The sequence below is a fragment of the Natator depressus genome, chromosome 13, assembly GCF_965152275.1.
Source record: "Natator depressus isolate rNatDep1 chromosome 13, rNatDep2.hap1, whole genome shotgun sequence".
NCBI lineage: Eukaryota > Metazoa > Chordata > Testudines > Cheloniidae > Natator > Natator depressus.
The window spans coordinates 33,789,749-33,928,411 of NC_134246.1; the positions used below are offsets into that span (position 1 = coordinate 33,789,749).

General features: G+C 54.6%; 8 protein-coding genes, 1 long non-coding RNA gene and 3 pseudogenes across 9 annotated transcripts; 2 read left to right on the forward strand and 10 right to left on the reverse strand.

Annotated features, from left to right (window-relative positions):
* Window positions 1-5,692: 5,692 nt before the first annotated feature.
* LOC141997729 (olfactory receptor 4M1-like) lies at window positions 5,693-8,610 on the forward strand (annotated as a pseudogene).
* A 23,397-nt stretch (window positions 8,611-32,007) lies between these two features.
* On the reverse strand, window positions 32,008-33,001 carry LOC141997481 (olfactory receptor 5AR1-like; annotated as a pseudogene).
* Window positions 33,002-42,254: 9,253 nt separating this feature from the next.
* Window positions 42,255-45,612, reverse strand: SLC39A2 (solute carrier family 39 member 2). The gene is made up of 4 exons (XM_074969862.1): window positions 45,197-45,612; window positions 44,113-44,243; window positions 43,433-43,501; window positions 42,255-43,016 (listed from the first exon to the last, which is right to left on the reverse strand). The coding sequence occupies exons 1-4, from the start codon at window positions 45,309-45,311 to the stop codon at window positions 42,372-42,374; spliced, it is 960 nt and encodes a 319-aa protein (XP_074825963.1). The 5' UTR covers window positions 45,312-45,612; the 3' UTR covers window positions 42,255-42,371.
* A 2,689-nt stretch (window positions 45,613-48,301) lies between these two features.
* On the reverse strand, window positions 48,302-58,429 carry METTL17 (methyltransferase like 17). The gene is made up of 14 exons (XM_074969863.1): window positions 58,275-58,429; window positions 54,526-54,679; window positions 53,937-54,086; window positions 53,643-53,739; window positions 52,934-53,015; window positions 51,907-51,980; window positions 51,729-51,823; window positions 51,180-51,253; window positions 50,686-50,793; window positions 50,248-50,316; window positions 49,863-49,913; window positions 49,547-49,639; window positions 49,132-49,316; window positions 48,302-48,720 (listed from the first exon to the last, which is right to left on the reverse strand). Exons 1-14 carry the CDS (start codon window positions 58,344-58,346, stop codon window positions 48,633-48,635), a joined length of 1,392 nt encoding a protein of 463 aa, XP_074825964.1. The 5' UTR covers window positions 58,347-58,429; the 3' UTR covers window positions 48,302-48,632.
* A 6,185-nt stretch (window positions 58,430-64,614) lies between these two features.
* On the reverse strand, window positions 64,615-66,021 carry LOC141997790 (ribonuclease-like). Its single transcript, XM_074970217.1, has 2 exons — window positions 65,970-66,021; window positions 64,615-65,046 (listed from the first exon to the last, which is right to left on the reverse strand). Exon 2 carries the CDS (start codon window positions 65,038-65,040, stop codon window positions 64,615-64,617), a length of 426 nt encoding a protein of 141 aa, XP_074826318.1. The 5' UTR covers window positions 65,041-65,046; window positions 65,970-66,021.
* A 2,112-nt stretch (window positions 66,022-68,133) lies between these two features.
* On the reverse strand, window positions 68,134-68,948 carry LOC141997789 (ribonuclease-like). The gene has a single exon (XM_074970216.1). The coding sequence runs from the start codon at window positions 68,946-68,948 to the stop codon at window positions 68,514-68,516; it is 435 nt and encodes a 144-aa protein (XP_074826317.1). The 3' UTR covers window positions 68,134-68,513.
* Window positions 68,949-72,733: 3,785 nt separating this feature from the next.
* Window positions 72,734-85,805, reverse strand: LOC141997486 (uncharacterized). The gene is made up of 3 exons (XR_012641731.1): window positions 85,530-85,805; window positions 73,363-73,404; window positions 72,734-72,941 (listed from the first exon to the last, which is right to left on the reverse strand). It is a non-coding gene; the product is annotated as an uncharacterized LOC141997486 (long non-coding RNA).
* Window positions 83,885-89,763, forward strand: LOC141997485 (H-2 class II histocompatibility antigen, A-D beta chain-like). The gene is given in 7 exon segments (XM_074969864.1): window positions 83,885-83,957; window positions 84,431-84,706; window positions 85,549-85,749; window positions 85,752-85,826; window positions 86,907-87,179; window positions 87,708-87,794; window positions 88,201-89,763. Coding segments are annotated over 7 exon segments (1,110 nt in total). The 3' UTR covers window positions 88,326-89,763.
* Window positions 89,764-94,047: 4,284 nt separating this feature from the next.
* Window positions 94,048-97,977, reverse strand: LOC141997730 (mast cell protease 1A-like; annotated as a pseudogene).
* Window positions 97,507-101,200, reverse strand: LOC141997487 (cathepsin G-like). The gene is made up of 4 exons (XM_074969865.1): window positions 101,056-101,200; window positions 99,236-99,371; window positions 98,622-98,894; window positions 97,507-98,261 (listed from the first exon to the last, which is right to left on the reverse strand). The coding sequence occupies exons 1-4, from the start codon at window positions 101,160-101,162 to the stop codon at window positions 98,112-98,114; spliced, it is 666 nt and encodes a 221-aa protein (XP_074825966.1). The 5' UTR covers window positions 101,163-101,200; the 3' UTR covers window positions 97,507-98,111.
* An 8,357-nt stretch (window positions 101,201-109,557) lies between these two features.
* Window positions 109,558-114,968, reverse strand: SDR39U1 (short chain dehydrogenase/reductase family 39U member 1). Its single transcript, XM_074969866.1, has 6 exons — window positions 114,885-114,968; window positions 114,355-114,461; window positions 112,685-112,767; window positions 111,780-111,901; window positions 110,755-110,898; window positions 109,558-110,449 (listed from the first exon to the last, which is right to left on the reverse strand). Exons 1-6 carry the CDS (start codon window positions 114,898-114,900, stop codon window positions 110,034-110,036), a joined length of 888 nt encoding a protein of 295 aa, XP_074825967.1. The 5' UTR covers window positions 114,901-114,968; the 3' UTR covers window positions 109,558-110,033.
* Window positions 114,969-118,102: 3,134 nt separating this feature from the next.
* Window positions 118,103-121,844, reverse strand: LOC141997489 (mast cell protease 1A-like). The gene is made up of 5 exons (XM_074969867.1): window positions 121,775-121,844; window positions 121,316-121,469; window positions 119,976-120,123; window positions 119,205-119,465; window positions 118,103-118,663 (listed from the first exon to the last, which is right to left on the reverse strand). The coding sequence occupies exons 1-5, from the start codon at window positions 121,827-121,829 to the stop codon at window positions 118,520-118,522; spliced, it is 762 nt and encodes a 253-aa protein (XP_074825968.1). The 5' UTR covers window positions 121,830-121,844; the 3' UTR covers window positions 118,103-118,519.
* Between the last annotated feature and the right edge of the window lie 16,819 nt (window positions 121,845-138,663).

Below are 138,663 nucleotides of genomic sequence, written 5' to 3' on the forward strand. Positions count from 1 at the left end.
CTGCAGCTACCCCTCTGTCCTGACCCACAGCTCCATTTCTGCCTCCATGGCAGCAGGGGAGAAACTAGATGGCTAGATGGACAAGTTGCCTGGTCCAGCAGGGACCCGGCTGGGATCCATGGGCCGTTTTGGTGCCGCAGGTAGTAGGACCAAGAATGGGAGGGACCATTGGTCTGAACTGGCTGGGAAGTGAGGTCAGGCGCCATGCTGCAGATGCCAATGGCTCAGGGAGACTGGGGTAGCAGGTTCACTGGAGTATCCCACTGATCCAGGGTGGTGGGGAAGGCAGGGGACAAAGTCGGATGGGCAGATGGAAAAAGAGACGTGTCAGACTGGAAGGAACCTCAAGATATTGTCAAGTCCAGCCCTCTGTGCTGAGGCAGGGCCAAGCAAACCTAGACCAGCCCTGACAGGCATTTGTCCAACACTTTCTTAAAACCTCCCAGTGACGGAGATTCCACAACCTCCCTGGAAACACATTCCAGAGAATAGGGTTAGAAATTCTTTCCTAATCTCTAACCAACCTCTCCCTGGCTGCAGATTAAGCCTGTTACTTCTTGGCCTGTCCTCAGTGGACATGGAGAACCATTAGTCCCCATCCTCTGTATAGCGGCCTTTTTACGTATTTGAACTCTGTTCTCAGGTCCCTGCTCAGTTTTCTTTTCTCCAGACTAAACCTGCCCAGGTTTTTCAACCCTTCCTCATAGGCCAGGTTTGCTAAACTTTTATCTTTTCTGCTGCTCTCCTCTGGACTCTCTCCATTTTAGCCACATCTTTGCTAAAGCGCAGCACCCAGAACGGGACCCAGGTGGGGCCTCACGAGTGCCCAGCAGAGCGGGACAATTCCCTCCCGTGTCTTACATCCCACACTCCCGTTAGTACACCCCAGAATGGTATTAGCCTTTATTGCAACTGCAACACATTGATGACTCATATTCAATCTGTGATTGAGATTTACAAGGGAAATAGCTAACACAAAAATTGAAATCTGTTTATTCAAAACAAGATTTACTGAACATGCATATTCCATGAAAAAAAATCAGCCTAATCATGTATATTATAATTAACTTGAACAAAGAAGGGGAATTGATAGCTCAATGATTTGAGCATTGGCCTCCTAAACCCAGGGTTGTGAGTTTAATCCTTGAGGGGGTCATTTAGGGATCTGGGGCAAAAATTGGGGATTGGTCCTGCTTTGAGCAGGGGGTTGGACTTGATGACCTCCTGAGGTCCCTTCCAACCCTGATATTCTATTCTATCCACTCTAACCCCCAGATCCTCTTCCTCAGTGCCACCACCTAGCCAGTCATTCCCCATTTTGTCACTGAATATTTCATTTGTCCTTCCTAAAACAAGTACTTTACACTTGTCTTTATTGAATTTCTGCTTGTTGGTATCAGACCAATTCTCCAATGAATCTGAGAGCCCTGGTGCTGCCTTGAGGGGGATAGTGGCTGGATGAGTCTGTTGTTCTGGTCTGGGATGGAAGGGAAGCAGGCAGAAGGATTCATTTTGCAGTAAGAGGATAATGGATAACATGGGCAAGCAGGTGGGATGACTGATGGAAATGCGGGCATAGAAATGGAAATTATCACGTCTGATGAGGTGGAAGCAAAACTTAATGAGCTCAATGCACTCAAATTGAGGGACCAGATGATCTCCCCACCGCCCAGAATACTGAAAGAACTGACACATGAGATTACAAGTCCTGTGGCAAGGATTTTAACAAACCTATCAATTTCAGGGTGGCACCATATGATTGGAGAAGAGCTAATGGGCTGTGCTGAAAGGGGAATGATCAGGGTGGAGGAAGGCTACTGGTGGAGTTCCTGAAGGATCGGTCTTGGGACCAGTCTGAGTTAATATTTTCAGGAATGACTCTGGCACAAAAATTAGGAGTGCACTGATGAAATTGGCTGACGCTACAGAACCAGGAGGCGGCATCAGTACAAAGGATAACTAGGAGCCACCAATGTTGCATGGCTGTGAGAAAGGCTAATGCGTCCCTAGGATGTATTAGGAGAGGCATTTCCAGTGAAGGTAGAGAAGTATTAGTGCCGTTGGACAAGGCATTGGGGAGTCCTCTTCTGAAATCCTGTGAGCAATTCTGGTCACCCGTGTTTAAGAAAGATGAAGGCAAACTGAGCAAGAGCCAAGAGGGGCTCCCAGGACAAGCAAGGCCAATCGTATGAGACAGGAGAGGAAGAGATTGGCTTGCTCAGCCGAGCGCAATGAAGGCTGAGAGGGGATGTGGTGAATCCCAGGGAGAGAGAAGAGCTACTGACACTAAAGGACAATGCTGGCACAGGAACAAGCGGGGATCGACTGGCCATGGACAAAGCCAGGTTGGAAATGAGAGGAAGGTTTCTACCCATCAGGGATAGTCCTGGCTGAGATTGGGACCCTGGAGGGGGTGGGCCAGCATCCGAGGTGGCATCGGCCCTTCTCTCTCCCGCTCCCATGCTCAGGGTCAAACCGATCCCAGATTTGGTGTGGGGAAGGCATTTACTCCAGGTCAGATTGGCAGGGACCTTTCTCTGCAGGGCGCCTGCTGGGATTGACTGGGCCTATCTCAGCTGGTCAATTTCCCACCATTGCAGGGACCTCGGATATAGGTGGCCTAGCGATCATTTGCCATTTGGTCCATTCCCGCGTGGCCGCAAGGGCTTGATGGGCTGGGAGTCCAAGATTGGAACAGACGTGATGAAGCTGTGTAATGGGGGTCCGCCTCTACCCCTTGGTTGGTGGAATTTTATCCTGGATCTTACAAGCCACACGGAGAACGGTGTTCACTGGAACGTCTTGTGGCATTCTAGTTAGTTCTGCCAAAAGTGCAGAGGACTGGGCTAGATGACCTCTCGAGGTCCCTTCCAGTCCTACGAGTCTGTGATTCTGGTGACATGTCCGAAAAGCGTCAGACGCCGGCTGTGGACAACGGCACCAGCAGTCTGTAGACCTGAGCGAAAGTAAACGTCTGTGTCACGAATCAAGTCATTCCACTTTTTGCCCAATATACGACTTTGGCATTTTATGTGGAAAGCCTCCAGCTTTGCCCAGTTTGAGCAGCATAGTGTCCCTGTTTTGCAACCATCCACCAGTACGGGGAGGACCCAGCTTGGATAGATCCTGAACTTGGTTGTCATGATGGGCTGATGTGGACTCCATATTCATCATAAATGACCCAGATTGGCCAGTAGCTGTGAGGCCAATCCCATGAAAAACCTCCATGTGAGAGTTGGAGGAACTGATGAGCATAGAATGTAAACAACAAAAGCTGGAACCTGCATTGACAGTTTCATTATTCAAAGAGATTGGGGTCATGGGTGTACCTGATAATATCATCTTGGGGGGAGGGATAGCTCAGTGGTTTGAGCATTGGCCTGCTAAACCCAGGGTTGTGAGTTCAATCCTTGAGGGGGCCATTTAGGGATCTGGGGCAAAAATTGGGGATTGGTCCTGCTTTGAGCAGGGGGTTGGACTAGATGACCTCCTGAGGTCCCTTCCAACCCTGATATTCTATGATTCTATGATCTTGCCCCTCTATAAACCCATGGTACACCCACACCTTGAGTACTGCGTGCAGTTCTGGTTGGCACCATATCAAAAAAGATACATTGGAATTGGAAAAGGTGCAGAGAAGGTCAACAAAAATTATTAGGGGGACAGAACAGCTTCTGTATGAGATTCAAAAGACTGGGACTGCTCAGTTTAGAAAAGAGAGGACAAAGCGGAGTACGAGAGATGTCTATACAATCATGACAGGTGTGGAGAAAGTGTGGAGAAGGTGTGGAGACTGGTAGAAGCTGGGACTGAACAACAGGGAATGGATCACTTAATAATTGCCCTGTTCTGTTCACTCCCTCAGAAGCACCTGGCGCTGGTCACTATTGGAAGACTGGACAGTGGGCTAGAAGGACCATTGATCTGACCCAGTTCGGCCATTTTTAGGCTCTTATGTTTCTTAAAAGGCAACACAGGAAAATTGCTAATGATTTTTTTGTAATTATTCACAAACAAAACTGAACTTTGAACGAAAAAGACCCTTTGGAAACCAAGGTTTAAAGGAGATAAAGAAATGTTGACATTAAAGAACGATAGTGGGCTGTCCAAACACACATACCCCCCCGGGAGATTAAGGGGGTGTGATGATATACCCATACAGAATATGAGTACTTGTGGCACCTTAGAGACTAACCAATTTATTTGAGCATGAGCTTTCGTGAGCTACAGCTCACTTCATTGGATGCACTGAAGTATAAAACTGAGGGCTTGCTAAAGGTAAGAGTACAAGCTTTGTTAGCTTTTTTTAATGATGTATAATTCTGGATAGTGAATGAGCACAGATTCATAGATTCCCAAGCCAGAAGGGACCACTCTGATCATCCAGTCTGAACTCCTGTATAACACAGGCCAAAGAAGTGCCCCAAATTAATTCCAAGACTAGATCTGTTAGAAAAAACACCCAGTCTTGATTTAAAACTTGTCAGTGATGGAGAATCCACAATGACCCTTAGTAAACTGCTCCAATGGTTAATTACCCACACCTTTCAAAGTTTACGCCTTTGTCCAGCTTCCACTTCCAGCCACTGGATCATGTTACACCTCTCTCTGCTAGATTGAAAACCCCATGATCAAATATTCGTTCCCCGTGTAGGTACCTATGGACTGTGCTCAAGTTGCCCCTTAACCTTCTCTTTGTTAATCTAAATAGATCGAGCTCCTTAACTCTGTCACTCCACGGTGGGTTTTCTAACCCTTTAACCATTCTTGTGGCTCTTCTCTGACCCCTCTCCAATTTGTCAACCTCCTTCTTGAACTGTGGGCAGCAACACTGGACAGAGGATTCCAGCAGTGGTCACACCAGTGCCAAGCACAGAGGTAAAAACCTCTCTATCCCTACTTGAGATTCCTGTTTATGCATCCCAGAATCACTGTAGTCCAACTGTGCCACCGCGTTGGGAGTTCATATTCAGCTCATTTTCCACCATGACCCCAAAATCATTTTCAGCATCACTGCTTTTTGTGACATCTGCAAACTTTATGTTTATGATTTTATGTTTTCTTCCAGGTCATTAATAACAATGTTAAATAGACCAAAGCCAAGAAGCAATCCCTGGGGGACCCCTCGTGCAAAGAATATCACGCAGTACCAAGTCAAATGCCTTACAGAAATCTAAGTGTATTACATCAACACAATTACATTTATCAACCAAACTTGTAATCTCATCAAACAAGATGTTAAGTTAGTTTGACAGGATCTATTATCTATGTTTCTTTGTGTCCTTTGGCTTCCCTTATCAATTTTCTACAATTCCTAATATCTGTTTATATTCATTACTATCAACTTCCACTCTCTTCCATTTTTTGTATCTGTTGAATAATTCCATAGCATCTATTGAATAACTCCAACCATTTCATAATATCTATGAAGTAACTCGGTAGCATCTATTTGCTAACTCTGTGGGTAGCTCTAGAGTCTGAACTAGTGTAACTCAGAATCAAAATTGTCTCCAAGCATTTTACTAATTTCTATAGAGCTTTGTTGCTCTCTACTACCCTTTGAAACAAAAAACAATCTTGAACATTTTTAATAAAAAATGTTTTTTCCATTTTTCGACCAGTTGTAATATTGAGTCACCATATCCATTCTCATTCTCCATGTGTGATCAAGACAGGGGTTCACATGGATGGGATGGAGTAGGGGAACTGCACAGGGGTGACAGAGTTCATCCTGCTGGGACTATCCCAGATGCAGGAGGTCCAGCTCCTCCTCTTTTTCTTCTTCCTGCTCTTCTACATCATCATCCTCCTAGGGAATTTCCTCATCATCTTCACCATCCAGAGTGACCCCTGCCTGAGCTCCCCCATGTTTTTTTTCCTGGCCAACCTGGCCTTCCTGGACAACTGCTACTGCTCCATCACATCCCCCCCCCCCATCCCCCAAAGATGCTGGCCGACTTCTTTTCCCTCTGCAACACCATCTCATACGGGGGCTGCATGGCCCAGCTCTTCTTCCTCCATTTTCTGGGGGGTGCCGAGGCCTTCCTGCTCATGGCCTTGGCCTAAAACCACGAAGTGGCCATCTGCAAACCTCTGTGCTATGCCATGCTCATGAACAGAGGGATCTGCTGCATCATGGTGGGGGCAGCGTGGGCAGGGGACTTCATTCATGGCATCATCCTCTTTGGTCTGTCCATCCAGCTGTCCTTCTGAAGCCCCAACATCTTGGACAACTTCTTCTGTGACGTCCATAAGCTGGTGAAGCTGGCCTGCGCTGACACCTGCGCAGTGGAGATGATCATGTTCCTCAACAATGGCATGGTCATCATGATGTGCTTCGTCCTCCTCCGTCCTCCATCCTCAAACATAAAAAAGAAGCTTACAAGAAGTGGAAGGTTGGACATATGACCAGGGAAGAGTATAAAAATATTGCTCGGGCATGTAGGAAAGATATCAGGAGGGCCAAATCGCACCTGGAGCTGCAGCTAGCAAGAGATGTCAAGAGTAACAAGAAGGGTTTCTTCAGGTATGTTGGCAACAAGAAGAAAGCCAAGGAAAGTGTGGGCCCCTTACTGAATGAGGGAGGCAACCTAGTGACAGAGGATGTGGAAAAAGCTAATGTACTCAATGCTTTTTTTGCCTCTGTTTTCACTAACAAGGTCAGCTCCCAGACTGCTGCGCTGGGCATCACAGAATGGGGAAGAGATGGCCAGCCCTCTGTGGAGATAGAGGTGGTTAGGGACTATTTAGAAAAGCTGGACGTGCACAAGTCCATGGGGCCGGACGAGTTACATCCGAGAGTGCTGAAGGAATTGGCGGCTGTGATTGCAGAGCCCTTGGCCATTATCTTTGAAAACTCGTGGCGAACGGGGGAAGTCCCGGATGACTGGAAAAAGGCTAATGTAGTGCCAATCTTTAAAAAAGGGAAGAAGGAGGATCCTGGGAACTACAGGCCAGTCAGCCTCACCTCAGTCCCTGGAAAAATCATGGAGCAGGTCCTCAAAGAATCAATCCTGAAGCACTTACATGAGAGGAAAGTGATCAGGAACAGTCAGCATGGATTCACCAAGGGAAGGTCATGCCTGACTAATCTAATCGCCTTTTATGATGAGATTACTGGTTCTGTGGATGAAGGGAAAGCAGTGGATGTATTGTTTCTTGACTTTAGCAAAGCTTTTGACACGGTCTCCCACAGTATTCTTGTCAGCAAGTTAAGGAAGTATGGGCTAGATGAATGCACTATAAGGTGGGTAGAAAGCTGGCTAGATTGTCGGGCTCAACGGGTAGTGATAAATGGCTCCATGTCTAGTTGGCAGCCGGTGTCAAGTGGAGTGCCCCAGGGGTCGGTCCTGGGGCCGGTTTTGTTCAATATCTTCATAAATGATCTGGAGGATGGTGTGGAATGCACTCTCAGCAAATTTGCGGATGATACTAAACTGGGAGGAGTGGTAGATACGCTGGAGGGGAGGGATAGGATACAGAAGGACCTAGACAAATTGGAGGATTGGGCCAAAAGAAATCTGATGAGGTTCAATAAGGATAAGTGCAGGGTCCTGCACTTAGGATGGAAGAATCCAATGCACCGCTACAGACTAGGGACCGAATGGCTAGGCAGCAGTTCTGCGGAAAAGGACCTAGGGGTGACAGTGGACGAGAAGCTGGATATGAGTCAACAGTGTGCCCTTGTTGCCAAGAAGGCCAATGGCATTTTGGGATGTATAAGTAGGGGCATAGCGAGCAGATCGAGGGACGTGATCGTTCCCCCCTATTTGACACTGGTGAGGCCTCATCTGGAGTACTGTGTCCAGTTTTGGGCCCCACACTACAAGAAGGATGTGGATAAATTGGAGAGAGTCCAGCGAAGGGCAACAAAAATGATTAGGGGTCTAGAGCACATGACTTATGAGGAGAGGCTGAGGGAGCTGGGATTGTTTAGTCTGCAGAAGAGAAGAATGAGGGGGGATTTGATAGCTGCTTTCAACTACCTGAAAGGGGGTTCCAAAGAGGATGGCTCTAGACTGTTCTCAATGGTAGCAGATGACAGAACGAGGAGTAATGGTCTCAAGTTGCAATGGGGGAGGTTTAGATTGGATATTAGGAAAAACTTTTTCACTAAGAGGGTGGTGAAACACTGGAATGCGTTACCTAGGGAGGTGGTAGAATCTCCTTCCTTAGAGGTTTTTAAGGTCAGGCTTGACAAAGCCCTGGCTGGGATGATTTAACTGGGAATTGGTCCTGCTTCGAGCAGGGGGTTGGACTAGATGACCTTCTGGGGTCCCTTCCAACCCTGATATTCTATGATTCTATGATTCTATGATCTCCTGTGCCGCCCTGCTGCTCTGGCAGTGAACTCACTCCCCCAGGGGGAAGAGAAAAGTGGCCTCCACCTGCGTCTCGCACATCATCGTGGTCTTCGTGATGTGCGGCCCAGCCGTCTACATCTATGCCCTGCCCTTCCAGACAGCCCCCCTGGAGAAAGTGCTGGCCGTGTTCCACACCATGGTCTTCCCCCTCACCAACCCCATGATCTACACCCTGAGGAACAAGGAGATCAAAAGCTCCATGAGGAAGTTAATCAACAGATACATATCCTGGTGGGTGAAAAGTTAAAGCACTATTGCAAAGTGAAGAAGTATGAGTATTTGCACTTTATTTGTGTTTTAATTGTCATGTGTAAGGCCAAGTTTCGGCCTCAGTTATTCGGGAATAATTCTGCAGTACCTATTGATTAAACCTATAAAATCTGTTGAATAACTTTATAGTATCTATGGAACAATGCTGCAGTTGTATGGATGAACTCAAAGGTGTCTATGGAGTAATTATCTTATATATATGGAGCATCTCTATAGTACTTTGGAGTAGCTCTGTAATAATTCTGAAGGATCCACTGAATAAATCTTTAGCATCTGTGGAGTAACTTTGTGGTAATTCTCCAGTACCTGTTGAGTAACACTGCATTATCTGTGCGAAGCTATGCAGCAACTCTCTAGTATGTAAGAAGTAGCTCTGTATAGTATTATGGAACAACAGTGCCAAACTTCTGTAGTATGGGTTAAGTAAATCTGTTGTTTCTGTTGAGTAACTCCTTACTATCCACAGAATAACATTTATAATTGCTGGTATTATCAGTCTTCTGTGAGGTAATTGTTTAGTGTCTATGGAATAGCTCTGTGGTACTACAGAATAACTCTGGAGTAATTTTGTAGTATCTGTTGAATAATTCCATAGCATCTATTGAATAACTTCAATCATTTCAGAATATCTATGGAATAACTCTATAGAATCTCTTTGGTAACCCCAGAGTCTGCACTGAGGTTACTGAGAACCGAAATTGTCTCCAAGTATTTTACTAATTTCTACAGAGCCATCAAATAATTAAAGACGGGAAAGACTTTGACAGTTTATTGTAGTTCTGTTAAAACACCAAAGGAAATACAGAACCAGATCCTCAATCCCTGAAAATCAGCAATGTACCATTGACACCAGTGAGGCTTGCAGATTTACATCAGTTAAAAAAACATAAATACTTGGGCTTCAGGTCATAAACCTGAACTGTTAAGGGGCTGGAATAAACTTTCCCAATGGGCGGTTTATCCCAGATCATAGCTGGCCCTCCCTAGATGGGAAAGCCCCCATGTCCCATTCCCTATGGCTCCTATGGCCAAGTGGTGGGCCTGCATGAAACCTTACTAGTGTGCATAGTCTCTGTGTGCCCGGCTCATCACAAGCATCTGTAAGCAGAGTCAGGATGAGCTCTACCCTGACATCTGGTGGCGAGTCATGGTGGGTTGTGGAAAAGAACTTCAGGGGCTGATCTCATTTGCATAGACACACCCACCCCACCTAGATGGTCACTTTGGCTGCTGTAGGAGCCCCAGTTTCTCTATTATTGGGGCAGGAATAAACTGTTATTATCCTGTTTATGTGAATCAAGGTCAGTGGAACTGTACTTGGCCTTTTGTTATGCTGGAGGGACTCACCATCAACTAAGCAGCACTCACTAGGCAAGGGTCTTGGGTTCCAAAACCCCATGACTGGAGAGAAGCTGGGGATAGGTATTAGTACCTGGTGGTATGGGTCCTCTGGTAAGGGCCTTACATACTAATTACACTTTCTTTTCTTTCCACTGTAGAATATCAGAGCTAATTTTGATTCCCTTAGGAGTCTAGTTACAGGCTGCTGAGCTGAATTCACTTTGGGCTAATAGTGCACTAGTACTAAGGCTCCCCTACTACAAGCTGAAATCACTGAGTGTTGTGTTAAGTAGTGGGGGAGCCTAAAGATATAGTGCAGAGCAGTTTGCAGGATGGCTGGCAGAGCACAGTGGCTTGCAGGACGGCTGGCAGAGTGGAGCGATTTGTGGGACGGCTGGTGGAGTGGAGCGGAGCCCCATGGAGAGTGGGGCGATTGACTTTGGACCATGTAAGGTGCCCCTTAACAACCCCCCATCTCCACCGAGGTTGGAAGGTAAAACTCTGCAGATAAACTTTCAGACTCTGGGGCTGCACTGACCAGGGACAGAGACCTTTGGGTTGTTGGACTTTTGGGACTTTGGGTGATTTTAGGTTGCTGGACTCAAGAACCAAAAGGAAAGGACACAGCCCAATCTGCTTGGGTTGGGTTTTTTGCTCATGGGTTGTGTTATGAATCCTGTTGGTGGTGTTTCCCCAACATAATGCGACATTGTTTCTCTCTGTTATTAAAAGGCTTTTGCTACACTCAGACTCTGTGCTTGTGAGAGGGGAAGTATTACCTCTTAGAGGCACCCAGCGGGGGTGGGGGTGGTCACTGGGTGGGGGCTCGAGCTGGTTTTGCATTGTGTATTGGAATGGAACCCCTAGATACTGAACCCGGCCCTTGTTGCTGCCAACTCTGACGGGCAGAAGGGTTACACATCCATGACTCATTGCACGAGAGCCAACATTTTCACAAGTGATCCAAGATTTGGGGTATCTCAATTTTTCAGTACCCAATTTGAGGCCAGCATGGTGTTGTTAGTCCTTCACAATGTGGGCTCAGCTCCCCTCATCTCTTACAGAAAAACAAAAAAATCCTTGGGAAATGACACAGGAGCAAGATTTTTCTCCAGAACTCTTCACATGGAAATTGGGCTTCCCCAACCTCCAGCCGTGTCCCCAGGGGAGGATGAGGGTTTGGCCTCTGAACTCAGCGTTCTCCCTGATTACCTGTGGGCATCTCAGAGGCTTTGCTGAAGACGTATCCCTGAACACATCCAGGCTGCCTCAAGCTTGACACCCAAAACTAGCAACTGCTTTGGAAACTTCAGGCCCAAAGTCCTGGGAAGACCCTTATATACAGACACCAAGACTCAGGAGCGATGCTGAGCTTTATGGACTGCACCTGCGGCCCCACAACCAGGGCTAGACTCCTTGGCTGAGCCTTTCACCCTTGCTAGGATTTTAAGTCCACAGCTCCCATGAATTTTAAAGGGGCTTGGGTGTTCAAATCCACTAGGTGGCTTGGGAACCCTTAGCCCTCCTAAAGTTACAACATGGCCTGATTTTACCAGGACAGTCCCAGTTTCTCATACAATGTCCCAGTATCATCCTAGTTTGTCTTATGATGTCCCAGGGTCTCTGGTTTGTTGGTTTGTTTCAGAACAGCAGAAAAATACTGGTTTTTCCTTTCATCCATCAACCTATTTGGGTTAAGATTTGCCAAACCACATAAAAAATTTGTGTACCAGCTTCCCATTACAATCTTTATAATTACGGGCCATCTATCCCCCAGTGTCTCAGCTATGCTGGGTGTTTCTAGGTCTACAAAATGTTTGTGCAAGATGTGTTTTTTCACCAAGTTGGATTTGCCCTGTGGTTAGCAGGAGCCATCAAAATGGAACAAGTCTGGAGTGTTCAAAATGAATGAAGAATGAAGAGAAAAATAATCACAAAAATAATAAAGGTTCTTCTTTTACCCCCATGAACACTAGCACCTAGCATTGGCTGGAAAATGGAATTCCCATCTGTGGGGAATTCTGATAGTTCAACATTGACAGAACAAGGAGTAATGATCTCAAGTTGCAGTACGGGAGATTTAGGTTGGTTATTAGGAAAAACTTTTTCACTACAAGGGTGGTGAAACACTGGAATGCGTTACCTAGGGAGGTGGTGGAATCTCCTTCCCTAGAAGTTTTTAAGGTCAGGCTTGACAAAGCCCTGGCTGGGATGATTTAGTTGGGGATCGGTACTGCTTTGAGCAGGGGGTTGGACTAGATGACCTCCTGAGATCGCTTCCAACCCTGATATTCTATGATTTCTTTTCATGCTGAATCAGGACAAAAATTCTAAGTAACAAATACGCTGATGCAATGAAAAGTTCAGAAAAATGGGATATGAAAATGTCAAACAGAAAAATGTTGACACTCTTGGTCAAAACGAAATGTTTTGACATTACAAAAAGGAATTTTTCATTTGGAAATACTCTTTTGAAACAAACAAAACCCATTTTAAAATATTGACCAAAAGTGAAAGACTGTCTTGAAATTATGAGTCAAACTTTAATTTTTGTTTAGATTCTCCTGACAGGAATTATTAAAAAAACAACCAGAATCGACATATTATCCTGGAAAATGTCAATGAAACAACATTTTTCAATGGGAAAATGTGGGAGATGACACATTTCAAGCAGCTCGATTACAGACACTTGTCCATTGCTGCTCTATAAATTCATTCTACCACTAGGGGATTTTCAAAGGCGTCTAAGGAGTTTGGCTAAAAATAAGACAGGGCTGAGGCCCAAAGGGCGTCCCAGGGGATTGCAGAAATAAAGACGTATTTCTGACCTATAATAACTAGGAGCCCACCAGAACCTCAACTGGCCTGGAATGGCCTGTTCCTTCATTAACACTGTGACGCTGCCCCCCATAAGGCTTTATGGAAATATGCTTATGAATATATATGACATAACTGGAATATGTTCTATGCTACTGTGACAGGGTCAGGCCAGATGGCTACAAAAGAGTGGTCAAAGGTAGGTACATTAGTTCCGGGTTAAGCAGGTCCCTTTTCCCTGGGTAAAACAACAGGGACTATTCCAGAACACTCAGGAACTTTCTAGAACTAATTAAGTCAGGCAGGCTAATTAGGACACCTGTAGCCAATTGGGAAGCTGCTAGAATTAATTAAGGCTAATCAGGACACCAGGTTTAAAAAGATTCTCACTCCAGTTAGTGAGGGATGCACAAGGAGCGGAGAGTAAGAGCGTGTGCTGCTGGAAGACTGAGGAGTACAAATGCTATCTGCAATTAGAAGGAAGGTCCTGTGGTGAGGATACAGAAAGTGTTGGGAGGAGGCCATGGGGAAGTAGCCCAGGGAGTTGTGGCTGTCACACAGCTGTTCCAGAAGGCACTCGACACAGCTACAGTCCACAGGGCCCTGGGCTGGAACCCGGAATAGAGGGAGGGTCTGGGTTCCCCCCGCCCCCCAACTCCCTATTGGATACAGGAGGAGTGGACTTGTACTGTTGGTCCCACCAGAGGGGAAGGTCCCTGGCCTGTCGCCCGACCCACTAGGTGGACCACCAGAGACAGTGGGGATTGTTCTCCTTCCTTTTCCCCATGCTGGCCAGTGATGAGGTTATCTGAGTGAATGGCAAATTTGAGCCACAAAAGTGGCCAAGCTGAGGGCTACTGTGAATCTCTGAGGTGAGCAAAATCCGCCAATAAGTGCAGGACCCACCAAGGTAGAGGAGGAACTTTGTCACACTACATATGCCATGTAACATATCTATGTAAAGGTTATGATCTACTGAATCTATTAATCCTATTTGTATGCATGTATCATTTTTGTATTCGAAGTTATGAATATTGACTGTGTACTGGCTTGGTTTCTAAATAACCTTAGTAGAGCATTTGGTCAGTTCCTGGAGAAAGGAATTTGCAAAGTTAAGTGGCCAATCAAGAAGCACTTAAGGAACAATGCATCTTGGAATGCTCCAATCCCCATAAGAAGTCTTCCTGGAGACAGTCAAGATACCATGTGGGCAATGGCTTCCGCCTGTAAAAACTGTGAGTCTTGCATGGACATGTGACTTGCCCAGGTGACTCCAGAACTCCATCTTTGAGCTGGACTTTGCATAGGAGAGAGGAGGGGGTTTCCACCCACAAGAGAAAGTCTATTTAAGCCTGTGGGGGACCCCGCCATTTTGTCTTCAGCTGGCTAAGGAGGTATCCTCTCCACCCCCAATGATACCTGAAAGAAATTGGAACAAAGGACAGTAACTACAGGGGGTGTGGGTGCTTGCTGGACCCAGACTAGAAGGAGGCTAGTCTGTAAAAGGAAGCTTACTGGAACTGGTGAGGTTTTTATCTGTATTCAGTTTGATTAGACATAGACTTGCGTGTTTTATTTAATTTTACTTGGTAATTCACTTTGTTCTGACTGTTACTACTTGGAACCACTTAAATCCTAATTTCTATATTTAATAAAATCACTTTTTACTTATTAGTTAACCCAGAGTATGTATTAATACTTGGGGGGGGGGGGGCAAACAGCTGTGCATATCTCTCTATCAGTGTTATAGAGGGTGAACAATTTATGAGTTTACCCTGTATAAGCTTTATACAGGGTAAAACGGATTTATTTGGGGTTTGGACCCCATTAGGAGTTGGGCTTCTGAATGTCAAGGACAGGCACACTTCTGTAAGCTGCTTTCAGTTAAGCCTACAGCTGTTAGCAGGAGTTTGCCTGGGATCTGTGTTGGTGAGTATCTGGGTATCTGAGTGTGTGTTTGGTGAGAGGATCGGAGTGTTTGTAGTGAGGGCAGCTTGAAAGTTTGAGCGAGTGCTTGATTGGTTGGCTGAAAAGGGTGGGAGTTGGGAGTGTTTTGTTTCAGGTGAGCCTGGCTGTTTAAAAAAGCCGGCGCTCCGCGAACCAGCTGAGCGGCGGGGAACCAGCTGAGCAGCGGGGGACAGCAGAGCAGCAAACAGCAGGAGTTTGCCTGGGATCTGTGTCGGTGAGTATCTGGGTATCTGAGTGTGTGTTTGGTGAGAGGATCGGAGTGTTTGTAGTGAGGGCAGCTTAAAAGTTTGAGGGAGTGCTTGAATGGTTGGCTGAAAAGGGCGGGAGTTGGGAGTGTTTTGTTTCAGGTGAGCCTGGCTGTTTAAAAAAGCCGGCGCTCCGCGAACCAGCTAAGCGGCGGGGAACCAGCTGAGCAGCAGGGGACAGCAGAGCAGCAAACAGCAGGAGTTTGCCTGGGAGTTCGCCTGGAGTGAGCCCACTGAGGCTTACACCCTAACGACTTCTCTGAGTAATTACTGCATCTCCTGAGGAAGCTCATAGTAGGAAGGTAATATGGATGGGGAGTGTTCAACTGTTGTGACCTGCACTGGATGTGCCATGTTTGTCTTTCTTCCAGAGGACAGAAGCGACTTTGTGTGTACAAAGTGCAAGCTGGTCTCCATATTGGAAGAGAAGGTTCAAGGTCTGGAGCAACAGGTATCGACCCTGCATTGCATAAGAGAAACTGAAGATTTCCTGGACAGACATCAGGATATGCTTCTACAGGCACAAGGTTCTGAAGATTCAGAGCAGGCTGCACAGCATGGACAGGAGGACGGTGAAGAAATCTGGCAACATGTGACCTCCAGAAGAAGGGGGAACGTCCATGTACCAGCAACGCGGATACAGATAAGTAACCTTTTTCATGTTCTCTCCACAGGTACCATTGCGGGGAGTGGCCCAGATGATATGTCTGGGGGAAGGGAGCAGAAGGACACTCCACCAGTTGAAAGGCATGAGATGCACGGTCCTAAGGCTGGGGGTTCCATGACCACCACTCCCAAGAGAAGGAGGCGGGTGGTGCTGGTCGGGGACTCTCTCCTCAGGGGGACTGAGTCATCTATCTGCCGCCCTGACCGGGAAAACAGAGAAGTCTGCTGCTTACCAGGGGCTAAGATTCGCGATGTGACGGAGAGTCTGCAGAGACTCATCAAGCCCTCAGACTGCTACCCCTTCCTGCTTTTCCACGTGGGCACCAATGATACTGCCAAGAATGACCTTGAGTGGATCACTACAGACTACGTGGCTCTGGGAAGGAGGATAAAGGAGTATGAGGCGCAAGTGGTGTTCTCGTCCATCCTCCCCATGGAAGGAAAAGGCCGGGGTAGGGATCATCGAATCGTGGAAGTCAACGAATGGCTATGCAGATGGTGTCGGAGAGAAGGCTTTGGATTCTTCGACCAGGGGATGGTGTTCCAAGAAGGAGGAGTACTAGGCAGAGACGGGCTCCACTTAACGAAGAGAGGGAAGAGCATCTTCGCGAGCAGGCTCGCTAACCTAGTGAGGAGGGCTTTAAACTAGGTTCACCGGGGGAAGAAGACCAAAGCCCTGAGGTAAGTGGGGAAGCGGGATACTGGGAGGAAGCACGAGCAGGAGCGTGTGAGAGGGGAGGGCTCCTGCCTCATACTGAGAACAAGGGGCGATCAGCGGTTTATCTCAAGTGCCTATATACAAATGCACAAAGCCTGGGAAACAAGCAGGGAGAACTGGAGGTCCTGGCAAAGACAGGGAATTATGATGTGTTTGGAATAACAGAGACTTGGTGGGATAACTCACATGACTGGAGTACTGTCATGGATGGGTATAAACTGTTCAGGAAGGACAGGGAGGCCAGCAAAGGTGGGGGAGTTGCACTGTATGTAAGGGAGCAGTATGACTGCTCAGAGCTCAAGTATGAAACTGCAGAAAAACCTGAGCGTCTCTGGATTAAGTTTAGAAGCGTGAGCAACAAGGGTGATGTCGTGGTGGGAGTCTGCTGTAGACCACCAGACCAGGGGGATGAGGTGGACGAGGCTTTCTTCCGGCAAGTCGCAGAAGCTACTAGATCGCACGCCCTGGTTCTCATGGGCGACTTCAATCATCCTGATATCTGCTGGGAGAGCAATGCAGCAGTGCACAGTCAATCCAGGAAGTTTTTGGAAACTGTAGGGGACAATTTCCTGGTGCAAGTGCTGGAGGAACCAACTAGGGGCGGAGCTCTTCTTGACCTGCTGCTCACAAACCGGGAAGAATTAGTAGGGGAAGCAAAAGTGGATGGGAACCTGGGAGGCAGTGACCATGAGATGGTCGAGTTCAGGATCCTGACACAAGGAAGAAAGGAAAGCAGCAGAATACGGACCCTGGACTTCAGAAAAGCAGACTTTGACTCCCTCAGGGAACTGATGGGCAAGATCCCATGGGAGAATAACATGACGGGGAAAGGAGTCCAGGAGAGCGGGCTGTATTTTAAAGAATCCTTATTGAGGTTACAGGGACAAACCTTCCCGATGTGTAGACAGAATAGTAAATATGGCAGGCTACCAGCTTGGCTTAACAGTGAAATCCTTGCTGCTCTTGAATAGAAAAAAGAAGCTTACAAGAAGTGGAAGATTGGACAAATGACCAGGGATGAGTATATAAATATTGTTCGGGCATGTAGGAATGGAATCAGGAAGGCTAAATCACACCTGGAGTTGCAGCTAGCGAGGGATGTTAAGAGTAACAAGAAGGGTTTCTTCAGGTATGTTGGCAATAAGAAGAAAGCCAAGGAAAGTGTGGGCCCCTTACTAAATGAGGGAGGCAACCTAGTGACAGACGATGTGGAAAAAGCTAATGTACTCAATGCTTTTTTTTGCCTCTGTCTTCACGAACAAGGTCAGCTCCCAGACTACTGCACAGGGCACAGCATGGGGAGGAGATGGCCAGCCCTCTGTGAAGGAAGAAGTGGTTCGGGACTATTTAGAAAAACTGGACATGCACAAGTCCATGGGGCCGGATGCACTGCATCCGAGAGAGCTGAAGGAGTTGGCGGATGTGATTGCAGAGCCATTGGCCATTATCTTTGAAAACTCATGGCGATCGGGGGAAGTCCCGGACGACTGGAAAAAGGCTAATGTAGTGCCCATCTTTAAAAAAGGGAAGAAGGAGGATCCTGGGAACTACAGGCTGGTCAGCCTCACCTCAGTCCCCGGAAAAATCATGGAGCATGTCCTCAAGGAATCAATTCTGAAGCACTTAGAGGAGAGGAAAGTGATCAGGAACAGTCAGCATGGTTTCACCAAGGGCAAGTCATGCCTGACTAATCTAATTGCCTTCTATGATGAGATAACTAGTTCTGTGGATGAAGGGAAAGCAGTGGACGTGTTATTCCTCGACTTTAGCAAAGCTTTTGACACGGTCTCCCACAGTATTCTTGTCAGCAAGTTAAAGAAGTATGGTCTGGATGAATGGACTATGATGTGGATAGAAAGCTGGCTAGATTGTCGGGCTCAACGGGCAGTGATCAATGGCTCCATGTCTAGTTGGCAGCCGATATCTAGCAGAGTGCCCCAAGGGTCGGTCCTGGGGCCGGTTTTGTTCAATATCTTCATTAATGATCTGGAGGATGGTGTGGATTGCACCCTCAGCAAGTTTGCGGATGACACTAAACTGGGAGGAACTGGTAGATACGCTGGAGGGTAGGGATAGGATACAGAGGGACCTAGACAAATTGGAGGATTGGGCCAAAAGAAATCTGATGAGGTTCAACAAGGACAAATGCAGAGTCCTGCACTTAGAACGGAAGAATCCAATGCACCGCCTCAGACTAGGGACCGAATGGCTCGGCAGCAGTTCTGCAGAAAAGGACCTAGGGGTGACAGTGGACGAGAAGCTGGATATGAGTCAACAGTGTGCCCTTGTTGCCAAGAAGGCAATGGCATTTTGGGGTGTATAAGTAGGGTCATTGCCAGCAGATCGAGGGACGTGATCGTTCCCCTCTATTCGACATTGGTGAGGCCTCATCTGGAGTATTGTGTCCAGTTGTGGGCCCCACACTACAAGAAGGATGTGGATAAATTGGAGAGAGTCCAGCGAAGGGCAACAAAAATGATTAGGGGACTGGAACACATGACTTATGAGGAGAGGCTAAGGGAACTGGGATTGTTTAGTCTACGGAAGAGAAGAATGAGGGGGGATTTGATAGCTTCTTTTAACTACCTGAAGGGTGGATCCAAAGAGGATGGATCTAGACTATTCTCAGTGATAGCAGATGACAGGACAAGGAGTAATGGTCTCAAGTTGCAGTGGGGGAGGTTTAGGTTGGATCTTAGGAAAAACTTTTTCACTAGGAGGATGGTGAAACACTGGAATGGGTTACCTAGGCAGGTGGTGGAATCCCCTTCCTTAGAAGTTTTTAAGGTCAGGCTTGACAAAGCCCTGGCTGGGATGATTTAGTTGGGATTGGTCCTGCTCTGGGCAGGGGGTTGGACTAGATGGCCTCCAGAGGTCCCTTCCAACCCTTTTATTCTATGATTCTATGTTAGGGGACGTGGTTCAGACCTGGGTCTGGGATTCCAGCAGGCTAGCGGGTCTGGCTGAAACCAGGAGGGCACTGAAGTCCTAAGCTGCCAGGGCAAGAAAGCAGGAGCAAAAGTAGTCTTGGCACATCAGGTGGCAGCTCCCAGGGGGTTTCTGTGATCCAACCCATCACAAATGCCACACAGTTATCCCTCAGGGGGCAGAGTTGTTTTTCTCCTGCATTGCTTCAGCAGCTTTTGGGATGCAGCCACCAGAGGAAGCCACAGCTCAGGCTGCCCTGGGTGCTTGAAGTTGGTCACTAAGCGATACCCAGAGGCAAAGACTGAAAACTAAGGGCCAAGTCCTGAGCTGGCGTAAATTGATACAGTTTTGTTGACTTCAACTGACCCACTGATGTCCATGGAACTACATTGATTTACACTAGCTGGGGATCTCGCCCGTTATACGGGTTCCTATCTGTATTCTCTGCCTGTGAAACTGAACTAAAGACAAGTCAAACGTTCCCAACCAGTCTGCTCTTTCCTAGTTCTTTGTCCTGTGGGATTAATTACAGTGTAACTTCTAATGGCGACGGAGCGATTCATTCCCACTGGAGGCAGAATTTGGGAGGATTTCACCATTGCTAAGAGCTTCAGCTCCTATGAATGGGATGAATGGCCCAACTTTTCTTTCTTCCTTTCATTCTCGGCAAAAAAAAATTCTGACTGAGACAACAGTGACACAAAAGGGTCCTTTGGCTGCAGCTCCATTGTAGCGTGATGCTTTTAACATGATGCATTCACTTTGGTTGCAGGCATGTCAGAGCTACAAAGGGCCAGAGTTCCCAACAGTGTAAATTGGAGTCATTCTATTGAAGGCAATGGCCCACATCCCCAGCTGGTGTCAATCAGGCATAGCTCCATCGGAGTCAAAGGGGCCAGATCCCCAGATGACGTAAAGCAATTTAGGCAATGGAGCTACACTTATTTACACCAGCTGAGCATCTATCTTCAGTGTGCTGGAAGCCAGCGAGGGAGGACCCTGCAGATTCATTGCTTGGCTCCCCAGGGCCCACACACAGAGACAGGAAATTTGTTCCTGGGCAGAGCTGACTTGGGACCGTTCAGCTGAGAGCCCTGGGGGTGGGCCGGAGAACATCCCCACTGTATTCTCTGCTGTGATGCAATTCAGCCTGCAGGGGCAGTAAGCCAGTGGTCATGATCCTTCTGTGTTGGATTCTCCAGCCTGTGCTGTAGAGGAGGGCAGACAAGATGATCCCATCTGGCCTTGGAATCACTGAACCTCCCGCTCCAGGAGTCTGCACTGAGAGCTGAGCTCAAGGGGGCCCCAGGTCTCAGAGGCACTGTGTTGGGGGGGTGCTGGCTAAGGAGTGCCTAGACTGGCTTTATATGGCCAGAAGTGGATGGAGAACTCACTTGATACTGCACAGAGGCACCAGCGTTTTCCTTTAGCGCCAGTGTGAAAAGCTTGAGCTGCTTTGTGAGACAGCATTGCCCAGTGGATAGAGCACCAGGACTCGGGTGCCCTGGTTCTGTTCCCAACTCTGCCACTGGCCTGCTGGGTGTCTCTGTTTCCCCATCTGTAGTGTGGGCGCAGTGATACCGACCTCCTTTGTAAAGCACTGTAAGATCTACTGATGCAAAGTGCTAGTGAAGAGCTAGGTGTTAATATCATTGAGCTTGCAGTGAAAACAGATGTGTGGAAGGCCAAGAGTTCGAGCCCTGGATTCCCAGGTGTGTGAGAATGTGCATAGTCCAGGGGCCTAAGGGAATTAGGCACCCAAACATAACTGAAATTCAGTGGGCCCCTAGCTGTCTCACACTCCTTTGAATATTCCAGCCGACACTGGCACGGCCCAGATCCAGGGAAAGGCGTTCAGTGGCTCAGACCCCGCACTTGCTGTCCTGTTCCACCACACTCATCCCCTGCTCTGGCAGTGTCAGCTCATAGGCACAGCTCAGCTGTGCCCTGCTGGGTGAATGAGAAGGGAGGCCAACCTGTCCCCTCAGCCTCCACCATGTCACTGGGGCCCTTGACTCAGCAGCAGCTGTGGGGATGAGACCTCGGGGGGCAGCTCAGACAGGAAAAAGGAGCTCCCTTCATCGATTTATTTCCGTGACGGTCGCAAGGACCAACTCCAGCTGATGATCCCGGGCCTGTTGTGCTAGGTGCTGGACAAACAGGCTGTAGCCTTTTATTTTATTTAGACTAGATTGAGTGAGGTTATCTTACACCACCGTGGGGACGGCTCTGGGGGCTACAGTTTGGAGCGCCACAGAGTGAAAATCACCTCTGCTCTTTGTCTCTGATCCAGTGGCGCTAGGAACACGAGAAGACCAAGGACAGTGGCCACACATACATTCACAAGCACAAAGCCTAGTCTGTATAGTACATTGTATTAGAGTAATAAGTAAGGTTATGATTAGCCAGGCAGATATAATGCCTGTGAATGCTCACGCAAAAGTTATAAATAGAGTCAGACCCCTAGCCTCAGAGATATTCTGGTGGATTTCTCACCACTTGATCAGCAGCAGGGGTGTAGTTCCTGCTCGAGTTCTTCCCCAGGTTCTTCCCCAGCTTTTCCAACCAGGGAACACTTTTATATCGTAATTCTGACTCCATCTAACTCCCATGCATGTGCATAAAGGTGCCAACCCTTTTCTCCTTATCTGTATGTCTTCACCCCATGAATATCGGGGTGCCCCATTTTCATAGCTCCTAATTAGCATTGATGCACAGCACATACCCTGCAGTCGGGACAGGCATTTAATGATGTCACCCTAAGGTCTCTCATGGACTTGAACAATACATTAGGGTCAATTTTCTGCAGCATCACTCATTGGCATATTTTCTCAGTAGCCTTGTGATCTTTACTGGCCTAGTGTTATTCTTCAGTCACCTACTTATGTCAAACACTCTTAAGCCTCTGGCCTAGTATGGCTAAGCTGAAATCTTACAGGCCTCACCCCGTAGGCCTTGTATTTGGGCCCTGCTTTACTTATATACCTAATGCATATTCATTACTCCTAAATATTTATCAATCTTATTCTTCTATAATCATAAAATTTAAATCTATTTAGCACACGATTACATATGACATCTCACATAAATTGCTCACAACATCACACAACACACTAATCAATGAATGATAAAATGAACAAACAAATGAACAAGCTACCAGGTAACAGAGAAGGATAGTCTTTGTCTTCAAGCTTTCCCACTCTAGGGCCGGGATTATCAAAGGGCTGGGATTTGGGTGTCTAACCCCCTTAGGCCTCTTTAAAAATCCCACTCTGGTGTTGGACAGGACAGAGGGGGCAGATGAGACGGGATGGGTTGAGGGGCCACATCATAACCAAGAGAATTTAGAAGAGAAAGAAATGTCAGCCAGGCGTTGGCTTAGCCCATGTCAGATGGGAGGGACTGGGGGCATCATGACAGAGGTGGGTTTTCAGAATGGATTTTGCTTGCAAGCCTATTTCCCATACAAAAAGGTTACTAAAATAATAGAAGAGATGCAGAATCACCTTAATCAACATGGCTGATGTCAAGGGAAAGGGCCAGGAATAGCGACATACTGAATGACAGTGTCTTATCCCTCTTACGTTCCCCGTGGCTCAGAGCCTGGGAATGGAACAAGGAGCGTCTTTATTTGATCTTCAGTTGCGTGGTGTGAGGAGGGGCTGGGGTACGGTCCTGGGTAAATGGACGTGGGACTGAGATGTGGAGCAATACAACGCTAAATTGCGGCCTTCTACAAGGCACCAGCTAGTCTCCAAAGCTGGGATATTTCCACAGGGGCCTAGGGGAGTTCAGTGACCAATTTCCATTGACTTTCAAAGGAATATCGGTGTCTAACTGCCCTAAGCATCTAAGGCTCCCAATTCCCATTGGCTTTCAATGGGATCTGAATACCCAACTGGCTTAGAGTCTCTTGAAAACTCCCAGTCCCCCTAGATCTAGTCCACTAGAGGTCACTAGACAATTCTCTCTTCTCTTCTCTTCTCTTCTCTTCTCTTCTCTTCTCTTCTCTTCTCTTCTCTTCCTATAGTTTCTTCCTCTCTGCCTTCCCATGGCAAAGCTGTATGTCTCAAGGAAGGCCCCCTGCATGAGGGATGCTGGGAACAAGTCCATCCTGGTGCACTGAGTGGTGGGGAGCCTGGCTTTCAAGTACTCTTAGGGAGGGCTGAGCCCATCCGGCCCATCCCATCCCTCAGCACTTCCTTCACTGCCTTGTTGCTGAAGCTGAAGATGATGGGGTTGAGCAGGGGCGTCACCACCGTGTTCAGCACCGTGACCACCTTGTTGAAGCCTGTGGAGGAGCCGCCAGCAAGCTTGTTGTAGATGAAGATGGAGCAGCCGTAGTAGAGCGAGGCGAGCATGATGTGGGAGGTGCAGGTGCTGAAGACCTTTCGCCTGCCCTGGGCCGAGGGCATCCTCATCACCATGGCGACAATGTAGAGATAGGACACTCTCATCACAGAGGTGGAGGTGAGGAGGAGGAAGGATGAGATGGCCAAGTCCAGGGCCGGAGGAGGCTGGTGTCGGCACAGATCAGCTCCAGCAAGGGGGCGCTGTCGCAGAAGAAGTGGTCGATGGCGTTGGGCCTGCAGAAGGGCAGCCTGGCCTTGAGCACCATGGAAGTCGAGATGAAGAGGAAGCTGCTTGTCCAGCAGGACAACACCAGGCTGAGGCAGACCTGGCCGGTCATGATGGCCGTGTAGTGCAGCGGGTTGCAGATGGCCACATAGTGGTCCACGGACATGGCGGCCAGCAGAAGAACTTCATCTGAGCCCTCCAGGAAGTAGACGTAGCCCTGGAGGGCGCAGGCCAGGAAGGAGATGGTCTTTCACTGGGAGAGGAGGAGAAGGATCATCGTGGGCATGACGGTGGTGGTGATGAGCAGCTCCAGAAGCAAGAGGTGCCTGAGGAAGTAGTACATGGGCGTGTGGAGGCGGCGGTCCAGACAGATCATGACGATAACCAGAGTGTTCCCCAGCAGCATCAGCAAGTACATCGCGTGGAAGAGGGGCAGCTGCAGCTGGCCGAGGCTGGAGAAACCAAGAAGGACAACCTCAGTGATTGCTGCTGAAGACTGATTCACTGGGGACCTCCGAGCAGGATCCATTGGGCCTGCAAGTGAGAAGGAAAGCATTGGAAGTCACTCCCCCATGAGATAAATTGACGGGGCAAGCGGGATTCCACACACAACACAGATCCTGAGTGGAGCGGTTAGATCCAGGGTGAGGGAGAACTAATAACTTTCCAAAAGTGTTTTACTTCTTTTTTCCCACGGTTTCTGGTTTTTAGTTAAAAGCAGAAATTCCAGAATTGCAGCTCTCTTTCCCCTGCCCCTCTTTTTTTCCTTTCCTTTTTTCTTCCAGATGCAGTAGAATAAACGATAGGTACATTTCTGATTTCACTTTCTATGTTTTCTTTCTTCAATGGGTGTTTTTCTCTTTGCCACCACGTAACTTTTGCAGCAGAACAGTGGAACAGGAGCAATCCCACAGCCCAGGCAACCTCTCTAACCTCCAGACTATCCTTCCTCTCACAGGGGTCCTTCTGCCCTGATGCTAATTTACCCTGTGACCTTGGATGGGTCACTTCTTCATTAACACACTGGTTACAGCTGTGGCAGACTGCCTCTAATTAAGTCCCAGACTCCGCTTAAGCATGTGTCTAAAGGCCAGACAGTTTAGAGGAATTTAGTGGGATTTTCAAAGACCATTGACGCTAAAGGACAGTGTTGGCACCAGAACAGGTGGAGATAAACTGCCCATGGGTCAACTGAGGCTGGTTTGAGAAGGTTTCTAACCATCAGCAGAGGGAGTTTCGGGAACAGCCTCCAATAAGAGCAGTGCGGGGAGAAACAACCTAACTAGCTTGAAGATGGAGCTTGATAAATTTATGAACGGGAGAATATGCTGGGATTGCCAGTGATATCACGGGGTTGGCTGCTAGGACCCAGGGGCCCCTTCCAATCCTATGTCCTACCGAGGCTGAAACCTACAGGAGCAAGAAATTCAAGGCGACTTGGAACTTTGTTCCTTTAATCTCCCTCTCTGGGGCTGGGGGTCCTAGTCCTGCAGTGTTGACATCAGTGGACTGAGTTTTAGCCCTGAATGAACTGGTGAAAAATTTGTATCCAGAATTGGCCTTTCTTCTTTTGTTTTTTTTTAAGGAAATTTTTGCAATAACATTTCGGTTTTGTTTTCTGTTTGTTTCCTGGGAAGGGGGGTTGATTGGTTGTTTACCTTCTTTCTTTTCTTTTTTCTCCCATATATTTTGATGACAAAACAAACAAAAATGGTTTAGCTTTAATATGAATTTTTTTTTTTGCCATTTGTCATTTTCACTGATCAAGAAGAACCAAAGGCTGGAAGTTAAAGCCAGACAAATTCATATTGGAAACAAGGCATAAATTTTTCACCGTGCGCATGATTCACCACTGGAACAAACTCCAAAGAGAAATGATGGATTCTGCATCTCTTGATGTCCAGTCAGACTGGGTACATTTCTGGAAGGTGATTTAGCCAAATACAAGTTACATGGCTAAATACAGGGGTTACTGGGTGAAATGTAAAGGACTGTGGTATACAGAAGGCCAGACTACATGTACCCTTAACTCTGCCCCACTTCAGGCCCTGCATCATGATTACAGTTGGTCAAAGATTTCAACAATTCCATTTTAGCAACAACAAAAATTTGAATTTCAACCCAAAAATTTAGAAAAATCATTGGACGATATTTTCATAAATCCTTGCTCCTGGTTTGGTGTTTTGTTTAGACCAGCTGTAACAAAACCACTAAGCAATGTAATGAATGGTTGTGTCACCACGTGTCATACAATGAGCACTCGGGAATTCATAGCAGCTCTAGGCACAGAGTTCTTCCTTCCCTAACACATCAGACCCGAATGTAGTCCCATGAAGACTATTGAATGGCAGGCAGGGGTGAGCTAGAGATGGATCCACCGTAACTGTCTATTATACCTTATTCTAACAAGCATTTTTCATGCATTGTGAAATGCTAGCCTGGGCTGGCATAATACATCCGTCCAGATCTCCTCTTGGATGGTCACCATGGTGATGAATAATGTTGTATGACCAGTCCTAGTGCTGTGGCCAGCAATGCTGTCATTAATAAAGCAAAATTCCTATGGACATAAACATGTCCACCCATAGACATGTCCCATAGATGTTTTCTTTAGAAGTAAGGAACCAGCACCTTTGTCCACCCCGCTAGTCTGTTCTTTGAGCAGGTGCTCCAATGATATTCTTGTCTAGTCTAGTCTAGTCTATTTAGGTTCTTCTATTGCTCTCATCAGTAGTATCAGGCATGGGTGCCAGTGACATTTGAATTACAAGAGACTCTTCATTAGCTTGGCAGTACAGGACATATGACACACACTTGAGAACACTTTTAAAAGTCCGGGATTTCTTGTAAGTTTAACCTTAACACTCAGCTTCTTGGCTTTGTAATTTTTAGTTGATTTGTGAGGGGGATGAGAGATTTGGGGGCTTCTTTCTTTCTTTCTTTCTTTCTTTCTTTCTTTCTTTCTTTCTTTCTTTCAATACAAGTCTTCTAAGAATTTTGGCTTGGTTTTCCACAGGAACTTAAGGGAGTTATGCACCTAAATCCCATGAAATTCAATGGCAGTTGGGCGTTTAATTCTCTTAGTCTCTCTTGAAAGTCCCACCCAAAATTCTGCAAGAAAAGCCATTAGTGTCTGAGCTTTTCTTATCTGCCATATTACCTTCTGGTTCAAAAATTGAAGGTAATAATCAGAGATGACTGAAAGTATTCTATTAATATATTTGTTGATGGAAAATTGATTTTCAACTAAATGGAAATTTTGGGTGGAAAAATCTGTTTTCAGCAAATTTTGAGGGGTGTTTTAAAAGAAAAACAAATTTTGATTAAAATCTGAAAATTTTCAAAAAATAAAACTTTTACAAAACAGGGGAAAAAAATGTCAAAATGTTTTGTTTAATCTCAAGAAACAGCTAAACTCATTTTGTTCTGTTTTTGTCTATGAAATCTGAACATTTTCCATGACAGATTTTGACAAAATGAAAGAAAAAAACTAACGGTCAATTGTGGGGGGGGGGGCATGGTCATCAAAAGCTGGTGAAAACCTGAAATCCTTCACAGAAATATTTTGACAAAATGGAATATATATATATTTGTCACAACTTTTCATGGAGAAAATTATTTCTCTGGCAGCTCTGAAAATGACAATATGAAACAAATTTAAATTTTCTTTCATTATAGTAATCCTGGCGAATAAACTTTGAGATCAAAATAAACTCGGCTCTCTCGTATTCATAGATTCTTAGATTGCAGGGTCCAAACGGACTATTGTGACCACCCAGCCTGACCTCATGTCGAACCCAGGCCAGAGAAGGTCCCCCAAATAATTCCTAGAGTAGAGCTTTTAGAAAAATGTCCCTTGTTGACTTAAAAATTGTCAGTGATGGAGAATCCACCACGACCCTTGCTAAGTTGTTCCAGAGCTAAAGTACTCTCACTGTAAAAATTTACATCTTATTTCCAGTCTGAATTTGTCTAGCTTCAACTTCCAGTCATTGGATCATGTGAGACCTTTCTCTACTGGATCGAAGAGTAACGAGGAGTCCAATGGCACTTTAAAGACTAACAGATTTATTTGAGCATAAGCTTTTGTGGGTAAAAATCCCCACTTCTTCAGATGGGCTTTTTACCCACGAAAGCTTATGCCCAAATAAATCTGTTAGTCTTTAAGGTGCCACTGGACTCCTCCTTGTTTTTGTGGATACAGACTAGCATGGCTACCCCATGGTACTTGGATTGAAGAGTGTGTTATTAACTATTTGTTCCCTATGAAGGAACCTACAGACTGTGATCAAGTCACCCCTTAAACAGATTGAGCTTCTGGAGTCTATCACGATAAGGCAGGTTTTCTAATCCTTTATTCATTCTCTTGGCTCTTCTCTGAACCCTCTGCAATTTATCAACCTCCTTCTTGAATTGTGGGCCCCAGAAAAGGACACAGGATTCCAGCAGTGGTCGCACCAGTGCCAGATACAGAGATAAAATTACCTCTCTGCTCCTCCTCAAGCTTCCCCTATTTATACAGCCAAGGATCGCATTAGCCTTTTCGGCTGCAGCGTCGGACATCCTCACAGTCAGATCATTTATTGGACTGGGAATTTCTTTTCTAGCACTTTCAGTTTCATCTCATTGAAACTAAAACACTGGGGCTTAAGCCTGCAGCCACTAGGAGCACAGAAATCCTGCAGAAGCCAACCGGGGTTCAACACAATCACTGTGTCTTAAGCACGTCTGCAGCACAGCCATGACTCAGGAGTGGGACCGAAAATTGCAATGCAGGGGTTTCTTACACCACGGCAGCTCAGCAGGATAGAGAGGAAACCCAGAGGAAGAAAACAGCTCCCACGATCTTCCAGAGAGACAGCAAGTGCTGGGCATAAGTGGGACAATCAGCTGCCACCTGTGCACATGTTGGATCTATCACTGATGCGCCATGACTTTAGCATCCATTGTCAGCCTCCATGTCTCTGAGCCATGTTATTGTCTGAGTCGATGGGTCTCCGTTTGGTTCCAAACGCCTGGGATCTGCACTACGAGTGACTGGCTGGCTGGGGCAGCGTGTGTGTGAGAATCCGAACAGATGGACTGCCAGCTCAGCCCCAGAGTTGCCTCAACCTGCACTAGCCACACCCAACCCCATAGATGATTTAATTGGGGATTGGTCCTGTTTTGAGCAGGGGGTTGGACTAGATGACCTCCTGAGGTCCCTTCCAACCCTGATATTCTATGATTCTATGAGATGGTGAGCAGGAACTACTGAGATTGGTACAGCATGACAGCACATGGGAATGGGGCAACAGAGAGAGAGATGGGAGAGTATGGTGGTGATAGATAGATAGATCGACTGAAAAGATCCTTGCCTAAATCAGGCAGGATTGGGGTCTAAGATTTCTGTCCTAAAACTTACAGACTAAACAGAGATTAATTATAGCACATATATGTGGCTAAAAGCTGAGAGGCACTCGAATGACTCCAGCCTCAGCCTCCAAGACCCAAACCCTTCCTTTATCAGCCCCAAGAATTAACGCTGTGTGCTTTTTGAACAGAGCCAGCAGCTTCAGGGAGCTAACCCCTGGAGGAATGGTGCTCATGCTGCAACATCGGCTCTTATTAGAAAAGCCTTCCCCACCAAACCAACCCAGCCATGTCCCACAGCTGCCGTGCAGAGAGGCTGGATGAAAAATGAGATTACACTTCACACCACAAGAGAGAGATGTTGAGCCCTATTGGGAGACCATGGAGACCTTTTGAAATCCTCCATGAAAAACAAGGACCCATGTGAGGATTGTCCACACAATCCAGTGGCCAGGACTCTGACCTAGGACATGAGAAATTCGAGTCTCATTTCCTGCTATGCCTGATTTGCGTGCCCTGCATTCTGTCTCTCCAGCCTCATGAGTAGTGAATTAATTACACAACATGGGACAGCTCCAGCTGGAGAGATTTACCCCACCGAGGCTGTTGGTGACGATACTCACATGGCATGTGGGAGACCCAGATTCCAGGCCTTTGTCACGCTGACATGTACCAATAAAAGAACATTTTGTTAAATTCCCAACCCATTGTACAAGGGGATTTGAATACTTATTCACTCTCATCCAGTGGTACTAGGAGATTTGAATACCCATTCACCTTCTTCCAGTAGTACTAGGGGACCTAATTCTGGCCCATTGACTTGGGTGAAGTGATACCTATTTACAACAGCTGGGGCTCTGGCCCATTGATACCAGCATAGCAATGGCTGATTCACACAAACTACTGATTGGGTCCATTGACTCCAACAGAGCTATGGCCAATTCATACTAGCTGGGGGTCTCGCCCATTGACCCCAGTGGAGCTACGGCTGACTCCCACCAGTTGCATATTGGGTCCATTGACCCCAATGGAGCTACAGCCAATTCCTGCCAACTGGGAGTCTGGCCCATTGACCCCAGTGGCACTATGGCTGATTCCCCGCAGCTGGGGTCTGGCCCATAGACTATAAGGCCAGGAGGGAGCATTCGGCACATGCTGCCTGACCTCCAGCATATCCTAGGCCAGAGAACCTTCCCCTTGGCTTCTGTACTGAGCCCAGCTCCACATGTTAAAACAATAACATTTGTTTCTGGGAGTTGATGTTAAGGAAGGACCAGAGACAAAGAAATGAATCTAGGAGAAGAAGTATTGGATCCAACCATAAGGTCTAAAACACCCCAGCTAAATGAGTCATTGCTGCAGTCACAGCCAGGATTCTCTCCTTGGAATATTGCTATCTCCACAGGGATCGCCTCACACACCGAACGGGTCACTGATGTACAAGTGCCCAGGGCCACCCCACCCCCCAAAGTTACAGTCACAGGAACCTTGCAATACGTCCACCCAGAGAGTCATTATGGGCATTGAACAGGATAGACAATCAGCTATTTGGGGCTGGAACCTTCTTTTAATTCTGTCTGTGCAGCACCCGGCACAATGGGGTTCCAGCTCCATTACTCTGGGTCACAGGGGCTACAGCCATACCAATAATAAATAATTAATGATGAAATAATAATCGATTCTCAATGATCAGTTGTCCATAATTATTAGTCATTAAGTCCTCTCTGGATGGGCTAGCCATAGAGATGGTAAAAATTATTTCACCCAACCATTTTTCCAAGGAGCAAAAGGGGTTTTTGTCCAAATCAGGAAAGTTTGCAGGAAAATGTCATTTTTGCTGATAATTTCCAGTTTTCCATCGAAAACACAGAAACTGAACATTTTTCAATTTTGGGGAAAATGCCTGTTTAACCATTTCTGGTTTCTAAAGCCGACTTTTTTTTTTTTTTTTTTTTACCATGGAAGGTTTTTAAAACCAATCATTTTATCATTTTACTGGACATTTTTACCAAAACCAGAAACATTTTACCCAAAATGGTTTTTGAGGCTGAACATTTTTACCAAAATTGGATGTTTTACCAAAAACAAGATCTTTACAAAAAACTGTTTTTGAAAAACAATTTATGTGGGGCACGGGGGTTGTTTTTTTGTTGAAAAAAACAACTAACCAACCAACCTAACAAATAAAAGATTTGTGTGGCACATTGTTTTTTACAAAACAAACCTCTTTTTAATTATGTTTTCTTTATTTCCTATGGAAACAAATGGCATTTTCAACCAGGTCTCAGATTAGCAAAGCAGTTGTACAACATGAGATGACATCCATAAACTGTGGATGAAGCATGCTCCTTTGCAAATATCTTGGATTGAGGTTTCCCCACGTATAAATTCCAGCAGCTGACGCAGGAACAAGAGGAGCGTATGTCATTAATGTGAGTTACCCGTTCCTTCTCCCAATGGGAAAACAACTCCTCAGAAACTGTTGACTTTTTGTCAAAAAATTGAAAATTTACTTTTTTTTTTTTTTTGGAGGTTTTCAGAAAAGACAAACCAAACTATTTTGTCCCAAATCCAAAAGCGTTACACCCAATACTGCCGAAAACTGAAAAATATTCAGACAAAAGAAAAAACTTTCAATTTTGCCAGATAGAATCACAATCCCTTGTGTACACACACCCAGAGTCCTTCCCTCAACTGGGCATGGAACCCAGGAGTCCAGACTCCCAAACCTGTGCACTGTCCATTAGAAGACAACACCTACCTAGCTCCTAGCCAGGGCTTTTGGGAGTGCCCCTTTCACATCCTTGTTCCTCAGGCTGTAGATGATGGGGTTGAGCATGGGGATGACAATGCCATAGAGCACGGGCAGTGCCCGGTCCTGCTCCTGCAAGTAGGTGAAGTTGGGGCGGAGGTAGGTGAAGAGGATTGTGCCAAAGTAGAGGCTGACCATGGTCAGGTGGGAGGCGCAGGTGGAGAAGGCCTTGAGGCGCCCTTCCCTCATGCGGATCCTAAGGATGGCCAGCGTGATGTACACATAGGACACCAGGGTCCCCAGCAAGGAACTGAAGACGATAGCACCGCCTACAGCGATGGTGACAGTCTGGTTGGCCTGGGTGTCAGAGCAGGAGAGCTGGAAGAGCAGGGGAATGTCGCAAAAGAAGTGGTGGAGGACGTTGCCCCGGCAGAAGGACAGGATGGACTTCAGGAATGAGTGCACGGCCGAGTTGGTCAAGCCCATGGTCCAGGCAGCTGCAGCCAGCAGGGCGCACACCCGCCGGCTCATGAACGCAGCATAGTGCAGCGGGTGACAGATGGCCACGTAGCAGTCGTAGGCCATGACCCCCAGTAGCAGGCACTCAATCCCCCCAAAGGAGATGAAGAACAACATCTGGGAGAGGCAACCGGCTCACGAGATGGACTTGTCCTGCGACGGGTAATTGGCCAGCATCTTGGGCAGGGTGGAGCTGGTGTAGCCGATGTCCACCACAGAGAGGTTGACCAGAAAGAAGTACATGGGTGTGTGGAGCCGGGAGTCCAGGCTGACCAGCAATAAGATGAGCATGTTGCCCATCAGGGCCACCAGGTAGATGGCTGTGAAGACCCCAAAGAGAATGAGTTGCTCTGCTGGGTTGCTGGAGAGACCGAAGAAGATGAATTCGGTCCCTGAGGTGTCGTTCTCCCTCCCCATTGGCTCCAGGGGGTCCATCCCCTGCAGGCAGAGGAAGGTCAGTGGTGTGAGAGTTGGGCTGAGACATTTACCCTCCTTGTGAGCTGAACTGTAAAGAGTGAGGGAAAGTCCCTACATGGTCACAGCAACCTACACTAACAGCAGTGGGTGGGAAAGGGTACGAAAGGGAGATGGAGACTGAATTGGCCCAAACAAAAGGCCTCCGGGTGTCCCTCAAGGCCTCTGACAAGCTCTTGTCTGGGAAACGAGAGGGCTGTTGGGCCAGAAATCAGTTAACCTAAATTGTGTGTTGGAAACTGGGGGACAAATCAATGGGGGAGGGACTATTCTGCCCACCGCTCCCTTCAGGACCCTTCACGACAGAGACTTGGGGTGGGGGGGCAGGAATGAGGAAGAAGAGATGGGGGCTACTGGAGTGAAATTCACCATCGGGGCTGCTTCCCACCCCATCCCTTATCCTGAGAGATGTCCTGGCCAGCCCAGGCCAGAGAGAGGGACCCAGATGACATCGTCACCCCCTGTCTGCTCCAGAGAACCACAAACACCACCCGGGATGAAACGGGATCGACTTCAACAACAGCAGCTCCAACAACAGGGGACTGGAACACATGACTTACGAGGAGAGGCTGAGGGAACTGGGATTGTTTAGTCTGCAGAAGAGAAGAATGAGGGGGGATCTGACAGCTGCTTTCAACTACCTGAAAGGGGGTTCCAAAGAGGATGGATCTAGACTGTTCTCAGTAGTAGCTGATGACAGAAGAAGGAGTAATGGTCTCAAGTTACAGTGGGGGAGGTTTAGGTTGGATATTAGGAAAACCTTTTTCACTAGGAGGGTGGTGAAACACTGCAATGCGTTACCTAGGGAGGTGGTAGAATCTCCTTCCTTAGAAGTTTTTAAGGTCAGGCTTGACAAAGCCCTGGCTGGGATGATTTAGTTGGGGATTGGTCCTGCTTTGAGCAGGGGGTTGGACTAGATGACCTCCTGAGGTCCCTTCCAACCCTGATATTCTATGATTCTATGAACAGCAGCTCCAGCCAGTCTCAGCTCACTTCTCTCCCCCTGTGGTTCATTATCACCAGCACAGATACCTGGCAGACAAGAGACTGGCAGACAAGCCAGATTTCCTGCCCAGACTGTCCCAGCACAAGGGAAAGGGAACTAGGGGGGTTGTGCAAATGACAGCCGGATTTAATGCTTCACAATTCAAAGGTCCAGGCTTTTTCCCCTCCTTTCCTGTGGTGTTAATCAAAGGTTAAGGGCTGTTTCACGGCATGTTTGCCATGGCACGAGCTGGGGGAGGTCTCTGGGTCCCAATCCCTGCCCCTCGTTTCACACTAGCTAGTGCTGGACAGTGATGGGCTCTGTTAGCACCTTGGCCCATTTAGTCCATCTACATTCACACAACAGGGGCCACCAGCAGGGAGCTGGCGGGGCCCTTAGAAGACCCAGCCTGCATCCCCAGTGCTGCCAAACAGTGACTCAGGGCCAGATTTCCAGAGATGTTTAAGGGCCAGATTTGGAAGGCATTTTGGCATTTAGTGGGATTTTCAAACCACTGAGGTACCCGCACCATTGAAAGCAAAGGGAATTAGGCACCTAGAAGCGTTTGAAAATCTCACCAGGCACCGAAACACTGTAACAAACCTGGCCTCCCATGCCCAGTTAGGACTGGTTAAAAAAAAATTGGCAAAGCTTTTTTCCGTGAACATAAATGTCATTTTGTCCAAACCAGGCAGATTCCTGGCCCTGGAATGGTTCCAACAAAAACTGTCCCTGGGAACGTTTCTCCACACCCTTGTTAGTACCAGTCATAATCTGAGTCAGTGACACTGCATCCTAAGTAAGGCAAATGTTTATTCTAAACCATCTGGTTCAGTGTCTTGGTACCAATACTAAATCCTGACACAGCAATATTTCATAAATTGGTTACTGTGCATTCAGTAGGTTATCTGGAAAACAGCATCTATAAGAAACAGCTGGATCTATGTCAGCTACTGGCGTATCACAGAGCAATGCAACCAATGGAACAGAGAAGCTAGCCACTCCTGTCTAGCGAAGCTTACCCCAGAGGGTGAAAACCAGCAGTCAGGATAAGCTATCTGCAGCACCAAAGTAAAAGGGCCAGACTAAAACACCAGATTGGAAAAATAATTTATGCTTGGATATAAGGTGGTGTCATATGTACACATACATACCTGTATGTACCACACAAAAGAACGGCCATACTGGGTCAGACCAAAGGTCCATCTAAACCAGTATCCTGTCTTCCGACAGCGGCCAATATCAGGTGCCCCAGAGGGAATGAACAGAATAGGTAATCATCAAGTGATCCATCCCCTGCCTCCCACTCCAAGCTTCTGGTAAACAAAGGCTAGGAATGCCATCCCAGTCCCTCCTGGTTAATAGCCATTGATGGACCTATCATTCATGAATTTATCTAGTTGTTTTTTGAATCCTGTTATAGTCTTGGCCTTCACAACATCCTCTGCCAAAGAGTTCCACAGGTTGACTGTGTGTTCTGTTAAGAAATAATTCCTTTTGTTTGTTTTAAACCTGCTGCCTATTAATTTCATTTGGTGACCCCTAGTTTGTGTGTTATGAGAAGGAGTAAATAACACTTTCTTATTTACTTTCCCCACACCAATCATGATTTTATAGACCTCAATCTTAACCACCCTCAGTAGTCTCTTTTCCAAGCTCAAAAGTCCCAGTCTTATTAAACTCTCCTGATATGGAAGCTGTATTTATATACATATTTATGTGTACATATATATGCCATATCCATATAGTGACGGGTTGGATCACAGAAACCCCCTTGGGGTTGCCAACTGATGTGCCAAGACTACTTCTTCTCCTGCTTTCCTGCCCTGGCAGCTTAGGACTTCAGTGCCTTGCCTGGTTTAAGCCAGACCCGCTAGCTTGCTGCAAACCCAGACCCAGCTCTGAACCATGTCCCCTAACAGCTGTAGGCCTAATTAAAAGCAACTTAGGCAGTGTTCCTGTCCTTGACACTCAGATGCCCAACTCTCAATGGGGTCCAAACCCCAAATAAATCCGTTTTACCCTGTATAAAGCTTATACAGGGTAAACTCATAAATTGTTCGCCCTCTATAACACTGACAGAGAGATATGCACAGCTGTTTGCCCCCTCTCCCCCCACCCCCCCAGGGTATTAATACATACTCTGGGTTAATTTATAAGTAAAAAGTGATTTTATTAAATACAGGAAGTAGTATTTAAGTGGTTCCAGGTAGTAACAGACAGAACAAAGTGAATTACCAAGCAAAATAAAATAGAACATGCAAGTCTACGTCTAGTACAGTAATAAAACTGAATACAGATAAAATCATCATCCAGTAAGCTTCCTTTTACACACTAGCCTCCTTCTAGTCTGGGTCCAGCAATCACTCAAACCCCCTGTAGTTACTGTCCTTTGTTCCAGTTTCTTTCAGGTATCCTTGGGGATGGAGAGGATCTCTCTTTAGCCAGCTGAAGACCAAATGGAGGGGTCTCCCAGGGGTTTAAATAGACTTTCTCTTGTGGGTGGAGATCCCCTCCTCTCGCCTATGCAAAGTCCATCTACAAAATGGAGTTTTGGAGTCACCCGGGCAAGTCACATGTCTGTGCATGACTGAGTTTCTTACCAGCCAAGCCACATTCCTGGGAAAGCCCAGATGTGGATTGGCGTCTCCAAGTTCATTGTTGGCTTAAGAGCTTCTTGATTGAGCACTTACTGAGAATAGGCTTTTCTCAGGAAGCTGACCAACCACTTCACTAAAACCTACTCAGAATCAAACAAGTATGCAGCCAATATTCATAACTTTGAATACAGAAATGATACATGCATACAAATAGGATTAATAGATTCAGTAGATCATAACCTTTACAGAGATATGTTACATGACATATGTAGCATAAAACACATTCTAGTTATGTCATATATACATTCAGAAGTATATTTCCATAAAGCCTTATGCGGGGCACTGTCACACATATTATCCATATGTATTCATTATTTGGGTACCACCAAGGCTCACTCATAAAACCCCACTCCTCAATCATGATTCAGGAGCCTAACATTCCCAGGCCCACCATAAGAAACTAAAAACAATTAAAAAATAAAATCTGTCCATCAGTCATAAAAGGAAATGTAAAAACTTAAGGGACAGATGGAGCATAAATGTACAGATGGTAAAGTAAGGTAACCACATACGAGAGTTTACTTACAGCAAGAACAGGAACAGAATAAAACATTGGAAACAGCTGAAAAACTCTGCAAAAAAGACGTGCCATCCTGTTATAAATATTTGCGGTCAACAACAGGCTTGTGGTAGCTATCCTGTGCCTGAAGAGTGGGGACAGAAATGGAAAAAGGTAGCCCTAGCAAAATTAAAAAAATGAAACAGGGGCCCTGTAGTGCAACCACTACTGTAAGATAAATCCAGGTTCTGGTAAAACTTAAACTGAGACCTAGACTGGTGCCTGTCAGAATGGGACAAATAAGTGCCCAGTAGGGAGAAGTAGCAAACAGTACATTCACTGGATTGGTAACTCAGATGAAGGAAAAAATGGAACAGTTCACAGAGCACATTAGGAGACAGAAGCTGAGACTCAATCTTGGGGGAGTGAATAAAGAATTTCAAAGTGAAAACCCAAAATTGAGTGGGTTAACACCTAGAATTGATGCATTAATGCCTGGAGGTGCCCAAAAAACAGTTAACTGCAGTATGTAAGGGCACTCCCGCATGGCATGGCATGCAGACAAAAGCAACAAACACTGTGGGAACAAATTCAGGTAATGACTCCCACTATCCTCTCAAAGCCAGGATAAAAACCAGGGGTGTGGGTTCACAACTGCTTTAACCCATGAAGCCACACACTCCTTGCTCAGAGATAAAAATAGTCCCTTCTTTCTCAAATATTTTTACCTACCAGTTTTCTTTTATATCCTTTCTCAGTTTGCTAAACTGGCTGCTGGTGCCGGTACTTTAAGATACCTTGATAATCTCTCTTGGCTCAGGTCTCCCTACCTTCCTAGATTGCTCTTCACACCTTTCCCCTGCCTCTTTGCTCTCTCTTTGTTTTAAAGGTTAAAAGTTATAGTTTTTACAGCGGGCGGGGTCAGTTGTTGGCTCCACGTGTGTGTTTTTTCTGCATGCTGCACTGGCTGTGGCCGTACAGCAGGTTCTGATCAAACTGCCCACAAAACCCACAAAACATTGCTTAGTAGCGAAGGCACCCGGCCAGCTTTATTGTCGACGAAGCACGGTAATAGCACCCGGCAGACTCTATGAGGATACTAAGACGTAGCCTGTGACAATAGACGCTGCTCAGTGAGCGGTGGGACTTTTCACTGTCCCCTAGGCTGGCCAAAGACACTGCATGTGAGACCCTTCATTATTCACCAATACAAACAAGTTACATATTGCCCCTCTGACATAGTTACTGCCCCTTTGACATGGTTAGTTAGCACCCTTTACCTTGTACATGGTGGTTCAATCAAAACATTTTTATTCATTACACTCCCATCCTGCCCGTATCACTAAGAGGGGGTCAGTGTATTCTTGGATGAGTGTTTGTACCCCATACTTGGTACCAGGCTGTTCTGCTACCACCCTTCTGGAGTGCGTTTGCGTGAGTGTCCTTGGCCTAGCACTTCTCAGGAATGTGTGTGTTTCTGCAATCCCAGCCCTGTTCTTGCCAGGTTCTGTGAGCCTGTGTAACCCACACACCTCCTGGCTGTGGCGTTCTGTCCCACCTGGTGGCACTGAGACCACTTCGGTAGAGTTAATGAATCTGCTCTACAGCCTTAGCTAACAGCAGTTGGCTTTTAGCTCATGCAGTAAAGGCTCATGCACTAAGCTCCTACAGGACCCAGGCTCAATCCCGGCTGCCGACGACCAAGGTCTGTTGGTGTTACACAGGCAGAGCCTGACTTCTGCTCTCAGCCTGTCTCTTGCTAACTTTGCTTGATATTAGCAGGGCTTGACCCACTACTTTAGTTCAGGCCTCAGGCCTCATACAGGGCCTTTGATACAAGGCCTCATGTTTCAGACTTTCTTTCTGCTACACCTGGGATTCTTGATTCCCAATCCCCCAACTCTAACCTACGAAATCCCATTCCCCTCCCACAGCTATGGGTAAAACCCAGGAGTCCTGGTTCTGTTCTCCCACCCCCCACCCCGCCCCACCTGCTCTAACCCACTAGTGTCTAGTGGTTAGAGCAGAGGGGGCTGGAAGCCAGGACTCCTGGGTTCTCTCTCAGCTCTGGGATGGGAGGTGTGACAAGGACCAGTCGCTCCCTCACTCCTCCTCAAGGATTCAGTGGCACTGGAAGAGCTGCCGGGATGGAGCCTGAGTCTGGAATAACACCAGCCTTGAGCTGCCCCACCCACAGGTCTGCCGGTGCCCCTCAGTCCTGACTGGCAGCCCCAACTGCTCCTGCATGGCAGCAGGTGTGAAACTGGCTCCATGGACACATTGTGTAACCAGCCGGGACATGGGCCCGCTGGGTGGCTGCAGTGTCCGGACCCTGGGTCTGTCCTGGTGCAGCAGGGAGCTGGGGGTTCCCGGACTAGCTGGGGTCAGTGGGCTGGATGACCCAGGGGTCTGATGTGGGAGGAAAGGCGGGGAGACCAGGCCTGATTGACCCTGAGGTGTGATGGGGGGCAGGGAAGAGAATACCAGATTAGAGGGGCTGATGAGCCAGCATGCTACGTACCTTCCTATGGCAGGAAATTGATCTGAGATATGAGCTTGCAATCCTCAGCCCATCTGCTGAAGGAATGGCCTTGTCGCCTGGTGCCTGCCTCACTGTCTCCCTCCAGAGCTCGTCTGCCATCCTGTCCTGACGAGAGCTTTGGGCAGCAAGCGCCTCCCTGCCCCTCTCCCACCAACAGCCCAGCCCCTGCTCTGTGCCCAGTGAGAGACACAGCCCAGCTGAGGGGTGCTGGGATCGGCAGACATTGCAGAGCTGTCTCCCAGGGAATCATCGTTTGTCACTGCAGGCCAGCCCAGGGGGACCAATTTGCCTCGTACAACCAGCATCCTTGGCCGAGGAGAGAGACATGGGCTCAATGCCTGTCTGAAACCAAACCAGAGCCAACCGCAGTGTTTCACTCTCAGGTCCTCAGTTTACAGGCGTTGTCTCTCAGGAACCCCTGGACCAAGTGACTCCAAATTTGCCCCACTTACCCTAGCTCAGACATTAAGGAGACACGTCAAATTTCAAAACGATGTGACTCAGCGTGTGGATTTTAGAGCGCCTAGAAAACGCAGCTGTTAAGCAGTGAGCTCGTATCAGCCCCTAACAGGCTATGTCTACATTAGCACTTTTGCTGGCAACACTTTTGTCGGTCAGGGGTATGAAAAACACACACACACACACCCCGACCAATATAAGTTTCATGGACTAAAGCATCGATGTGGACAGCGCTATATGGGTGGGAGAGTTCTTCAGAGCGATGGGCAAACATCTCCACTCTGGCAGGAGACCGATTGGTCACCTCTGCTGGATGCGAACTATCAGAACCTATTTCCAGTACATGGACAGAACACCTTACCCAGCTGCGGGCTGTATGTGGTACGATGCTGTTCACAATCAGCGTGGCACTGGCCTGCCTTGCAGATCATTTCTCGCTGAACCAGGGCACGGGATGATTTTTGTGACTAGTGATTTGGGGCACTGCAGTTGCTGGGTGTCCACACTGAGCCACATTAAAGAGGTCTGGTTTTGCAAGCACAGGGGCTCGGCTCTTTATAAAAGCCAGAGCTCTTAAAGGGGGTGCATGCCAGGCTCCCAAAAAAACCCATTCCTTTTGAAAACGGTGGGCCTTTCTGTAATATATGCTCTGTTGGATTGGCTTCAAAGCCCACCTCAGGCTTTCCCTGGGCACTTAGCACTTAGCAGTGCCGGGTCTCGGCCGCATCCCCAAAATCCACTCAGTGGGGGATGGTCCCATTGGTCCATGGATGCTGTCCCACTGAAAGGGGCCCAAAGGAACCACAAGCAAAGACACACAAAACACGAGCCATTATTTATCGCAGCGGCAACATCCATTGAACAAATGGTCTAAAAAACAGGCACCCATGAGCCGGGCGTTTGGAGGGCCACCAAGCTGCAGTCCCACCTCCTGTCTACCACAGGCTGCTAAATTCCACCCAGCTCCCCCAGCACTGAGCCCAGGAACGGACGTTTGGCTAAAGTGTCTTCCCGAAAGGCCCCAGGGAGTTTGTTCCGTGGGTTAATCACCCTCCCAGTTACAAAAAATGGAGCCTTGTTTCCAATTGTAATTGGGCTTCCAGCTATTTCCCAGGAGTCTCTGCAAGGGCCAAGGAACCCACAGTTCACAAGCTGCGCAGAGATTGTAGCTTCATCTCACAGCCACCCTGGCCTTGGCACTAGGGTTGCCGAGATTCCTGGAGGTTTCATCCTGTGACTTGATCTTTAATTAAGGGAGGGCTGGCAACCCTACGTGGCATCAACTGCATCCAAGAGGCCCACGCTGTTAGAAGTCCCGTGGCTGGCCCTCTCCAAGTTGCCTAAGGGATTTGGACAGCAATTGCTAGGCAGGGGAAGCAGGCACCCAACACCCCTAGGCAGCTTTGGCAGCCTAAGCCCTGGAGGAAGGGGTGAGCTGAGGGGTTGGTGCAGCGCTGCCCATGGGCTGTAGCCCTCGAGAGCGGGAGGGAGTTCAGCTCTGTAACACCATGCCGCAGGACGGGTAACCAGCAGCGGGGAATTAAACTCATCACCCTCATGCTAAGCCCATGAGCCTGTACTGGCTGAGCTAAAGGCCCCTGCTCTGTTAGCCCGGGCTAGGGCAGGCTCATCAGCCTGTTCAGAGGCCCAGACACCAGGAGAGAGGGACAGACCCCAGTACGGTGTGGTGGGGAGATTACTTTGCTCCTAGGACTCAAAGGAGCTGGCTGGCTCAACAGCTGGGGTGGGAGCCGCCTGGGCCGTCTGGAAACACACTGAGAACCTCCCAGCTTGTGTCACACAAGCCAGTGAACAGCCACTAGGTGTCCCAGTCCCTGCCCCATGAGCCAGCCAGTCCCTGTCCTGGGGCTGGCGCTCCCTAGAGGAGAAAGGCCCCATGCCCCAGCCCTCTGATCCAGCCAGTCCCTGTCCTGGGGCCGGATGAGAGCCGGCACCCGCTAGAGGGGAAAGGCCCCATGGCCCATTCCCCACCCCCCAATCCAGCCAGTCCCCTGCGCAGGGGCCGGATGGGAGCCATCGCCCCCTTAGGGTGAACAGATGTCTCAATTTTGGGGGCTTTTTCTTATATAGGCACCTATTACCCCCCCCTCCCGATTTTTCACACTTGCTATCTGGTCATCCTACGCCCCCTAGAGATGAAAGACCATTTGGGGTCCGTCTCTGCAGGGCACGGGGACACCACCCCTGGGTCCCCCACCCAGTCCTGCCTCCCCCTCAGGCCCAGACGGCGATGGTGGCCATGACAGTGAAACCCAGTGCGATGAAGGAGAACTTGGCCAGCGGCGGCTCACTGGAGCTCAGCTCGTGGGGCAGGATCTCCAGGAAGGTGATGTACAGGAAAGTGCCAGCCGCCAGCCCCTCCAGCAGGGCCATGGCCAGCCCACTGGCTGCTCCGCCCGAGAGCGAGAGCCCGATACCCACGGCCATGCCGGAGGGGGACATGAGGGCAAAGATGCCCAGGTAGAGCAGCCTCCAGCGGGGCCGGGTGCCACTTTGCACCAGCTGCAGCCCCAGGCTGAAGGCGATCACGCCCTTGTGGGCCAGCACGGCCAGGCAGAGCTGGAGGGCCCCCGCCTCGCCCTGCTGCACCCCCACCGCCAGCCCCTCGAAGAGTGAGTGCAGCGACAGAGTGATGAAGAGCACCAGGGCCCGGAAGGAGCCAGGTGAGGGGCCACCAGGCACCGGGACCCCATGGGAGTGCGGGACGGAGGGGACACTGGGGGCTGAGCAGGCAGGGTCCTTGCCCGGGGCCCCATGGGACGGTGGAGCCGAGTGGCAGCAGTGCAGCACCAGGCTCTCGGTGAGGAAGACGAGGAAGAAGCCGAGGGAGATGATGAGCTCCGCGAAGGGGTAATCCAGCTGTGGGGAGAGGGATGGGGAGATGGAGGGAGAAACATGGTTTGTTTCAGAGGGACTCCCATGCAGGCACCCAGCCCAGCCTTCCCCACCTCTACACGTAGCCTACACAGCACGTCCCAAAGGGAGGGCTATTTAGGAGAGTGGGATCTAGTGGTTAGAGCAGGGAGCTGGGAGCCAGGACTCCTAGGTTCTGTCCCCGGCTCTGGGAGGCGAGTAGGGTCTAGTGGGTTAGAGCAGGGGAGACTGGGAGTCAGGACTCCTGGCTTCTCTCCCTGTATTTGGGAGGGGAGATTTGACAAGGGCCAGTCGCTCCCCCTGCCTTGGCTCTGCTCTCACAGATCTTTCCCCACAGTTGCCCTCTTCCCGCCTCTCCTCAGTGGGGGCACTTCCAGCCAAGAGGTGTTGGGGGCACTTACCTCAGCCCCACAGGCACTGGCCCTAGATGAGTTGTTCTGTGTCCCCGTCAAGTTCTGCCCAGCAACAGCCTGTGGGAAAACAAGGGGAGTTAGATACCGCGCTGGGGGGCAGGCGGTGCACTGACCCCATATTCACCTGGAGGGCTGTCCCTGTGCCCCCTGCTGAAAGGGACAGGCCCTGGTCCGTGTGTGTGTGTGTGTGTGTGTCCCTGCACCTCCTGCGGGAGGGGACGGGCCCTGCTGCGTCTGTGTTGTGTGTGTCCGTCCCTGCACCCCCTGCTGGAGGGGACGGGCCCTGCTCCATGTGTGTGTGTGTGTGTGTGTGTGTCCCTGTGCTCCCTGTTGGAGGGGATGGACCCTGCTCTGTGGGTGTGTGTCTGTATGTGTGTCCCTGCACCCCCTGTTCAAAGGAATGGGCCCTGATCCGTGTGTGTGTGTGTCCCTGCGCCCCCTGCTGGAGGGAACAGGCCCTGATCCGTGTGTGTGTGTGTGTGTGTGTGTGTGTGTGTGTGTGTGTGTCCCTGCGCCCCCTGCTGGAGGGGACGGGCCCTGATCCGTGTGTGTGTGTGTGTGTGTGTGTGTGTGTGTCCCTGCGCCCCCTGCTGGAGGGGATGGGCCCTGCTGTGTGTGCACCACCCTGCTGGAGCAAGGGGAACCCGTGCTTCCCTGAGCCGTCTCACCTGCTGCAACCGCTTGCCCAGCTCCCCCTGGATGTCTGTCAGCGCGTCGGCTGCTGTGTGCATGAGGCAGGCCCCCAGGAAGACCCCTGCTGCGAAGCAGCCAATGTAGCTCAGGATGCGCCGGTGCCACCCTGTGGGAGGAGAGGGCTGGGGTGAGGCCAAGACCACGGGGAAGGGCAGAGCAAGGTGATCCCAGCCTGGGAGGTGGGTCTCGAACTGGGGAACTGCACAGCCTGGGGCAGGAGAAAGCCAGAGGCAGGGAGAGCAGGCACAGAGCCCTGGACTGGCACCGGGAATACCCGGGTTCCAATTCTGGCTCAGCCACTGGCCTGTTGGGTGAGCTTGGTAAATCACTTGGCCTCCCTGCACCTCAGTTTCCCCATCTGTACAATGGGGCTAATGAGACTGACCTCCTTAGCGAAGTGCTTTAAGATCTGCTGACAGAACAAGGGCGATTAATGAACTGGCAAGAGGATAGAGTGAAAGCAGCATAGTTCCCCAGGGAGGAAGAACTGGACACAGATAAGAAGAAAAAGGGCAAAGCAATGGCTAAGAAAGTGGGACATAGTTGGACAGACACAACCTGTTTCCCTCAGGGGGGCCAGAGCCCCCTGAGTGTGGCTGTTTCTTTCGCCCCACGGAGAGGCAGTGATGGGGATGGGGCAGGGTGGAGGTATCATTCATGCCTGCAGCTGCCCCATTGTCTTATTTACTAAGGGGGTTTCCCCTGCTCTGGGAGCCAGAAGCCTGCAGGGGATAGGGGAGGGGAAGCACCAGACAGACAGATACACGGATAGAGAATGAGAGCGAGGAGCAGCAAGAGATAGATAGATAGATAGATATAATGAGCAGAGGGGTTTCTATGGGGATAGATGATAGGGGGAGCAGAGGGGTGTCTGTGGAGATAGATGATAGGGGAGCAGAGGGGTGTCTGTGGGGATAGATGACAGAGGAGCAGAGCAGTGTCTATGGAGATAGATGTTAGAGGAGCAGAGGGGTGCGTATGGGGATACCCAGCGCGTCCCATCCCCGTGATGTGGATGCAAAGCCGCTGTCCCACTCCCCAGCCCCAGCCCCTCTTTACCTTTGGCCGCTTTGATCTGGAACCACTTGACCTGGGCCGGGATGAGGCCACAGACGAGGGTGATGAACAGCAGAGCCACCAGGCAGCCGATCTTCACCACCAGGAGTGGCTCCATCCGCTCAGGCGCCAGGAGGGCCGGGTCGTGCAGTGCAATACAGCTGGGCGTTACTCTGGGCTCACACCCTACAGCCCCTCCTCCACAATGCCCTGCTAGCCCCAGCCCTCTCCTGTCCTCCCTCGCCTAACCGGTCCCAAGATAGGGAGACCCCCACCACAGATGACCCTAACCCTAATTCTAGGCAGCCACAGCCAAAGCCAGGCCCTCAGCCGAACCCAGGCCTGGCCAGGGACCCTTCCAAGTCCCAGGAATCAGTGGGAGATGCTGTGCTGCACGGGGATGGGTCAGGCCGTCCCCAGTTCCCTGGGCATCCTCCTCCCCTCCCGTCTACCTCACTCCATCTGCCCCTCTGCCTTCCCCCGTCCCCCTTCCTTTCACTGCATCTCTGCTGCTCCTCGCTCCCTCTCCTGCTCAGCTCCTGCCACCTTCCCCAGCGCCTCCCAGCCCCGCAGTGAATAATAACCTCCCGGGAGCAGGGAGCCACCCCCCCCCACCCCCACCCCCGCACGTCCTTCAATCTTAATTACACCATCATTAAATAATTTATTGGGTAAACATTTCCCAAGAGCACTTTTCCCCACCACTTCCCCGGTCACCGGCTGCATTCCTAGCAGCTTAGATATGCTTGTATTGCACACCTATCCTTCTCTAATACCCAGCAGGCCCTGGCCCGGGGGGATTTTCCAACTGTTGAGGGGTTTGGTGCCAAGCTGGACGGTGCTGGATCAGCATCTCCCGGGCCCCAAGCGGGGTGAGGATGGAGAGACCTCAAACATACAGCCTCCCAGGGCCTGGTCAGCCCTCCACCTCTACCAGCTGCCTGGATTCACAGGGGTGGCCAGCCGTCTCTGCAGCAGTGCCCTCTTCTCGTGTGCCGAGCGCTGGGCCCCCGAGGACAGCCCGCCGGATACAGCACCCATTTCTCCCCCTGGCTGCCCAGCAGGCCCTCGGGAGAGATGCCACCAGCAGATATCTGCAATGGCAAAGGCCAGCCTGGCAAACCAAGCCACCGCCTTTACTCACCCTCAACCTGGGCTGAAGGGGCCTAAAGTCAGTGTTAACTGGGAGGGGCATTGGCTGCCCTGCCGCTCCCAAACCCAGCCTCCCCCTCGCTGCCCCGGCCCTGAGCAGCCAGAGCCTCGGATCCCAGCTGGCTCCCACCTCCTGGCCCCGTGCCCGGTAGCTACCCAGCGGGCTCCATGGGGTCTCCGTTGCTGAGTTACCAGCCGGTCCTTTGTCCTCCAGTGACATGGGGACAGTTCTAGGTAGTACATTGCTGCCTGTGTGACCCTTCTTTCCCCGCTCCCTCCAGGAGAAATTCAGCCCTTCACACGCAGCCTGCACAGTGAGTGGGGAAACCGAGTCACACACATCCCAGACTAATATCACCATGCTGCCCCCACTGCCGCAGGACACCTCGAGCTTCGTTACTGGCCAGGCAATGCTGGGAAGTTTGGTCACAAACTGGGCCAGATAACAATCTCCTAGAAGGAAGAGGCCCCATGCCCTGTTCCCAGCCCCTGACCCCCGCACTGGGGACAGACACCAGACGGTGTCCCAGCCCCATCTTCCATTCCCCACCCCACTAAGCCAGCTGGTCCCCACACCCTGCGCCTGGGTCCCAGACAGCACTTCCTGAGCTCCTGTGATGGTGTCAGCGCCTGGCTGCAGCTTGGCTCCTGAAACACACCCTGGCCCTTCACCCGCTGTTTACTCTAAACGGAGCATTTCCCAACACCACCAGCAGCAGCCCATGGGCCACAGCCCTGACGCAGCGTAACCATCAGTGTCCCCTGGCAGCCAGCGCTGGTCTCATGCTCCCAGTATGGCACTAGGTAGGGGGCACTGAGGTGCAAGGACTGGGGTGGGGACTCAGTAGGGGATGCTCTCCCCTAGCAGGCAGTGCTGGCATCACAGCCCCAGTATGGTGCTAGGGGGCACTGGGCTGCAGAGAGCAGGGTGGGGACTCCGCAGGGGAGGCTGTCCCACAGGGAGCAGGGTGGAGGTCTGCAGGGGGTGCAGTGCTGCAGTTTGGGAGCCCCCAAGGGAGCAGGATGGGGGGCCCACAGGGGGCGCAGTCGTGCAGGGAGCAGGGTGGGTGCCTGCAGGGGGTGCTGTCCTGTAGGGAGCAGGTTTGGGACCCCGCAGGGAACAGGGTGGGGGGCCTGCAGGGGAGGCTGTCCCACAAGGAGCAGGAAGAGGTGCTGGATCCAACAGGCTGTCCTCGGGGGCCCAGCGCCCAGCACGCAAAAAAAAAGAGGGGGGAGGGGGTCTTCAGGGGAAGCTGTCCCGTAGGGAGTAGGCTCAGGCCCCGCAGGGAGCAGGATGGAGGTCTGCAGGGGGTGCACTGCTGCAGAGTGGGAGCCCTACAGGGAGCAGGATGGGGGACCCCGCAGGGGGCACTGTCCTGCAGAGGGCAGGGTGGGGAGTTTGCATGGAGCGGGTAGGGGCCCCGCAAGAGAGACTGTCCCATAGGGAGCAGGATGGGGGCCCACAGAGGGCACTATCCCATGGGGGGGGTCCTGCAGGGAGCAGGATGGGGTCTGCCGGGTGGGGGCTCTACAGGGAACAGGGTGGGGGGCGGCAGGCAGCGCTGTCCCACAGGGAGCTGGGCCCACACAGAGCTCAGGCCCCCCCTTTCAGCCCCGTGGTTGCATGCCCAGCCTACGCACACAGCTGGGTCACGCCCAGGGGCTCCATGGAACCAGCTGAGCCCGTTCCCCCACCCAAGCTATAGCAATGGCAGCAAGTGGTAACTCCTCGAGCCCAGCACACACTGTGCCCAGTATGCAGGGCACGCTCACTGCCAGGCGAGAGGGAGGGCTGGCCGCCCACAGGAGGAAACCGAGACCCACAAGGGAAAGGGACACAGTGAGAGAACAGAACCAGGAGTCCTGGCTCCCAGCCCCCCTGCTCTAACCACTATACTCCCCTCCCTTTCCCTCCCATAGCTGGGGAGAGAACCCAGGAGTCCTGACTCCCAGGCTGCTGCCAGTCTAACCCTGCACGGTAACTGACGCCAAAGCTGGTGGACTGTTTCAGGCTCTCTTTATTGGACCCAACCTGGGAGCTGGGGAGCCACCAGCTGCAGAAGGGAACCCAGGAGTCCTACTGGCTCCCCGCTGCTCACTGGAAGCAGCACCTGCACCTCCAGTGCCACAGGCGACGGGGGCCATCAGAAGACCCCCCCCACCCCAGTGCCAATCCATTAGGGTGCTCCCTGCCGCTGTCCCCATGTCAATGCCCAGGAGGGTTGGGCGACGGATCGCAGCGGGACCTCGGGGGCTCAGCATCTGCCCCCGGGAATGGGCTGGAGGGTTACTCCCCCGGAACGGCCTCTCCATGGGGCATCGTCACGGGTAGCCGATCCCCCCAATGGCTCAGCCGGGCGCAGCGATACAGATCCCTGTGGGAAGAGGGCATGGTGATGAGTCCGGACCCCCGAGCCAGCAAGTTCCAGCTCTGGATGGGAGCCAGCACCCCCTAGAGGGGAAATGCCCTGTAACCCATTCCCCACCCCCTGAGCCAGCCAGTCCCTGCCCTGGGGCCAGATGGGAGCCAGTACCGCCTCGAGGGGAAAGACCTGTATCCCGTTCCCCACCCCCTGAGCCAGCCAGTCCCTGCCCTGGGGCCAGATGGGAGCCAGTACCCCCTAGAGGGGAAATGCCCTGTATCCCGTTCCCCACCCCCTGAGCCAGCCAGTCCCTGCCCTGGGGCCAGATGGGAGCCAGCACCCCCTAGAGGAGAAAGGCCCGTGCCCCCATTCCCTGCCCCCCTGAGCCAGCCAGGCCATCCCGGGCCCTTGGCAGAGCGGTACCTGCCGTGTCGGCGCGCGGTGATCACGGCGTGCTGCAGGCTCCCGTCGGCACAGCACAGGTGGCAATGGACATGCTGGGCCCGGCCCAGGACGGCCTGGGTGATGCGGGGCCAGGGCTCCTCGCCCGCCCCTGGCCCCCGGCGCAGGATCAGGAAGGAGAACAACTCCTCCTTCAGTGCTGGGTTCTGCAACGGCATGTGGGCAGGGGGTGAGCTGGGGTCCCCTGCAGAGCCCCCTGCATCCGCCTCCCCCAGCCCCTCCGCCCTGCGGCTGGCTCCAACCCATTCCCCACCCTTGCAGCCAGGCAGTCCCCACCCTGGGGCCAATCCCACCACAGCTCCCCATACATCCCGCTGCCTGGCGGGAGGGGCACAGATCCCCATACGCCCCACTGCTCGGTGGGAGGGGCACTCACCCAGCGGAAGGGCAGGGGGTGGTAGGCCTGGAGGTAGTTGCAGGGCAGGGGCTGCTCGGGGTTCAGCCGTGGGCAGGGCAGGTGATGCGGGCACTAGGGGACAGAGACTGGCGTTAGAGCATCCCACGTCCACGTCCACGTCCCCCCCCTTCCCCCAACCCACTGACTGGGCACCTGGCTGGCCTCGGCCTACCCTCCCCATACCCCACCCACCGAACCTCGACCCATCCCCGAAACTGGCCTCAGGCCGCCCACCCAACTCCCTCCAGCCACCCTGCAGGCCTCGGCCTGCTCCCCCCACCCCGTCGATACTCACTGGGGCGAAGACGTGAGCCTCCCGTGGGTCATGCGCCACCTTGTCGCCCCCCTGTTGGCCGAGAGGAGAGGAGTTAGAGCCCAAAGGGAACCAGCTGCACCCCCTGTTCCCTCTTCACTGCCGGCCCGGACGCCTGGGTCCCGTTCCATCCCAGACCCTCCCCCTGGGGTACCTGGTGGGGAGAGCTCTGCACTGCCGCCTCCCAGTCCTTCCCCCTGGGGGCCTCCCAGCGCTTTGTGTTACTGTCCCAGACGCCTGGGTCCCATTGTCTCCCCATTCTCCTTTCCCCCAGGTGGCTGGGAGCCTGCCAAAGCTGCTGGGGGTGGGGAGGGGGATTGCAGGGGGTACCTGCCACAGCCCCAGGGAAGGAGCAGGGTCCCCTCACCCTCAGGATGATCTCTCGCGCCTCCATGAGCATCTGGTGCCCCTCTTTGGTCCCGTTCTCCACCAGCACCTGGAAGGGATTGGGAGTTAGAGGGTCTAATCTTGGAGGGAGGGGAAGAGACTGGGTGTGGGGAGGCCAAACTGGGAGGCAGAGGGGGGGAGCCGGGTTGGGGGGGCCGAGGGGCCGATCCGGGGAAGGGAGGGAGACTCTGGGAGGGAGGGGGCGAGGGGTCGATCTGAGGACCAAGAGGCAGATCCAGGGGAGGGGAGGGGGACTCTGGGTGAGGGGGCAGAGGGGCCGATCCGGGGATGGGAGGGGGATGCCAGGGGGGCCAATCCAGGGGGGGGAGAGGAGGGGGACTCCGGGCCAGGGGGGCCAATCCGAGGGAGGGGAGGGGGACTCTGGGCGGGGGGCCAGAGAGGCAGGGGGGTCACTCACCAGGAAGCCATCCGTCTTCCTCCACAGTGTCCGTATGGTCTCCCTGCGCTCGGCCAGGCTGGGCAGCTCATTCAGGGAGAAGGCTGAGACCACCAGATCAAACTTCACCTGCAAGTGCAGGGGGAGACACAGGATGTGGGCGAGAGGGGGAGATCAGACCCTGGCTGGGGTGGGGCAGATCCCCGGAGACCTCCCCCCGGCACTGGAGAACGCCCCAGCTCCCAGCCTCTCTGACCTGCCCCTTCTTCCTCATGCTGCTCCTGTCCCCCACCCCAGAGCCAGCCGCATTCTGATGCTGCCTCCCCAACAGAACCGCAAAGCAATGTGGGATGGCGCCAGGCAGGCAGGCAGCCCTGGCAAGCCAGAATCTAACAACACTTACACCCCCACCCCCAGGCTTCCCTGCATAGCACTGGACCCCCAAGTGCTCCCCCTAGACCCAGCTGCCTCTTTATCAGCCCCTCTCTGCCACCCCTACAGGCAGGGCCCTTTACCTTGGGCGAGACGGGGAGGAACTGCCGGAAATAGACGCCTGGAAAGAGTGGGGCCCGGGGGGACTCAGAGCCACCTGGAGCAGGGAGGGACGGACAGAGAGACATCAAGGTGGGGGTCACCAAGAGGGAGAGAAGACAGGACAGGGGCAATGGAATGAGAGAGTGATGGAAGAAAGGCCTGGCAGCCCGGACTCCCAGGTTCTCTTCCCAGCTCTGGGGTGGCAGAGGGGTCTAGTGGAGTGGCGTGGCGTGGCGTGGGGGGGGAAGGGGGGTGCTGGCAGCCAGGACTCCTGGGTTCTATCCCTGACTCTGGGAGGAAAATGGGGTCTAGTGGCGTGGCGTGGCGTGGGGGGAAGAGGTGCTGGCAGCCAGGACTCCTGGGTTCTATCCCTGGATCTGGGAGGAGAGGGGGGTCTAGTGGTTGGAGGGCTTGGGAGCCAGGACTCTTGGGTTCTTCCCCAGCTCTGGGGTGGCAGAGGGGTCTAGAAGTTAGAACTGGGGCCCTACCAGCCCTGGCTGGGCACTCAGCAGTGCCCCTGGAGGCCTCACCTTGCAGCAGCCGCTCAGCGAGGGCCAGCATAGGGGCGGAGCTGTCGACACACAGGTACTCACACAGGGTCTGGCCCCAGGCACCATGTGCGGCCCTGCACAGAGAGGGGGGAGCGTGAGACACCAGCAGCGCTCCCAGCACCACAGGAAATATCCCCCCTGCAGGACAGAGGCTCACCAGCTGACGGAGCCCGTCCCAGAGCCAAAATCCAGCAGGGTGCGAGGGGCAAAGGCTGGAGCCCGCTTCTGGATCTAGGGAGCAGAGCAAAGAGAAACCACATCAGCCCCAGGACAGCTCAGCGTAGACCACAGGCGGAGAGCGGGACTACTTCCCTTCAGAGAGCAGGGGCTAGTGGTTAGAGCTGGGGGGGGGGGAGGGGCTGGAAGCCAGGACTGTGGGGTTCTATCCCCAGCTATGGGGGGAGTGGGGGCTAGTGGTTAGGGCTGGGAGCCAGGACTATTTTTTTACGCCCATGTGCGGAATGAATTTTATTATGTGCACCAATATGGAGCTAACGTGTGACACTTCACCTTCATACTGGTGCACATAACAAAATTCATGTGGTAGGGGTGGAGCCAAGGGGTTCGAAGTGTGGGAGGGGGCTCAGGGCTGGGGAAGAGGGTTGGGGGGTGAGGGCTCTGGCTGGTGTTGCTGGCTCTGGGATGGGGCTGGGGATGAGGGGTTTGGGGTCCGGGAGGGGGTTCAGGGCTGGGGAAGAAAGTTGGGGTGTGGGCTCTGGGGTAGGGCCGGGAATGAGAGGTTTGGGGTGCAGGCTGCCCCGGGGAGAGAGAGGACTCCCCGCAGCCCCCTCTCGCCACAGCAGAGGCACCTTTCCCCGGCTGGGGCAGCCCCAGCGGGGCTGGGCTAGGCCAGGCCGAGGGAGAGGTTCCTCTCCCCCGGCCGTGGCAAGTCTGGGGCAGCTCCGTGCTGGGGTCAGAGAGGAGGGTCACCTCTCCCCCGGCAGGTCCACACTGGGGGAGAGGCACCTCTCCCCACCGCTGCCCTGGGCCCCTGCATGGGGCTTAATAGGCAGCTGCACAGCCACGGAGCTTAGAGGAAACTTAGCTCCTGGGTTCTATCCCCAGCTCTGGGAAGGGAGTGGGTTCTCGTGGTTAGAGCAATTGGGGCTGGGAGCCAGGATTCCTGGGTTCTGTCCCCGGCTCTGGGAGGGGAGGGGGCTCTAGTGCTTAGCACAGTCTCTCACCTCATGGAAGGCTCTGGACACAGCCGCAAACCCCCCATCCAGCCGAGCTACCATGTACACAAGACTCAGCTCATCTGTATACCTGGGACGGGAAGAACACACAGAGCATGTCGGTTGGGGGCGCTGACCCCCCAACACATACCCCAGAGCGAGTGCTGACCTCCTTTACTACCTGCCAGAAACTGGGGCTGGTAAACAGATGTCGTGCCCCACCCCAGAACTGGCTGCACCTTAGCTCTGGTGAGTCATCCCCTTGTGGCGTTGCCATGCGGCTATTACCCAGCTGCTCCACCCCAGAACTGGCTGCATCTCAGTGCTGGGAAAGGCACTCTTGTGTGACCTCCTTCTCTGCCTCCCAAAATTTGGGGCTGGTAAACAGATGCTCCACCCCTGAACTGGCTGCATCTCAGAAGTGGGCGAGATGTCCCTGTGTGGCATTGCTGTGCATCTGTTCCCAGCTTCCCCATCCCAGAGCTTGCTGCATCTCAGCACTGGCTGAGGCATTCCTGTGTGACCTCCTTCACTGCCTGCCAAAATGTTGGTCTGGTAAACAGATGCTCCACCCCACCCCAGAGCTAGCTGCATCGCAGTATCGGGTGAGCCGTCCTTGTGTGGCGTCACTGTGCAGCTGTTCCCCAGCTGCCCTACACAACAGCTGGCTGCATCTCAGCACTGCAGGAGACCCATCACAACCCCGAGAGGGTGTCACCTCAGTGCCTCCCAATGATAGGTGGTTTTTCGAAGCCTGTTCAGCACCCTCCTCTGCAACTTCTCCGCCTCAGCGTCGGTCAGGGGGCTGGATGCATCTGACAGAGAGAGACAGGGTTAAGCATAGAGAAGGCTGGGGGAAACCAAGCAGAGACCAACACTGAGTGAGGAGAGCGCCCCCCGCCGGACCTGCACCCCGCAGCACTGTGGGGCACTGGGGCCAGCACTGACTGCATGGGGAGAGCCTCTTCACCCAGCTGGTTTCTCCCCATCCTGTCCCCCAGTTTGCGCTCACCTGCTGTGCGGGGCTGGACCTTCTCCCTCAGCTGCTGCTCCAGCTGCTGCCCTCTCCTCTGCAGCTCACTGGCCTCCAGGGGGCGTTTCCGGCTCCAGAGGTAGTTGGTCAGGGACACAACCTGGTCCTTCAGCCCATGCACGGTGGACTCTGGTGGGGGATGAATGAGATACGATGGGCCCAGTGAGAAGCCTGTCATGCTGAACAGAGCAGGGATCACTGGTCCTGAGATGCAGCCCAGCTCTGGCGCAGAGCAGCTGGGTAACAGCCGCACATACCACCACATCGGGATGGCTCACCCAGTGCTGAGATGTACCCAGCTCCAGGGTCTGGCAGGTGGGAAACAGCTGCACATAACACCACGTGGGGATGACTCGCCTGGCACAGAGATGCAGCCAGCTCTGGGACAGAGCAGCTGGGTAACAGCTGCACATGACACCACATGGGGATGGCTCGCCCTGAGCTGAGATGCAGCCAGCTCTGGGGCAGGGCACCTGAGTAACAGTAGTGCAAGGAGGGAGTACCCCTACTGAGCCCCTCACCCTGCTTCTTGCAGCACCGAGCCCCCTCGCACCCAGTGGTTACTTACGCTCCACCAGCAGCTGGGCAGCCTTCACCAGTTCGGCCGGGAGCCGGACACTCCTGAGATGCAGCACCCCTGGGTGCCGGCGGTGGGGGACGTTGCCCAGAAAGTCAGAGGAGTTGTCCACCTGGGAAACCCTTGGGATGATGGTGGCGAAGGCCTGAGCGGGGAGAGAGCCATCAGGAGAGCAGGGCAGGCCTATATGGCCTGCATGGGAAGGTCCACATGGGGCTGTATGGCTTAGCCAGTGGGCAGTGAGGGTAGCAGGGCCATATGGGGGATATTGCCCAGCAGGATGCACAGCAGCAGGCTCTATATGATTATAGCCTGGTAGGATAATCCATATGGGTTTATATAGCCCGAGCAGGACCATGGCCCCAGGCTCCAATGGGTCTGGGTTGGTGGCAATGTCAGAAATGGGTGTATATGGTTTTACAGAGCGATACAGTCACATCTAGAGTGGGGAGCTGAAGGAGGAAAGCTGGTCATTACCTGGTCATATGGCATGGGGCAAGATGGGACATACGGAGTTACGTGGTGGGGGTGGAAAAGGGGAGCAGAGCTCCCTCGTGCGTTAGCCCCACTGGCCCGTCACGCTGCACCGGCCGCATTGCATCGTGTTTGGGGATTGGTTTGGGCACTCTGGAGGAACCAATCCCTGTCCAGCACGCGCTGTCCATGGACGACTTACACTCCATCTCAGGTTACGACCCAGGCATATCTTATCCGCTGTAAACGGCTCCCTGGGCATTCCCCTTATCTCAGCCAGCACCAAGATTCTGCTCCCAGACCACCTGACCTCCCTAATCCTGCCTCCAAATGGGGCCAAAGTCCAACATCATCCATGTCCCATTACTCACGTCAGGCCAGGCCAACGCTGCACCCCTTGTTTGCCTTTCCTCCATTAGCTTACGTTTCACTGGCACCGTGTCCCCGTCCTCCTGCGCCTTCCTTTTTAAGGTCTCTGCTCAGCAACATGTTCCCAAGTCCACAGTCACGCTAATCATTTCCACCACCATTAACCCCAAGCTCAAAGTACGAGGCAGGGGCTGCCTGCCCACCTCCTAGGGTCCAGCCCCGAACCCACATTGTACGCTTGCTCTGCCTGCAAAGCATCCTTCTGTAATTTCACCTAGGCTTTTCTTTTAATCACACCATGACAAACTGCTCCAAAACAGCAAAATCTTTTGATCTGTCACCACTGGACATTTTGACGTGAACCAAAGCGCAGGCCAAGAAAAATAACGTTCCTTGGCTTCATTCCAGAAGCAGCCCTCAACAGCCATCCCACAATACTTGTTATCACCAGCATGGGCAGTTCTCACTTTACTAACGTCCCAATGTGGAGCCTGCTCCCAGGGCCATCACTATTCTGGTGCCCTATGCAGCCCCTGCCCCCTACGGGGAGGGTGAGGGGGGCAGGCCTCGGGGTGCGGGGGGGCTGGCCCCAGGCCTCTGCTGGGGAGGCAGGGCTGGCTTAGGGGGCAGGGAGGAATCACCCCCAGCACTCACCAGCAGCGCAGCTAGGGCCGGGTTACTGCACTTCCTGCCGCCGGTGAGTGCAGGCCCGGCCCTGCTGCAGTCCTCAGGGGAATGGGGGCGGGAAGGGGCAGGGTGGGGGCGAAGCAGCGATGGGGGCCTTGGGGAAGGGGTGGAGTGGGGGTGGGGCTGGGGCGGAGGCCATGGGGAAGAGGTGAGGCAGAGGCTGGAGCAGCATTGGTGCCCTAAGCAGTTGCGTACTTTGCGTATGGGTAGGGACGGCCCTGCCTGCTCCCCCAAAGTGAACCCACACCCGAGCAAATCCATCTGCTACTCCAAGCAAGACCAGGGCCAGCATGAGTCAATTCAAGACAGCAAGTTTCCTTGCTCCATATCACTTAAGGCCACTTTTACTTTGCATGCCATGCATTCCTTATTGCATCTGAAGAAGTGGGTTTTTTACCCACGAAAGCTTATGCCCAAATAAATCTGTTAGTCTTTAAGGTGCCACCGGACTCCTTGTTGTTTTTGTGGATACAGACTAACACGGCTACCCCCTGATACTTGACATGCATTCCTTATATACTTCTCAGGATATTATTAGTAGTACACACTCACTTAATGTCATGACTATCTGAATGCAATTACAACATCACCGATGTGCCCTTGGTTTTGCTTAATATATCGATACTGTACTTTTGCTTCCATTTTTTGTAAGGTATTACATGGTTTGGGGAGTGGGAGCTGGTCCATGGCGGGTTAATACAGGCCAAAGAAGAAGAGTCTTGTCCATTGTGGATAGTTCTCTGAAAAAATCCACTCAATGTGCAGCAGCAGTCAAAAAAGCGAACAGAATGTTGGGAATCGTTAAGAAAGGGATAGATAATAAGACAGAAAATATCATGTTGCCTCTATATAAATCCACGGTACCTCCACATCTTGAATACTGCGTGCAGACGTGGTCACCCCATCTCAAAACAGATATATTGGAATTGGGAAAGATTCAAAAAAGGACAACAAAAATTATTAGGGGTATGGAAAGGCTTCCGTACGAGGAGAGATTAATAAAACTGGGACTTTTCAGCTTGGAAAAGAGACGACTAAGGGTGGATATGATGGTTCACTTGATGATTACGTGGTCTGTTCATTCCCCCTGGGGCACCTGGCACTGGCCACTGTTGGAAGACAGGATAGTGGACTAGAGGGACCCTTGGTCTGACCCAGTAGGGGGCCATTCTTATGTTCTTATATGGTGTAATATAACTGGGGAGAGTCTGGTCCATATGGGGTTATTTGCCCAGGGGGAGGTTATATGGCCTGGGCAGCTGGTCCATACAAGGCTTTATGGTGGTGGGGGCGGGGGTACAATTACCAACATTGTATTTCAAAAATAGGGAACTATTTTCTTAGTAACCCCACCCCTTCTCCCAATATTATTTTTATCATTATTATTAATAATAATCCTACTAAGCAGGACTCACCTACATTCACATGGGGTATCTCTTTCTACTTTTTGCAGAACTAAGAAACTTCCAATCTTGTTGTACAAAATGGTGGGGGGGGCGCTTGTAGTAAGAGACTGTTGGCAACCCTAGTGGGGGGTTATATGAGGGCGGGGCTGGTCCCTACATGGGTATATTGTTATGAGAACATAAGAACGGCTATACTGGGTCAGACCAATGGTCCCTCTAGCCCTGTATCCTGTCCTCCGACAGTGGCCAATGCCAGGTGCGTCAGAGGGAACGAGCAAGGCGATCCATCCCATCCTTCAACCCCCACATTCTGGTCGTCATCAGGAGTTATATGGCCCAAAGGAATTTGGTCTGGACAGCGTTACATGGCTGGGGGGAGTCTGGTCCATATGGGGTTATATGGCGTGGGGGGGGTGTCTGGTCTGTACAGGGTTATATGGTTGGGGGAGAGTATAAGGCCTGAGGGGCTGGTCTATACAAGGCTATATGGCCTGCGGCGGGGGGTTGGCTCTGGGAGGCAGTCCTGACAGGGTCCTAGGCCCAGACAGGGTTATATGGCCTGGGGGGGAGGGGTGGTCCATTTGGGGCCATATGGCCCAGGAGTTGTAGGGCGAGGCGGTTAGCTGGAGAAGGGTCGGATCCCCTTAGAGGCCATGGGGCGGGGCTTATGGCCAGCGGACTGGGGTGCTCTGAACTGGTCACGTGCTCTGCTCCCCCCACCCGCCCCAGAGAGTCGCTGCACGCGCCCTTTACGCAAATCCCCTCAGGGCTCTTCACCAGAACCCGGGCGGGGGGGTCACTCACCCTGAGCGGGGAGGGGCCGCAGCAAAGTCCCCAAAACCTCCGCATCCGCCCGGCCGCCGCGTGGGCCGCCATCTTGGAACACCCACGACCCTGCCTCCAACGCCTGGCCGCCGGAGCGGCTAGCCAATTGGGAGGCGAGAGAGCCGGGCCGCGCCTGGGGACCAATCGCGGGCTGCTATGCAAATGAGGAGGTCGAATGTTGTGGAAGGAGTGACGATTGGGCCAGCCCGCTATGGATGGTCGGGGCCTACGCGATGGGTGGGGGCGGCCAGCGTCTTGGGCTCGAGACGCGGGTACAGCACTGCACTACCTGCGCCTCTCATGGGCCTGATTGGTCCAATGTCTGCTCGTCCCGCCCTCTTCCTTCCCTCCCCCACCGTTCCATGCCTTTTTGCATATTCTCCCGCCGTTCGGAGCGCCGCTGCCCCGCTTACTTCTCTCTTGGGGAGGGGCTGGTTCGGAATCCAGCCCTGTGCAAGAGGGAACTGCCTGGGCGGGTTAATCCGGATTAGGGTAGCTGTCTGGGAGGGTTAATCCAGATTAGGGTAGCTGTCTGGGGTGGTTAATATGGATTAGGGTACCTCTCTGGGTGGGTTAATCCAGATTAGGGTGGCTGTCTGGGAGGGTTAATCTGGATTAGGGTACCCATCTGGGTGGGTTAATCCAGATTAAGGTGGGGAGCTTCAGCGAGGGGCTGCGTTTAATTTTTTTCGGGGCCTTGCTTGTAGCCATCAACTCCTGCCTTTGCAGCCATTTAACCGGCTTCTCCCTGCAAATTATGGGGGAGCCAATTTAACTGGACATTTTCTTTGCAAAGTGGGGAGTAGCATGGGAGGGCAGCCAATGTAAGTGAAAACTCTTTTTGCAAAGGGAGAGGGGTGGAGGCAATTTCCCTGGGATCTTCTTGGCAAACTTTTTTTTTTTGCAAACTGAAGGAGCGGCTGGGGCGGGGGGAGTTGCTGCCTAAAATAATTTACAGGGAAATTTTATCCGCAAAAGCGGGAGCCTGAGGCAATTTAACACACTGGAAATCTGCTTTCAAACTGGGTATGAGGGGGCCAAACCACTTTACCTGGAAATATTCTTTGCAAACGGGGAGGGGCGTGAATCCAGGGATTTAGAAAAACTTGGGGGTGGGGGCAAAATTCCATCAGTACAGAGGCCACTGTCTGGGGTTGTATTGTATTCTGCAGAAGCTGGAGGGGGGCTGTAGACCTATGAAAAGTCAGGGGTGGGGGGAAACTGCCTCCCTTGGCCCCTAGCAGATGAGGAGGGGCGCTGCAGTTTAACTGGAGATTCTCTTTGAGTGATATAATGGTTTAAATGGACAGATTTTGGTCTTGATCTAAGCAGTTTGAACTGATTTGCAGCCTGGATTGGAGGGAGTTAATTGGGAGATTTGTCTCTGCAGCACCCCCTGCCCTGCCTTTGAGGGGATTAGCTCTGAGCCCTCCCTCCCCCATCTCATTGTCTTTCCCCATCGGCTTTGAGCTGTAAAATCCAAGCAATGCCTGGCTGGGGGCGGCAGTGGGGGGAGGGGTAGCCTATGCACCCTGCAGTGCTTCTGGGCCCCCCTGCTGCGCCACCTGTGACCATGAGGGTTGGAGGAAGGGCGACCCCTGGCTCCCCAGACCATGTATGCGAGAACCCAAGAGGGTGGGGACCCAAGAGGGTGACACCAGGGAGCATCCATGGGGCCTTCAGAGTGAAACAGACACAGGGCCAACACCCTCAGCGTGCATAGGTCACCATAGCTCCACAGCGGAGCCTGACATCAGCTTTACACCCGCTGAGCATCCGGCTGCCAGTGCTGGAATTTCCAAAGGGAGCGAGACTCGAACTGGGCACCTAATTCCTTTAGGCCCCTTAGAAAAATCCCCAGATAAATTGCTTTATAGTGGGACCCCCCTGAAATGGGTGGGGGATATCTCTGGGCTTCATTGCATGGAGAGGTGGGAATGTCACAGGGTCCTTTCCATGGAGCAGTGTTGTGGGTCTTGTGGTGACTCTTACCTAAGCTTCATGGCCAAGTACAGAGAGGTGAGGGGCCAAAGTCTCAGCTGGTGCAAATTCAGACCAGCCTGGAAACTCTTGTATTGTAAAGAACCTGACAAGGAAACGGCAGAACCTTAGAGGGTTGAGATTTCCCCAGCCTAAGGCAGTCAGCTGCCCCAAACCCCATTTAAAATTAGTGGGACTTCAGCGTCCAAATCCCCTAGGAGACATTGGGACTCTGAGGTAGATCTTCCATTAATTTTAGTGCAGACATGCACCTAAATCCCGTAGATGGCATTGAGGCTCTCAACCTGAAACTTGCTTGCAACTAGACCATGTCGCTTTGTGTTGATGGAGCTCAGCTCGGGAAAGTCCCTCTGGCTTTTGTTTCCTTAGATCGTAGCTAGCGAGAGAGGGGGCATGACCCCTGTGGGCAAGGAGGCGAGCTGCTACCAAGTACAGTACAAGAGACTTTTCAGGGCTTGGGCTTTTCTCTGATTGGGATGCAAGACTGACTGCCAGTCTGAATTTGTCTAGCTTCAACTTCCGGCCACTGGATATTTTTAATCAGAATGTCATGCCAGGTCAAACACCTTGCAGAATTCGCAGTGTGTTACATCAGCACTTTTACCTTTATCAACCAAACGTGTAAGCTCATTACAAAAATATCAGATTACTTTGGCAGGATCTAGTTTCCGTAAGCCCATGTTGATTTGCATTAATCATAGTACTCTTCATTAGTTATTTATTAATCAAGTCCCATATCACCTGCTCCCTGGTCTTGCCCAGGATCAATGTCTGGCTGATTACCAAGGTCATTCCGTTTACCCTTTTTAAACATTGGGACACAATTAGTTTTCTTCTAGTCTTCTGGAACTTCCTCAGTGCTCCACGAGTGATCAAAAATCTTCATTAATGGTCTCCTCAGCCAGCTCTTTTAAAACTCTTAGATGCAAGTTCTCTAGACCTGCTGATTTAAAAATTTCCTTTCTTTTCCCCCCACCTGAAGAGTTTTACTAAGTAGCTGCAGAGGGGAAATGCAGCTGCTGCTGAGCTGGAACCCAGCTGCTAACAGTGCACAGCAATCCTAAACATTTCCAGACAGGAAGTGAAGGGGAAGCCTGCAAATCTGTAGATGTAATTTTAGGGATTAAGAACAATAGAAATGTCGGGCTGGAAGGGACCATGAGAAGTCATCAAGTCCAGTCCCCTGTGCTGAGGCAGGACCTAGTTAACCTAGACCAGCCCTGACAGGTGTTTGTCCAACCTGTTCTTAAACACCTCCAGTGATGGAATTGGAGCTGGACAAATTGGGGCTCTTGGTTTATATTTCTGACTCAAGGTCATTGGTTCTGAGGTGGGGGTGGAGTAGCAAGGCCCAGGGGTCTGACTGGGCATGGCACATAGAGGGTGGGTGTGACGCTTCACTCCATAATGTTTTATGGAAATATGCTTATGAGTGTGAATATAATGTAACTTGAATATGCTGTATGCAAAAGGTCTCTTGTAAAGTATCATTACAAAATTTATAATCTACTGAGTGTGTTCATCCTGTTTGTTTGCATGTATTATTTCTATGTCTGGAGTTAGGAGAATAAGACATAAACTTGTATTACTGATGTAAACATATTAAGTGGAAGCCATTAAGGGTGCTTCAGAATCAATGAACTGCGAATGGGTTTGTTTACCTGCAAGCCTTCGTGTGTAGCTGTCCACCAGGAGGTCTTACAATGACATGTGATCATGTCACCTGAACTGTAATCCATCTTAAACCTGATCCTTTTCCATTTAGAAGGAGGAGTGGGGACCCAGAGAGACAAAAGATTTCCGCCTTGTGCCAAAGCTATAAAAGGGGGTGGAACAGAACGAACAGAACAGTCATGAGAAAGCCCCTGCTTTTCACCTAAGATGCCTGCTGGAACTAACAAGGATTGTACCAGGGGAAAGTATTGGACCCAGACTAGGAAGGAGTCTAGTCTGTGAAAGAAGCTTATTGGAACATCTCTGAGGGAGAGATTTATCTATAAACAGTTTGTTAATGTATTAGGCTTAGACTTGCATGTTTTTGCTTTATTTTGCTTGGTGACTTACTTTGTTCTGTCTGTTATTACTTGGAACCACTTAAATCCTCCTTTTTATTCTTCATAAAAACACTTTTGTTTATTATTGAACCCAGAGTAAGTGATTAATACCTGGGGGAGCAAACAGCTGTGCATATCTCTCTATCCATGTTATAGAGGGCGGACAATTTACAAGTTTACCCTGTATAAGTTTTATACAGAATAAAACGGATTTATTTGGGGTTTGGATCCCATTGGGAGCTGGGTGTCTGGGTGCTGGTGATAGGTGACCTGCTGAGCAGTTTTTGGTTAAAGTCTGCAGCTTTGGGGGTGTGGGCCAGACCTGGGTCTGTGTTGCAGCAGGCTAGCATGTGTGGCTCAACAGGGCAGGGTTCTGGAGTCCCAAGCTGACAGGGAAATGGGCTCAGAGGTAATTCCAGCACGTCAGGTGACAGTCCCAAGTGGGTCTTTGTGACCGAACCCGTCACAGTGGGGATATCAGTTTAGCTGGGCCCAGGGGTTGCATCAAGCAAGGCAGAGTGTGAGGGGAGCCTGCACACTGGAGGGGTCATGATGCCCGATCCACTCCCAGTAGAAGTGTGCATTTCTGGGAATGGGAATCTCTCATCATTTACTGTAAAGAGGAAGAGGAAATTTCCAAGGGGCTAGGTCAGGGGCCAGTACCACCCGGGGCTGTGTGTCTCGAAGGGCAGAGCTTTGAAAAATCCCTGTGGCCCCAAGTGATTGCTTGCCTTGCTTTTAAGGGCTAGAAGATCGCATCCTCTGACATCTGTGAAACAAATATGCAGCCCAGGCGCCAGCTGGGTCCTTGGGTTTACAGAGCCCGTGTCCTAGCCATGGAGCAAGGGAGGCCAGGTGCTGGTAGATTCAGAAACTTTCATTCTCTCCCAACCTCCCCCGCCCCACTCGCTGGGCTATAGGGGAGTCTCTGGCCATCCTTGCGCTGGGCTACTGGCTCCCTGCCCCACTCACCACAGCACAGTGTCCCATAGCACTGCTGTGGGGACCACACTGACTGCCAAGGGAGAGCACCCCCTACTGAGCCCCCATCTGGCTCCCTGCAGCACAGCACCCCGTAGTGCTGCAATGGGGCCAGCCCTGCCTGCCAGGGGAGAGCACCCCCTGCTGACCCCTGCCCTGCTCCCTGCAGCACAGCGCCCCCTAGCATCACACTGGGGCATTGGAGTCAGCACTGACTGCTGGGGAGAGCACCTCCTACTGAGCCCCCTCCCCACTCCATGCAGCACAGCACCCCCAGCTAAGCCCGCTCCCCACTCCCCACAGCACAAAACCCCCTGGCAATCATAGAATCATAGAACATCAGGGGTGGAAGGGACCTCAGGAGGTCATCCAGTCCATTCCCCTACTCAAAGCAGGACCAGTCCCCAACTAAATCATCCCAGCCAGGGCTTTGTCAAGCCTGACCTTGAAAACCGCTAAGGAAGGAGATTTCACCACCTCCCTAGGTAACCCATTCCAGTGCTTCACCACCCCCCTAGTGAAAACATTTTTCCTAATATCCAGCCTAAACCTCCCCCACTGCAACTTGAGACCATTACTCCTTCTTCTGTCATCTGCTACCACTGAGAACAGTCTAGATCCATCCTCTTTGGAAGCCCCCTTCAGGTAGTTGAAAGCAGCTATCAAATCCCCCCTTAGCCTCACAGGGGATTGGGGCAGCACTGACTCCCAGGAGAGAGCACCCCCCCAACTGAGCCCCCGCGCCCTGGTCCCTGCAGCACAGTGCCCCCAAGTGCCACGCAGGCATTGGGGCCAGCACTGACTACCAGGGGAGAGTACCCTCTACTGAGCCCCCTGCCCCACTTCTTGCACCATAGCACCCCCTAGCCCCTAAACTGGGGCACTGTGATCAGCACCGACTGCCGAGGAGAGCGTCCCCTACTGAACCCCCTCACCACACTCCCTGCCCCACAGTGCCCCTTACAGCAGCAATGGGGCCAGCACTGACTGCTAGGGGAGAGCGCCCCCTACTGAGCCCCACCTAGCTCCCTGCCCCACAGTGCCCCTGGTGGGGCCAGCACTAACTGCTAAGGGAGAGCTCCCCCTGCTGAGCCCTGCACCCCACTCCCTACCCCACAGCGCCCCCTCCAGACCCTCTCACACACACGCAGCCACATCTGTTCCAGTAAATGTGTTTTATTCCCAGCTCTGAAGGGCAAACTCAACTCAATGCAGCCTACGGCCCCTCCTGCCTCCAGGCCTGGGGCAGCTGTGTCCAGGGCTTCCCTGGGCTCTGGCGCGGCTCACGCTTTCTCGTTATATTGCACTGGCCACATGCCATGGTTGCAGCCAATGACAATGTACCTGGAGGCCGCATGGCTGCGGTAGATGCACCGGGCACCCTGCGTCCGCTTCAGCTCACAAGTGGTGACGGCCAGCGGCCTCTTGCTGCGACGCATGCCCTGGTAGAGCGTGCCCCCGTCCCTGCATACGCTCCGGAGCTGGGCCCGGGAAGCGTGGATGAAGGTGTTGATGTCTTTGCAGGGCTGGGCCATGCCCCGGCGCTGCATCATGGCCCCGCAGTAATCCCGCCCGACATCGGTCCGCGGGTTGTCATGGTGCTGCCACAGGAACTTCTGGTAGCGCGGGCCCTGGGTTGAGGCGCACAGGAGCAGGCAGGCCACCAGCAACGCCAGAAAGAGGGGGCCGGTGCCCTTCAGAGAGCCCATCACCACCTGCAACATCATGCAGGGCCGTTTGGCTCGGTATGTGCCCCCCGCCACGGCACAAGGGAGAGGCCCCCTGGGCTGACCCCAGGAGCATGGGACATAGCCGTGTGGCTGCAGTATGGGTGGGAAACTGAAGCACAGAGATACCGAGCCTGAGGTTTCTAAGGCTTCCCTCAGTGGGCATTGTCTGTGCAAATTGCTTAAGCAGTTGGAAAATCTCAGACTAAGTGACTGTCTGGAGTCACACACGCCCTGCAGGAGCTAGAAATAGAACCCAGGAGTCCTGATGCCCAGCCTCCCGCCCTCCCTTCCAACAACTAGACCCCACTCCTGGCTCCCAGCCCTCCCTGCTATAACCTGAGACCCCACTCCCCTCCTAGAGCAAGTGGTAGAACCCAGGAGTCCTGGCTTCAAGCCCCTCCCTGCCTGGCCTCTCTGGATCGATTTGCATCTGTCTCTCTCTGGGTTGTGTCTGTCTGGCTCTTCATTTGTGTCATGTGCCGAGGTCTTTGGCTTTCACCGCGCTCGGTGTTTCTGCCTGTCTGTGTTAGCTAGTGTGAAAAGTTGGGAAACTTTTTTTTCGGGGGGGGATGGTATATTTGTCTATATAAGACAAAGCCCCTAATATCGGGACATCTGATTGCCCCACTCTGTGTCTTGCCTGAGTGTGTGTGAACCTGCCAAGATGAGCATCTTTCTGAAAGCTGTGGGTGTCTGTCCCTCTGGGCTGGTCTCTCTGTCCCTTTCTCTCCAGCTGGTCTCAGGGGACTGGGGAAGGGCCAGAGCTCTGCTCCCATTAGCCAGATCCCTCACTAACCTGATCACCTTCTCAGCCTCTCTTTTGGCTGAGTTGGGCACCCTCACCCACTCCCCGCCCCCGCTCCCCGGCCCTGCTCCCCACCCTGGGTTTAATCCAGTCTCTGACTTACCTGGTGGGGACTTACTTTCTCTCCTGCTGGAGCACAGGGTCTAGAGCTGAGCGTCTGAGTCTCCAGCCTGGCATGTGCCCCTTATATACAGCCTGGCTGGCCAGAGAGGGCTCCCTTGAGCCAGTTTCATATGCCCAGGCCGGAGATGTTGGGTGGGGGCACGAAGTCAGTGAGCACTGGGCACCGGCTAGTTGTTTGAGCCAGCTCCTTCCAGCACTAGGGAGCCTGGCAACCTCCGAAGCCAGGAGCAGGGTTGGCTGGGGTGGGAACACGGGGTCTTGCTAGGTGATCCCTAGGGGAAGGCATGGTGGGCTCCATGTACCAGGCTTCAAACCTCTTGACGGCAAAGGAGGCTGCTAAGGCATTGGCCTGGAGGTGGGAGACCTGGGTCATGGTCCCAGCCCTTGGTCAAGTCCCTTGGCCTCCCCATGCCTCAGTTTCCCCACACGGGCAGATAATCATCTTCCTTTCTCCCACTGTTTCTGTGCATAGGCTGCTTAGCAGCCTCAAACTTCTCTGAAAACCCTAGCCTTGCACTGTGAGCAAATTGAGACGAGGCCTGTCTGTTACTGCGGATGCATACAGAACCCAGCACTATGGGGCCCTGAGCTCGGTCGGGGCCTGGGCAGCAGCCGGCACAAAGGGGGCCCTGAGCTCAGTCGGGGTCTGCACAGCGCCTGGGCACCACGGGGGCCCTGCAGGCGGGAGCTGTAGTAGGCTGGCATCATTTTCCAGATGGAGAAACTGAGGCACCGAGCTTTTATTTAAAAAAAAAAATACACTGAGACTTTCCCAGCCATGGAGGAATTTGGACCCTTTTTCCCCATCGATTTTGACTGTAAAGCCAATGGGGATGGGAAAAATCTGCCCACTAAATCACACAGGGAGCACCGCTGTACTCAGGTGTCTCCACTTCCAGTCCAGGGCCTTACCCTTGGGCCTGTATGGCTGGAGAGCTTCTTACTGCTGAAGGGCCAATTCCTCAGGATGTCCCATTGGGCCAGAGCCGGGGACTGTCAGGATCCCTGATCACTTCCCACCAAGGGAAGTCTGGTGTCTTGGGACAGAACCTGACCTGCTGGGAGGGCTTGGCCGAGGTAGGCACAGCAGTAAGTGGGTTTCCTTTCTGAGGACCAGCACTGTGGAGACAGGATGCCACCCCGCCCAGCCCAAGGGCTGATCCGGCTTGGCAAGGCCGCCATGGGGCAGGTGACCCCCAGGGGACGATTTAGTGGAGTCGCCCGAGACCGGCCCCATTGTTTCAGCTCCCCACTGAACGCACAGATCACCGGCCCATTGTCCTTCTCCAGGCGCCAGAACCAGCTGCCACGTTGCCCGTTGGAGCAGCCCCAAGTCCCACCCTCTGGCAGCTGCACCGGGGGCCTGGCTAAGAGGGAGGAGTGGGCAGGCTCAGGAATGGCTGGGGGCAGGGCCCTGGCCAGGTCAGGCCGCTTGGGGAGCAGGGAGCCTTGTGGCTGGCAAATCCATGAAAAAGGTACTGGCCAGAGACCGACAGGAGTGGTGTCAGCTGGGAAGGTGGAGACTATGAAAGGAGACATAGTCCATTCCCTGCCCCCCTGAGCCAGGTCTGGGGCTGGAGTGGAGCCAGCTCCCCCTAGAGGGGAAAAGCCCTGTGCCCCATTCCTCACCCCCCTGAGCCAGCCAGTCCCCTGCCCTGGGGGCAGATGGGAGCCAGCGCCCCCTAGAAGGAAAAGACCCCATGCTCCACTCCCTGTGCCCACTGAGCCAGCCAGTTCCCTGCCCCAGGGCCCAATCAGCATCGTAGAAGGCTTGACTCCACTGAAGCTACGTTGAATTACCCTGGGGGGATCTGGCTCCAGGGCCCTGGTGGGGCGACCCTGGTGTACAGCAGGTGCGGATGTAGCCCTGAGGAACCCGGGGGGTTTCTAGGCCAAGGAGAAGGAAGAGAAATGGCGTTGGGGAAACACAAGCGCAGCCGCTTTGCAGAAGGGAGCCTTTATTGAGTTAGGAGCAGAGCAAGGACAGGACATTTGAGTGTAGCTGGATGCGCCTTCCCTGCTGTCTGCATTGCACTCGTCCCCACCCCCCAACCCAGCTCCCACACACACACAGACAGCTCCCCCCACACCCCGCCTTTTGCAGCGCGTCTGGTGTCCAGGCCACGCAGAGACACACAGCGGGGTGAATGACCAGGCAGCCTGCCTGACCCATGCAGTCCTGGGCTTGTCTCTGGAGCAAACCTTACTGGACGGGAGCTGCATGGCTCTGAAGCGCTGCTCCCATGGTGCCAGTGTTAATGGAGTGGTGCTGATTGACACCAGCTCTGGGGTTGGCCCCATTGACCCCAGTGGAGCTACGGCCCATTCACACCAGCTGGGAGTTGGCCCCATTGACCTCAATGGAGATCTGGTCCATTCACACCGGCTGGGGGGCTAGCTCCATTGACCCCCATAGAGCTGCGGCCCATTCACACCAGCCGGGGGTCTGGCCCATTCGACACAATGCATGGCCGAGGACTCAGTTCTGTGCCGACACGGAGCAGGGCAGTGGTGCCCGGCCCCATCACATGATGTGGCTCTCGTCGAAGTGCATGGGCCAGCCTGCCGGGTCGCAGGTGATGACGAGGAATCTGTGGTTGGCGTGGCCCAGGTAGCTGCACCGGCCCCACGGGGGACCCTTCAGCGAGCAGGTGGTGACGAGGAACTGAGCCCGGCTGCGCCGCATGCCCCAGTACTCGATGCCCCCGGAGCTGCAGACAGCCTGGATCTGGGCCTTGGGGGCATGGATGAAGGTGTTGATGTTTTTGCAGGGCCGGGCCATGCCCCGGCGCTGCATCATGGCTCCGCAGTAATCCCGCCCGGCATTGGTCCGCGGGTGGTCATGGTGTTGCCGCAGGAACTTCTCGTAGCGTGGGCCCTGGCAGTGGGCAGGCGGGGCCAGGCACCAGGCCAGCACCAGGAATAAGAGCAGGTTGAGTCCATCCCAAGAGAGACACATTGCGGCAGCAGGGCAGGCCTGCAAGAACAAGACACCGTAAGGCATGGCGGAGCTGTGTCCTCTAACGCAGTGGTTCTCAAAGCCGGTCCGCTGCTTGTTCAGGGAAAGCCCCGGCACGCCGGACCGGTTTGTTTACCTGCCGCGTCCGCAGGTTCGGCCGATCGCGGCTCCCACTGGCCGTGGTTCGCCGCTCCAGGCCAATGGGGGCTTCGGGAAGGGCAGCCAGCACGTCCCTTGACCCGTGCCACTTCCTGCAGCCCCCATTGGCCTGGAGCGGCGAACCGCGGCCAGTGGGGGCAGCAGAGGGCGGGGGTGGGGAAGGGGCGGCTATACTGTATAATGGGCACCAGGGGGCAGCAGAGGGTGGGGGTGGGTGCGGGGTGGCTGTACTGTATAAGGGGCACTAGGGGGCAGTAGAGGGTGGGGTTGGGTGCGGGGTGGCTGTACTGTATAAGGGGCACTAGGGGGCAGTAGAGGGTGGGGGTGGGGAAGGGGCGGCTATACTGTATAATGGGCACTAGGGGAAGGAGAGGGTGGGGGCGGGGAAGGGCGGCTTTACTGTATCGTGGGCACTGGGGGCACCCCTGCCCCAGTGTGCAGCTGGAGAAGTTCCTGTGAATTCACTCCAGATTTAGGTCACTGAGAACTGACTTTGGAAGTTAGTGGCAGTGCTGGGAACCCAGGACTCCTGGATCCCAGCCCCCCACCACCAACCCCTACACACCAGGCTGGTGTATGCTGGGGACATACTTCAGCATAGCTCCATCTGTCAGGGGAAATCCACCCCTCCCCCAGTGCCATAGTTGTGCCAACCTGACCCCCGCTGCAGGCAGGGCTACATCGGGCCCCTCGGGTCGGTGGATTGCAGACAATGGTGGGCAAGCCCCTCTGGGGGCATAGGTAGTGTTTATACCCAGGCAGTCCAGTGGTGCAGGTGCAGCATTTCATGTGTAGACAGCCTCTCTCTGCCCTCCGAGGGCCGACGATAGACCCAGGAATCTGCACACCCTAACCCTGTCTGCAATGGGGTCAGGGCTGGATTCTGCTCCCCCACGCCTGAGTCAATCTGCATTTCCCCCCTTGCTAAGATCTGTTCTCAGCTCACCTGAGTCCTGCAGCTCCCGTCAGAGATGGATCCAGCTGCCAGCAGAGCTGAGCATCCCTGAGGCTCCTTCCCCTCAGTCCCTGTTATATACAACCCGGCTGGGCAGCTGGGGGGTGGGGAGGAGGGGATAGGGGAAGCTCCTCCCACTGAGGGGCCCAGGGATTCTGGGTGGGGTAGGGAGTTCTGGAGCAATGGGGCTTTGGCCAGTAGCTTGAGACACTGTGCACCCTACAGTGCCCCTCAACCCAGCACTACCCCATAGCTGGGGCTGGAACCCAGGAGTCCTGACCCCCCCACCCCATTCTAACCCACTACGCCGCCCCCCTCCGGTCCCCAGCTGGGGAATAGATTCCCAATCCCCCCACCCTATGCTACCTCACTAGACCCCACTTCCTTCCCAAAGCTGGGGAGGGAACCCAGGAGTCCTGCCCCCACTCTAACCGATAGACCCCACTCCCCTCCCAGAGCTAGGGAGAGAACCTAGGCGTCCTGGCTCCCTGTCCTATGTTTTAGTTATTTTCCCCCCTCCCCATCCCCCTTGCGGGTTGTTTGCCAAGGGATCTCCTGATGAAAAGCCGCCAGCTCCCTGCTGGCTGTTATCTAGGAATGCCTGGGAGCAGATAGCACAGACCCCACACAGCACCCCTGTTCCCCACTCCCCGCCTTCACCCATACCCCCTTACCCCTCTCTCCTAAGCACATCAGCCCTCACATGCAGACATGGGGCCTAAGACAGCTGCATGCTCAGGTCCCATTCAAATCAAAGGAAGAAGACTTGGTGGGGGGCTGGGCACCAGAACACCTGGGTTCCCTCCCGGGCCTCTGGGAGGGGAATGGGGCCTGGTGGTTAGAGCAGGGGGAGGAGTCTGGGAGCCAGGACTCCTGGGTTCTCTCCTGGCTCTGGGTGGGTGGGCAGTAGGGTCTAGTGGTTAGAGAAGGGGGGGGCTGGGAGCCAGGACTGCTGGGTTCTGTCTCTGGGAGGGAAGTGGTGTATAGTGCGTTAGTGGAAGGGGGCTGGGAGCCAGGACTCCTTGGTTCGGTCTCTGACTCTGGGAGGGGGGAGGATTTAAAAGATTAAGCAGTAGGCACTAGAGGTCAGGACTGCTGTGTTCTACCCCAGAAGAGACTGGGGTGCAGTGGCTGGAGTGCGGAGGACCGAGAGGCCAGCTCGCTGACATTCACCTGGCTGTGGCCACACCCATTCTGGAGTTTTGTGCCTCAGTTTCCCCATCTGCGGCACAGGGAGAGCAATCCTAGGCTGCCAAGTGCCAGGAAGCTGCCAAGGGGAATGGGCATGAGGGGCCGCAGCCACAGGCCGCTCTGACCCCGGGGGGGCCCTCCAGGTGTCACATGGTGCAGAGCAATGATCCCCAGGGCTGGTTCCTGGAGCTGTGATAAGCAGCTGCCAGGAGGACAAACCCAGTGTTTGCTTGTGGCTCATCAGCAGCTATTGTTGGTCCCCATGACCCCGTTGCACAAGGGCGCTGGGAAGGGAAAGCCGCGGGGAAACCCCAACCGGCCCTGGGAGCAGGAATGTCCACAAAGATAGAGCTTGGGGTTTGCCTGGAGACCCCACACAGTAAACAGCCCAGGGGTCACCGGCCACTGGGCTACAGGTGCATGGAGCAGGCTACTGGAGCAGCTGCCTGGACTCCTGGGTTCTACCCCAGCTCTGGGGAGGGGAGTGGGTCCTGACAGGTTAGAGAAGGAGGGCTGGGATTCAGGACTCCTGGGTTCTCTCCCCAGTTCTTGGAGGGGACGGGAGGGGAGGGGGGTTCTAGTGGGTCTGAGCAGGGGAGGTTGGGGTCCAGGACTCCTGGGTTCTATGCTGACTCTCACAGGGGAATAGAGCCTCATGGGTGAGGGGAGGAGCTGGGAGTCAAGGTCTAGCCTCCGCTCTGGGAGGGGCATGGGGGCCAGTGGGTTACAAAGGCAGAAAACTGGCTCCCATTCCTGGCTCCCTGAACCTGCCCTGGACAGGCCCCAGAGAGGAAAGTCTCCCTGCAGCCAACTGGCTTTTCTGCCCTGGGGCTGGTTGGGAACCGGCCCCTGGCGCGGGAAGGACCCGTCTCCCTTTGCAGCAGCCAGTGCCCGTGAGCTGGGGCTGGGCTAGAACAAGCCCTCCAGGGATCAACAGCTGCCTAGCCTGTCCCAGCAGCATACACAGTTCCTGCCCAACTGCATCTGCTTCCAAGTTGTGCACCCCATACGGCAAAAATCACTCATGGTCCTTTGCTGGTCTCCACAACACCAGCAGGGATTAAATTACCTCCTGGGCATTTACCACTAGCGGGCTCTCTCCAGAGGGGGTCACGGGGGCAGATAATCCCATGTCTCAGGGCACCTGGGTTTGTTTCCCATCTCTGCGTGGCCTTGGCAAGTCATTTCGATAATTTGTCTGCAGGAAAGGTGATGCCGCAGGGTGGGGGGTGGATTGAATTTGCGGATCTAAAGCTAAAGGCTAGGCCAACGTAAGAAACTCTGTCTGCTAGACAGAGCTAGAGTCCCATGCTGTGCAGTCCTGGGTCACACGCTTCAAAAGACTTCCCAGATTCCAAGCCAGATGGGGCCCTTGTGACCATCTCATCTGACGCCCTGGAAAGATCAGAATTTAATCCGTAAATATCGGTAAATGTCAATTTCACCACACACACCTGTGAAAAACTCTTTCCGTCGCTGATACTCGACAGGCACAGGTTGGCAAAGTCACACCCACGCAGCCGGAGAACTTCTTTGCATTCGATTGAAGGACGTCGACTTTGTATATTTGGATACGTGACGTTGAGAAGCGGGGTTGTGATGGTTTATTGAGCGTTAACTTTTTGCATCTCACCATCTATGGGCATTAAACAATTATAGCGTCCTATTATTTCCCACAACTGTGACATCTGAAATCGACAAAAGTTGGAAAAGAAATGCTTAATGCCCAGAATTTTCACCAATGAGGAACACTGAATTTGATAAAAATAGAAAAATATATACTTTAAAAATTGCTATCTTAAAACAAAATCAACTTTTGCCAAGCTTATGTCTAGCCCAGGCCAGAGACCTTCCCCCAAATCATTCCTGGAGTAGATCTTTAGAAAAACACCCAGTCTTGATTTTAAAATTGTCCCTGATGGAGAATCCATCACGACCCTTGGTAAATTGTTCTGATGGTTAATTACACTGGCCGTTAAAAATGTACACATCTTACTGCTAGGCTGAATTTGCCTAGCTTCAACTTCCAGCCATTGGATCATGTTCGACCTTTTTCTGCTAGATAGAAGAGCTCATTAATAAATATTTGTCCCCCATGGAGGTACTTACAGATTGTGATCAAGTGACGCCTTCCATCCACACAGCTCAGCACTGTATCAATAGAAGCATGTTACAGGTCAGTATCCTAGGCTCTATGTAATGTTCGTGTTAGATACCTGGGCTCATACTCCCATGACCGCTCCCCAGAGCTGGTGACCCTCCCAATTTGATTGAGAATCAATTGATGCTATTTGATGCTTTTCTTCAAGTCCCGGCACCTGGCGTCACAGGAATGCGTAAGACCCTCAGCCTCCCTGTCTCATACAGCACCCCCTCCATAGCATCCGAGCATCGCACTGTCTTTACTGCAGGCATCCGTGTCACACCCCTGGTGAGGTAGGGACGCACATGCTGTCATTCACTTATTACAAATGGGAAACTGAGACACAACCTCGCTAAGAATCTCCAAGATCTTATCCCTACTGAAATGCGCGGGCTTTGGGCACCCCCAGCTCTATCTCTGTGCCGGTGCTGGCTGTGGGATTGTGAGCTCTGTCTCGCCCCGTGCACTTGTGCAGCACCTCGCACAATGAGACCATGCACATAAGCAGTTGTCTTGGAGCGCAAGAGGACATTCAGCGTCGTCACCGCAAATGCACTCCCAGGAGTAAACACTTGTATCCCATTGATGCTAAATCCATGGGGCGAGCGCTAACCACGCTACAGGGGGCACGTGTATTTCCCTTTCTCTGCTTTGTGCCAATCAGTCCTGACCCTTGGACCCCAATTAAACATCTCTGGTTCGCACCAGCTGGGGACCTGGCCGTAAGTGTCTGTCATGGCAAGGGAGGGGGCGAATGTGACCAGCTGCCCCTCCCCAGGCAGGCTGCCCAAGGTGTTGTGAGCATTTTCAGCCTGGCTGGGCTTGGTATCCCCGTCTCGTGCCTGCCGTCAGGACTGGAAAGAGCCAGACCACGGACGGGTCCTGACTGGCTGCCAGCAGCGACGGCAGCTGGCCTGGCCCACGGGTTCCTCGCACGGCCGTGCCACAAGTGCTGGCAGGCGTTACGGTGGCTGCAGGAGGTCAACAAGGCCAGCCCCAGCCACAGCATTGGGGACAGGATCAAGGTTACACGACAATCTGTGTGTGTGCATGCGTGTGTGTGTCTGAGCCCCCTGCTGGAGGGGACGGGCCCTGCCATGTGTGTGTGTGTGTGTTTGTGTGTCCCTGCTGGAGGGGACGGGCCCTGCTGTGTGCTTATGTGTGTGTCTGTTTGTGTGTGTGTGTCCCTGTGCCTCCTGCTGGAGGGGATGCGCCCTGCTGAGTGTGTGTGTGTGTGTGTGTGTTTGTGTGTCCCTGCTGGAGGGGATGGGCCCTGCTGTGTGCTTATGTGTGTGTGTGTGTCCCTGTGCCCCCTGCTGGAGGGGATGCGCCCTGCTGAGTGTGTGTGGGTGTGTGTGTGTCCCTGCACCCCCTGCTGGAGGGGACGGGCCCTGCTCTGTGTGTGTGTGCGTGTGTATGTGTCCCTGCACCCCCTGCTGGAGGGGACGGGCCCTGCTCTGTGTGTGTGTGCGTGTGTATGTGTCCCTGCACCCCCGGCTGTAGGGGATGGGCCCTGCTGTGAGTGTGTGTATCTCTCTCTCTCTGTGTCCCTTAACCCCCGGCAGGAGGGCTAATCCAAACCCCAGGAACATCCAGGCCGTGTGACTAAACCACGCCTGATGTCTTGTCTCATAAGCAAAAACCTCTGCACGTCATGCTTGACTCTGCATGACCCATTTCTAACAAGTGTTGCACAGCCCCCTCTAGTGTCCACTCCACACACAGGCCAACAGCCTGCTACTGCTGCCAGCCAGGACATTTGTTTTTAACATTTCCCCTGGAACAATTTCAGCCCTGCTTTCGAGGGATTGCTGCTTAGGGCAGCTGATCTCTGCGGCCTGAAAATGATGAGATGGAAAAGAAACCTGCAAAAGGAAAACAGAATATGTGGTAGGTGTATTTTGTTTGTTTAATTTGTGTGTGTGTGCGTGTGTGTGTGCATGCGCGCACCTCTTTAATGACACCTTATTTATCAGGAGAGGGTGTAATTTTTCTTCAGTCTCTCTGATAGAGCTGATTGGAAAATTTGGGGGAATTTTTTTTTCTGGTGGAGAAATGCCCATTTTGTTGAAACAGAAAAATTTCACAAAACTGGGTCAGTTTCAACATTTAATTTAGAAAAATATAGAAAAAAAAGTGTTTAGAAAGTTTTGTGGTGTGTTGTTACAGTCCCAGGCTACTAGAAAGATGAGGTGGGCAGGTAATATCTTTTAGAAGTTGGTCCAGTTAAACATATTACCTCACCCACTTTGTCTCTCTATTTAGAAAAGTGACATTTTTGGTACAGAATGTTTCAGTTTTTTGTTTCGAAATGACTGTTCAGTCCCAAACTAACTTTGCTTTTCATAAAAAAAAGTTTTAAAAGGGAAAAGTAAAAGCTTGGAATCAGAAAGAAACATTGCTAATTTGTTGACAGGAAATGTTTCGATGGACTCAAAAATTATTTCTTTAAAGTTAATGTCATGAACAATTTCAAAATGATGGTGTTTTGTCCAAATCTTGGAAATTTTTCATTGGCCAGAATTTCCATTTTCTGCTCAGTTTTACTCTCTGAAACCAGTAATTTTTACCTCCTATAAAACAACTTTGTTTTCCCCACGAAATGTTCTGATCTGTGGTACAGAAGACACAGCAGCGCCTCTGAAATTGAGCATCCTGAATCATGCTTGATTTAAAGCAGGGATGTCAGACATGCATCCTGCATGAGGCATTTATGTGACCCACATGATTTATTCCGAGTCTGCGGCGTCTCTGCTGTCGTTTGAAAACAGAAAATCAGCTTCTTTCTAGCCCTCATGGCTGCAGAGAAAACTTTCCAAACCTGAATGGCGTGTATCTGATTCAGCCACGCCGGCCTGAGTTTGCAAAGGGCCTGAAACAATGACTTCGAGGGATGAACCCTGCAGTTCTCTCTTGATCTCCTTGCAGTGTCAGCACAGCCGAGAAGCAACCCTTCAGCATCAGCATTAACTATTTCACTGTGATGGAACCGGGACACCCGTGAAAGTTGAGTTACTACAACCAGGCTGTATTGTGCCGGTGATCTCCTGGCAAAGCTCGCACTGACGTCAGGGAGCATGGAACCCAGCCCAGGAGCTGGACACTCCTGCTTTAAAAACCTTCTCGAGACCTTTTCGCACAGCGAGGGAACATGCACAATGGCTCAGTGACACCCATGGTTGTGAGGAGCAGGAGCAGGTGTTGTGCCACCTGTCAGCACCCCGATGTCCAGTTCTCCAGCCAGCCCCTTGGTGCTTTCTCCTCACACGCAAAAGGAGCTTCCTCTACACAGACCTAGAGATCAAACCGGGGCTTCAGCTGTGCCCCAAGTGGCCCCAGTCTCTCAGCTGTAACTGACCAGGCCCAGGGGGCTCCAGCGGGCAGGTTTTGGCCACGGAATCTAAGCCAGACCCGGACAGCATAAATTCAAACCCCAGCCTGGGCAGGGAGCTGAAAATGAAACATGGGCCTGTTGTCCCAGCCTGTCTCGGGGGAAATGTAATCAGAGTCCAACAGGCTACTCAGAAGGTGTTCAAAGTGCTCCTGGCTCTGGGAGGGGAGTAGGGGCTAGCAGTTAGAGCAGGGGTCTGGGAGCCAGGACTCCTGAGTTCTCTAGGGAGCTCTGGGAGCGGAATGGGGTCTAGTGGTTAGAATAGCAGGGGGCTGGGAGCCAGGACAGGGGATTGTGAGTAAGGCACAGCGTGTGTGTGGTTGTTGTTACCATCCCTGTGCTGATACCATCTCCTAACCCCGCAATGTGTCCCTGACCCCTGCAGTGCTGGAGGAGGGGGTTCTTTGGTAGACCAGCTGGATCCAGGGGCAGAGAGCAATCGAGGCCGGCATCCTAAGGGGCCAGGCTGCCTCCTCCCAAGCAATGCAGGGCGGGAAGGATCAGTCTCCTTTGGTGACTGGGGGACCCCACTAAGCGCTGGGGCTGGAACCCTGGCAGGAGACGGCTCCTCCCCCTCCCAGCCCTAGAGATGTGGCCACCCCACATAATGCTCACTGATGGAAGCAAGGCCCGGGAGTGGGCTGCAGTTCAGCTCTGGGTGAGTCATCCCTGTGCAGTGTTATGTGCGGCTGTTACCCAGCTGCCCCACCCCAGAGCTGGCTGCATCTCAGTGCCAGCCGAGCCATCCCCATGTTTGGCTCATCATGGGTTTAGCTATAGGGGATCTGACGTAGCCAGGTCTCATGCCCACACCCCGACCTGGCCATGGAGTTACTAGTGCTGCCCCCGGTGTTAGCTGTGAGTGTTTCACACCTGGCTGGGCGCACGCTGTGTGGCCCATGGAGATACTGCAGCCCCTGTGTCTCCGGAGTCTCCAGACAGTGCTGGGGTGGGGGAGCAGTTTGCATGGGCCCCTGGACTGCTTCAGGAGCCAATGAGGGCGGGCACCACAATTAACACCTGGCAGAGCGTCGGGCCTTTCCCCCAGCAGGGTTTGTTCCAAATAGGAACGACAACGGCCGGGGCGGTTAGAATCCTTCGGTCGCAGCTTTAACGCAGCAGCCCTGTGGCATGGGACCTTTACTGGGAAACTCTCCAGGAAAAAATGCAATTTTGTGGCCGATGCATTTTCCACTAGAAAATCATTGCCGGGGGAATTTCCTGACTACCTCTAGCACTGGGACCCCTAAAGATGGGCAGCCTCGGTTCTCTCCCAGCCTTGGGCTCCCCTACCCCCAGCCCTGCCGGGGCCCCTCACTCCCGACCCGCAGCCCCCTGCTAGACCAGCCCTGGGCTGCCCCACTCCCAGCCCTGCTGGTGGCCCTCACTCCCGACCCGCAGCCCCTGCAAGCCCAGCCCTGCCCCGCCCCCCACCCCCACTCCTGCCGGTGCCCCTCACTCCCGACTCGCAGCCCCCTGCTAGACCAGCCCTGGGCTGCCCCACCCCCAGCCCTGCCGGGGCCCCTCACTACCGACCCGCAGCCCCTGCTAGCCCAGCCCTGCCCCCCCACCCCCAGCCCTGCCGGTGCCCCTCACTCCCGACCCGCAGCCCCTGCTAGCCCAGCCCAGCCCTGCCCCCCCGACCCCAGCCCTGCCGGTGCCCCTCACTCCCGACCTGCAGCCCCCTGCTACACCAGCCCTCCCCCCCCTTCCCCCCCAGCCCTGCCGGTGCCCCTCACTCCCGACCCGCAGCCCCTTGCTAGACCAACCCTGGGCTGCCTACCCCCAGCCCTGCCGGGGCCCCTCACTCCCGACTCGCAGCCCCTGCTAGCCCAGCCCTGCCCCCCCCCAGCCCTGCCGGTGCCCCTCACTCCCGACCCGCAGCCCCTTGCTAGACCAACCCTGGGCTGCCCACCCCCAGCCCTGCCGGGGCCCCTCACTCCCGACTCGCAGCCCCTGCTAGCCCAGCCCTGCCGGTGCCCCTCACTCCCGACTCGCAGCCCCCTGCTAGCCCAGCCCTGCCCCACCCCCAGCCCTGCCGGTGCCCCTCACTCCCTACCCGCAGCCCCTGCTAGCCCAGCCCAGCCCTGCCCCCCCGACCCCAGCCCTGCCGGTGCCCCTCACTCCCGACCCGCAGCCCCTGCTAGCCCAGCCCAGCCCTGCCCCCCCGACCCCAGCCCTGCCGGTGCCCCTCACTCCCGACCTGCAGCCCCCTGCTAGACCAGCCCTCTCCCCCTCCCCCCCCAGCCCTGCCAGGGCCCCTCACTCCCAACTCGCAGCCCCTGCTAGCCTAGCCCAACCCCCCCGCCTCAACTCCAGCCCTGATGGTGCCCCTCACTCCCGACCCGCAGCCCCTGCTAGCCCAGCCCTGCCCCCCCACCCCCAGCCCTCCTGGGGCCCCTCACTCCCGACCCGCAGCCCCTGCTAGCCCAGCCCTGTCCCCCCCACCCCCAGCCCTCCTGCGGCCCCTCACTCCCGACCCGCAGCCCCTGCTAGCCCAGCCCTGCCCCCCCACCCCCAGCCCTCCTGGGGCCCCTCACTCCCGACCCGCAGCCCCTTGCTAGACCAACCCTGGGCTGCCCACCCCCAGCCCTGCCGGGGCCCCTCACTCCCGACTCGCAGCCCCTGCTAGCCCAGCCCTGCCCCCCCCCAGCCCTGCCGGTGCCCCTCACTCCCGACTCGCAGCCCCCTGCTAGCCCAGCCCTGCCCCACCCCCAGCCCTGCCGGTGCCCCTCACTCCCGACCCGCAGCCCCTTGCTAGACCAACCCTGGGCTGCCCACCCCCAGCCCTGCCGGGGCCCCTCACTCCCGACTCGCAGCCCCTGCTAGCCCAGCCCTGCCCCCCCCCAGCCCTGCCGGTGCCCCTCACTCCCGACCCGCAGCCCCTTGCTAGACCAACCCTGGGCTGCCCACCCCCAGCCCTGCCGGGGCCCCTCACTCCCGACTCGCAGCCCCTGCTAGCCCAGCCCTGCCGGTGCCCCTCACTCCCTACCCGCAGCCCCTGCTAGCCCAGCCCAGCCCTGCCCCCCCGACCCCAGCCCTGCCGGTGCCCCTCACTCCCGACCTGCAGCCCCTGCTAGCCCAGCCCAGCCCTGCCCCCCCGACCCCAGCCCTGCCGGTGCCCCTCACTCCCGACCTGCAGCCCCCTGCTAGACCAGCCCTCTCCCCCTCCCCCCCCCCAGCCCTGCCAGGGCCCCTCACTCCCAACTCGCAGCCCCTGCTAGCCTAGCCCAACCCCCCCGCCTCAACTCCAGCCCTGATGGTGCCCCTCACTCCCGACCCGCAGCCCCTGCTAGCCCAGCCCTGGGCTGCCCACCCCCAGCCCTGCCGGGGCCCCTCACTCCCGACTCGCAGCCCCTGCTAGCCCAGCCCTGCCCCCCCCCAGCCCTGCCGGTGCCCCTCACTCCCGACCCGCAGCCCCTTGCTAGACCAACCCTGGGCTGCCCACCCCCAGCCCTGCCGGGGCCCCTCACTCCCGACTCGCAGCCCCTGCTAGCCCAGCCCTGCCCCCCCCCAGCCCTGCCGGTGCCCCTCACTCCCGACTCGCAGCCCCCTGCTAGCCCAGCCCTGCCCCACCCCCAGCCCTGCCGGTGCCCCTCACTCCCGACCCGCAGCCCCTTGCTAGACCAACCCTGGGCTGCCTACCCCCAGCCCTGCCGGGGCCCCTCACTCCCGACTCGCAGCCCCTGCTAGCCCAGCCCTGCCCCCCCCCAGCCCTGCCGGTGCCCCTCACTCCCGACCCGCAGCCCCTTGCTAGACCAACCCTGGGCTGCCCACCCCCAGCCCTGCCGGGGCCCCTCACTCCCGACTCGCAGCCCCTGCTAGCCCAGCCCTGCCCCGCCCCCAGCCCTGCCGGTGCCCCTCACTCCCGACTCGCAGCCCCCTGCTAGCCCAGCCCTGCCGGTGCCCCTCACTCCCTACCCGCAGCCCCTGCTAGCCCAGCCCAGCCCTGCCCCCCCGACCCCAGCCCTGCCGGTGCCCCTCACTCCCGACCCGCAGCCCCTGCTAGCCCAGCCCAGCCCTGCCCCCCCGACCCCAGCCCTGCCGGTGCCCCTCACTCCCGACCTGCAGCCCCCTGCTAGACCAGCCCTCTCCCCCTCCCCCCCCAGCCCTGCCAGGGCCCCTCACTCCCAACTCGCAGCCCCTGCTAGCCTAGCCCAACCCCCCCGCCTCAACTCCAGCCCTGATGGTGCCCCTCACTCCCGACCCGCAGCCCCTGCTAGCCCAGCCCTGCCCCCCCACCCCCAGCCCTCCTGGGGCCCCTCACTCCCGACCCGCAGCCCCTGCTAGCCCAGCCCTGTCCCCCCCCACCCCCAGCCCTCCTGGGGCCCCTCACTCCCGACCCGCAGCCCCTGCTAGCCCAGCCCTGCCCCCCCACCCCCAGCCCTCCTGGGGCCCCTCACTCCCGACCCGCAGCTCCTGCTAGCCCAGCCCAGCCCTGCCCCCCCGACCCCAGCCCTGCCGGTGCCCCTCACTCCCGACCTGCAGCCCCCTGCTACACCAGCCCTGGGCTGCCCCACCCGCAGCCCTGCCAGGGCCCCTCACTCCCAACTCGCAGCCCCTGCTAGCCTAGCCCAACCCCCCCGCCTCAACTCCAGCCCTGATGGTGCCCCTCACTCCCGACCCGCAGCCCCTTGCTAGACCAGCCCTGGGCTGCCCACCCCCAGCCCTGCCGGGGCCCCTCACTCCCGACTCGCAGCCCCTGCTAGCCCAGCCCTGCCCCCCCCCAGCCCTGCCGGAGTCCCTCACTCCCAACCCGCAGCCCCTTGCTAGACCAGCCCTGCCCCCCCCCACCCCCAGCCCTCCTGGGGCCCCTCACTCCCGACCCGCAGCCCCTGCTAGCCCAGCCCTGCCCCCACCGCCACCCCCATCCCTGCCGGGGCCCCTCACTCCCGACCCGCAGCCCCCTGCTGTCCCAATTGGACGGGATCTCAGTCAGGGACTTTGTCTTAAGCATCCCTTTCCCATGCCAACCTAAGGGCTCTCTCCTGCTGTTCTCCAGGTGATGGTGCCAGCTTCTAGCTGGGGGAGGGGAAAACAAGACTTGACAAGGGCAGGAATTCAAAGCACCAATTTCCTGACTTTGTTCAGGCTTCTCTGATGGAAAAAACCCTTCTCTTGCTGCTGCTGCGATGCGGGAGTGACTCAGACCTGCCAACTGCAAACTGTTCCAAAGCCAGGCTTGCCACAGCTTCCCTGCCTAGCCGGCCTGCTCCTTTTCAAACCTGGCCCCCATCCCCTGGAGGCCACACCTCTGCGCCGGGCCAGGGCCGGACTTGGCAGAAACAGCGGCAGACAATCCGGGAGACAGAGGCTCACCAGCTTGCGTTTCAGGGAAACCCCTGTTTCTTGGCTAACAGCCTCTTGCTCTTCGTCAGCAGACTCCAGATTTACCTCTGCTCCCGGACCCAGGAGCGCTGTAGACATGGCAGCAGCTTGGGCTCTGCCCTTGTGGCAGGTGCCTTTGGGAGACGGTCTCCAACACCGACATCCCCTGAACTCTAAATCCGTGGATCCCCCTGATATAGATCCATCCGATCCCCCACACTATGGTCTGATCTCTCGCTTCTCCTCCGAGCTCTCCCACTTCCCAGGTTGGAGACCAAACCACTACAGGGCTCTGTGAATATTTATCCAGACCAGCGCCTCTAAAGGATGGGTCCGTGGCCCAGCGCCGCTCCCTGAGATTGCCCTGACTCAGCTGAGGAAGGCAGCAGGCCTGTCCCTGGTATCAAAAAGGTTGAGAAACACTGAGCTATACCACACTGAATGGCTCCAACAGGCGAGATTGCCAGAGCCCCACCACACGCTAGCCCGGCGCGAAAGGGGCCCAGCTGGGATATGGCAGACCTGCTGTCCCAGATCAGGCAGAGCAGCGATTTGAATCGGTGTTTCGCACTTCCCACGGGAGTGCCCCAGCTGGGATGGGGCAGGTCTGGCTCTCTCTCCCAACAATTTCAGAAGGGTTTTTGGTTTCATCCTGATGCCAAGCTGGGGGAGGGGGGAATTTCAAAATCACAAAAGTTTTCACGGGATGGAAGGTGGATTCCTACCCGGCCCTACGGCTGACACAGAAGCCACACAGGAGGACCGAGCAATAAGCAAAGATCTGCCTGTCGGAGCTGGGGCTCTGAATCTCCTCCCCTGCATGAGCAATCTCTACAACTTCTCAAAGTTCCAACTTTCCATTGGGGCCAACGCCCAGACCGTCTGTGGGACTAGCCGGTTAGCAGACCTGGTGCCCCAGCAGACCAAGCATTGTCTGGGGGGTTGTAGGACTCATTAAACCTTTTGTTGGGTGCTACAAAAGGCTTCCACTCTGAAGTTCTCCCAGAGTTTGATTCTATTCTGTTCAAGCTCTTCTGTTGCCCTCAGGACGTTGGCCCTGAGCGCTAACATCTGCCGGTTAATGGGCTAACATCTGGGGCTTTAATGCACTAATCTCTGGGCTATAAAGCGCAAACATCTGGGGTTTCATGCACTAACATCTGGGACTTTAATGCCCTAACATATGGGGATTTAACATACTAACATCTTGGGTTTTAATGCATTAACATTTGGGATTTCACGCACTACCATCTGGCCTTTGCTACTGAGGAACTGGACATCCATGAAGGGCTAAGATTCCTGTTGGAGGCGTTTGCCCTCTTGCACTTTCTGACCACCTCTGGCCCAGGTCTGGTTCTTGCAGTGTCCCTGAGCCGGCTGCACTAAGGAAATCCCCCCCAGCTCCCCACTGCTGGCTTCTCCTCCACTGGGAAGCTGACAGGCACCATCCGCCACTGGGTGCGGGCACGCTGCGGTTCATGCCTCCACACGCAGAGCTAAGCCCAGGCACCGGGCGGATGCTGTTTTGACACATCCCCAACCCGTCTGCCCAGCAACATCTGATGCCAGCCCCACCCCACCCCCTGCCCCTCCCTGGCAGGGAGGGGCTGGACGGGTGGATCCGCGTTGGTTTGTGGGCCTGGGTTTCCTTGCAGGTGTTTCCTGTCACAGTGGCAGCGAGCTCGGTGCAGATTGCCCTGGATCTCTCCAGCCTGGGGTCCCAACCCGACTCCCCACTCTGCAGAGCTGCCGTCCCATCCCGTTTCCTGATGGCTCCTGGGAGGGCCCATCCCGCTCTGGTCTCCGCCTGGCTATTGTTTCTCTGCTCGGTCGTCTCAGCTGGTAAGTGACCCCTGTTCTCCCCCCCGCCCTCAGATGCCTGGGTTCCATCCCCATGCCGGTCTCTCTCCACCAGGACTGGGTGCTGCAGGCCCCCTCGGGTGGCTGCCCCGGAAGTCTGGGTCCCGTTCCCATCCTGGTCTCTCTCCGCCAGGACTGGGTGGTGCAGGGCATCCTAGTGGTGCTTTCCCGGACACCTGGGTCCCGTTCCCATCCCGGTCTCTCTCATCCAGCTCTGGGTGCTGCAGGGCCCCCTCAGGTTGCTGCCCTGGATACCTGGATCCCATCCCCAGCCCAATCTCTCTCCCCCAGGACTGGGTGCTGCAGGACCCCCTCGGGTGGCTGCCCCAGAAGTCTGGGTCCCATCCCCATCCCGGTCTCTCTCCCCCAGGACTGGGTGCTGCAGGGCCCCCTAGGGTGGCTGCCCTGGATGCCTGGATCCCATCCCCAGCCCGCTCTCTCTCTCCTTCCCGCAGGGGTTCACCATTTCACCCACTCCCAGATCATTTCGCCGCAGACGGGCCCCGGACTGCCCAAGCGTCAGAGCCTGCTGCAGGTGAATGGCCTGGCGCTCTCGGCCTATGACAGCAGCAGCCAGAGGATGACGCCGCGCAATGGCTACGTGCAGGGCGACCAGGAGACCCACCAGTTCTGGAGCATCAGCAGCGCCCGGTGCATGTTCTGGGACCCCTGGGTGGAGACCGAGTACCAGGCCCTGGTGAGGGTGGTGAACGCCAGCTCCCCAAAGGCTGGTGAGTCCTCGGGCCCCGGTACTCTGTTAGCTCAGCTCAGGACAGGGGTGCACGGGCAGTGGGAGAGAGCTAGGGACAGGACACCAGAGGGGAGTGATTTCCCTAATACCTAGTGATTAAAAAGCGGTGCGGGGGAGCTGGGAGCTTTATCTCCAGCTCTGGAAAGGAAGTGGGGTCTCATGGTTAGAGTGGGGGGGGGGCTGGGAGCCAGGACTCCTGAGCTCTCTATGCAGCTCTGGGAGGGGAGTGAGGGGTAGTGGTTAGAGTGGGGGGGGGGCTGGGAGCCAGGACTCCTGAGTTCTCTACGCAGCTCTGGGAGAGGAGTGAGGGGTAGTGGTTAGAGTGGGGGGGGGCTGGGAGCCAGGACTCCTGAGTTCTCTACGCAGCTCTGGGAGGGGAGTGAGGGGTAGTGGTTAGAGTGGGGGGGGGCTGGGAGCCAGGACTCCTGGGTTCTCTATGCAGCTCTGGGAGGGGAGTGAGGCGTAGTGGTTAGAGTGGGGGGGGGGGCTGGGAGCCAGGACTCCTGAGTTCTCTACGCAGCTCTGGGAGGGGAGTGAGGGGTAGTGGTTAGAGTGGGGGGGGGCTGGGAGCCAGGACTCCTGAGTTCTCTATGCAGCTCTGGGAGGGGAGTGAGGGGTAGTGGTTAGAGTGGTGGGGGGCTGGGAGCCAGGACTCCTGAGTTCTCTACGCAGCTCTGGGAGGGGAGTGAGGGGTAGTGGTTAGAGTGGGGGGGTGCTGGGAGCCAGGACTCCTGGGTTCCATCCCTGGGAGAACTTCGCCCCCACTCTGCCCCCTGGCAGCAGCTCCCTGCTGAGTCACTCACGTGGCCGCTCCGCCCCCAGAGCCCTACTACAGGCAGGTCCTGCAGAGCTGTGAACTGGGCGAAGCCAGCGCCGCCGTCCGAGTCGTTACCAGATACGCCCTGAACGGGGAGGACGTGCTGCAGTACCAAGGGGACCGGAACCGCTGGTTCTCGGTGCACCCGGCGGCCTGGCGCGTGGCCGAGCGCTGGAACCGCGAGAGGGAGACGCTGGCCGGGATCACACGCTGCAGCAGTGCAGGACCTTCATCCGGATCACGGCGCCATTCACCGCGCAGACAACAGGGGGAAGTTCTGCCGGTGCCCCTCACTCCCGACCCGCATCCCCCCCGCTAGCCCAGCCCCCCCCCCGGCTCTGCCGGTGCCCCTCACTCCCGACCCGCATCCCCCCCGCTAGCCCAGCCCCCCCCGGCTCTGCCGGTGCCCCTCACTCCCGACCCGCATCCCCCCCGCTATCCCAGCCCCCCCCGGCTCTGCCGGTGCCCCTCACTCCCGACCCGCATCCCCCCCGCTAGCCCAGCCCCCCCCCGGCTCTGCCGGTGCCCCTCACTCCCGACCCGCATCCCCCCCGCTAGCCCAGCCCCCCCCGGCTCTGCCGGTGCCCCTCACTCCCGACCCGCATCCCCCCGCTAGCCCAGCCCCCCCCGGCTCTGCCGGTGCCCCTCACTCCCGACCCGCATCCCCCCCGCTAGCCCAGCCCCCCCCGGCTCTGCCGGTGCCCCTCACTCCCGACCCGCATCCCCCCGCTAGCCCAGCCCCCCCCCCCGGCTCTGCCGGTGCCCCTCACTCCCGACCCGCATCCCCCCGCTAGCCCAGCCCCCCCCCCCGGCTCTGCCGGTGCCCCTCACTCCCGACCCGCATCCCCCCGCTAGCCCAGCCCCCCCCCCGGCTCTGCCGGTGCCCCTCACTCCCGACCCGCATCCCCCCGCTAGCCCAGCCCCCCCCCCCGGCTCTGCCGGTGCCCCTCACTCCCGACCCGCATCCCCCCCGCTAGCCCAGCCCCCCCCGGCTCTGCCGGTGCCCCTCACTCCCGACCCGCATCCCCCCGCTAGCCCAGCCCCCCCCCCCCGGCTCTGCCGGTGCCCCTCACTCCCGACCCACATCCCCCCGCTAGCCCAGCCCCCCCCCAGCTCTGCCGGTGCCCCTCACTCCCGACCCGCATCCCCCCGCTAGCCCAGCCCCCCCCGCCGGCTCTGCTGGTGCCCCTCACTCCCGACCCACATCCCCCCGCTAGCCCAGCCCCCCCCCGGCTCTGCCGGTGCCCCTCACTCCCGACCCGCATCCCCCCGCTAGCCCAGCCCCCCCCCCCCCCGGCTCTGCCGGTGCCCCTCACTCCCGACCCACAGCCCCTGTGATCATTAACCCTTCCTGTCCCCTCAGCCCAGCCCACGGTGCATGTGTCGCTCATGCGAGGGACCTGGGTCCGGCCTCGCAGCCTTATGTGCCATGTGACGGGGTTCTAGCTCCGTGACATCGAGGTGACCTGGAAGCGGGGAGTCCGGGGGGCCCTCGGGGAACAGATGACCAGCAGGATCCAGCCCAATGGGGACCCCACCTTTCAGATCCGGGGGTCCATCGAGCTGGTGCTAGGGGAGCACATGTGCATGGTGAGGCACATCAGCCTGGGGGGCACCCCCCTGAGGATCAGCTGGGGTGAGTGCGGGGGGAGGGAGCTGGGAATGGAGCACCCCTTATGGAAGAGAGGGGCTGGGGGCAGAAAGGCAGAGAGGCAGTTTTGGGAAGCATGGATAGGCAGAGAAGAGGTTCTGGGGGGCTCTGAGGGGGAGAGGAAGGTGGGTTTCTGGGGGATCAGATGGGGGGCAGGTGGGGAGGGTCTGGGGGGCTTTTGGGGTGAGGTATAGGCAGGGGTTCTAGGGGCTCTGAGGGGAGAGAAAGGTGGGGGTTCGGGAGGCTCAGAGGGGGAAGGAAAGGTGGGAGGTTGTGGGGGGCTCAGAGGGGGAGAGGAAGGTGGGAAGTTCTGGGGGGCTCAGAGGAAAATGGAAAGTTGGGGGGCTCAGAGGGGGAGGGGAAGAGGGAATTTAGCTGCAGGACAGACGCATGGGGGGCTGGGGCTGGGAGGGGCGGATCAGCTGTGGGGCTGCTGGCCCAGGGCCAAGGGTGGGGGAATGGGGGCAGGGGCGGGCGGGGCCCATGGCTCAGTCTGTCTCTGCTCATTTCCAGATCCCCAGGCCACAGGCGTCCTCGCCGGCTGTGTGCTGGCTGCGCTGGGAGCCGCCGCCCTGGGCAGGTATCTGAGGGGGAGGCCAGGTGAGTGATGCCCCCTAGTGTCCCCCAGCTCCCCCTGCAGCCCAGTGCCCCTAGTGCCCCCAGCTCCCCCTGCAGCCCAGCGCCCCCTAGTGTCCCCAGCACCCCCCTGCAGCCCAGCGCCCCTAGCGCTGCACTGCGGCATTGGGGTCAGCACTGAGTGATAGGGGAGCATGTCCCCCCAGTACAATCTCCCCTGCACAACACCGGAGTTTCCCCTTGCTGGTCTCTCAGCCACGGACTGACCCAGCCTGGCCCTGCAGCCTTTCTCATGCAGATCCTGCAGGGGATGTGAGAAGCCATACACCCCCCAAGGTGTGATAATCCCCATTGCCCCCCTCCATCCCCGCTGCCGGGGGTGGGAGCAGGGTCTCTGCCTGAGTCGATTCTTGCTTGGCTTCCCCCAAAGGCCGCTCGGAGGGGCCGTACTGCCCAGCGCAGACACAGCCAAGAACCCTCGACTCTGCCCTGGCCAAGCCAGGAGACACCTTGGCCACGGCCATGGCTCCATCCTGCCCAGGCATCACCGCGTGACCGTCGCTGTCCTGGGCTGGCACCACACAGCCCAGCCTGGGTGAAGAGGAGGCCCTGGGGGGATCGTGGATTTGGCCAAAACTCCCTGAGGTTACGGGGGGAGGGGGTGTACCCCTGCCGAGCCTCCATCCTGTACTCTCCCCAACACCTCCAGTCACCCCTGTGTCCCATAGCACCCGCCTCCACAATTGCCAGGCCCCGGCCCCACCTGGGCGACACCACAGTCACACGCAGGGGGGAACTGGTAGCGCTTTCGAGCCACCAACTGTCAGTATACGTGTAACCTTCACGGAGTTTTTCACTGGAGCCATTTCGTTGCCTTGGTTTGCCCAGGTGCTGTGCGAGGCCGGCTCTGCACCACTGGCATCGGCAGGAGCGGGTGGACTCGGAGCAGGGGCACTGGGTCTCAGGACGCCTGGGTTCTCTTTCTGGCTTTGTGGCTGGCTGCCCTGGGGTGGGTGGGCAGAACATCTTGCAGATCCACGGTTCCCTACTGAGCCCCCTGTTCCCAGTGGCAAGGCGCCCCCTACCAAGCCCCCTGCGATTCAGTGCCCCCCTGAAGCACGGTGCCCCCACCAAGCCTTCTGTCTGCCCTCTGCAGTACAGTGCCCCCTACTGAGCCCCCCTGCCCTCTGCAGCCCAGCGCTGCCTGCTCAGCCCCCACCTGCAGCATGGCGCCCCCTACTGAGCCCCTCTCTGTTCCCTACAGCACGGTGCCTCCTACAGAGTCCCCCGACCCCGCCCCTGCCCTCTGTGCTACCGTAATACTCCTGATAAATAATGTACAGGCCCTAGCACGATATGGGGCTGGTCTATAACTGCCCCGCCCCCACATGCCAACACTACCGTAATACACCTAATAAATAATACCACAGAGTACTTTAGCAGGGCCAACCCCACTTCTTAAAAAATCATGAGTCACTTGAAAAAAAACACTGGAGATTTTCTTAAAAAGCACAAGAGTTTTTATGACACATCAGTTTTCGGGTCTTTTTTATTTGCCTTCAGTTTCTTTGGTTTCGGTTTTTCCGAAACTTTCAGGGTCACGGTTTCAGGCATTTCTGGGCCACCCCAAGGGCTAGAACCGGCCTTGTTAACTGAAAATCACAGGACTCCAGAACCTGGGTTTTTTTTCCGAAACACCTCCCTCTCCCCGGCTTGGCAATGTTGTGGTGGGGGCTGGGGTTTGATGAGAACCCAGCCCCTTGGGCCTCCTCAGCTGTCCCCCACCCTCTTGGGGGGGTGTGAGCTGAGGGAGCAATGTGGGTCAGAGAGACCAGATCCCCCCATCTATGACAGCTCCACTGCACACAGACACCCCCCCATGGGGGGAAAGTGTGTCTGATTCTCAGCCCTCCCCCCCACAAGCCAGCCAGTCCCCATCCTGGGGGCAGGTGGGAGCGAGCACCCACTAGAGGAGAAAGGCTCCATGTCCCATTCCCCACCCCCTGAGCCAGCCAGCCCTCCGTCCTAGGGCCAGGTTGCAGGCTGCCCCCCCCCCCCCCCAGTTGGAAATCCCATTCTCTATGCCCCTCTGTAGCTTGTCAAAGGATTTTCTTTTTTTAAAAGCTCTTTTCCTTGTAATTCTCCCTGTGTTTCCCTGACACCTGGGGCAGCGGGCGGGGGGCTATTCCAGACCTTTAGGGGTGGGGGTTAATTTCCCCCACTCCCCCTGTCCTGGCCCTAACCAGAGCCTTGTTATGCCGGGTGGCTTGAGAGACAGCTCTGGATTTCCAGGCTCAGGGAGACCCTTCGATTCCCAGCGAGGCGACACTAGATTTTTGTACCTTTGGTTTTACTCATTGCAGGTCTAGAAAGAAGCGAATGAAATTAACCAACTGGGGCAGATGTGGGGGGTGGATGGGTAGAAATGAACAAGGATCTGAGCATAGATTCATAGATATTAAGATCAGAAGGGACCACTAGGGACCATCTAGTCCGACCTGCACAACGCAGGCCACAGAATCTCACCCACTGACGCCTACGAAAAACCTCTCACCTATGTCTGTGCTATTGAAGTCCTCAAATCGTGGTTTAAAGACTTCAAGGAGCAGAGAATCCTCCAGCAAGTGACCCGTGCCCCATGCTACAGAGGAAGGCAAAAAACCTCCAGGGCCTCTTCCAATCTGCCCTGGAGGAAAATGCCTTCCCGACCCCAAATATGGCGATCAGCTAAACCCTGAGCATATGGGCAAGATCCACCAGACAGATACTCAGGAAAGAATTTTCTGTAGGGACTCAGATCCCACCCCATCTAACGTCCCATCACAGGCCATTGGGCCTATTTACCATGAATATTTAAAGATCAATTAATTACCAAAATCATGTTATCCCATCATACCATCTCCTCCATAAACTTATCGAGTTTAATCTTAAAGCCAGATAGGTCTTTTTCCCCCACTGCTTCCCTTGGAAGGCTATTCTAAAACTTCACTCCTCTGATGGTTAGAAACCTTCATCTAATTTCAAGTCTAAACTTCCCAATGACCAGTTTATATCCATTTGTTCTTGTGTCCACATTGGTACTGAGCTTAAATAATTCCTCTCCCTCTCCAGTATTTATCCCTCTGATATATTTATAGAGAGCAATCATATCTCCCCTCAACCTTCTTTTCGTTAGGCTAAACAAGCCAAGCTCCTTGAGTCTCCTTTCATAAGACAGGTTTTCCATTCCTTGGATCATCCTAGTAGCCCTTCTCTGTACCTGTTCCAGTTTGAATTCATCCTTCTTAAACATGGGAGACCAGAACTGCACACAGTATTCCAGGTGAGGTCTCACCAGTGCCTTGTATAACAGTACTAAAACCTCCTTATCTCGACTGGAAATACCTTGCCTGATGCATCCCAAGACCGCATTAGCTTTTTTCATGGCCATATCACGTTGGCGGCTCATAGTCATCCTATGATCAACCAATACTCCGAGGTCCTTCTCCTCCGTTACTTCTAATTGATGCGTCCCCAGCTTATAACTAAAATTCTTGTTATTAATACCTAAATGCGTGACCTTACACTTCTCACTATTAAATTTCATCCTATTACTATTACTCCAGTTTACAAGGTCATCCAGATCCTCCTGTAGGATATCCCTGCCCTTCTCTAAATTGGCAATACTTCCCAGCTTTGTATCATCCGCAAACTTTATTAGCACACTCCCACTTTTTGTGCCGAGGTCAGTAATAAAAAGATTAAATAAGATTGGTCCCAAAACTGATCCCCGAGGAACTCCACTGGTAACCTCCCTCCAGCCTGACACTTCACCTTTCAGTAGGACCCGCTGTAGTCTCCCCTTTAACCAATTCCTTATCCACCTTTCAATTTTCATATTGATCCCCATCTTTTCCAGTTTAACTAATAATTCCCCATGTGGCACCGTATCAAACGCCTTACTGAACTCTAGGTAAATTAGATCCACTGTGTTTCCTTTGTCTAAAAAATCTGTTATTTTCTCAAAGAAGGAGATCAGGTTGGTTTGGCACGATCTACCTTTTGTAAAACCATGTTGTATTTTGTCCCATTTACCATTGACTTCAATGTCCTTAACTACTTTCTCCTTCAAAATTTTTTCCAAGACTTTGCATACTACAGATGTCAAACTAACAGGCCTGTAGTTACCCGGATCACTTTTTTTTTCCTTTCTTAAAAATAGGAACTATGTTAGCAAATCTCCAATCATACGGTACAACCCCTGAGTTTACAGATTCATTAAAAATTCTCGCTAATGGGCTTGCAATTTCATGTGCCAATTCCTTTAATATTCTTGGATGAAGATTATCTGGGCCCCCTGATTTAGTCCCATTAAGCCGTTCGAGTTTCGCTTCTACCTCAGATATGGTAATATCTACCTCCATATCCTCATTCCCATTTGTCATGCTACCATTATCCCTAAGATCCTCTTTGGTTCCAGCATTTGGTTCCAGCACATCACTGGGTAATTTCTTAGCAAACAAGCAAGCTCCTGGCTCAGTACAGCCCTGACAGGGCCTGATTCTCCACTACCCGGCAGGCCCCCACGATACCCAGGTCTGATCAGAAGCGGGCACATCAAACAGTTGGAAACAGTGGTTTAGTCACAGTGGCTATTTTCAATGAGCCAGTGTTGATTTTTACCAAGATTTTCCATCTTAAATTGAGTCAAAACCCAGACCTCTGAGACGTCCCCGACAGTTCCTCCAAACCACCTGGCCATTGCTTTGCACCCTCCCTGCCATGAGATATGTCGATATTTCTCCTCTTCCTCCTGAGTTGGGTGAATACTGGACTCTGAAAGGGAATGTTCTGAAGTATTCCTGTCCAGGACAGCTGGCACATTTTATTTCAGGTTGGCTCCATGTTCGGCTGCGTCCTCTTGAGCTACTGCAGTGCCTCATGGGAGCTGTAGTTCACGTCCCTCGTGCCCCCATTCACCTCTACAGGTTGGGCTTCCCAGCTGGACTACATTTCCCATGATGCAGCCTGGTCACGTGCCCTCCATCATTACTTGTGCATCATGGGAGATGTAATCCAGCCAGGAGCCCAGCTCTTCAAAGATGCATTATACTGCTAGACTCCAGGAGCTCAACTGATTTAGCTTCAGGAGTGACCTGGTCACAGTCTGTCAGTACTTACATGAGGAACAAATACTTAACAATGGGCTCTTCTATCTAGCAGAGAAAGGTCTAACATAACCAATGGTTGGAAATTGAAGCTAGACAAATTAGGACTGGGAATAAGGTGCACATTTTTAACAGGGAGGGCACCGCGGATGTGCCAGGGACACAGATCACTGCTGAACAGACACCAAATGAATCAGTCCAATTTGGCTCCCCCAAAATGTTTTGTTTCAAGTTGACTGAAGCCAAAACAAGCTATTTCGCTGAGTCTTTCCTGGTGGAAAACCAGGCTGGGAAATGGCAAAAAAATGGATATTTTCCTGAGAAAAGTTTCAGTTTTGTGGCCAGGGCATTTTCTGTTGAAAAATGATTGGGGTGGAACATTCCAACCTGACCCCCGCCCCCTCCGGCCTCCAGCCTTTGAACTAATCAGTCTGGTCTGTTAGGAAGAGGAATGTGCGTTTGATGCTGGGCGATCCAGTTCAGTCCCAGCAGAGGATGGACCAAGGGACATGGTCAGGGCCATCCCTAGCAATTCTGGGGCCCTACGCAGTCCCACCCCCATGGGGGGAAGGGTGTCGGGCCTCAGACCTCCGTGGAGGAGGGAGCTGGAGGGCAGACCCCAGGCCTCCGCAGGAGGGGGAGTGGTGGGGGCTGGCCCCAGTCCTCCACAGGGGGGAGGGGCGGGACTGGCTTGGGGGGCAAGGGGGAACCACCCCCCAGCACTCACCAATGGTGCAGCTGAGGCCAGGTCGCTGCACTTCTGCCGCCGATTAGTGCAGGCCTAGCCCGGCTGCAGAGCTCAGGGGAGTGGGGGCGGGGCTGGGGCAGAGCAGGGGCGGGAAGAGGCGGGGCTGGTGTGGGGAAGGGGTGGGGTGGGGCAGGGCGGGAAGAGGCAGGGCGGAGGCCCTGGGGAAGAGCTGGAGAAGGGGCTGGATCAGAATGCAGCTGCACAGGGCACCAGGAAATTTGGTGCGTGCTTTGCATAAGGACGGCCCTGGACATGGTGACATCTGCAGCAGGGCGAAGCAGCTGTGAAAGGCTCCCAGGTCCAGAGAGTTACATTTTCCATCCACCATCCCTGGTGAGAGGACCCCCGAGCTCAGCCTCAGGACCAGTGGGAGTTGGGCAGCTCAGGCACGAAACGAGATTCCAGGAGCATCTGAGGGCTTCAGCTGTTTTATCACTGTCCATATCCAGGAGACGAACCGGGAGACTCTTGCATACACTTGAGGAGAGGCCCCGTTGCTCGGCCCCCATGAGACAATGCCCTGGGGCACCCTGTCGCACACCAGGGGCCCCCCCAAATCACTCTGTGAAATGAAACATGCCTCAGAGGAGTAATGCCTTGTGTGCGTCTCTCGTCGCTGTCACACTCACAGTCCTCCCAACCCCATCCCCAGCCCAACGACACCTTCCCTCCACGCCCTCAGCACTGGAGATCTGAATTTGGCGCTCCCCGCTCCCAGAGAATATACCAGAGCAGCCGCCCCCCGGCCAGCGGGATCTTTACTTTCAGGGCAGCTCTCCTGCCTCTGGGATCCCCCGCGCAGATCATGGACTCAGCGTCATATGGTTTGGTCAAATTGTGTTCACACGTGTCATCAGCCATCACCTCCAGAGCCACATCCCGCAGCACGTCCGAGCTCTTAGGGGGATTAACTTGCATCCGGCCCCACCCAGACACATTGCACCTGGTGCCAACGGGTGCTTCTGGCCAGGGGTCGGGCAGATGGATGGGCTGTACCCAGTCATTGAGTTCAGCCCTGTTTCTCAGCTGCCGTGGGAGGGACAAGAGAGTCAGATGCAAGGGAGACATAAACAGACCAGAGTGCAATGGAGGGTATCAGGGTGAAGGGATGTGGAGGTACCTGCAGCAGCATGAGGTCACAGGGGGCGGGGTGATGGGACGGGGAGGTACCTGCAGCAGCGTGAGGTCACAGGGGGCGGGGTGATGGGATGGGGAGGTACCTGCAGCAGTGTGAGGTCACCGGGGCGGGGTGATGAGATGGGGGCGGTACCTGCAGCAGTGTGAGGTCACAGGGGGCGGGGTGATGGGACGGGGAGGTACCTGCAGCAGTGTGAGGTCACTGGGGGCAGGGTGATGGGATGGGGAGGTACCTGCAGCAGTGTGAGGTCACAGGGGGCGGGGTGATGGGACGGGGGAGGTACCTGCAGCAGCGTGAGGTCACGGGGGCCGGGTGATGGGACGGGGGCGGTACCTGCAGCAGCGTAATGTCGTTGTTTGGGGCCGTTTTGTTATATTTGGGGTGGCGGATCCAGCATCTCACTCCAATTTTCTGCCTCCTTGGTTTGCTCTTTGAAATGTTGTGGGCCCCCAGCACCACGGTGTCTTTGCTGCTCAGACACACAGAGACCAGCCATGTGTCAGTGCCGAGCACACCCCGAGAGCCGGATCTCTCTATGGGAGCCCCTCCGATCTCCACATCTCGGTGCTGCAGTCACGGGGGGGCCCAGGGCTTCTTGACCCTGTGACCGCTATGGGAATGACCAGCCCTGAACCTCTTCTGAATAATGCCATAGTCAAGACACATCGCACCCGGGGGAACTCGAGGTCACTGGCTCGCTCAGGGGGGCAGGGAATGGGACACAGAGCCTTTCCCCTGTAGGGAGTGCCAGGCTGCCTGGTATCCCCTAGGCTGAGGTATTCCCTGGTGCATGGGATTCAGCTGATCCATGGCCTTGTGATGGCACTGGGCCGGCTGGCTGGCTGGAGCAGCATCATCACTGGGAATTGAGGCCCCGAACGGTTGACCTGATCCCCCGGTGAGTGGGGCGGGCGACGGGTCCTTACCTCCCCTTCACTCTACAGTGAGCTGCCGTCACCACCCCATCCTCCTGGATCAGGAACCCCCGCAGGTATTCACGGGTTCGAAGCATCTTTTCATCTTCACAAAGGCCATGTAGGGTCTGGAGTGGAGCACCGCTTCCTGTCCCCCGATGATCCCCCCGGCAGAGAGACAGGGCACGGGTTCAAATCCACCGCTTGGGAAAATGTGAGGCTGGGAAACCAGCCCCTTCCCATCCTTCTCTCCACATCTGTAGGGAATTTCGGTGGCAGCACCCACATCTATCCCTGACCATCTGCAACATCAAGTTTCCAGTCCCCCTAGGGATTTCGGTTTAATGGGCCATTATACCTTTAAAAATGGGCCACGGCCAGGATGTGTGAATCTTTCATGATGGCTTGGTGAGAACTGGATTGGCCCAGAGAGATCAACAGGCATTTCCGAGACACGCCTTTGGACCGTTCGCACTGGAGCTTTTGGGGCCCCTTTCTAGAGAAATCTGAAATACTCTGGGGCTCGGCACCTCCTGGGCTGCATCCAACCGTTCTTAGCCCTCGGATAATGAACACGTTTTTATCAATGACGTTGAAGAAACAAATAAAATCATCGCTGGTAAAGGTTACAGGTGACACAAAAGAGAGGGGAGTGGTAAATCGTGAGGACGGGTCAGTGATGCAATCTGGAGAGTTTGCTTAAACTGGGCTGAGGCAAACGACGTGCATTTTCCCATGGCCAGAGACAAATGCAACATCCAGGATGTCAGCCACACGCACGGGATGGGGGACTCAATCCTGGGACGCAGTGACTCAGAAAAACCCTTGGGGTTGGGGCAGATAGTCAGCTGACCATGAGCTCCCAGTGAAGGACTGTGGGGTGGGTGTGAGCTGGGGGAGCGATGTGGGTCAGAGAGACCAGATCCCCCCATCTGTGACTGCCCCACTGCCCACAGACCCCCACAATGGGGGGAAACAGAGTCTCTGATTATCAGCTCCCCCGAGCCAGCCAGTCCCTGTCCTGGGGGCAGATTGGGGCCAGTGCCTCCTAGAGATGACATAGCACGGGGAGGGGGAATGACAGCAGTGGACAGAGGGGTGTGTATAGGGATAGACAGATGGGGATAGATGGATGGCGATGGGGGATGTATAGATAGATGGATGCCGATGGATAGATAGATGGAGATGTATAGATAGGGGATGGCTGGGGATGGGGATAGATGGGTTTTTCGTGGCTAGAAGAGACTGTGTCAATCCTGTCCCATGTTTGTCCCAGAAGCCAACCCCTCAGTGAGCCGCAGCGATCCCAGCCTGGCCCCCGAAGGAGGATGCAGCATCCTGGGGGATGCCCTACATCACACACCTCCACTGGTACCTCCGATGGGGCCCTGCAGCACAATCAGCTGGGTCGCGGGTGCAGCCCGGCCATAGCCTCTCACCCCCCACCACCCCACATGCCCCCTGAGCCCAGGACAGCACTGAGCCAGCCCACAGCGTGGGGACCCCAGCCCCAGCCCGTGCACAGAGCTCCCTGCCAGCTCGAGTCCGGACAGCTTAGGCTGCTTTTCTCCTGGTAATTCCCCTCACATCTCGGGCCCACCCAGTGGGGCTCCTCCTGCCCGACACCCTCCAGCTCCCTCTTGTGCGGGAACCAATGAACCCAGGTGTCCTGGGTCCCAGCCTTCCCCTGTCGGGGCGAACTCCCTCCCTGGCCCCAGCGACCCAGCGGCGGCTCCGGCGGGCGAGGCTGCCCTGGAAGTTTTAGGCCCAGCGCCAGCGTTCTTTTCTTTTCTTTTATTCTATTCATGGCCAGGCGAGCGCAGTGAGCGTTGATGCGCAGCGGGGCGGGGCTGCTGGAAAGCGGCTACGGGTGCTAGCGCGGAGTTCCCGTTGACGATCTCCTGGGGGCCTCGGTGGCACTGGGACCAGCCGGGTTTGGAACGGGAGGTGGCCAGCCCGGGGAAACGAACACGGAGAACAGCCCGAGCACGGACAGGGCCGGGTGTGGTTCCAATATGACTCAGCTGGCAGGGTAAGGACGAGGATCTCCCCCGAACCGTCACTTGACTGGCTGACATAGGGGTGAGGTACAAACCACCAGGTGAGCCCCAGGGTTCAGCTCGGAAACAAACCACCTGCTTCCCTAGCTTGAGAGCCTAGGTTGGGCTTGCTAAGGGAGCCGACAGGAGCTGGACTTTAACCTGGCTCCTAACTCCTCTAGGTACCCGGCCTTGGTGCTAATGGGTTGAGTGCTGCCCATGGCTCCCCTGAGCAGAGCAATGCCTGACGGCAGGGGTGGGGATGCGGGGGGCGCAGGCCCTTTGCAAAGTGGATCCTATGCCGGGGCATCTCCAGAGGCCCAGTTGCAACACGAGCAGGAATTCCCAGCAGGGCTCAGGGCTGCAGCATTCTCATGGTCTCCAGGATCCAGGGGACGAATCTGGAGATTCTGGTGTACACCCCAGGGGGGGTCCCATTGAGGGAGCCCCAAGAGACGATGCCCTGGGCTATTTTGCTGCACACCAGGGGGCCCCCGGAGTCACCCTGAGAATTAAAACAAGAAGCAGGTGATGAGAATAATTTGACAGGTCGGTTTCCCACTGTTCTTTAAGTCCTGACATACAGCTCAGCGACTTTTAGCATCACCCACACCTCTTGCCCTGGCACAGCTGGTCTCAGCATTGCCCCCTCCTCCCCCAGCCCAACCAGTCTCAGTGGGCTCCACCTCCAAACCCAGCTGCTCTCTCCCTCCTCCCGGGAGAAGAATTATTATTCATTTGTACAGCGCCTAGCACCACAGGGGGGCTGGGCTCTGATCTTTGCTCACAGGCCCAGCTGCAATCCCAAGAGAGTCACTGCTCCTCAGAAGGAACCGGGGCCTCTTGAAACCAGGAGAATGTTTACCTTAAAGGAGTCTTTGGCCTGTTTCGGATCCCCTGCACAAAGCATGGTGGAGGCGTTATAGTAATGATAGATCTGGTCAGGATTCTTCAGACACACGTAATCCTCCAGCACCGGCATGTCCACCTCCCGGAGAACGTGTGAGCCCTTTGCCCTGCGGGCGCTCGTCCGACCCCAGCCAGCAACACTGCACATGGCCCCGGGGCATACGCCCTGCCAGGCGCTGGGCAAGGAGATGAGCCCCACGCATTCGTTCAGCCTTGCTCGGTGCACCAGCTGCAAAGACAGGACACAAGGCTCGTGGTCTGCGAGAAGGTCAGAGTCATGGATGGACCAATCCAAGGAGAAAGCAAATGCAGCCAATGCATGGCAGGAGGTCACTGGGGGTGGGAGGATGGATGGGGGTGGTGCCTGCAGCAGTGGGAGGTCACTGGGAGCAGAGTGATGGGATGGGGGCAGCATCTGCAGCAGTGTGAGGTCACTGGGGGCGGGGTGATGGGATGGGGGCGGTACCTGCAGCAGTGTGAGGTCACTTGGGGGGCAGGGTGATGGAGGTGGCTGCGGTGCCTGCAGCAGTTTGAGGTCACAGGGGGTGGGGTGATGTGGGGGGCTGGTACCTGCAGCAGCATGATGTCGTTGTTAAGGGAATGCATGTCATATTCCGGGTGGGGGATCCGGCGAAGCACAGGGATTTCTTGTTGGTTCCATTCCCGCACTCTAAGGTCATGGACTCCCAGGGAGACGGTGATGTGTCTAGAATAGTTAAGGGGAAACAATGGGGCCTTAGGGGGATCGTGACATTCTAAGAACATAAGAATGGCGATACTGGGTCAGACCAAAGGTCCATCTAGCCCAGTATCCTGTCTTCCGACAGTGGCCAATGCCAGGTGCCCCAGAGGCAATGAACAGAACAGATAATCATCAAGTGATCTATCCCCTGTCACCCATTCCCAGCCCCTGGCAAACAGAGGCTAGGGACTCCATACCTGCCCATCCTGGCTAATAGCCATTGGTGGACCTATCCTCCATACATTTATCTAGTTCTTTTTTGAACCCTGTTATAGTCTTGGCCTTCACAGCAACCCCTGGCAAGGAGTTCCACAGGTTGACTGTGCCATCTGTGCATAGGCGCCGACTCCATGGGTGCTCCGGAGCTGGAGCACCCACGGGGAAAAAGTGGTAGGTGCTCTGCACCCACTGGCAGCTCCCCGTCCCAACCCCCGCCCCAGCTCACCTCCGCCTCCACGTCCTCCCCTGAGTATGCCGCGTCCCCGCTTCTACTCCCAGCGCTTGCCGCCATGAAAGAGCTGTTTCGCGGTGTAACAAACTGTGGAAGGGAGGGGGGAGGAGCGGGAAAACGGCGTGCTCAGGGGAGGAGGCGGGGAAGAGGCGGGACCGGGGCGTGGATTTGGGGAAGGGGTCCAGTAGGGGCAGGGACTTTGGGGGAGGGGTTGGAATGGGGGTGGGGCAGGGGTGGAGTCGGGGCTGGCCCAGGGCAGGGGTGGTCACTGAGCACCCACTGGTGCCAGGAGAAGTTGGTGCCTATGCGTCTGTGAAGAAATACTTCCTTTTGTTTGTTTGAAATCTGCTGCCTATGAATTTCATTTGGTGATCCCTAGTTTGTGTATTATGAGGAGGAGTAAATAACACATCCTTTACGTTCTCCACACCAGTCATGATTTTATAGACCTCAATCATATCCCCCCTTCCTCCTCTCTTTTCCAAGCTGAAAAGTCCCAGTCTTATAAATCTCTCCTCATACTGCAGCCATTCCATACCCCTAATAATTTTATTTGCCCTTTTCTGAACCTTTTCCAATTCCAGTATATCTTTTTTGAGATGAGACTACCACACCTGCACGCAGTATTCAAGATGTGGGCGTACCATGGATTTATATAGAGGCAATATGATATTTTCTGTCTTATTATCTATCGCTTTCCTAATGATTCCCAACATTCTGTTCGCTTTTTTGACTGCTGCTGCACATTGAGTGGATGTTTTCAGAGAACTACCCACCATGACTCCAAGGTCATTTTCTTGAGTGGTAACAGCTAATTTAGACCCCATCATTTTACATGTAGAGTTGGGATTATATTTTCCGATGTGTATTACTTTGCATTTATCAACATTGAATTTCGTCTGCTGTTCTCTTTCCCGGACACCCAGTTTTGTGAGATCTCTTTGTAACTCTTCGCAGTCTGCTTTGGACTTAACTATCTTGAGTAATTTTGTATCATCTGCAAATTTTGCCATCTCCCTGTTTATCTGTTTTCCTAGATCTGGGCTCCCTGTCCCACCTAGCTGAGTCAGAGCCCACCCAATAAAGATTAATTCCTCCCTTGGATCTTTGGGCATCCTGCACATTGCCATCTCTCATCCAGCCCCAGGGTCGGGGGCTGGGCAGCTCAGGGGTGGGGGGGAGGGGTGGGTTTCTTACCCCTGCTCGTCGTTACAGTGAGCCGCCGTCAGCACCACGTCATCCCGAATCAGGAACCCCCCACATGTTTTCCTCCCTCTCCGCGTTGCTATTTTCACATAGGCCATGTAGGGTCTGGAGTGGGGCCGGGCTTCCCATCCCCCAATGATCTCCCCTGGCAGGGAGAAGGGAAGGGGTGAAAATCACATGCTCTGAGACAACCTGTGTCTGAAGAGTGTAACCAAGGACCCCAGGCCCAACCCTACCCCTAATCATCAGCCCTGATCGGCCTGTGGACCCAAACAGCCCAGCCTCCCACTCCCTCCTCTCCAGATCAGCCCCTCAGCACCCCAGCTCTCCCCTCCCCTCTCCCTGGATTGACCCCTCACTCTATCCCCATCCCACTATACATCTATGGATTCCCACCTGGACCTGTGCACTCATCCATCCCTGATCTCTGGGGATCCCCTTCCCCCCTGATCCCACTTTGGATCCAAGGCTCCTCTGGGACTGATGGTTAAATCTGCCCCCTCTTCTCCCCATGGGTCCCGATGCCCCACCTCTGTCCTCACCAGCCTGAGCCCTAGGGGGCAGGAGAAAGGCCGCAGGGAGTAGGACCAGGATCAAGAGCTGCATCCTCAGAGCCAACGAGGGACAGGCATGAAGCATCTGCCTCAGCCGTGGAGGTTATATGGACGAGGCCAGGGGAGGGGAGGGGAGGGCAGGGCCTGGCAACCACAAAGGCATGTACCCGGTTGCCTGGAAACCCCCGCCTGGATGGGCCATGGGTGGAAATGCCCGTGGGAGAAGTCACAGCCACGCCCACGTTGGGGGGAGGGGTTTCCTCCCTGCTTCTGGTGCCCAGCCAGCCTGGCTGGGGATGTGATTAATGCTGCCCCCCCCGCCCCGCTATAAGTGTGAGAAATGGACTTGGGGTTTTCTGCACCTAGATTCCCTGGCCTCTCCATTTCAAAGCCAGCATTTGCACCTTAGCACCAACTGGACCTTCGCTGACTTCTGCTGCTGGCCGCCTAGTCTCGTCCCGCTTTGGCCAGGGAGGTTGAAGAGCCCCCTGTGCATAGAAACCCCCACCCCACCAAGGTTCCTACAGATGAGGGCCAAGTCCCCTCTTTGCCTCCGATCACCTCAGGAGATCAATCCCCTTGGAGCTCTCCCCCCAGGCCAGGTCTCCAGATCTTGACTTGCTCTGGTTGCTCCTTCCAACTTGCCAACGTCCTGTTTGAGGGGTGGACACCAGAGCTGGATATAGTCTCCTGGCACAGTCTTACCAAGGCCATGTCCAGAGGTGACCCCCTCCCCCTGCTCCTACTAGATATCCCCTGGTTTATATTCCCATGGACGGTGACTGCCGCTTAGTGTTGGGAGCTCATGCTGGGTCAGTTTCCACCACGTTTAATTGAGCCCAGCTCACCAGGCCACCCAGATAGGTCTGTAGCCATGAGACATACTCCCTGTTCTTTACCACCAACCTCTGTGTCCTCTGCAGATATTACCAAACTCTTACTGGACCTCAAGGATGACAGCAGGGTCACTGAACATAGCCTGTTCTCCACGAACCCGTGTCATTAAGGATATTCCCCTCCTTTATCAAACACCTATTGACAAAGTCCAACCTCACCCATCCCAATGGTTCGCTTTGGATTCCTGTCATGGAGCTGGGATGTCTGATGGATGAAGGGGCAGGATGGATCCATCCAGACACATGTAGACTTGAGCGTCACCACCTGCATGCATTGCAGATCCATTCTAGATGCATGATTGCCCAACTAAATCCATGTAAATTCAGGCTAGATTCATTTTGATTGAGGCAGTTCCATTCTAGATCTATCCATATCCACACAAACAGCCATTCTAGATCAATGCACAGCCACTCTAAAGCCAACTAGATCCCTGTAGGTCAATTCTAGACCCATCTCCCCAGCCCACCCACTGGCTGGACCCTGCTGGTAGCTACAGCAGGTGTTGCTGACCTGAGTTCCCCCACCCCACCCCCACCCCAGGGGAAAGGCCTGATAAACCCAATGGAGACAGCAGGAGCAGGGGAGGTTTCCGGCTCTGACCATGTGTTTGTGGTAGGAGAGGGTCAGAGACACCCTGGGCATCACGTACACACTGTCCGGGGAGTGAGGGGGGGGGAGACTGGTATCTGGAGATCAGAGCCACACACACCCTCTATCACACACACATTGGTTCAGGACATTTTGTCTCACCAGGCACTGATACTGATCAGTGTTACCCACAGCTCACGTCAACAGGAGAGGGCAGAAATTATCCCTTGGAATAGTGACAGTTACCCTAGAGGGGAAAGGCCCCATGTCCCATTCTCAGCATCCTGAGCCAGCCAGCCCTCTGCCCTGGGGCTGGATCAGAGCCAGCGCCCCTTAGAGGGGAAAAGCCCCATGTCGCATTTCCCACCCCCCACCCACGAGTCAGCCAATCCCTGCCGTGGGGCAGGATCGGAGTCGGCGCCCGCTAGAGGGGACAGGCCCCATGTCCCATTCCCCTCCCCCCACCCCTGAGCCAGAGAGCCCCCTGCCCTGGGGCCAGATGGGAGCTGGTGCCCACAAAAGGAGAAAGGCCCCGTGCCCCATTCCCCGCTCCCCTGAGCCAGCCAGTCCCTGCCCAGGGGCTGGATGGGAGCCTGCACCCCCTTGAGGGGAAAAGCCCCTTGTCCCACTCCCTGCCCCTCTCAGCCAGCCAGCCCCTGCCCTGGGGCCGAATCAAAGCCAGCATCCCCTAGAGGGGAAACACTTCCAGTAACTCAGGCACCAAAGATTGGAAATACCAAGCCCAATTGTGCTGAGCTTCAGATGTTGCACAGCTGTTGCCATGTGGCTCTCCAAAGCATGATCTTTCCCCATCACTTTATCTCCCAGCACCCCAAATGCTGCCCTCAGGTGTTCACACCAGCGACCTTTGCGGGGGGGGGGGGGCAGGAGTTCAGTTATTTTCAGTTTAAGTGAAAAGACAATGTCCCATCGTTTTCAGGTCCAGACTATCAGAGGCACCAGGGAAATGTGGCTTCCTAGTACCCCATTCATTTGAAACTAGCTCCTTGATGGGGACGGGGGTAAGAACATAATGGTCACATGGGGTCCCACCAAAGGTCCATCTAGCCCAGTATTCTGTCTTCCAACAGGTTTCAGAGTAGCAGCCGTGTTAGTCTGTATTTGCAAAAATAAAAGGAGGACTTGTGGCACCTTAGAGACTAACAAATTTATTTGAGCATAAGCTTTCATGAGCTACAGCTCACTTCATTGGATGCATTCAGTGGAAAATACAGTGGGGAGATTTATATACACACAAAACATGAAAAAATGGGTGTTACCATACACACTGTAACAAGAGTGATCACTTAAGGTGAACTATTACCAGCAGGAGAGCGGGGCGGGTGGCGGGGAGGGACCTTTTGTAGCGATAATCAAGGTCGGCCATTTCCAGTAGTTGACAAGAACGTCTGAGGAACAGTGGGGGGTGGGGGTGGGAGATAAACATGGGGAAATAGTTTTACCTTGTGTAATGACCCATCCACTCCCAGTCTCTATTCAAGCCTAAGTTAATTGTATCCAGTTTGCAAATTAATTCCAATTCAGCACTCTCTCGTTGGAGTCTGTTTTTGAAGTTTTTTTGTTGAAGAATTGCCACTTTTAGGTCTGTAATCGAGTGACCAGAGAGATTGAAGTGTTCTCCGACTGGTTTTTGAATGTTATAATTCTTGACGTCTGATTTGTCCATTGATTCTTTTATGTAGAGACTGTCCAGTTTGACCAATGTACATGGCAGAGGGGCATTGCTGCCACATGATGCCATATATCACATTGGTAGATGTGCAGGTGAACGAGCCTCTGATAGTGTGGCTGATGTTATTAGGCCCTATGATGGTGTCCCCTGAATAGATATGTGGATACAGTTGGCAACAGGCTTTGTTGCAATGATATGTTCCTGGGTTAGTGGTTCTGTTGTGTGGTGTGTGGTTGCTGGTGAGTATTTGCTTCAGGTTGGGGGGCTGTCTGTAAGCAAGGACTGGCCTGTCTCCCAAGATCTGTGAGAGTGATGGGTCGTCTCTACATAAAGGATTACAGACCTAAAAGTGGCAATACTTCAACAAAAAAACTTCAAAAACAGACTCCAAGAGACTGCTGAATTGGAATTAATTTGCAAACTGGGAGTGGAAATGGCCCACCTTGATTATCACTACAAAAGGTCTCCCCTACCCCCTGCCCTCCTGCTGGTAATAACTCACCTTAAGTGATCACTCTTAAGTGATCACAGTGTGTATGGTAACACCCATTGTTTCATGTTCTCTATGTATATAAATCTCCCCACTGTATTTTCCACTGAATGCATCCGATGAAGTGAGCTGTAGCTCACGAAAGCTTACGCTCAAATAAATTTGTTAGTCTCTAAGGTGCCACAAGTCCTCCTTTTCTTTTTGTCTTCCGACAGTGGCCAATGCCAGGTCCCCCAGAGGGAATGCACAGAACAGGGCAATTATTGAGTGATCCATCCCCTGCCATCCAGTCCCAGCTTCTGGCAGTCAGAGGCTAGGGGCACCCAGAGCATGGGTCTGCATCCCTGACCGTCTTGGCTAATTGCCATTGATGGACCTATCCTCCATAAACTTAATTCTTTTTTGAACCCTGTTATACACTCGGCCTTTCCAACATCCTCTGGCAAAGAGTTCCACAGTTTGACTGTGCCTTGTGTGAAGAAATACTCTCTTTTGTTTGTTTTAAACCTACTGCATATTAATTTCATTGGGTGACCCCTAGTTCTTGTTGGTGTCAGTTGTTGCCTGCGTGTCTGTTCTCTCTGCATGCTGCACAGTCTCTGGACAGGTAGCCCATAGAGCAGCCTCCAATTGAACTGCCCAAGGAGACCACAGACTCATTGCAGTGGCAAAGGCGTCCAGACAGGTTTATTGCCGAAAAAGCACGGTATCTGTGTCCCGTAGTACACTAATACATGCATGCATGTTACCATGGACCAGCTCAGTGAGCAGTGGGACTTTCCATTCCCTCCTCCGCTGGACAGACACCCCCTCTGTGACCCCTCTTTATGCATTGATACAAACAAGCTATGTATTGGCCCTCTGATGTGGTTAGTTACCCCCCTTTTCCTTGTACCTGTTGGTTTGATCAAAACATCTCTATCCATCACCCTGTCAGCCTGACCTTATCTTTAAGAAGGGTCAGTGTGTCCCTATATCATCTTTGGGGCGTGTGTTTCCACCAAAACTAGCTATCGGGGTGTTCTGGTACCACCCTCCTGGAATGTGTTTACATGAATACTTAGTGCCTAGCAATGCGTGTGTTTTTACAACGCCAGCCATGTTCTTACCACGTTCCTGTTCCGGACAGTGACCCCGCAAGAAGGCCTCTGCTTTGTAACAGGGCCTGACTTTAGTTCAGGCCTTAGGCCTTGTACCAGGCCCCATGGTTCAGGCTCTCTCTTCATATTACACTTGTGTTATGGGAAGGGGTAAACAGCACTTCCTTATTCATTTTCTCCACGCCATTCCCAATTTTATAGACTTCTATCATATCTCCACCCCTAGTCATCCTAAACTGAACAGTTACAATCTTGTAAAATCTCTCCTCAAACAGAAGCTGTTCCATACCCCTGATCATTTTTGTTGCCCTTCTCTGCACATTTTTAATTTCCCATCCATTTGAGGAGATGGGGTGACTAGAACTGCATGCAGCAGTCGAAGTGTGGGCATATCATGGATTTATATTGAGATTATACTTAATACTTAGTTCTGCCTTGAGTGCAGGGACTAGAATAAAAGACCTCCCAAGGTCCCTTCCAGTCCTATACTTCTATATTTACGATACTTTGTGTCTTATCTATCCCTTTCTTAATGATTCCCAACATTCTGTTAGCTTTCTTGACTCCCGCTGCACATTGAGTGGATGTTTACAGAGAACTATACGAGTGGTAACAGCTAATTTAGAACCCATCATTTTATATGTATAGTTAGGATTATGTTTTCCAACGTGCATTACTTTGCATCTGCCATTTTCCTGCCCAGTCACCCAGTTTTGTGAGATCCCTTTGCAATTCTTCACAGTCTGCTTTGGACTTTACTACCCTTGTAATTTTGTATCATCTTAACACTTTGCCACCTCACTCTTTACCCTTTCCCAGATCATTTATGATTATGTTAACTAGGATTGGTCCCAATATAGACCCCTGGGGGACACCACTATTTACCTGTCTCCATTCTGAGAACGGGCCATTTATTCCTACCCTTTGTTTCCTATCTTTTAACCAGTTACCAATCCATGAGAGGACCTTCCCTCTTATCCCATGACTGCTTACTTTGTTTAAGAGCTTTTGGTGAGGGACCTTGTCAAAGGCTTTCTGAAAGTCCAAGTACACTATATCCATTGGATCTCCCTTGTCCACATGCTTGTTGACCCCCTCCAAGAATTCTAGTAGATTGGTGAGACATGATTTCCCTTTACCAAAACCATTGTTGATTCTTCCCCAACAAATGATATTCATCTGTCTGTGTAATAATTCTGTGGTTTACTATAGTTTCAACCAATTTGTCTGGTACTGAAGTCAGCCTTACCGGCCTGTAATTGCCAGGATTGCCTCTGGAGACTTAAAAAAAAAAAAAAATCGGTGTTGCATTAGCTATCCTCCAGTCATCAGGTATGGCTGATTTAAGTGATTCGTTACATACCACAGTTAGTAGTTCTAAGATTTCATATCTGAATTCCTTCAGAACTCTTGGGTGAATCCCATCTGGTCCTGGTGACTTATTTCTGTTTAGTTTATCAATTTGTTCCAAAACATCCACTAATGATATCTCAGTCTGGGACAGTTCCTCAGATTTGTCACCTAAAAAGAATGGCTCAGGTGTGGGAATCTCCCTCACATCCTCTACAGTAAAGAATGATGCAAAAAATTCATTTAGCTTCTCTGCAACAGCCTTGTCTTCCTTGAGTACTCCTCTAGCACCTCGATCGTCCCATCGTTAAACCTTGTAGCGATGGGTGGGGCATTACCTTTCATGCAGGATCAATGTAAAGAAGCCATTGCAGTTGAGTGGCTGACACAACAGCAGTAGAATCCAAAACACAGGCACATAGAAAAGCTAGAGCAGAAGCAGCTCAGTAGATTTCCCAGGCAGGGGCTAGGGCTTTGCTTGGTGACACAGGTTTTGTCTGTGCACGAGGGAGAAGGGGCGGAGAGAAGGCCAAGCAGACAGTAACAGAAGTGCCAGCTGGAAAGGCTGGTTTGGAGCAGCAAACGGAAGCACTAACTGCAGCTGTGTTCAGGGAAAGAGGACTTGATGGATTATCTTTGGAAATAAACTAGAGTGCATCCCAGAAAATACCCCTAATGGAAACAACTGGCAGGGCCTTGAGCTTTGGCTCTCCTCTCAAGTCAAAGAGAGACACTCACTATGTTTAATTACAGCCTTTGGGGTGGGGGATAAACTCAGGACTACATATGCACAGTCCCCTTGATGCACAGTGGAGCACTCATTTGTCAGGGGCAATGTTTGCACAGAGATCTAGAGGAGAACGCAGCCTGTCTGCAGGAACTAAGCCTTTCATTATTTACCCCATGGCTTACTGTTGCATTAGGGCAGTGAGGAAAAAAGTTGAACCATGGTTTCCTGTTGGAAAATGGGGATTTGTGGAATATAAATTTTCCACAAAACAATGATGCCAGCAGAAATTTCCATCAGCAAAAGCGAACTGAAACACACAAGGGACAGTGAGAGACGCCAGGGGACAGTTCAAAGAGGTGTCAGCCGAGGTGTTCCAAAGGAACAGATCAACACTTGTATTTTACACGGGCAGCATTCTGGCAAGCCTTCTCCATTGTTTTCTGAGGCATGAAAACAAGGCCAGAACCACAGCCAGAGTCCGTGGCAGCATAACTATTTGGGTCAGAGATGCAATTTCACCTCTACAGTTATAGCGGTACAACCACTTGCATGGAGGCTGTTATGCCCACACAGGAATAACCAAAAGAGCCCCACACTGGGGGACCCAGACCCACACCCCCGGCCAGGAAGCTACTGTCTGGTCCCCAGAGCCCAGACAGCCCTCATCTCCACTTGACTCAGCCCTCTCACCTTGTACATGAGCCCCATGGTTGTTCCCAGGCACCTTCCTCATTCCTCCCCTAAGAGCCATGAGACCCCCTAGCGGCGAAGGCCCTGCACTGCCCTCCCAGACTCCTGGCTCCCCTTCCCACCCTACAACCTATCAGCCCCCCCTAAGGATGAGCACCCTGCACTATCCTCCTGGACAGCTGGGTCCCATTCACTGCCTGGTCTCTCTCACTGTATTGGGAGCTGCACGCAACTGGGGTCAGCACTGACTGTATGAAGACAGTGCAGCCTCTGAATCCCCCCCTCAGCCCTAAGCACCACCATCGACCTAGTGACCTCCCTCCCCCCACCCCCACTCCCTGCAAACAACAGCGATTGACTCACCAGCAGTTTATTGCAAACTGGACAAGGTTGTATACAGGGTGGGAGGGAGGGGGGCTGCAGTGCAGCCAAAAACTGCAATTCCCAGCAGCCTTTGCTGCAGAACCCCAGCTCCATAAAGGGCCAGGAGCTTGAAAACCACCTGAACACACTGTCAGTGCAGCACAGATGGGGGTAGGGCAGGAAAGTCACAGTGGGGTACCCCCCCGCCCCCCGAGAAGGGCTGGGGAGGGGTGATTTCTGGAGGGGCTCAGAAGGGAGGATTCCCACTCAGAGAAGGGGGCTGGAGAGGCTAAGAATGGGGTGACCCCCAGCAAGAGGCTGGGGAGTATTGGAGGGATACTGGGGATGGCTCAAGATGGACCCCACAAAGTTCAGGCTAAAACAGCTGGGAAGCTCAGAGCTGGGCTGTGGGAGCCAGAGATTAGGGGTCTCGGGGCGGGGGGAGCTCCCACTGGGGTGATCCCCCAGAAGAGGAGGGTCCTCAGGGCACTGGGATCAACCCCGCCTCAGCCGTTCAGGACACAATGTCCCGCAGGGCAGAGGGCAGGTCGGGGTACACGAAGCAGTAGCCACTCTCCAGAGTGCGTTTTGGCGCCACCCGCTGGCCCTCCAGCAGCATGACGGCCCGCTCAGCGCCAAAGACGCCCCGCACCGCCCAGCTGGGCAGGGGCAGCAGGGCTGGGCGCCCCAGCGCTGAGCCCAGCTCCCGGGCGAAGTCGGCATTGGAGGTGCTGGGTGAAGCTGGAGAGACCCCGTTGAGAACCCCGTGGACACCCTCCGTCTCCAGAGTGTGGCACACAACACCAGCCACGTCCCGGACGTGGATCCATGGGAAGGGCTGGAGGCCAGAGCCCACGGGGCCCCCCAGGCCCAGCCGGAAAGGCCAGAGCATCTGGGAGACAGCGCCTCCGCCCTTCCCCAGCACCACACCTGCAGGAAGAGGAAAGTCAGAGAGAGACCCTGGAGACAGCCAGCCACGCCTCCCTCCCCAAGCCAGCCACAGTCTCCCAGCCCAAGCCAGCCTGGGGGCCAGTGCCCCCAAGGGGAAAAACCCGTGCTCCATTCCCCACCCCCCTGAGCCAGCCAGTACCCACCCTGGGGCCGGATGGGAGCCAACATCCCCTAGAGGGGAAAGGGCCCGTGTCTCATTCCCCCCCGAGCCAGCCAGTCTCTGCCATGAGGTCGGACAGCATCTGGTGCCCCCTTGAGGGGAAAGGCCCCATGCCCCGACGCACCAGATCTCACCACCGCCTGGCGCGTGCCGTCTCCGGGGATTTTAGCCGCTGCCTCCCAGGCGCTCACCAGGCGCGAGAAGAAGTCGAAGTCACCGCCGGGACTCTCCTCAGTGTACTCAGCCGTGGGGCTGGGGCGGTAATACCCTGCCGGGCAATGGGCAGGGAACTGTAGTGCCGCCAGTGCACATAGCCCTACCCCTCATTGATATCCCTCCCTCTCCTGCAGCAATTGCACCTGGCGACGGGGAGGAACATGACTATTTTCCCTCCTACTCCAAAGGCAGAAGCGCACTGATGTCATGGGGGCTGGGCTCCATTCTCTTACAATGCAAATTTTCTTCTCTCGGTGGTGGAAGGACACAGTTTCACAGGAGGTTTTATTTGGCCAGGGGACTATTTTTCCATCTCTTCCCAATGGTGGAAGAACATCAGTGTCACCAGAGTTGTGCTTTGTCCTTGAGGTACAAGAGGAGGGACTATTTTTCCCCCTCTCTGCAGCGGAAGGATCACAATGTGTCATGATAGACTGTGCTGCACCCCAGGCCAATTTTCCCTTCTCCCTAGTGGTGGAAGAACACCAGTGCCACACAGGGCCGCACTTTGTCTTGCACTAGAGGGGGACTGTATATCCTCTCAGTTGCGGAAAGATGTGCAATGTGTGCTCTACCCAGGGCCTATTTTTCCTCTGGGCCTATTTTTCCTCTGTGCAATGGTGGAAGCACACTTGTTCCACAAGGTGCTGTGATCTGTCCTCTCATGAAAGGCGACTCTTTTCTCTCAGTGGCGAAAGCTGTGCAACGATGACGCACCACAGGGACTATTTCCTCTCTGTGGCAGACAGACACAATGCTGTTATGGGAGGTTGTGCTGCACCTAGGGACTATTTCTCTTGTCCCCTCAGCAGCCCAGTAACCTCCAGAGGCCACACTCTTCCTGGTCACTTCCCAGGGACTATTTCCACCTGGTGGGGGGATACCATGGGACAGGATGGTAAGAGTTGCATTCTGGCCATGCACAATAAATACCTACGCCAGTGACGAGGACCCAGGCGCGGGGCGGCCTCTCGGCCTCTGCGATGGCCTTGGCCAAGATCTTGGTGGTTGCCACCCGGCTGGCGACCACAACCCTGCGGAAGGGATCATCCCACCTGCAGGGGGAGCGAGCACAAAGGGGTCACGCCCAGCCACCCCCCCCCCCCGCCACCCATTCTCCTCTGCCAATCGCAGCCCAACAAGCAGCTATTTATACTATACCGTGCACCCCACTAAACCTTCCCCCAGAAATAAGGACCCGGGAGGAGAAAGGTTCCTAGCAGAAGTTTCACATTCTGACCAAGCCCCCTCTGCAGATACCTAAAGGAGAGCCACCCATTCCCCTGCCCTCCCCCAGGCAGTACAGGGGAGCAACACAAATCACCATGCCCCAGAGCAATGGGAGGCAGGACCCTCTCCCACACACACTACCCAGAAGTAGGTGAAAAAGGCTCCCTGTCTCAGGGAGAGTGGGGGCAACTGGGAGTTTTGGGGGATGGCAGTTGGGTGATTGGAAGGTGCTGGTTCCACTATGTGGGAGACAGTTGGGTGGGTGCCTAGGGTAGGTGTGATGGGGCTGCTGGCATCAGTATCAAAAGAGAGGCCGGACATTGGGCAACACTCTTTATACCCCACTAGTGCACTCTCCTAATGCTTCCCCCTGGAAACAAGACCTCTGAAAAGAAAGGTTCCTAGTGACAATTATGTTTCAACCCCAATTCATCCCCAACTTGCAAAATACAACCCTTCCGTCCTGCCCCACCTCCACTGCATTATGGGTAGTACAGGAGAACAGGGAGAGACCGAGTCATCCCCATTTCTGTCCTTCACGGAAGGGATACTATATGGGTTGTTACAGGGATTATTCTCCCCCAGCACGCCCAAAGCCCCGGACACACCTGCGAAGGGGGTTGAGAACATTCTCACCAGCCAAGTTCACCGCAGCATCACAAGGGGGCAGGCCGGAGCGGGCCAATTCATCCTGGGGAAACAGGAGAGAAATGGTATTCAACACAGCTCAGTCTCCCCACTCGCCCCTACTGAGCCTCTAAACCAAGCCAGTCCAGTCTCCCCTCATACCCTGGACCAGCCCCTCACTCACATATGCCCCTGGTTAATCTCACCCTGCTCTGCTGCCCTAAGCCAGCTCCTTCCTGACCCCTGAAGGCTGTGCCCTGGACCGTGAGGGTAGATGGCTCTGATATAACCTAGCACAATGGAAGTGTGACGTTGTACCCCATAATGCTTTATGGGAATACGCTTCTGAATGTATATAAGACCTAACTGGAATATGTTTTATGCTACATATGCCATGTAACATATCTCTGTAAAGGTTATGATCTACTGAATATATTTATCCTATTTGTATGCATGTATGATTTTTGTATTCAAAGTTATGAATATTGGCTATCTACTTGTTTAATTTTAAGCAGCCTCAGTGAAGCAGTTGGTCAGCTTCCTGAGAAAAGACTATTCTCAGGAAGTACCCAATCAAGAAGCCCTTAAGCCAACAATGAACTTGGAGGCGCCAATCCACATTCCTGAGCTTTCCCAGGAATCTAGCTTGGACGGTAAGGAACTCAGTCACGCATGAACATGTGACTTGCCCATGTGACTCCAAAACTCCATTTTGTAGCTGGATCGTACACAGGGGCAGGGAGGGGTGTTCACCTACAAGAGAAAGTCTATTTAAACCTCTTGGAGACCCCTCCATTTGGTGTTCAGCTGGCTCAAGAGATAGCCTCTCCACCCCCAAGGATACCTGAAAGAAACTGGGACAAAGGACAGTGACTACAGGGGGTGTGAGTGATTGCTGGACCCAGACTAGAAGGAGACTAGTCTGTAAGAGAGGCTTATTGGAACATAAGGGTGAGATTTTATCTTTATTCAGCTTCTTACTATATTGGGCATAGGCTTGCGTGTTTTATTTTATTTTGCTTGGTAATTCACTTTGTTCTGTCTGTTAATACTTAGAATCACTTAAATCCTACTTTTTGTATTTAATAAAAATCACTTTTTATTTATTAATTAACCCAGAGCATGTATTAATACCTGGGGGGGAACAGCTGTGCAGCTCTCTTTATCAATATTATAGAGGGCAAACAATTTATGAGTTTACCCTTTATAAAGCTTATACAGGGTAAACTCATAATCTATTTGGGGGTTGAACCCTATTGGGAGTTGGGCATCTGTTAGAGATTGTTAGAGACAAGAACATTTCTTAAGCTGCTTTCAGTTAAGCCTGCAGTTTGTGGGACATGGTTGAGACCTGTGTCTGTGTTTGTAACCGACATACGTGTCTGGCAAGACCAGGCAGGGTTCTGGAGTCCTAAATTGGCAGGGAAAGCAGGGGCAGAAGTAGTCTTGGCACATCAGTTGGCAGCGCCCAGGGAGGAACGGCTGGAGCGATGCCACTAGGACCAGCCTGGAGTCTTAGGGCTGAGTACTAATTCCCAGGACGGGGAGCGAACCTAAACCTGGGCCACTGGGCTCCTAACCCCCTGCACCTCTGTGGCTGCTCCTATGAGCCCAATTATCCTGGAGTCACCCCCCTTCCCCAATCACCTACCCAGCTGATCCGGTCTGGCCCCAGATGGCGAGAGACATGGGTCACCTCGTGCCCTCGGCTCCTCAACAGCTGGGTCAAGGCTCCGCCCACAAAGCCGGTCCCACCTCCTGATTTAAATAGACACTTTCAAGGATTGGTGCCCCTCACTCCCGACCTACAGCCCCCTGCCAGCCCAACCCTGGGCTCCCCACCAGCTCTGCCAGTGCCCCCCACTCCCGACCCGCAGCCACCTGCTAGCCCAGCCCTGCCTCCCGAGCTCTGCCGGTGCCCCTCACTCCTGACTGCAGCCCCATTTCACCCCAGCGCCCTGGTGCATGAGGAAGCCTTACAGGGGGGGAAGGGAGATTTAGTGCCAGCCCCATCTCCCCGCGGCTAGGTGGAGCTCAGCTCCCAAACCGGACGCACATCCAAGCCCAGGCGCTAGGGAACACGCGCAGCCGCATTAGCCTTGCAATTAACGCCTCGCTTAATTGCTGTCCCCTGCCACCCAACCACCCCCATACTCGGCCCCTGCAGCGCGCTCCACTCACCCACTAGCACGCGCATGGCCAGAGATGGGCGCACATGCGCGTGGAGGGACCCTCCGGCCCACGGCTCTCCAGACCCGGACACGCATGCGCAGCTTCCTGGGTCGGGAAGGAAGCGGGGAAAGGAGAGGGGCTGGGATTTAAAGGGCCCGCGCCCCATTCCCGGGACATTGACAAAGCCCCTGGTTAACCCCTTCGCGGCCAGTGGCCAGTCTCAGAGCCCCAGGGCCCGTGCAGAGGGCGGGGCCCGGGGGCAGGGGTGGGGGGTAGGGAGGAGATCTGGGGAGATGGGGGTGGGGCAGGTACAAGGAGAGTGAAGGGAGCAGGGGAGAGAGGGGTTCATGGGGGCGGGGTCAGGGAGGGATCTGGGAGGAATAGGTAATGGGAGGATCTAGGGATCAGGGAATGGGGTGGGGGCTTTGGACGGGGATCAGGATGGTGGGATGGAGGCAGGGTTGCACTTTCCTTATAGCTTCGTCACCTGGATGTCCCTAGGTCAGCCTGGAGAGGCAGAGGTGAAGCCATGGCTCATCCCGGCCCTGCCAGAGCCACGGCCCAGCCAAAGGGGGCTGAACTTCACTTCTGGCTCTTTGTCCTTAGTCCCCACGGGGGGCTGCTGACTCCCTCCAGAGGACAGGCCCTTTCCCATCCCCTGATACCTTTCCCCTCTTCTCGGGCTGAGTTCACATGCTCCAGGGCTTCCTGTGGGCAGGTGTCAATGGCTCAGTCTTTTGGGGGGTCTCCTTTTCTTTCCTGATCCTCTGGTGATTTGGGGCAGTTTCAACCTGTTCTTTAATGACCCAGCCATCCCCTCCAGACAGCCAAGGGACACCCACACCTCTGGCTCCTGCAGTCCTCCAGGAGCCAGGTGGGTGCCCCACTGGGCAGCAATGCAAAGTGCACAGGGAAATGGAGGCATGTCTGGGATTCATTAAAATATGACAGAAATGTCCTACTTTGTCACCCTGTGACAACAGTGACTGTCGTGCCACAGACCTCGGTCTCAGATCCCTCCGTCTGGGGGCTGGGAGGTGCAGGGTCCCCTAGTGATGCTGTCCCGGATCCCTGGGTCTCATTCCCCATCCCAGTCTTTCACTAGGAAGGCTCCGGTTTCCAGTTGGCACCTTCAGGAGCTGCAGGCTCACAGACATACGTTGCCTGTCCCACGGCAGCCAGGTGCCCTCCACAGCTGGGGCTGCAGAACATCTGGGCACTGGCCCAGCTCAGTCCTGCCTGGAGCTGTGCACGTCTGGGATAGAGCTGAGCCATGGATGGAGCTTGCACCGACCCCCCCTTCTCTGTCCGCACATCTAGTGGGCAGTGTGGCTAATGTCAGCCAGTGACATGGCCTTGTTAGTATCTGCCTTCAGACACCAGGCTCAGTGCAGAGATGGAGGGACAGGTAGGACACTATGGGTCTGTAGAGCACAGACAGACACGAGGACAGAAGTGTCCGGAGAGGATGGGGAAGCCTGCAAAGGTCCAGGCTGCACAGGACAGAGGGAGCCCTGGAGACATTCACTCTATTTGCTGTGTTCAGAGGGGACCAAATGGCGTTGACCAGGTTGAGAGTCTTACCCTGGATCCTGTGCCAGGGACTCAGTTGGCTCATCTAAACAGGAACATAGGGATTGTCAGACCAGCTCAGACCCCAAGGTCCTTCTAACCCCAGATCCCATCTCCAGCCCCAGCTGCTGCAGCAGGGTGACTTTTGCATCACCAGTTCCTGGAAACCCACAGCACATGGGGCAAGAAGAAGCCCAGCTGGGTCACCCGCTCCACAGCTGGTGCTGAACCTAACTGGGATCTTGTGCCCCGTGCAGCTGTGCACATCTGGAGCGGAGCTAAGGGTGCTGGCTCAGCTGTGATGGGTTTGTCTAGCCCAGCTGGAGGTCCATGGGCAGAAAGCACCTCCAAAGGGTGGGGAGCCCCTCACAGATCCAGAATCAGGTGGGATGGACATGGACTGGTATTGAAGGGACCTTGGGAAGCCCAGATACCACAGGGATGGGCATGGGTATGAGAGAGGGAATAGAACAGAAGAGACCCACTTGTACTAGTTAGAAGACAGAGTAGAACAGTGCTCCCCCATTCAGTTTGGAAATGGTACCAGTTCTGGGATACAGCTGAGGGAATTATGGGAGTTTGCCCCCCCCACCTTCTTCCAACAAAACTCTGGCAGCCCACAACCATGGGCAAAAAGCGAGAGGCAGCACGGCCCTATGGCAAGGGGCACCAGATGGGGGGTCAGGACATTTGGTTTCTCTTCTCAGCTCTGCCACTGACTTTCTGTGTAACCTTCAGCAAGACAATTTCTCCTCTCAGCGCCTGGCACGACAGGGCCCTGATCTCGGTTGTGGTCTGTGCAGTGCCCGGTACGATGGGGCCCTGATCTCCGTCGGGGTCTGTGCAGCACCTGGCAGAACAGGACCCTGATCTCGGTCGGGGTCTGGGCAGTGCCCGGTACGATGGGGCCCTGATCTCCGTCGGGGTCTGTGCAGCACCTGGCAGAACAGGACCCTGATCTCAGTCGGGGTCTGGGCAGTGCCCGGTACGATGGGGCCCTGATCTCCGTCGGGGTCTGTGCAGCACCTGGCAGAACAGGACCCTGATCTCGGTCGGGGTCTGGGCAGTGCCTAGCACAATGGTGCACCCCGATCTTGGTGCTGTTGTAATAATATCCATTTTCCCATGTTGCAGAGGGGCCTGAGATAGCTGCTCCACCCTAGGGGGTCTTTGAAAGTCTCCACCCTGAGCTCTCTCTAACCATCTAAGTTAGTTCTCTCCTGCCTCTCCCCAGCTGAACCCCTCTCCCCAAACGGCCTCTGTAAATGTTGTCTCCCTTTCTGCAAACGCCACAGTCCTGGTGTCTCACCCCATCACTCTCTACTGTGGGGTCCTACCACCATCCTCTGATGCTGGCTACTGTCAGAGACAGGACTCTAGGTAGATAGCCACTGCCTTGGATCCAGTCTAGGGGGTCCCGTGAATTCCAGCTGCAAGGCATCATGGACCGAGTGAAGGAGAGGGGAGAAGAGGGTTGTGTCCCGGCAATAAGGGGCCTCCTGAGACACTGGGGACGCATGGGGGGGCCGCCCAAGGACAGCTGTTCCACTCAGAGAAAGACTCAGGAGTCCAGACACCAGCACCAGCTGCTGCTTAAAGCCGTTTATTGCATCGCAAGCCATGGCTCGGACTCGCAGAGCAGAGAACATTGCTGGTTTTCATCAAGTACATTACAGAGAAAGGTTTTCATGCCAAAGAACAAAAGAGAAGAGAATGGGACAAGGGTCCTTTCCCCTCTAGGGGGCGCTGGCTCCCAGCTGGCCCCAGGGTAGGGACTGGCTGACTCAGGGGGGTAAGGAATGGGGACATGGAGTGTTTCCCCTCTAGGGTGCACCAGCTGTGATCCAGCCCCAGGGGGGACAGGCTGTCTCAGGGGGCAGAAGTGAGGAATGGGGCACGGGCCTTGTCCCCTCTAGGGGGTGCCGGCTCCCATCCGACCCCAGGGTGAGGTGAGGACTGGCTGGCTCGGGGGTGCCCCCAGATCAGATGAGTGCAGCAGCATCCCCTCCCCAGAAGTAGCGAAGGCAGCGGAATGGCAGAGCAGCTGGCAGCCCGTTGGTCTCTTTGCACAGCTACTCCCTGCCCATCTTCTTCCTGAGCCAAGGGATGAATGCAGAGATCCGCGTGTATACGGCAGGTGGGAGGCCACTGGGTTTCCCATGAGAGACGATGCCCTGGGCGACCCCCGTGCACTCCAGTGGGCCCCCGGAGTCACCCTACAGAGAGAAGAGGAGGGAACATTACAATGAAAGCAGGCAGGGGGGAATTCAAGATGCAGCAAGCCAGCCCCACCCATACCCGGCACTTTTGGCAGAGCTGGGCACTCACTGATTCATCCTGCTCCCATCTCTGGATGTAACAGGTCCAATTTTAAAATAACCTGTTCCATGCTTGGATGAGGGACCATGCTGACTCTCTAGCAGGCACTCTCCCCTGGCAGTCAGTGCTGACTCCAAGGGCCCAGTGCAGCACTAGGGGGCACTGTGCTGCAGGGAGAGGTGTGGAGGAGCCACAGGGGGGGCTATGCCCTGTGGAGCAGGGTAGGGGACTCCATAGGGGGCACCTACACTGGGGGAAGAGCCCTTATTGCCTCTTATCATTATAAGATTCCGGGCTGCTTTTCGCCAGCCTCTATTAATGTCCACAGGACTTTTGCCTCTGGACGGCTGGAAAAGTGAAACCTTCATAAAACCCAGTGAGCGAGACCCTCAAGGGAGTCTCCAAGCCAGGGCAGCCTGACTACAGTAGGGGAGTCACCACGAAAGACGACTGCTTCGTTTTGATGTTCCCCATGCAGAGCATGGACGTCCGGTTGAAGGAGTTGAAGAAGAGTTTGCATTGCTTGTCGTCAGCCATCTTCAAGGTCACCTCTTGGAGCTTGGTAGGCGGATACACCCTGTGGACCCCAGTACGGCCCCAGCCGGCCACGCTGCATGTGGCCTCTGGCTTCAGCGGGAAGTTGGCCGGGGGCAGAGGGATGGGTTTCACCGCCTTGGTCCGTTCAGCTCGGCGCTCCAGCTTTCATGGGAGAGACAGAGGGGGGAGACGAGATTTACCAGCATGGCCTGGCCCTGGGAGATGCATCCGCCCTTTCCACTACCCTCCAGAGCGGTGGGATTGGAGACAGACAGAACTGATTAATACTTTGGCCTTCTTTGGCTCACTCTAGCCACGGATTTCACAGTGCATTATTAATGAACCCTGAGAAGGGGGGCTTAAAACTTATCCCCATTTCACAAAGGGGGAAACTGAGGCACAAAACAGTGAGATGACTTGCTCAAGGACATACAGTCAGTGGCAGAACCAGAGATAGAAACCAGGAGTCCTGGTTCCCACCTGCTCTAACGACCACGCCCCTCTGCCCTCCCAGAGCTGGGGATAGAACCCAGGAGTTCTAGCTCCCAGACCCCCTGCTCTAACCGTTAGACCCCACTCCCCTCCTAGCACTATGGTACCAGATGTGCCCAGCCCCACTGCATCAGCATGTGGTTACTGGAGCGCACAGGACCTTGTGGTAGGGGACACTACCTGGAGCAGCATGATGTCATTTTCCAAGGTTGTCCCATCGAAGTCCTCATGGGGAATCTTGCGTCGTACCTGGATCCGTTGCTGGGCCCTTTCCTTCTGGTTGAGGTCGTGGGCTCCCAGGATGACGACAGTGGACGCATCCCCAGAGCTTTAAGATTCCAAAAGTCACAGGTCAAAGTTGGAGGAGGAGGGGTGGAGCCCAAATCACAAGACTGGCTGAAAAATCATGAGATTTCCAAGCCCACTCATCTATCATGCTGGTTATCTGGGGGTCTCCAGATTTATTTTCTTAACTCTTGCAGTTTTGTCATGACTCTCTGGGTCTCTGGACTTTCTGAAATTAACAAAGCCACGTAAGGGAGCTGGAGCCCAGGGACTGGCTTTGACATTACAGACCTGTGGAAAATCACTGTTCACTTCCCCACACCTCTGGGCCTGGGGACTCCCTCCCTCTTCCCCACTCCTTACTATCCTGCCTCTCAGCCCCCTGCCCAGCTCCCTCTCTGCTCCCCCTACAACCTGATTTCCCATTGCCCGGAATCACACACATCCCCCAGCCCCCCACAGCCAGGGTTTTCCAAAGCACCGAGGGGCCAGGCCAGGGTTGCAAAGGGATTCAGGCACCCAAAGATGCACAAAGGTGCTTTTTGAAAATCCCGTCAGGCACCTAAACCTCTTGGAAATGTCAGCCCTCACTAAGTGAAAAGTGGGAAGCAAGGATCCTTCCCTTGTCTACGCAGACTACCAAGGCCAGATTGTTTCAGGGATTTATGCACTGAACTCCCATCCCATCAGGAACCCAAAAACCTTTAAAAATCTGTCCTGAAGCTCTTTGGGGCAGAGTCTCAGTGTGTGTCTGGGCACTGCCTGGCACAATGGGGGCCCTGATCTCAGTCGGGGTCTGGGCAGCGCCCAGCACAACGGGGGCCCTGATCTCGATTGTGCACAAAATAAGAAGCTTCCTTCTTTCCTATGGGTTGAGAATCTGAATCTACCCTGTCCTCAGCAGCTTTTTCCCTGCTATCCCCTGTGGGCTGTGCAGCTGGGGAGAGGTAGGTGAGAGAGAGCCCAGCAGAACACCTCTGAAAGTTGGGGGAGGGACTATCTGTCCTGCCTCTGACTCCACCCTCAGCGCCCTGCATGTGCTCTTTGGTCAGGGATGGATGGAGGGGGCCACGCTGGGAGGTGAGGGAGGGCTCGGCTCCTGAGCCATGTCCACATCAGGGTTTGCCCTGTGCAGGGGCTGAGCAGAGCCCATGTGGCCACGGGGCCATCCCCCATCTCCGATCCGCAGGCAGCTGGACAGTGGCCGTGTGGCTGCCATCTGAGGGGCACCTCACCCTTCTTCATCACAGTGTGCAGCGGTCAGGACAAAATCCTCTCGCACCAGGAACCCCCCACAGTACATGGTGCTCTCTGGCCCGATCTTTGTCTCCACGAAGGCCATGTAGGGTCTGGAGTGGGGCCGGGCTTCCCGTCCCCCGATGATCTCCCCTAGCAGAGACCCCCCCCCCCAGAGAAACACAATGTTAAGGGGAGGGGGGAGCAACAAGCAGATCAATCAAAAGAGACGCAAAAGCAGAATATTCTCCTGAACAGGAATCCAGCTACATCCCTGCACATGTCCCCATGAGCTGAGTCCCGCTCCCCCCAAATCCTCCTCATGAGCAGCCTGCCACAAGAATCCCCCCCACACACACTTTCCCCCCGTCTCCCTGAGACTGACCCCTGATGCTAAATTAGGACTCCCCACCCTAACAGCAGGACGAGGGCTCTTCTCCCCGCACCCTCAGACTCACCAGCCTGAGCCCCGGGGGGCAGGAGAAAGGTCACAGGGAGCAGCAGCAGCAGCATTGTCCAGGGGAGGGGATAATGTCCCGGTCTTAGCCAGGGGGTTTATATAGGGCAGGCTGCGGAGGGGCGGGGGGACCTCAAGACACATTGACATTCGCCTCAGTGGAGCAGATCAGCCACCTCACCACCTGGAGACCCGACCATGCGGGCTCGTGGGGAAGAGCAAGGACCTGCTGAGTCACCCCTTCCCCCGGGGAAGCTCAGCAGCTGTGGCTGTGTCCAGCCTGGCTCCGTGCACAACCCAGTGTGGTGCCCACTGCAGGTCACACCTCCTGGCACTCTCCTGGTACTCACGCCTCCTGGTACTTTGCTGGGCACAGCTGGTTGCCCTGCACAGGTGATTGCCCTGCACATCTGGTCTTCATGCACAGCTGGAGCTGGGGAGCTTAGCTGCCAGCTAAGCTCCCAGCTCAAAGCATGTGGGCGCTGCGGTTAGCCCTGACTCATCTCAGCTGCTGGTGGGAACTCGGCCCTTTGATCCTTCTCAAGCGTCTCCCCACAGCGTGAGCGGGGCTGGGAGGAAGGGGGCTGAGCCACAGCTCAGACAGCTCAGTGTATATAGAGATAGACAGATAGATAGAGGGGGTGTATGGGGATAGTGTAACATTCCCCTCTGGTGTTATCTGGACCGGTGATCTGCTAGGCCTCTCCAATCCTTGACTCTGGGAGCCAGCTTTACCCTGCTCTGCTGTGAGAACCCCCACTCCAGGGCTGTTCACGCACATCCTCTGGCATGTAAGCTGCTTCTTGGATTGTGCAACCAAATGACACTAGCCAATATCTCTGGTCCCAGACACAACCCTAGGAACCTCCATCTTGCAGTGTCCAGTTATGCCCAGTTGAGTTCGTCAATTTAACAAAGAAATTGATATGTACCAGGCTTGTTATCCCAAGGAGAATCTCTGATAGGCTTCAAACAAAACGCACTGCTTCAGGTAGAATAAACAAACTGATTTATTAACTACAAAGACAGATTTAAGACAGTGATTATAAGTCAAAGCATAACAAGTCATATTTGGTCAAATGAAATAAAAGCAAAACGCATTCTAAGCTGATCTTAACACTTTCAATGTCCTTACAAACTTAGATGCTTCTCACCACAGGCTGGCTAGCTGCTCTTCAGCCAGGTTCTCCCCTTTGATCAGTGGTTCAGTCGCTTGGTGTTGATGTCTGTAGATGGAGGTGGAAGAGAGAGAGCATGGCAAATGTCTCTCCTTTTTATCAGGTCCTTTCTTCCCTCTTGGCTTTGCCCCCACCTTCAGAGTCAGGTGACCATTACCTCATCATAGTCCCAAACTGGCCAAAGGAAGACTCACTCGAGCGTACAACAGATCCTTTGTTGTTGCCTAGGCCAGCATCCTTTGTTCCTGTGAGGCTGGGCTGGATTTGTCCCATACCTGCCCTGATGAGGCGTGAACTGCTTCTCTGCTCTTGAAGAGTTTTTGCCTGGGCTTATTTTAAGCCACGAGGATATGTTTTCAGCCTCATAAGTACATACATGAAATTATAACCTATAACATTACTATAACTTTACTGTAACAACAATGCTCAGTGCAACATGAGCCTTCCGAAGACACCCGACATGACAAACTTTGCACTGGATACCACACAATCATTTTACAAGGATGAACGTGCTGGGTGTTCCCCCAAGGTACAGAGTGTAACACATACATGAACAGCACTGAATCATTAAAGTAAAATACACCTTTTGTAACGTACCAATCACTTTCTCACTGACCCTTGGCAAGCACACATCTCGGAGAACTCCCTAAACATGGCGTTCAAGATGGGGCAGAGTATAGGTGATGTTTCAAGGGGATCAGTGCAGGCAACTAGGGACTATATTGTAAATTCTGCCACCATTTTCCATAGGCAGGGGTTGTGGAAGCCGATATCTCACTCCTGAGGGTAAGCAAAGATGCAAGGATGCATCTACTGCACACGTGCGGCTTCAGACCCAGGCCCTATGCTGCTCGCCTGTGTGCCCCTTTGGTCCCTGCACAAGTGATTGCTGAGGGGCGAGGGAAAGTTTCCCACAATGGGGGAAGGCGCAAAGCAGCCCTGCCCAGGAACCTTCAGCAGGGGATTTCTGAGTACCTGCAGGAAAGTTTCCTAGAGAGCTCTCTGGAGGGTCCCGTGAAATCTTGCTGTGCATCAACACACTGTGCTGCCGCACTGCTTAGCTGCACAGGGTAATTCGCAGCACACGTAAGCACGGCTGGTCTTGTACATTTCTATCCCTTCTACGCTATACAGAGTAAAGGAAAGCTGAACCTCATATAACTGGGCAGGATCAACTCCAAAAGATTACTTACCAAGGGTCTCCTCTCCTGATTCTTGCTCGCCAGAGTGGGGCTGCTGGGACTGACAAGACACCTCCGGAGTGGAGAACAGTTCCTGACTCACCGCCACACCGGACGACCCTGCTGTGGGCTCCACATCATCGTCCAACTCCACCTCCTTGTCCATGACTTTGTCCTTGGGGTTAGGTCCACTGTCTGCCACCTCCAGCCCTGCCGAAGTACCCACAAGGCTCTTAGCTGTGGAGGTGGGATCGCCACCAAGAATGGTCACAGGTCTTTGGTGCAGTGACCCTTGCCTTCTGGTATGCCTGCCTCAGCTCCTTTATCTTCGCTCAGCACTGCACCGTGTCCTGTTCGTAGCCCTTATCACACAAGCCACGAGAAATCTGCCCATAGGTATCGAAGTTCCTACGGCTGGAGCACTGCTGGGACTTCACAGCCTCCTCTCCCCATATATTCAGAAGATCCAACAGCTCCGCAGTGGTCCAAGAGGGAGAGTGTTTGCCATGCAGAGCCGCCATGGTCAGCTGGGAAAATGTCATATGAGCTCTCCATGCTGAGCAAAAGGGAAGTGGAATGTCAAAAATTCATGGGGCTTTAAAGGGGGAAGGGGGTGGACGCTTGCTTACCTGGCGGCAAGGCAGTGGAGTCCGAACTGCTGACCAGAGCGGTCAGGATGGGCATTGTGGGACACCTCCTGGAGGCTATTTACATGGCCAAACCAAGCGTGGTGTCTATACTGACACTTTGTTGATAAAACTTTGGCTCAAAAATCTCTACACCTCTTGTCAAGGTGGTTTTATTTTGTCACCAAAACAGGAGAGTTTTATCTGCAAAAGTAGCATTGTAGTGTGTACACCTCCACTGTTTTGTTGGGAAAAGCTGCCTTTTGCTGACAAAACTGTGTACACACGGTCTTAACACCATACAGATGAATCTTATAACTTTACATACAACAGGGCCACCTCTATTTTACCAGGACCATAATGATCAGCAAATTATGATTTTTTTCAAATGATACCTGACAAGGCACACATTGTACGAAATTTATCGTAGACCTGTAAAAGGGGTGAATATAGGTTTACAGACTGTCACAAGCCCAGACAAGCACTGCCCAGGGAACGCCACAGTAATCGGGTCTGATCAGAAATGTTCACATCGAAAGGCTTCCTTTTGGAAACAGCAACTTTGACTAAACTACAATTTTCAATGCGCCAATGTTGATTTTGAAAACGTTTTTCCATTTTAAGTCAAAATGTTGCTTTGCAACCCAGCCCTCTGAGACGTCCCCGACAACTTGTCACAGACAGTCTGACATTTCTGTGATGCAGAGATGCCCAGGCAGGTACATTACCCCTGTGTCCGACCCTCTCTTCAATAGTTCAGCAAAGGACAGGTGGTGCAGGTGCTTTTTTTTTTTTTTCTGAAAACGCCAGCTCCTGAAGTCACACGATCAGGTGTAAATTTTTAGCACCGAGGGTAATTAACCACTGGGACAACTTACCAAGGGTCCTGATGGATTCACCATCCCTGCCAAGTTTTAAATCAAGACCAGGTATTTTCCTGAAAGCTCTGCTCTGGTTCAACCAGGAGTGAATTCAGGGCACTCCCATGACCTATGTTATACAGGAGATCACAGGGGCCACTTCAAACCTTCGTATTGTGATGGGGCAAGACCAGATGGCTATAGAAAAGTAGTCCTTTTGGGACCCAGGAGGTGAGCGGGCTTCTGTCTGCCCACTGTTAGGGGGCTTATTCCTTCACCCACTTACTTCCCTGGTCCTTCTCGCATGAACAGAGAGCAACAATACCCGAAGTCCAAAGGTGCAAACAATTTGATGTTTATTGGGGTGAACTTCCAGCAAGCATGATTCCAGTTTCCTTCCTTAGTGTCCTCCTTCCCAGCTCTGACACCACAGAGCCTTACACCTGTGTCCCTGTTCCCATTCCTGCCCTTAGCCAAACATTATTCCAATTTCCTTACTCCCATTCCCTGTTCCCATTTCCCCCTTTAGCAAAACATGGTTACAATTTCCTTACCCCCATTCCCTGTTCCCATCTCCCCCTTTAGCAAAACATGATTCCAATTTCCTTACCCCCATTCCCTGTTCCCATCTCCCCCACCCACACGCCCACCCCCTCCCACCCACGCCCACTCACTTCCTCATTGACTACAGATTATATAGTAAAACTTGAGTTCGGCTTAGCTATACCTTAACCAATCATTTTCCTGAAATTTAACTAACCAATCCTAACATATTGTAACATGATTATGTAACCAATTATATCCCACCACCTTGATTAGTTTACACCCAGCAAAATTAATTATACAGCAGACAGGAACAATCACAGAACCAGACAGAGATTATACAGACAAACAATAGCAAAGTGGGAACTATAATGACAAAACAATGCAGAAGTGAGGATTTCGTATCCCAGTATTGATAAGTAAGTTCTTGCCAGACAGGATGCTGTTTCCTTTTACATTTTCTAGGCACTTCCCTTTCTCTGGAGGTGATAGGCACTATCAGGACAGGATTGTATTCCTAACAGCCCAATAGCACCTTCTTTCAATGTGACTAGTTTGGAATGTGAGGATGTGACCGGTCGCTTCCTAGCTTATGGCTACCTCTGCTGCTTAGCCAAAGGCCTTAGCCTAAGCACAGGGCCTCAGACTGTCACAGTAAGAAAAGGCCCTTACACCGGCAGACAGTGATTTTGATTCTCTTTTGTACTTCTATAACTAGCCAAGTGATCAGAATACACCTAAATTCTTAAAGTACAGGCCTTTGCAGACTGGCCTGAATATCTATATCCTAACACCCACTACTAAAGGACCTCCCCCAGCCTAAGGGGAGGACCCACAGGTCCAGGATTCCAAATAAATGCGGGGGACAACTAAAGATAAAACAGGAATGGGAGTGAGGTCACAGGGCTAAACAAAGGGAACCTGATGGGGACACCGAGCAGAGAACCTCGGACAGCACCCACTGCTCCTCAAAGGTGTCGAGGGAGCCAGCGGATGGCACCCAGAGGAACTCTGCCGGGATGCGAGAATGGACTGAGGAGTGGAAATAGGCCCCACAGTCACAGGAGACTCCATCGGCCAACCTCCTCTCCCTGGTTTTGTAGATGGCCATTTTGACCAGGGCCAGGAGGAGGCTGACAAGGAGGTCCCGCGACTTTGTGGGGCCATGGATAGGGAGTGCGTATATGAACAGGTGAGGGAAAAATGCAACCAAAAACATAAAAACTGATCCAAGAGGAGCCAGAATAGGGGATGAAACCTGGTGCAATCCAGGTACACATGCGCCAGGGTCTCCCTCACACTGCAAAAGGGGCAGGTGTCTGGGATAGGGGTGAACCATGCCAAGTACACGCCCGTGCTCACGGCTCCATGGAGGAGCCGCCAGCTGATGTCTCTGGTGGGCCTCAGGACCAGGGTGGAGTATAGGCTGGCCCACCAGGGCTCCTCACCCTCCAGAGGTGTCAAGAGGTCCCGTCACTTCGTGCCAGGGTGGGACGTGCAGGTGAGGACATGAAGCGTGTGGAACATGAGCGTTTATAGATGTTTCCTTAGCGCGGTCTGGAACCGAACCGGCTGCAAGTCGTGCAGCCGGCTCGCGATAAAGGGGTGGGATGGCCGGGCAGATCCATGGGACAGGGGCCCGATGAAAAGGTCCGGAGGACCTGGGGTATCAGGTGGGCAGGGCATACCCTCTTGCAGGACACAGTAGAGGAAAACCCGAGCAGTGGGTGGTAAACCAGCCCTCACCTCCCGAAGTACACGCTGGGGAGTACAAGGCCTGGAGAGCCCCATGCGCTGAGCAAGCGTCAGGGGATCCAGCCAGTCTCCCCGGTCGGAGTCCAGGAGGTCTGCGACTCTGGTGACTTCTGCCAGCACCAACCTCTGGCGCACAAAGGGAGACTCTGCCACCTGCACACAGAGCTGGGGGTTGTGTAGCAGTGGCTCTGCAAGGAGATCCACCCCCTCAGCAGCTGCCATGGATCTCGTGGCCGAAATCAGTTTCCAGGTCCGGAGGAGGTCCTGGTAGAAGACCGGCAGCCCGGAGAGGTCTTATGGAAGACCCCCTCGGATGGAGATAAAAGAGCTGCTGGTCGTATAGGAGCCCTTGGAAGCGGCGCAGGAAGGCATGTGCCAGTATGCTCCACGCCGGACTACTTGCACCATAAAGGAGCATCTGCAAGGCCTGGAGGCGGAAGATGTGGACCTTAGTGCGCAGGCACTTCAGGCCCTGCCCTCCCTCCTCCAGGGGCAGGTGGAGGACCCCTGCAGAGACCCAGTGCAGTCCTGGCCAGAAGAACTTCAGAACCAATGTCCGGATGTTGGCCAGGAAGCCCGGGGCCGGGACCAGAGTGTTGAGCTGGTGCCAGAGCATGGACAGGACTAGCTGATTAAGCACCAGTGCCCTCCCTCAGAGGGAGAGGTACCTCGGAGGGAGAGGCACCAGAGTAGTTCTGTCCAGCTCCGGAGCCACTCTGCCACCCTCTCCTCTAAACCTTGCCAGTTCTCTGGTGGAGATGGATGCGTGGCAGAAAGGTAAATGCCAAGATAGAGCAGCTGACCCGTGCTCCATCGAATGGCCTGAATCACGGGTGGGAGGGAGCTCGCCTGCCACCCATCCCCGACCACCAGGCCAGAGCTCTTGACCCAGTTGACCTGGGCGGAGGAGGCTGCCGATTAGATGGTCTGGCAAGCCTCCACCCACACCAAGTCACCCGGGTCCTGGACCATGAGGAGCACGTCGTTGGCGTATGCTGACAGGACCAGCCGCAACTCCGGCTCTCACAGCACCAACCCCGTCAACCTCCTATGGAGGAGACAGAGGAAGGGCTCAATCGCCAGAGCATACAGCTGGCCCAAGAGGGGGCACCCTTGCCGTACTTCCCCGCCCGAAGCTGACCAGCTCGGTCAGGGGCCAGTTGAGCCTGACTAGACACTCTGCGGAGGCATACAGCACCTGGAGAAAGCCCACAAACTGGGGTCCAAAGCCAAATGCTCACAGAGTGCCCAGGAGATACCCGTGGTCCACCCTGTCGAATGCCTTCTCCTGATCCAAGAACAGAAGGGTGAACGACAGACCATCCCTACACTCAAGCTCCAAGAGGTCCCAGACCAGATACAGATTGTCAAAGATGATACAGCCTGGGACGGTGTAGGTCTGGTTGGGGTGGACCACGTTTGCCAGCACGGACCCCAGCCACAGTGAGATGGCCTTTGCTACGATTTTGTAGTCTGTGCTGAGGAGCGAGATGGGACGCCAATTCCGAAGGTTGCGGGGGTCCCCTTTCTTTGGGAGCAAGGCTAGCTCAGCTCGCCTGCACGACAGGGGGAGAACCCCGCTTTCCAAGGACTCGGCCCAGACAGTGACTAGGTCTGGGCTGAGGACGTCCCAGAACACGCGGTAGAACTCCACGGTCAGCCTGTCCATGCCCGGGGATTTATTGATGGGCATGCGACGGAGGGCTTCCAAGAATTTGGTCAGAATGAGAGGCAGCTCTAGCCAGTCCCGGTCACCCATGCTGACCATCGGGAGTCCATCCCAGAGCACTCTGCAAGTGTCAGGATCGGTCGGCTCCGGGGAGAAAAGGCCCTCGTAGAACGCCCTGGCCCTCCCGCACATCTCCGCCAGATCCGTGAGGGGGATGCCATCCTCTGCCAGGAGGCAGGTCATGTGCTTTTTGGCCCCCCCACTTTTCTCCAGGGTAGAGAAGAAGCGGGAGCCGCGATCCATCTCCCGAAGGAGGTGGATGCAGGATCAAACAAAGGCACCCCAGGCCCAGTGGTCCTCAAGGGCCCGGAGCTCTTCCCGCTTCTCCCAGCACGCTCCACAGAGGGATGGATCCTCAGGGCTGGCGGCCAGATGCCTCTCCAGCTTTAAGGCCTCCCGTTCCAACTGCTCCATCGTTGCATCCTTCCGTCGGCTGGCGCCCCGGGTGTCATCGCAGCAGAAAAGCTGGGCGCGCACCTTCCCCATGTCCCACCACCTCTGTGCCGAGGGAAAGGCACGCCTCTGCCCTCGCTAAGCCAGCCAGAACTCCTGGAAGGATGCCACAAAGCCCACATCCTCCAACAAGCTGTTATTAAAGTGCCAATAGGCCGGCCTTGGCCTCTCTGTACAGAGAGAGGCCGTCACGGTCACAAGGTGGTGATCTGAGAACGGAGCTGGCCGGATGCTGGAGGAGTGGGCCCATGAACGGTGACAGCGTGATAAGTAAATGTGGTCCAACCGGGAGTGGCGCGACCGATGGGCCTCCACCCGGACAAAGGTGAACGTCAAGACATCATCCGGGTGGTGGTTGCGCCAGACGTCCACCAGGGAGTGATGTTTGACTATATCCCGGAGGATGTCTGCGGCAGCCAGGCACTGCTCAGTCCCCGAGCAGTCCCGCTCCTTAGAATCATAGAATCATAGAATATGAGGGTTGGAAGGGACCTCAGGAGGTCATCTAGTCCAACCCCCTGCTCAAAGCAGGACCAATCCCCAATTAAATCATCCTTGAGGGTGGTGTTAAAGTCCCCGCCCAGGAGCAGCCACTCATGAGGATCCAAAGAGCTGAGGAAGGCGGACGCCTGCTGATAGAATCGCAGCTGCTCCGGGCCCGATGTCAGCGCGTAAACGTTGATGAGCTTGACCATGAGCTCCTCCATACAGACCCGGAGGTGCAGCAGGTAGCCCGGCACAGCCTCGGCGACCCCCAGCACCTCGGGCTGAAGGTCGGGGGAGAACAGGGTCGCCACTCCAGCCGTACAAACTGTGTGGTGACTAAAATAGACCCTGTCTCCCCACTCCAGCTGCCAGCTGTCTTGGGCGGCTGCATTCGTATGGGTCTCCTGCAGGAAAATCAGAGTACCCCCCGTCCCAAAGGAAGGAGAGCACCTGGCACCTGCGGAGACCCACCCTACAGCCCCGGGTGTTCAATGTTGCGAAGATGATGGGTGCCATGGTGAGGGCTGGGGGGGATCCTCACTGGCAGGAACACTCACGGCCCCCGTTGGGCCGCGCAGCAAATCGTGACCTACACCGTAAGTGATCAAAGAGTCACGGAAGCCATGGGCCCGCTGGTAGGCCAAAGCGGCCTGCCTCCCAGTCCCTTTACCCTCCCGCAAGAGGGCCCTCACAGCCTGGAGGATTTGATGAAAATCCCCCCATCTCTGGAGAGCGAGCTGCACCTTGTTGCAGGACCCACAGACATCTTTGAGAAACTCCCGCAGCTCCTCTCGCAGCGTATGGGGAGGCGGGGTCACTGACCCCTGGCCGTCCTCTGGTGGGGCCCCTGTCCAAGCCCCATGGCCTACAGAGACGGGCAGGCAGGGGGTGGACCCCCGGCGTGGTGCCCGATGTGCCGGCGTCACAGAACCCACCTCAGGCCTTGGATTAATAGGGGATATCATAGGGAAAATAGCAGACCTAGGGGGTCGGGACAGGGGAACATGAAGGCCGCTTCCTGGGGGGGGTCGTCCTCTGGGAAGGGGAAGGAGACGTCCCCAGGGGCAGGGGCAGCAGCAGCAGCATGGGAGATGGAGGAGAGGGGGCCGGGGTCCGCATCAGGGGCAGGGCAGGGGTCAGGAGCAGGGTCGGGGAGAGGGGCAGAAGTGGGATCCTGGGCCCCAGCAGCCGAGCCACTGGGGGGTGGCATCTCTCGGCCGGGCTCAGGGGTCTGTGGAGTGGGAAGGGGGCCCTTAGCAATGCCGGGCTTGTGCTCCATGGCAGGTGGTGTGGCCATGGCATCCTTAGGTGGGGAATCAACAGCAGGGGCCCCACCCGGGAAGGAGGTTAGCTGCCCCGCAGCAGCGAGGGATACCCCTGGTGACTCAGGTCCCGGCCGCATGGGCACTGGCCGTCGCCTCTATAGCCTCGGTGGCCATTAGCAGGGTGCCATCTGTGGCCAGGCTGGTAGAAGAGTCCAAGGGTTCCTTGGAGGCGGGGGCAGAAGCAGCAGTTAGTTGGAGGAAGCATGCGGAAAGGGGGGCCGGGGTGAAGTCGCCCAGATTGAGGCCCGCTGGAAGAGGGTCGTCCTCCCCCTGGGTGACCGGGGGTCAGACCCAGGGCCTCAATCTCCTCGAAGATGGAGGGGAAATCACCACCCACCACCGTGGGGACCTTGTCGCCAGTACCCGAAGCAACGCTCGCTTGGGGCTTGCAGGGGCCTTAGGCAGAATGGGGGCAGGAGGGACTCCATCGGGGGCTCCCCCGAGGAGGGACTCCGGAGGAGGGGCGGTACTATCCTCCATTGGTGGCACGTTGTCCCCAGCCAGCACCAGTGGATGGGATTCACCAGGGGGCAAGGCGGAAGGCTCGGTGTCGGTGGCCCCCTTCCGGGTCTTCCGGGGGGCCTCCACATCAGATGGGAGGAGCGGAGCTCAAGCCTTCCACTTGCCCCGCTTCCCCTGTTCTAGGACCTAGCCCTCCATGGTGTCATCTGTGGGCTGGCTAACAGGGGTCGGCCTGGGAGGCAGGGGTGCTGGCACTGATACTCGGGGAGGTAACGGTAAGGTGGTACGAGGGAGGGAACATTCCCCCTGGGGCGGGCCCTCTCCCATTCCCGGTGATAATCCTGCTGCACCCTCCTCCACAGGCCCAGCCAGATTGCATGCAGCGGAGGTGCGGCTCTCCCGCTCGTCTGGGCGTACTGCGGGAGGTGTCTCTAGGGCCCGAGTGGGAGCAGTGGTGGGCTGGGAAGGAGGTGGGTGGCTCCGGGCGCCAGGCAGCCAGGAACGCTGGCAATAACGGGGCCGGTGCACTGCCGGGGCTCGGGGGTCCCAGACACTCCTCCGTGCCGGGCCAAGGGGCAATCCCTCCGGACGTGCCCCATCGCCCGGCAGAGGTAGCACCGGGCCTCCCCCGTGGAGTAATGCACCTGGTAATGGGCCCCCTGATCAGGGACCAGGAAGGACTCCTCGAGCACCTCTCCGTCACGCGCTGCCAGCGGCTGTTGAAGCTGCACCTGCCCGTGGAACAAGAGGATGTGACGGAGGGTAGGGTCTTTGCAGCCCAGCAGGAGAGGGCTGATAATGGAGATGGGTTTCCCCAGGGTAGAGAGGCAAGGTAACATGGTGGCATTAGGGAGGAATGGAGGGACAGAGGTCAGGACCTCCAGCGGCTCCGGCCCAGCTCCTCCAGCGGCTCCAGGGGGACGAACATGCCCCCCACCGTCAGGCCCTTCTCCACCGCCTCCTGGGAGGCAGCCTCTGATGCCAGGAAGAAGACGTCCTTCCCGTACATTTTGGAGGCCGCCACGATGGTTGTGGGCCCCACCACGCTCGCCAATGCCTGCACGTAGGTCTCCACGTGGGGCGTGGCGGGCACTGGGAAGCAACGGACGCCGTGCTTCCTGGTCAAGGTGGGGAAGGGGCCCCGGCTGCCAGAGATGGAAGCGGAGGCGGTGGCCGGAGGAGATGACTTAGCAGCGGGTGGGGGAGCCGCCGCTACCTGGGCGTATGCCCTGGGGGCCGGGAGAGGGGCACCCGCAGAGCTGGTGGAGGGAGCAACAGGGAGGGATGCCGCAGCTAGTAGCAGGGCCGCGGCAGAGGGGGCAGCTCCTACCATGGAGGGCCTTGCCTTTTTGGTGGGGCCCTTACCCTTCTTTTTTCCCTGGCCTTTCCCACCGGCTGGGCCCCCCCCGGCATAACCTGAGTCGGAGGGGGCGAGGGACATGGCAGCAGTGGAGTTCACCTCGTTGCCCGCCACTGCCGGTGCCCAAACGGGGGTGGTAGCAGGTGGTTTGGCAGCGGCAGTCGAGGTGGGAGCCACAGGGGACGATGGGGCGGCAGGTCGAGGAGGGGCAGTGGGGACTGCCTGAGGGTTCCCCCCTTCCTTGTCCCCCACCATAACAAACACCGGAGGGGTGCTAGGACAAACACTGGAGGGGTGGTAGGGAGGGAGAAACAGGGCGACCTCTCCTCCCCGCTAGGCTGCAGGCAGGGGAGGAGGGTGCCGGGAGGGGAGGGCTGGATGGTGGGGGGGTTTTCAAGGACTTGCGGGGGGTTCAGTCACTGACACAGGATGGAATACCGGCTCCTCTAGCTGCACGAGGGGAGGGTGGCTATGATAGCATTGGGGGAAGAAACAGGGTTTCAACTGAAACAGGGGAGGGGCACAACCACATGGGGGGGGGCATGGGTGCATGAAGCAAGGGGCTACTCAGGGCAGGGGATTTGCAGTGGGGTGGGGGGGAATAACGAGGCTGGAGGTAGGGCAGGGAAACCAAGGGGCTAGTTTCAGAGGCTGCGGCGGGGCAAACAGGCAAACAAACTGCAGAGGGAAAAGGGTGGGGCAGGCAAACAAACTGAAGCTGCTGAGGGGCTGGGGCAAAGGGCAGCAAGGGGAAAGGGGATACAGCTGCAAGGGTGGGGTGTCAGTCCAAAGGGGGGGCACGTGCACCCACGTGCGCTTGCAAAAAGTAAAGTCAATGGTTGCTGGCTGTTGCTTCAGGCCCAAATGGTGGAAATAGGGCGTGGCAAGCCAGGTAAGCAGCCAAGTCCCAGAGACAGGAGCTGAGGCAGATGGTAAACAGCCAGTGGGGATGGTGGAGGGGGCAGCGATGGTGGGGGGGGGCAGGGGAAGGGGAAACAGATGGACCAGGCTCCACGCCACACCCCCTATGTCCCCACAAACACAGTCAAGACCCCCACCACAAGAGCACAGTTTGAGAGTTACTCAGTCCTTGAAGGCCCCCTCCACAGTGGTCTGCAGAGGCTCTGCGTGCTTCCGCAGCAGCAGATGGTCCCCTTCTTCCTCCTCCTTGAGGCTCCAGCAGCTCCCAGGCAGCAACAGCAGCTCCAGCAGGCAGTCTGGTGGCCAGGCAGGAAGGACCCCTCGCAGGTGGTGGAGTCCACAGCAGCAGTAGCAACAGATGGGGCTGGGGTCCCTCACTCCCCTCCTCTGGGGAGCGGGTCAGCAGGCCCCCCCAAGGGGCTGCAACAGGAGCAGCAGCAACCGAGGGTTGGGGGGGTCCAGCAGCCAGCTAGCACCAGGTAACAGAGAAGGGGTGGGAGGTGGTGTCTGGTCCAGCCAGGGGAGTAGCTGAAGCAGGAGCAGCAGCAGCGAAAGCCCAGGGCTTAACAGCACCAGGAGCAGCAGTCTCTCACCTCTCTCCAGGCCAGATGGCTATAGGAAAGTAGTCCTGTTGGGATCCAGGACTTCTGCCTGCCCACTGCTAAAGGACCCCCCCTCAGCCTAAGGGGAGGCTCCACAGGACCTGGAAGCCATATGATTCCGGGGGACAACCAATAAAATAACGGGTACAGGAGTGCGGTCAAAGGGTCAAAACAGCACCGACTGCTCCTCCAAGGCGTCAAGGGAGCCAGTGGACACTGCCCAGAGGAACGCTGCCCGGATGCGTGAATGGACGGAGGATCGAAATAGGCCCCACAGTCACAGGAGGCCCCGTCGGCCAACCTCCTCTCCCTGGCTTTATAGATGGCCATTTTAGCCAGGGCCAGGAGGAGGCTGACCAGGAGGTCCCGTGACTTTGTGGGGCCATGGATAGGGAGTGCGTAATAAGAAGCTGATCGTCAGGAGTCTGTCCCAGAGCACTCTGCAAGCACTAGGATTGGTCGGATCTAGGGAGAAAAGGCCCGCGTAGAAGGCCCTGGCGGGATCGAACAAAGGCACCCCAGGCCCAATGGTCTTCAAGGGCCCGGAGCTCCTCCCGCTTCTCCCGGTACGCTCTGCAGAGGGATCCTCGGGACTGGTTGTCAGACGCCTCTCCAGCTCTAAGATCTCCCTTTCCAACTGCTCCATTGTCACATCCCTCCATCGACTGGCACCCCGAGTGTAGTCGCGGCAGAAGAGCCGGGCGAGCACCTTCCCCACGTCCCACCACCTCCGCGTCAAGGGAAAGGCACGACTCTGCCCTCGCCAGGCCAGCCAGAATGCCTGGAAGGATGCCTCCAAGCCCACATCCTCCAACAAGCTGTTATTAAAGTGCCAGTAGGCTGGCCCCAGGCTCTCTGTGCAGAGAGAGGCTGTCACGATTGCTAGGTGGTGATCTGAGAATGGGGCCGGCCGGATGCTGGAGGAGTGGGCCCATGAAAGGTGACAGCGTGATAAGTAAATGGGGTCCAACCGGGAGTGGCGCGAGCAATGGGCTTCCACCCAGACAAAGGTGAACATCAAGACGTCATCCGCGTGGTGGTCGCACCAGACGTCCACCAGGGAATGATGTTCGACTATTTCCCGGAGGACGTCCGCAATGGCTGGGCACTGCTCGGTCCCCGAGCGGTCCCACTCCTCGAGGGTGGTGTTAAAGTCTCCACCCAAGACCAGGCACTTGCGAGTATCCAAAAGGGCAAGGAAGGCGGATGCCTGCTGATAGAAATGCAGCCGCTCCAGGCCCGATGTCGGGGCATAGACATTGACGAGGTTGACCACGACCCTTCTGTGCGGACCCATAGGTGCAGCAGGTGTCCCAGCACAGCCTCGGGGACCCCCAGCACCACGAGCCGTAGGTTGGGGGAGAACAGGGTCGCCACTCCAGCCGTACGAACTGTGAGATGGCTAAAGTAGACCCTGACCCCCATTCCAGCCGCCAGCTGTATTGGGCGGCCGAATTCATATGGGTCTCCTGCAGGAAAACCACAGCGTACCCCCACCCCTGAAGGAAGGAGAGCACCTGGCACGTGCAGAGACCCATCCTGCAGCCCCGGGTGTTCAGCATTGCAAAGATGATGGGTGCCATGAGGAGGGCTGGGGGGTATCCTCACTGGAAGGGATGCTCACGGCTCTCATTGGCCATGCAGCAAACCATGACCTACCCCGTAGGTGAGCAATGAGTCACGGAAGCTGCGGACCTGCTGGTAGGCTGCAGTGGCCTGCTTCCTGGTCCTTTTACCCTCCCCCACGAGGGCTCTTGCAGCCCAGAGGATTTGATGAAAATACCCCCATCGCTGGAGAGCAAGCTGTACCTTATTGCTGGAGCCATGGATGTCTTCGAGAAACTCCCGCAGCTCCTCTTGCAGCACATGGGGGGTGGGGTTACTGGCTCCTGACCATCTTCTGGTGGGGCCCTTGACACAGCCCCGTGGCCCACCGAGACGGGCAGGCAAGGGGCGGACCCCCGACGTGGTGCCCGATGGGCTGGCACCATGTGGCCGCCTCGAACCCCGGCTCAGTAGGGGGCAGCGGAGGGAAAATAGCAGCCCCTAGTGGGTCGGGACAGGGGAACATGAAGGTTTGCTCCCTCGGGGCCATCCTCTGGGAAAGGGAAGGAGATGGCCCCAGGGGTGGCAATAGCATCGCGGGAGGTGGAAGGGATAGGGACGGGGTTGGCATCAGGGGCAGGGCAGAGGTCAGGAGTAGGGTCGGGGAGGGGACAGAAGCAGGATCCTGCTCCCCAGTAGCCGGGCTGCTTGGAGATGGCTCTTCTCGGTTGGGCTCAGGGGTCTGGGGGGTGGGCAGGGGGCCCGCAGTGATGGGCTCAGGCTCCATGGCGGGTGTGGGAGCCACGGCATCAGGAGGTGGACAATCTTCTGTGGGGTCCCCGCCCGGGAAGGAGGTCGATTGCCCCACACGAATGAGGGGTGCCCCTGGTGACTCTTGTCCTGGCCGTGTGGCACTGGCCGTCACCTCAATAGGCTCGGTGGCTATCAGCAGGATGCCACCTGTGGCTGGGACAGTGGAAGAGTCCAGGGGATTTCAGAGGCTCTTACGCTTCTTTTTGCCCTGGCCCTTCCCGCCAGCTGGGGGGGACTGAGAATTGGAGGGGGCGAGGGACATGGCAGCAGGAGAGATCACCCCATTGCCTGCTGCTGCCGGCACCCCAGCAGGGACGATAGCAGGTGGTTCGGCAGTGGTGGCTGAGCTAGAGGCTAGGGGGAGCATCAGGGACCCACCCATCATGTCTCCTGCCATAATGAACAGGGAGGAAGGGGAAGGAAGGGGAAAACACCAGCTAGAGGAGGGGAAGCAGGTCAACCACTCCACCCCGCTAGGCTGCAGGGAGGGGAGGAGAGCGCCAAAAGGGGGGAGGCTGGATGGGGGGGCTATCAAGGACTTGAGGGGGGGGTCAGTCACGGACTCAGGAGGCAGTGGTGGGGCGGCATGAGAGAGGGAAGAGTCCCCCTGGGGCGGGCCCTCTCCCATGCTCGGTGGTATCCCTGCCGCACCCTCCTCTGAGGACCCCGCCGGATTGCAGGCAGCAAAGGCGGGGCTCTCCCACTCATCTGGGTGTGCTGGGGGGAGCGCCCCTTGGGCCCGAGCGGGAGCAGTGGTGGACTGAGTAAGAGTAAGGGCGGCTTCAGGCGCCGGGCAGCCAGGAGTGCAGGCGATGACGGTAATGGGCCCCCTGATAGGGGATCAAAAATGACCCCTCAAGCGCCCCTCTGTCCCGCGCCGCCGGTGGCAGTTGCAGCTGCATTTGCCAGCGGAACGAGAGGACGTGACAGAGGGCAGGGTCCTTGCAGCCCAACGGGAGAGGGCTGATGACCGAGATGGGTTTCCCCAGGGTGGAGAGGGCGGGTAATAGGGCGGCATTGGGAAGAAAGGGAGGGACGGAGGTCAGGACCA

Bases quoted from the DNA above. Each gene is read 5' to 3' on its own strand.
- SLC39A2 (XM_074969862.1), bottom strand. From the start codon at position 45,311: ATGGAGCCACTCCTGGTGGTGAAGATCGGCTGCCTGGTGGCTCTGCTG. The intron at 43,502-44,112 runs GTGAGACGGCTC...GTTTTCCCACAG, and splicing joins TGGGCAAGCGGTTGCAGCAG to GCTGTTGCTGGGCAGAACTT. The intron at 43,017-43,432 runs GTAAGTGCCCCC...CTCTCCCCACAG, and splicing joins CCAGTGCCTGTGGGGCTGAG to CTGGATTACCCCTTCGCGGA.
- METTL17 (XM_074969863.1), bottom strand. From the start codon at position 58,346: ATGGCGGCCCACGCGGCGGCCGGGCGGATGCGGAGGTTTTGGGGACTT. The intron at 51,981-52,933 runs GTGAGAGACTGT...TCTGCTCCCTAG, and splicing joins TGTCCAGAGCCTTCCATGAG to ATCCAGAAGCGGGCTCCAGC. The intron at 50,317-50,685 runs GTGAGTGACCCC...AATCCCTTCCAG, and splicing joins GGAAGACGGATGGCTTCCTG to GTGCTGGTGGAGAACGGGAC.
- LOC141997790 (XM_074970217.1), bottom strand. From the start codon at position 65,040: ATGGGCTCTCTGAAGGGCACCGGCCCCCTCTTTCTGGCGTTGCTGGTG.
- LOC141997789 (XM_074970216.1), bottom strand. From the start codon at position 68,948: ATGTGTCTCTCTTGGGATGGACTCAACCTGCTCTTATTCCTGGTGCTG.
- LOC141997487 (XM_074969865.1), bottom strand. From the start codon at position 101,162: ATGGCCTATGTGAAAATAGCAACGCGGAGAGGGAGGAAAACATGTGGG. The intron at 98,895-99,235 runs GTACCAGCCCCC...CTGTCTTTGCAG, and splicing joins ACGACATCATGCTGCTGCAG to CTGGTGCACCGAGCAAGGCT. The intron at 98,262-98,621 runs GTAAACATTCTC...TTTAATTCTCAG, and splicing joins AGGCCAAAGACTCCTTTAAG to GGTGACTCCGGGGGCCCCCT.
- SDR39U1 (XM_074969866.1), bottom strand. The intron at 111,902-112,684 runs GTGTGTCCGGGG...CTCCCCCTGCAG, and splicing joins GTTCTCAACCCCCTTCGCAG to GTGGGATGATCCCTTCCGCA. The intron at 110,450-110,754 runs GTGCGTCGGGGC...CTCTTCCTGCAG, and splicing joins CCAGGCGGTGGTGAGATCTG to GTGTGGTGCTGGGGAAGGGC.
- LOC141997489 (XM_074969867.1), bottom strand. From the start codon at position 121,829: ATGCTGCTGCTGCTGCTCCCTGTGACCTTTCTCCTGCCCCCCGGGGCT. The intron at 120,124-121,315 runs GTGAGGTGCCCC...GGAATCTTAAAG, and splicing joins GCACACTGTGATGAAGAAGG to CTCTGGGGATGCGTCCACTG. The intron at 118,664-119,204 runs GTGACTCCCCTA...TTCTCTCTGTAG, and splicing joins CGAAGCAGTCGTCTTTCGTG to GGTGACTCCGGGGGCCCACT.